The sequence below is a fragment of the Chenopodium album genome, chromosome 1 (genome assembly GCF_948465745.1).
Source record: "Chenopodium album chromosome 1, dcCheAlbu1.1, whole genome shotgun sequence".
Classification (NCBI taxonomy): Eukaryota; Viridiplantae; Streptophyta; class Magnoliopsida; order Caryophyllales; family Amaranthaceae; genus Chenopodium; species Chenopodium album.
The window spans coordinates 86,772,625-86,876,272 of NC_137834.1; the positions used below are offsets into that span (position 1 = coordinate 86,772,625).

General features: G+C 33.5%; 8 protein-coding genes across 9 annotated transcripts; 3 read left to right on the forward strand and 5 right to left on the reverse strand.

Annotated features, from left to right (window-relative positions):
• Window positions 1–5,358: 5,358 nt before the first annotated feature.
• Window positions 5,359–10,768, reverse strand: LOC145560454 (calcium-dependent protein kinase 28-like). Of its 2 annotated transcripts, none has more exons than XM_081621711.1 (12): window positions 9,933–10,768; window positions 9,226–9,356; window positions 8,998–9,039; window positions 8,748–8,859; window positions 8,583–8,661; window positions 8,177–8,346; window positions 7,699–7,825; window positions 7,397–7,512; window positions 7,199–7,306; window positions 7,020–7,082; window positions 6,722–6,895; window positions 5,359–6,057 (listed from the first exon to the last, which is right to left on the reverse strand). In XM_081621711.1, exons 1-12 carry the CDS (start codon window positions 10,359–10,361, stop codon window positions 5,893–5,895), a joined length of 1,716 nt encoding a protein of 571 aa, XP_081477837.1. In that variant the 5' UTR covers window positions 10,362–10,768; the 3' UTR covers window positions 5,359–5,892. The 2 variants fall into 2 exon arrangements, with proteins under 2 accessions (XP_081477837.1, XP_081477845.1); XM_081621719.1 differs by having other exon boundaries at window positions 9,938–10,158.
• An 11,990-nt stretch (window positions 10,769–22,758) lies between these two features.
• Window positions 22,759–26,251, reverse strand: LOC145560471 (naringenin,2-oxoglutarate 3-dioxygenase-like). The gene is made up of 3 exons (XM_081621729.1): window positions 25,734–26,251; window positions 23,777–24,205; window positions 22,759–23,248 (listed from the first exon to the last, which is right to left on the reverse strand). Exons 1-3 carry the CDS (start codon window positions 26,106–26,108, stop codon window positions 22,940–22,942), a joined length of 1,113 nt encoding a protein of 370 aa, XP_081477855.1. The 5' UTR covers window positions 26,109–26,251; the 3' UTR covers window positions 22,759–22,939.
• A 5,385-nt stretch (window positions 26,252–31,636) lies between these two features.
• Window positions 31,637–33,846, forward strand: LOC145624787 (uncharacterized). The gene is made up of 3 exons (XM_081677875.1): window positions 31,637–31,906; window positions 32,107–32,561; window positions 33,039–33,846. The coding sequence occupies exons 1-3, from the start codon at window positions 31,810–31,812 to the stop codon at window positions 33,591–33,593; spliced, it is 1,107 nt and encodes a 368-aa protein (XP_081534001.1). The 5' UTR covers window positions 31,637–31,809; the 3' UTR covers window positions 33,594–33,846.
• Window positions 33,847–34,289: 443 nt separating this feature from the next.
• LOC145624793 (pentatricopeptide repeat-containing protein At3g42630-like) lies at window positions 34,290–35,761 on the reverse strand. The gene has a single exon (XM_081677882.1). The coding sequence runs from the start codon at window positions 35,673–35,675 to the stop codon at window positions 34,455–34,457; it is 1,221 nt and encodes a 406-aa protein (XP_081534008.1). The 5' UTR covers window positions 35,676–35,761; the 3' UTR covers window positions 34,290–34,454.
• A 1,155-nt stretch (window positions 35,762–36,916) lies between these two features.
• Window positions 36,917–66,599, reverse strand: LOC145560481 (uncharacterized). The gene is made up of 35 exons (XM_081621739.1): window positions 66,256–66,599; window positions 64,985–65,757; window positions 62,733–62,858; window positions 62,548–62,633; window positions 62,252–62,360; window positions 61,021–61,116; window positions 60,848–60,910; window positions 59,577–59,636; window positions 58,143–58,211; window positions 57,633–57,714; window positions 57,446–57,498; window positions 57,273–57,353; window positions 55,960–57,189; window positions 54,484–55,482; window positions 54,081–54,416; window positions 52,035–52,293; window positions 51,718–51,940; window positions 51,241–51,631; window positions 50,096–50,245; window positions 49,674–49,895; window positions 49,314–49,535; window positions 48,407–49,060; window positions 47,147–47,407; window positions 46,695–47,042; window positions 46,132–46,541; window positions 45,629–46,049; window positions 42,881–44,179; window positions 42,055–42,315; window positions 41,682–41,972; window positions 41,100–41,576; window positions 39,942–40,373; window positions 39,469–39,747; window positions 38,707–39,258; window positions 37,804–38,010; window positions 36,917–37,247 (listed from the first exon to the last, which is right to left on the reverse strand). Exons 1-35 carry the CDS (start codon window positions 66,311–66,313, stop codon window positions 37,128–37,130), a joined length of 11,700 nt encoding a protein of 3,899 aa, XP_081477865.1. The 5' UTR covers window positions 66,314–66,599; the 3' UTR covers window positions 36,917–37,127.
• A 1,387-nt stretch (window positions 66,600–67,986) lies between these two features.
• LOC145624798 (AP-2 complex subunit sigma-like) lies at window positions 67,987–71,709 on the reverse strand. The gene is made up of 6 exons (XM_081677885.1): window positions 71,506–71,709; window positions 71,323–71,421; window positions 71,187–71,237; window positions 69,101–69,274; window positions 68,487–68,546; window positions 67,987–68,260 (listed from the first exon to the last, which is right to left on the reverse strand). Exons 1-6 carry the CDS (start codon window positions 71,506–71,508, stop codon window positions 68,219–68,221), a joined length of 429 nt encoding a protein of 142 aa, XP_081534011.1. The 5' UTR covers window positions 71,509–71,709; the 3' UTR covers window positions 67,987–68,218.
• A 1,581-nt stretch (window positions 71,710–73,290) lies between these two features.
• Window positions 73,291–75,097, forward strand: LOC145624803 (WEB family protein At2g17940-like). Its single transcript, XM_081677894.1, has 2 exons — window positions 73,291–73,601; window positions 74,254–75,097. Exons 1-2 carry the CDS (start codon window positions 73,458–73,460, stop codon window positions 74,794–74,796), a joined length of 687 nt encoding a protein of 228 aa, XP_081534020.1. The 5' UTR covers window positions 73,291–73,457; the 3' UTR covers window positions 74,797–75,097.
• A 7,000-nt stretch (window positions 75,098–82,097) lies between these two features.
• LOC145638056 (uncharacterized) lies at window positions 82,098–87,630 on the forward strand. Its single transcript, XM_081689027.1, has 5 exons — window positions 82,098–82,180; window positions 82,801–82,930; window positions 83,288–83,425; window positions 84,967–85,230; window positions 86,799–87,630. The coding sequence occupies exons 1-5, from the start codon at window positions 82,098–82,100 to the stop codon at window positions 87,183–87,185; spliced, it is 1,002 nt and encodes a 333-aa protein (XP_081545153.1). The 3' UTR covers window positions 87,186–87,630.
• Window positions 87,631–103,648: the final 16,018 nt, after the last annotated feature.

The window sequence follows — 103,648 nt, forward strand, 5'->3', positions numbered from 1 at the left end:
ATCAAATATGGTTTTTTACGGCATTATATGGCCCCGAGATGTATCCTATAGAAATAGAAGACTTTTCGACACCGGGCCTCGAAACCTCCAAATTTTCTCAAAAAACGTTGATATTAACCTTCAATTTTAGAATTTTTTAACTTTTTTTCGCCTGAAAAAAAAAATTGCCTAAATGTTTACCATTGCCCCTAATACCCTCCGGGAGTCCAATTGGGTGGGTTGAACCATCCAATTTGCCTTTAAACGACCAATTTACCGATTTACAACTTGCATCGATTTCATTAATTCAAGCCTACCACGAACATTTATGACAACAAATAATGATCAAATATGGTTTCATACGACATTATATGACTCCGAGATGTACCCCATAGAATTTCAAGACTTTTCACCACTAGGCTTCGAAACCTCCAAAATTTCTCAAAAAGCGTGGATATTAGCCTTCAATTTTGGAATATTTTGACTTTCTTTCGTCCGGAAATAAAAATTGCCGAAATATTTACCATGTTCCCTAATACCCTCAGGGAGTCCAATTGGGTGTGTGGAACCATTCAATTTGCTTTTAAATGGCCAATTTATCGGTTTGCAACTTGCACCGATTTCATCAATTCAAGCCTACCACGAACATTAATTTCAACAAATTATGATCATATATGGTTCCAAACGACATTATATGACCCCGATTTGTATCCCACAGAATTTAAAAACTTTTAGACACCGGGCCTCGAAACCTTCAATTTTTCTCAAAAAACGTGGATATTAACCTTCAATTTTAGAATTTTTTAACTTTTTTCGCCCGCAAATAAAAATTACCGAAATTTTTACCATGGCCCCTAATACCCTCCGAGAGTCCAATTGGGTGGGTTGAACCATCCAATTTTCCTTTAAACGACCAATTTACCGATTCACAACTTGCATCGATTTCATTAATTCTAGCCTACCACGAACATTTATGACAACAAATAATGATCAAATATGGTTTCATACGGCATTATATGATCCCGAGATGTACCCCATAAAATTTCAAGACTTTTCGACACTGGGCTCCAAAACCTCCAAAATTTCTCAAAAAGCGTGGTTATTAGCCTTCAATTTTGGAATATTTAGACTTTTTCGCCCGGAAATAAAAATTGCCGAAATGTTTACCATGGTCCCTAATACCCTCAGGGAGTCCAATTGGGTGTGTGGAACCATTCAATTTGCTTTTAAATGGCCAATTTATCGGTTTACAACTTGCACCGATTTCATCGACTCAAGCCTACCACGAACATTACTTTCAACAAATTATGATCATATATGGTTCCAAACGGCATTATATGAGGCCGAGATGTATCCCATAGAAATTAAAGACTTTTCGACACCTGACCTCGAAACCTCCAATATTTCTCAAAAAACGTGGATATTAACCTTCAATTTTGGAATTTTTTGACTTTTTTTTCGCCCGAAAATAAAAATTAATGAAATGTTTACCATGGCCACTAATACCCTCTTGGAGTCCAATTGAGTGGGTTGAACCATCCAATTTGCTTTTAAACGACCAATTTACCGATTTACAACTTGCACCGATTTCATTAATTCAAGCCTACCACGAACATTTATGACAACAAATAATGATCAAATATGGTTTCATACGGCATTATATGATCCCGAGATGTATCTCATAGAAATTAAAGACTTTTCGACACCTGATCCCGAAACCTCAAAAATTTCTCAAAAAGCGTGGATATTAGCCTTCAATTTTGGAATATTTTGACTTTTTTCGCCCGAAAATAAAAATTGACGAAATGTTTAACATGGTCCCTAATACCCTGAGGGAGTCCAATTCTGTGTGTGGAACCATTCAATTTGCTTTTAAATGGTCAATTTACCGGTTTACAACTTGCACCGATTTCATTAATTCAAGCCTACCACGAACATTAATTTCAACAAATAATGATCATATATGGTTATAAACGACATTATATGACTCCGAGATGTATCCTATAGAAATTGAAGACTTTTCGACATCGGGCCTCGAATCCTCCAAATTTTCTCAATAAACATGGATATTAACCTTCAATTTTAGAATTTTTTGACTTTTTTTCGTCCGGAAATAAAAATTGCCGAAATGTTTACCATTGCCCCTAATACCCTCCGGGAGTCCCATTGGGTGGGTTGAACCATCCAATTTGCCTTTAAACGACCAATTTACAGATTTACAACTTGCACCGATTTCATTAATTCAAGCCTACCAGGAACATTTATGACAACAAATAATGATCAAATATGGTTTCATATGGCATTATTTGACCCCGAGATGTACCACATAAAATTTCAAGACTTTTCGATACTAGGCTCCAAAACCTCCAAAATTTCTCAAAAAGCGTGGATATTAGCTTTCAATTTTGGAATATTTTGACTTTTTTTCGCCCGTAAATAAAAATTGCCGAAATGTTTACCATGGTCCTTAATACCCTCATGGAGTCCAATTGGGTGTGTAGAACCATTCAATTTGATTTTAAATGGCCAATTTATTGGTTTACAACTTGCACCGATTTCATTAATTCAAGCCTACCACGAACATTAATTTCAACAAATTATGATCATATATGGTTCCAAACGGCATTATATGACCCTGAGATATATCCCATAGAAATTAAAGACTTTTCGACACCGGGCCCCGAGACCTCCAAATTTTCTCAAAAAGCGTGGATATTAGCCTTCAATTTTAGAATTTTTTGACCTTTTTTCGCCCAGAAATAAAAATTACCATAATATTTACCATGGCCCATAATACCCTCCGGGAGTCCAATTGGGTGGGTTGAACCATCCAATTTACCTTTAAACGACCAATTTATCGATTTAAAACTTGCATCGATTTTATTAATTCTAGCCTACCACGAACATTTATGCCAATAAATAATGATCAAATATGGTTTCTTACGGCATTATATGGCCCCGAGATGTATCGTATAGAAATAGATGACTTTTCGACACCGGGCCTCGAAACCTCCAAATTTTCTCAAAAAACGTGGATACTAACCTTCAATTTTAGAATTTTTTGACTTTTTTTCGCCCGAAAATAAAAATTGCTGAAATATTTACCATGGCCCCAATACCCTTCGAAAGTCCAATTGGGTGGGTTGAACCATCCAATTTGCCTTTAAACGACCAATTTACCGATTTACAACTTGCATCGTTTTCATTAATTCAAGCCTAACACGAACATTTATGACAACAAATAATGATCAAATATGGTTTCATACGACATTATATGACCCCGAGATGTACCCCATAGAATTTAAAGACTTTTCGACACTGGGCTCCGAAACCTCTAAAATTTCTCAAAAAGCGTGGATATTAGCCTTCAATTTTGGAATATTTTGACTTCTTTCGCCCGAAAATAAAAATTGCCGAAATGTTTACCATGGTCCCTAATACCCTCAGGGAGTCCAATTGGGTGTGTGGAACCATTCAATTTATCGGTTTACAACTTGCACCGATTTCATCATTTCAAGCCTACCACGAACAATTATGACAACAAGTAATGATCATATATGGTTCCAAACGGCATTATATGACCCCGAGATGTATCCATAGAAATTGAAGACTTTTTGAAACCAAACCCCGAAACCTTCAAAATTTCTCAAAAAACGTGGATATTAACCTTCAATTTTTGAATTTTTTTTATTTTTTTCGTCCTGAAATAAAAATTGCCGAAATGTTTACCATGGTCCCTAATACCATCCGGGAGTCCAATTGGGTGGGTTGAACCATCCAATTTGCCTTTAAACGACCAATTTACCGATTTACAACTTGCACCGATTTCATTAATTCAAGCCTACCACGAACATTTATGACAACAAATAATGATCATGTATGGTTTCATACGGCATTATATGACCCCGATATGTATCCCAAAGAATTTCAAGACTTTTCGACACTGGGCCCTGAAACCTTCGAAATTTCTCAAAAAGCGTGGATATTAGGCTTAAATTTTGGAATTTTTTTACTTTTTTTCGCCTGGAAATAAAAATTTCCGAAATGTTTACCACGTTCCCTAATACTCTTAGGGTGTCCAATTGGATGTGTGGAACCCTTCAATTTGCTTTTAAATGGCCAATTTACTAGTTTACAACTTGCACCGATTTCTCAGTTTACAACAGCCAATTTTAGTAACTTGCACCAAACCCGACTTGAACTAAAATTGACCCAAACCCGTTTTAACCCGTCAAAAACCCGAATTTAACCCGACTTGTAACTAACTTGACCTGAATTCAACCCGACGAATTCCTAACCCGACCTGAATTCAACCCAACCTGTTACAAACCCGACCCGAAATCAACCCGACTTGTTATTGATCGTATTCTAATTCATCCCGACTTGTTATTGACCTGACCCGAATTTTACCATACCTAATTACCTATTACTTAACCAACCCAATAATTCAACCCGATCTATTACTAACCTGACTCGAAATGAACACGAATTGTTATTAACCCGAACTAAATTCAACCCAAATTGTTCCTGACCCAATTTCAAATCACCTTAAAATCAATTTAGACCACCTTATTATTGTTGATCAAAGCATTTTGTATTGGGAGACCAAGTCGGTCCAGGCGAGTAAAAGAAAGAAGCATCATCCTCATATTTAAGAGTTCAATATATTATATATTTGTCGTATTGGTTAAAGAAGATAATTATCTTCCTAATTTATAGACTATAATTCCCTAATATATTGTCATATATATTATAGTCAAAGGAAATAATTAGCTTGATAAAAATGATAGTTATCTATTTATATTTAGTTGAACCTGAATATGACCTGACTTGAAAATAACCCGACCTGATTGTAACCTGCAAATTATTGACTTGAACATAACCAGACTTGAATTCGAGAATGACCCGACTTGGAAATGACCCAACCTGATTATAACCCGCAAATTATTGACTTGAACCGAACTCGACTTGAACCCAAGAATGACCCGACTTGAAAATGATCTGACCTGATTATAATCCGCAAATTAATGACTTGAACTGAACCCGACTCAAACCCGAGAATGACCCGACCTGATTCTAACCCGCAAATTTTTGACTTGAACCGAATCCGACTCGAATCCGAGAATTACCCTAACCCGTTTTAACCCGAATAAAACCCGACCTATTATTCACCCGACCTGAATGTAACCCGACCTGTTATTAACCCGACCCAAACCCGATAAGAAGTATGACCCGACGTGACCAGACTCAAGGATGACCCAACCCGAACCCGACCCGCATAGGTTATGGAACTAATCTGAATTGTCCCGACCCACTCTTACCCAACTCAAACCGGCCGACCCATTTACCTAAATTGACAACTCTAGTTACACAATAATGTAATAAAAATCAATGTAGCAGTTTCTGAAGCAAAATTTGTTTTAGATTTATCAACAAAAATGTTGAAATGAAAAAAACAAAATTCACGCCTTCACTTTTTTCTCTATATATAACTCTTGACATATATACGACGAGGTAAAGTTTACATCCCCAAATTAGCATATCCAACAGATTTCGTTCAATCCCTTCCTAGGATTAAACTCAAAAACAAAGACTCTGGATTCTGACCAGAATAAAGAGGATACACACCAAATCTGGCCCTTCCCTTGTGAAACCACCCTTTGAATCGATCGCCATGATCAATATCAAACACCCCCCTAGCAGCTAACATCACCATAATCCTTTCCACACTTTCCTTTTCTCTTCCTCCTTAATCCCCACTTCCCTGAACAAGTTCACACAATCAGTGTAATTTGAAGTTTCTGCAACTTCATCCTGCTAGTTCCCTGTACTCCCCCTTTCTGACGTCAACAAGGAGATGCCAAGCTCATAACCGACAAGCATGAACCATGCATGCTTCAGAGCTGTATTTTTTCAAAGCTTCCTTGAATTCTTTCGGCAGGTTGGGCTGGCAACATTCCGTGAACTGATGCTTGCTGATCTCAGAAGCCTTCTGAATTCTGCAAGGCTTATTTTTCCATCTTTATCAATGTCAGCCTCCTCTAACAGTGGATCCACTGACCCCTTCAATCCAGTTTGCTGAAAAAATAAAAAAAACAAGTGTGAGAAAAGCATAAATGTAGTAAGAGCAAATAATAGAAACAATATCGGCGAGAAGTAACACTTCACTACATCAGTACAATACACTAATAAGTTGGAAAAGAGTTGTTTTCCTAGTCCTCATTTTTTCGATCAGTTTTGAAATTTGTTAAAAAGCATATTTCTCCGAAATATCATTGTTCAAAAAAGAACATACGACATCAATCAAAGTGTACATCCAGCATAAGGGGATAAACTTGCCTATACTCCAAAAATAGATCATTTAATCCAATCCCGGGTAATTTATTTCCAAATTGACCGTCTATCAAGATTGAATTTGTTTCCCCATCTCGGAGAGTGATTTAACACTCTTTGTATGTCAAAACATCCAGAACCAATTTGCACATTCACTGTCACCTAGAGACCTTACAAGATGGAAAATGTAAAGGCTGTACGACATCCAACTTGAGACCCCCGCAAAGCCCCCACACCAGAAATATACTAGGAAGCAGGCCAGTGACAGTTACAGAAGAGTACAATAGTGCAATGTCATAATTCCAGTGATCACTAGAGAGAACACATGCCAATAATAATAACACACTGCTAATGACAGATCTAGATCTGAGATCTAGGTGCTTAAATTCTCAATGCCAGCTAAACTTACCATTCTGAGTTCTTCAGGGGTTATAAATCCATCTTTATCCACATCAAACTTTTCAAAGGCTGCCTGTGAAAGTTCTTGCCATTTATCATTGTCAAGCTCATGCAATTGATGTATATGTAGAGTTGCTGCGACAAACTCTGTGAAATCCACAAGGCCATCTGTGTTGCTGTCAATCTGCCTCAAAATAGACACATAACACAATCAGGACTTTAAAAGCAGTAATTTATTAAAGTATGACATCAAATATATCAGAACAAGAATTTGCCACTGGCACTGGAAACAGAAAGATAGTAATTACCGCTTCAACAATCTCTGTAACACGAGAATCTTTTAGCTTCCAAGGGAGGTCCTTAGCAAGTGCCTGTAAAAGCTCATTGTGTCAAAATGGTGTTCAGTCAAAGGCAAAACGAACTGAACCTACAGGCAATATAACATAATCAACTCTAAATCCCAAATTTAGAGTAAACCAGAACACACCTGCCTCATTTCTTCAAGACTGATGGTTCCATTTTTATCAATGTCAATAGCATCAAACTGATCTCGCAGATCAGCCAGCTCATCCTCATTAAGTGTACTTGCCAATGCCTAAGGGGGGACACAATTGAAAGAGGTTATGATGGGAAGATAATGTAAAAAATAAAAACATATTCCAAGCTTCACTGAGAATTATCATACCCTCAAGGCAAACTGCTTCATTCGACTGTACTTGACAAATTGTCGCATGTTACGTAGGACTGATATGTCAATGGGAATATCAGAAGCATTTCCACCTTCTCTGACCCAGGGGTGTGCTAAAAAAATAAAGGAAAGCAAAAACACCAGTCAATTTCATTAGAAATGGAAAAATATATTATATTAAAATACAAGTTGAACAACTTGAGCTATAGACAAAGTAATTGCAAATTGTCTGTACTATTAAATTAGCAGATGAGTTCCATTGAGCATGATGTAAATACAAGAAAAGACCAGATACATACAGAGTGCCTGGGCAGCAGTAAGGCGAGTACGAGGATCCTTCACCAATAATTTCTTCACAAAATCCTTGGCACCATTGCTTATAGTAGGCCATGGTTTGCGCCGGAAATCAGGCTTGTTCCGCAAAACCTGAAATACAAGTATTCTATTCATTATGACAGAAAACAGGCTCCATATATGATAAATTGGGAAGAATAAGAGATGTCTAAAATGCCAGTCCTGCAGCTTATACATAAAACAGACATTGAAATACTACATGAACTTCTAAAGCACTGCGTCAGAGTGTCCTCTATCAAACCATCGCATAGTAATAGATAACAAACAAGTACAATCCAAAGTAATAAAACACAAATTGTAAGAACACGTTGAAGTAAAATGAATTAATGCCTCCAAAAAATTTCAAACTTGCAAGTATATTCATATAGAAAATGGAAAGAACAAAAGATGTCAGTATTTTAAGGAAATACACATTTTACATACCTCTTTGAATACACCACCTTCAGTTTTATCCCAAAATGGTCGTCTCCCACAAAGCAATATATAGGTGATGACACCAATGCTCCAAACATCAGACTCAGGGCCTGATTTTCGTTTCAGTACTTCTGGAGCAACATAGTAAGCACTACCAACAATATCTGTGAATTTTCTCCCTGCAAGTAGAAAATTTTTCCTAGCAGCGTCAAGATTTGGAAGCAACTCATATGATATGACACTTGGCAAAACTATAACAGTGTCCACAAAACAGAAAACGGCAGAAAAATTAGTCATTACTAAGTTCAGTATTTCACTTGTAGTTCCACTCAAAGTCAATTGAAGGAAAAAGCAAAGGATCCATCAGAAGTCCAGAACTATGCAAACAAAATTTGATGATAAAGTTCTTACTCACCAGGTTTGATGAAATCCGATAGACCAAAATCTGTCGCCTTTAACGGTGAATCATCTTTAGCTGACTTGAAAAGAAAATTCTACAAGCAAGAAACATGTTGGAATTAAACATACCATTCCATCAAATTGGATTTTAAGGTTCATATGCGCACAGATAAAAGTCTACCTCAGGCTTCATATCACGGTGAACCAAACCATGTAAATGACACTGAGCAGCAACTCTCAACATCTGACGTACCACCACTGCTGCGTCTTTCTCTGAATATCGGCTATCCTTTCTGAATTTAATACAAAAGTTATCAACATCAGAACATTTAAGTAGCCAAAAAAAAAAGATGAAATACACACATACACACATCAAGGTGGCTGCTGGAAATTAATTGATGAAAAAGACAGAAAAATAGAACATTGCTTACTTGGATAGTATTCGATCCAACAACTCTCCGCCTTCACATAACCTGGTGATTAGTGATAATTAGTTCACAGAATAAAGGAGAAATATTGCAACTCAAAGCATTGTCAATAATTCCATTTCAGCCAAGCCCCAGGCTCTTCATTAGTGGCTAAAACCGAATACAATTTGCTTCGATAAAATAAAGTAAGTTATAAAGTATTCTCATATAGCTTGGATGGTGGCAACTTACTCCATCACTATGTACACATAATTTTCATCCTCAAATGCATTATGGAACTGAACAACATTCTCATGGCCTGTAAGGGCCTTCAATATCTTAACTTCGCGCTTAACATCCTCCACTGCGATTGGAAGTATCATCTGCAACAAAAGGCATGAATTTGTTATAATCATCACAATAAGGTTATTATAGAGCAAAATTCAGCAAACCACCAGTATTACAAGCTTCCATTAGCATTTTCACAGTGAATTGCATGATACCGCCTTATCTAATCAATTTCGACTACTATAGATTAGCCAATAATCAAATGATTAATTAGAACCAAGCTATCTATTCTTCTAAACCTACAAAAAACCAGACATAATTAGCAACTAATTATTGCTCAAGGAATTCCAAATTTGACCTTCTTCACCTTCCAAAATCTTAACTACGAGTACTTAACAAGCAACAAGACAAGAACCTTTGATGATTCATCATCATTTAATCCACAACGAGAAGATGAACCAAGTAACCAACCAATCCCAATTTCACAATCAACCCAATAACCAACAACATTAAATAAAAACAAAACAAAAATACCCTTGTTACAAACAAATTAAATTTCAACAACCCATCATTCCAAAAACGGAAAAAACAATCAAATTAATTACAAGCTTTAAAATTAAATAATAAAATTAAAAAAAAAAAACCCAGAAAAATTAAAAAGAAAATAGTACCTTACTCTTATCAATCTTTTTAACAGCAACACGATCAGCATTAGATTTATCAGTAGCAACATAAGTATACCCAAATTGTCCATGCCCTAATAATTTTCCAATTGTATATTTGGAATCAAAATCTTTTTCATACCCAAAATCTGTTCGTTTACCACAAGGAATTGAACTATGACGGCGTGAATTCGTTCTATCTCTAAGTTTAACCATTGGAACAGTATTCCTCTGTTTTTGTGGGCCCTCTGTTTTGCTCTCTTTTTGCTCTGTTTTCGCCGCCGTTTTCGTCGCCATTTTCGTGGGTTCTTTCTTATGATTGTTCACCGTCAATGTGGCCGTGCCGGAGGTTGTGGCGGTGCCGGCGGTAGTCGTGGTATTCGAGGTTGTATTGCTATTTGATCCATTTACTTTTGAAGATGATAAACAAGAACCCATCTTTTTATTTCGATTTTCTGGGAAATTAAATTTGATTTGTTTGATTAATGGGGGAATTGATGAATACCCACTAAAATTAAAATTGGGGGAAAATGAGGGATTAAATTGATTTATATAATAAGGGGAAAAATTTGGGGAAGAGAGAGAAAAAGGGTAGGAAAGAAGAAGGAAGAAGGTGAGAAAGAGGGTATTGGGGGAGATGATGGTGGTGGTGCTGATTGGAAATGGTGGTCAAATCGGAGACTTTGAAGGAGGAGAGACTTCAAAGGAATAAACTATATTTATAAAATTATTTTTTTATATATATACAAAAACAAATTTAAATTATTTATATTTTTGGAATTTGGATTTTGGAAATTTTCTTGTTTTCCTTAAGAAGGAAGACGTGGAAATAATGGATTTGGGATGAAAAATGATGTTTGATTTTTTTTGGTTTAATCAACTTTATAATCTTCTGGAAGTTGTACAATTTCAGCATTAATGTGAATATGTGTGATGGACAGGTGGTATTTTTGCAATAATATTCTTTTTTAAAGGAAAATAATACTCAATTTTTATTTTTGCTTGGAAATACTCAAATACAAGTATAGAATTGTGTAAAGTATCGTCAAAAAAAAAAAAAAAGTTGTGTAAAGGAATGGTACTTTTGTACTCTGTAGTAGATACTTCATACGGAGTACTTCGATTAGTACTCGTAATAATTTGACTTACGTCTAAACTATGATCAAAGTATAGATCCTACTATACAATTATAGTATATTACACTTGACTACATGTCTACAAAGATCTTTAATCTTTACCTATTAAAAAAATATAAGTACATGAGTGCAAGATGAAAAGTGGTTATTAATTTACTTCGTACTTTTTTTTTTTTTTTTTTTTTTTTTTTTTTTTTTTTTTTTTTTTTTTTTTTTTTTTACAAAAGAATGAATTAAAATTACATAAAACTATACAAAGTTAAAATTTAAGAAAGGAATATATCATGATAAAAGAAATTGAATTGGGAAGACAAGCTTCAAAATAATAAAATTTTACAATTAAAGGTATTTTCTATTTTTCATTTTTAAAAATAGTTTAGGTCTTTTCAGGGTTAATCAAGTTCAATCATGTATATATAAGGTGAAAAATCAGGGGCAATTATGTTTAATCAAACTTAATAAGTTAATTTCATGTCAATTTAGATGAATAAATTGCATCCTCGGTTATATTTTTGTTTATACTACCTAAAAATACAAATATATTCATTGTATAGTTTTATAGCAAAACAATAAAATACTATAATAAGTATTATATTTAAATAAAATAATAAATAAAAAGTTATTTAAATTTGGAATGTATGATAAAATTCTAATCGATTAGTGATGCATTTGCTTACTATAAATCTTACAATTTAAATTTTTTTTATTTTTTTAAATACAACCCAAACTTAAAACTGTATTTATCATTTTTCTAATTCAAAAAGTGATTGTTTCTTTCACGTATAAAATAATTAAATCTTATGGAAAGTTTATTTGCTATGGGAACTTTCCCTTATAAACTTCTTAAGAATTGACATACTCTTGTTTGATTGGCCTTAAGTTGGTAAACCATGCATTCACACTTAATAGGAATTAACGAAGTAAGACACTTCAATTCATGTCTCATGTAAATTTTAATTAACTTTACAAGCCAAGCATCACTTCCCCCAATTTATCTATTTCGTGTAAGCCAAACAATATGACAAATAAAATTTGTAGGAAGTCAATCATCCCCCTCTAATGGCTTGCAACCAAACAAGTAATTCATCATGATATAACCGCGTCATTACTCAGTTAGTATTCTCTTCCGTTGAAATTCAGTTCAGTTCAGTTTAGTTCAATTCAGTTCAGTTCAGCTCAGCTCAGTTCAGTTCAGCTCTTAATTTACATCTAATGATATTGCTAATGATATAAAGCCAAATTTCATTCTTTTAAGCTCTTATTACAACGACGACAACAACAACAACAACAACAACAACAACAACAATAATAATAATAATAATAACAATAATAATAATAATAATAATAATAATAATAATCAATAAGTAATAAATAATAATAATAATAATAATAATAATAATAATAATCAATAAATAATAATAATAATAATAACAATAATAATTGAAATAATAATACTAATAATAATAATCAATAAATAATAATAATAATCATCAATAAATAATAATAATAATAATAATAATAATAATAATAATAATAATAATAACAACAACAACAACAATAATAATAATAATCAATAAATAATAATAATAATAATAATCAATAAATAATAATAATAATAATCATCAATAATTAATAATAATAATAATAATAATATGTACATTTGTATATACACATATGTATAGTAATAAATAATCAATAAATAATCAAAGATCACTAATCCGTAGTTAAAAATCACTAATTAATAAGTTCAGTTAAGTTCAGTTCAGTTCAGCTCAGCTGAGTTCAGTCAATCGGAACAGGCCCTTAGTTTGGTTATCGACTGTGATTTTTCGTTCTTTTCAATCAAATAAATGTGAACAGTACTTATTTGACCTTATTATACTTGCTTTTAAACTCCAAAATATACAAGTCTCACAAACAACAATACAAATATGCAGCAATCGATGACATATACTGTATCCCAGTTTTATAAATTAACTTCATATTAATATAAATATGAGTACTATATTTTAATCAAATATAGTAAAATAAAAAATCTCCTGGAACAACAAAAGATTGAGGATAATATTATAATGGATTATTGATGCAATGATGCATGCATCTACTTCTCGAGCCTCGGCTCCAAAAACAAACAATGTATTGTACTATTGTCCAACCCAATTAACCTACTACTCCACTAACACACTGTCAAATATAATCCTCAAAAGTTATAACCTAACTCCATAACAGTGTTATATTATCTAGCTAGTAATTAGTCTACTAATCTAGTAATTAACATGCAATAATGATAACCATTAACATCTATTTATATTCTAAACAAAAATGTCTAACCTACTACTCGCCCAACTTCTAAGAAATCAAGTGAGTGTCACGAGTTACTTCAACTAATTATTTTGTTTGATGATAGTAGGAATGTTGCCCACTAATTAACAGCTATACATGCATTCCAAGAATTCTTCCGTACATATGAATCATTGCATAACAATATAAAACAAAATTATCTTTTTATGGAGTATATTTTTTTTCTATGTTGTACTTCTACATTTCTACCTATAAATTCTCAAATACGTAAAATTTTCAAATACGTACACTTTTAATCCAAGAGGAAAGGTACACGATTGCCAATGATCACCTATACTTGAGCTTAATTAGGGAGAATGAATATGATATCTTCTTTGACAAAACATGAATTTTGGTTGCATTGTCAAGCAATTTTTTAATGCGAATATATAAAGATTTATCAATAAAAATAATATAACTTTAACAACTACTCCCTTCATTTTTCTTATAAGCTAGAGTTGAGAATTTTCACTATTCATATGTCATCGATCTTTCATTAAAAATATTAATGGTCAAAATTGTGTCTCGACAAATATACAAATTTGACTTTAACTTATAAAAAAAAAAAAAAAAAAAAAAAAGAAGTACAAGAAATATATATATATATATATATATATATATATATATATATATATATATATATATATATATATAGATTATAGAGTATAATTAATAGTAAATCTTATCGCTCTCACTATTGGAGAATTCAATCTCTTATACATCCCTCTAGGCTCTTACGCAGCATGCTTATTGTGACTTTTAACGCATTATCTTTAGCTTTACCTTGCTAAATACGTTAATTTTTACACTTAATGTATACGCGTGAAGTTTTGTCACGAATCAAATGTGAAGATAAATCTACATTTAAGGTAAGATTTCTACGTTATCATTATTTTGCCTATTTGGTAGTCCAAATTCCAAAATGATTGGAAATTTGTCTCCAACAAGTCTTGTTTGAATAATTGATTTGCTCCATTTGAAGTTGGCTATACTTTATGAAATATCAAATCTTGCATTGTTTTTGGCTACTTACTACAAGTCATTAAAGAAAACAATGGACTAAAGATTAAATGATTAGTTGTGTGTTCACACTTCACACGCAACGCAAAATTATAAAAAACTTTTAATTTTTTGTATACATGAATATTGATAAGAAAATGGAATAATTCGTATTATTATTATTTAATTCAGGTCGGTACATGATTGATTTAATAATTGACTTAGTATATATTTCTCTATATATAAGTAATAGTCAATCATACTCCTTTTGTGATTTTATGTATTATCTTTAATTATGAGATTATGACTTGATAATATAACTAATCTAGAAAAAATCTGTACAAAGGGAGCATTCTAAACATTTTAATAAGCAAGTCTTGGCATAGTATTCATCATATGGCATCATGGTAAATTATTGTATTATTATTATGATATGGCATCATGGTAAATTATTGTATACAATCATATGGCATTATGGTAAATTATTGTATACAATCATATGGCATCAATTGACTACCATACTATTTTAATGATGGAGTATATTATATGATCGGTTCATTTTTTCACGTTATAAAATGGTCACAATTACTCTTATCATATCTACAATGTAAAAATAAATTTTGAAAATTTTAATCTAACATTAAATATTTTTTGAGAAACTATAAAATAAGAATAAAAATTGCATAAATGAAACTAAAAATTTGATAAATCAAAAAAATATTGATAATAATATTTAATACCATTAATAAAGTAATTTAATTAATTACTTGGAAAAAATTATGTCAATTATGAACTATATAATAATTAAAACACTATGGTAGTCATATTTCAAATGACTACATACTATAAAATTTATAATAAAAATGCATGTACAAGCTAAGTATACAACTCTCTTGCAGAAAAATTAGTACGACTTGTTGAATTAAAGCCATACTTCCTCTGTTCTTTTTTACTTGACATGTTTTTTTTATCACGTTTGTCAATGTAAAACTTTAGCGATCAATAACTTTAATTCTTCATAAGTAAAAATTATAAAATTAAAGTTGTATATTACGATAGTACTTATTGAGACGAATTTAAAAAAATTATCAAATGAATATATTTTTCCTTACATATCATTCACAAATGTCGGTCAAAGGAGATGTGGTGAATAGTATAAAAGTCAAAGCGGGTCAAGTAAAAAAGAATGGAGGAAGTATATTTTTTTAAAATATATATATATATATATATATATATATATATATATATATATATATATATATATATATATATATATATATAAAGTTTTTGTTATTTATAATTTCTAGAGGAAAAGAGGTAAAATATGTTGACTAATGCAAAGTATTTCTTCAAGGTGGTACTACACGTCTACACCATATGCCATTTTCTAGTTAAATTAGTTCTTTGAATATTGTGGTCTTGTGTAGACCTGTTTAGCTAATTACAGACTTTACAGTAGTTATTTCATCATTAACTGATTTGAATGGTTAAAAATAAATTTAAAAAAAAAGGGGGGCTACTTTAGCACTCAAATAATAATAACAACAAAAAAAAAAAAAAAAAAAAAAAAAAAAAAAAAAAAAGTAAAAAGAAAGAGAAAGGAAAGTAGTTCACTTTAGTTGAGTGAGTTGACTAAAAGTCTTGGTCTACGATAAACAGTTTGTACTCCGAATAAGACAAACCATCCACAAATGCTGAAATGGTCAAGAACATTAGTACTCTATCACTACTACGTTGATACTAATCGACAGTTACTGATTAAGGAATAGTTGAATACGAGTACCTTCTCTTTTCAATAGGGTTATACGGACTTTTCAACGATGTTATACCGAGTACATATAGGGTCTAGAAATGTGTGTATTATTTATCGATACAATTATTGAATCGGCCGGGTTGCCAACCAATCATGTTTGATGAAAATAATAAATAATTCACTTTGTGATTTTGAGGTCACAAGTTTATTTATTTGAGCCCCATTATTGTCATCATTTGCGAGTATCGTATTTTCTTGTTTTTCTCCTCTGCTCTTAAACGTTGATTTACATAAGCTAGACTAATTAATAACTTGTGAAAAAATGTTGATTTAGTACTATTAGTTGATAACAATTAAACTTAAGTAAATTAGTGTAATTAATTTGCTTGTTAGGGACTCACCTTGTAATCAAAAGGCCAACTACACAACTCTACTCGTTAGGGATTTTTCTTCTTACCAATAAAAAAAATAAAATTTATTTGATTCTTTAAAATTAAAATAATGGTTATGATATAAATAGATAGTTGATAACAATTAAACTTAATTAAATTAGTGTAATTTGCTTGTTAGGGACTCATCTTGTAATCAAAAGGCCAGCTACAACTCTACACGTGTTGTACTCTTACTTTTTTTTTTCGTTTTAATTAAGGAGGTATTTTAAAGGGAGTAATTAATGCTATGCATGTAGTAATGCATAACAAGCCAACAAGGGGCATTCATGTAATTACACATATGTATGAACAAATGCATATTCTAAATTCAGAGTAGTATCATTAGATGATAAAATAATACCACTGAATATAAGGTAATACTCCATACTATATATGCATATACAAGTATTATATATTTATATATGCATTCAATTGTTTTAAATTTAATTTATGCATGAATTGTACCACTGAAAATTCAATAGTACTATATAAGCTTTCAGTGGAACAATCAGTAAGTGATCCCCTATTACGTGAGACAACCTGACAAAAAAAAAGGTGAGGTTCACTTATAAACCTCTATCTTCCAAGCTATCGATCTCTATCCTTTTTTCTCTCTCTACCATGTGTTTTTAGAATATTCTAATCATTGTTGTACAAATACATAACAATACTCCATTACTACTTACTCATTCTTAATTGTCTTGACAAATAAAATTTGGAATATAAAATTTTGAGGATAGAGGTTAAAAGTCATTCTTAATTAGCTTTCATATTATGAAAAAAAGATACCTTTACGACTTTATATAGAATGGATAGATTATCAACACAAATCCTTCTTTTGCTCAAGTTAGAAAAGTATAGGCAATCAATTAAATAGTTTATGTGTTTTCAAAAAAAAAAAAAAAAAGTTTATGTTATAGTTATTTATGAGAGGAAAAAAAATGAGTTATTATTAAATTAGTCATTACCCTTTCAAATACGTTATATATATTAGTATTTGTTTTTAAAAATGATAATAATATGCATACTGAATTATTGCTAAGCTAAATTTTCAGGAAACCTCATTCAAAATTAAAAATAATATTATGGAAAAGTAAAAACAAATAACAATCAAAACACCACGAAGTTGATATGAAAATTTCACACATACTTATAAATCATGATTAATTCAATTGTGTCTTTTGTGAGACTTCTTTGTATACATGGAAAACTACGTAGTGCTCTTGTCAAAAAAAAAAAAAAAAGGAAAACTACGTAGTACATAACAAGTAGATCAGAGTATTTACACGTAGTATATATCAAGTAGATCAGAGTATTTACAATGAACAATTGTTTAAGTGGTCCAGAAATATACTGTATACAAGCAATTTAGTAGACTACCAAAGTCCAAAGATTTGGTAAACGACATTATTATATAAAAGTAACTTGGATTTTTTGTAATTAATAAATCACGTACACTAGTACCATTATTTAGACGACCAACTAACTATAATAAGTACGTAGTATTATGAACATAGGAATATAGAATATGTGGTCAACACGTGATAATGGGTCACTAACTAATTGAGTATATGTTTTGTAAATTATTTAATCACCAAGAAAATATTCATGTTTGATTTTAATTTATTTATTTTTTCCCATTGGCTAATTATATTTAATTGGTGACCACCTAAGGATATAATGTAAAATCTATTATGGACCTCAACAAAAAACTAGCATGATATCAGACCATCGTAACAAGGTCTCAAGTTTACATTTCATTCACCATACCCCTCATTGATGAAGAATAATTAGTGCTGAATATAAAAGACACATATTGTATCGCACGTAAAACATCATGATGAACCTCAACAATAAAATTTATCTTTTGATTGAATTGGTCTAATGTCTCACAATATCCAATAACAACACTTTCATAAAAATGTTACAAGACAAATGCTAATGAATACCCTAAGAACGTTAGATAAAATGACCAAAATAAAATAGACATATAACTTTATCGTAGAGTGGTGGTCCTCGTTAGCAAAATTCATACTTCCTAGCATTAAAAATACTTACGTGGGTAAATCACATTTGACTTTAATAATATTATTAAAAGAAGAAGGAAACGAGTAAAGAAGAAAAATAAAGCTGAGATGGAAATGACCTGTATGCTGATGTCGGTGAATTTCCCATTTTTTTCTTGTTAAGTTGTTGTCTTCCTTTTTTATTTTTATTTTTTTGACAGATTGTTAAGTTGTTGTAATGGTTTTGCCAAAAGGCAAGATATTTTTCCGTTACTCCGAATCATATTCTAAACATGTCACTTCTCTTTCATTGGCCGCATTGCTTCTTCTTGTTCACACTTCACACAAGCTAGCAACAATTGTCACGCGTTGGATTTAACCAAATAGATAACGACTTGTGCACAAATCCGTTCGATTATTATTATTGTGCACTTAAATTATTAGTTTTAATTACATTATATCGGCCTGTTTCGAATATAAAAAGTATAATCGCATGTGTTTAATTAAGTGTACTTGAATTGATACTTATTTAGTCGTTTTTATAGTAGTGTAGTGATATCCGATCCAATCCCAAGTCATAAAGTGGTGATGATGACCAAAGTGGAGAGCAAAGAGCCTCAAAGATCGAGGACGCAATATATTATAGGGGGAGATATGATAGTTGAACTGCAAATAAGGAAAACGTTTAGTAGTGACTTAAAAAAATTATAGGTGAAAGTTAGTTTTTGCTTTTGTTTTTTTTGTTATTTTAAGCAAGAAAAAAGTTTAGTTGGTTGTTGCATTATTAGGAAAGCAAAAGCTAATTCTTTGAATAAAACACATGGAGTATATATTTATTCTACCTTTAAAATGACACTACAAAGTATTGTAAGCTTCGTAACATATTAGTTCAATAATAATCTATTACATATCATGGGTTCTCACTTTGATAAAGAGCAAATCAAAGGTGTTATCTTACAAATATATCCTAAATGTATATTCTCTATTGTTATACTTGGTCTATTGATAATTTGAATCAACTAAGACTTCAATTATTTTTTATTGTTAACATAGTTTTCCACTAATTTAAGCTGACCGACTTGTTTAATTATATATATACAATTTTAGTCATACTTTAATTTGTTATTGTAGCACCCCTTATTGAAGGACATATATAGTCCATGATGAGAATCAAGATTGGTCTAGTTGGTTGAAGGCTCTCCTTCCACCCTTTGAGAGGGGTTCGATTCTCATTCCAAGCAAGTAGGATTTCTAATTTTCCCCTTACTTACAAGGAAATGTTCCTTACATACACCAAAAACATATAATCCATGGTATTTTGAACGAAATAATCATGTATTTGACATGCATTTTTGTGATGAAAACTTTCTAATTAATTAAGTCTAATTAGAAAGTTTAGTCTCAATCTCATTAAATTTTGATTTGACTTCAATAATATACTAGGTCAAACTCGCATCAATTGAACTCAATTTCAAAATTAATATGACAATTTATTATTATTATTATTATTATTATTATTATTATTTTTAATTATTGTAAGTTATATATTAATAACACAGTGATATAAATGAGTACTCCCTCCGTCCCTAAATTACATTTCTCCTTTCTATTTTTGGTATTCCAAAATTACATTTCTCCTTTTTATTTTTGGTAAGTTTTTTTTTAGTAAATCAACTCTATTTTTCTGTTTTATATTTAATGATTTCTCACTCATCCTTACCTAATCTCACTCATAATTCTTGTGCCAAATTACAATGAATATGATTGGTTAAAAATTTTCAATTAGGAGCATGTGATTGGTCCCTTTTTTTTTGCAAAGGATTGATGACATGTCATGAGTAATAACTAATCATTCTTTGTACTTCCTATTGCATTATCTAATTATTGTTATTTGTCTTATTCTTTCCTCCTTAATTCCCGTGTAAATTTCCAAAGAGGAATGTAATTTAGGGACGGAGAGAGTAATATATACTTAGTATAATGTTTGATATACATAGGATAATATGACGTAATAACAGGACAATTATTTAAGGACATATTTAATGTACCGATAATAATTATGATTGTATACGGCTAAAGTAGACGTACTCGACCTACTCGTAGAAGATAAGCAACATAATCCCCCCTCCCCATCCTCCACTGTCTCTTTCTTAACTTTTGGTTATAACGATTCGATCGCATGCTTAAATAAAATTGATGCCAAGTATTGCTTATTGGGTGTGCATTAGCATTATGGGTAGCGTGGAATAGTTTATGTTGCACCCAAACACCACTAACGTAAAACTACTCTTTTATCTCTTATGCTTCAAGATTGCGCGGGAATTACTGGTATTTATAAATCATATATTCCATATTACTAGCTTTTAAATTTGCCACATAATATATTTATATATTCTTGTTATTTTATGAGCTTGTCTTATTATTTTAGAGGCTAAGCTACATTTATAGGTGGTCCAGATTTTATATTTATTTACGTGTATTTTATTATGTCAGGAATATAGAAATATACCTCTCCCACATATATATTATTCTTCGTGTATGGTGTTTCCAGCACTAATATCTTGTCTTTTTGCTGTTAACGAGTAGAATTCTAGGAAGTAATTCACTCGTTCATCATCTAACTAACTACAAGATCAGATGACGTATTCCTATATATGCAACTTGTGCAACAGAAATGCTTTTAGCTCAAACATATGAGGTTGTTATTACTCGTATTTGATTTTGAAAAAGAATATGTTGATGTACAGCTTGTTATGAATTTATGATGGTTCTTTTCATTTGCGGTAATATACATATACATATACATATACATGACAACATTTGATTATCCTTGTCCTATGTTGAAGTACAACTCCTGATCGATATTGAATAATTCCTTAATAATGAACTTCTTCTACCATTCACTCATTTGTGTATAACTTACAACATGTTTTTTAAGAGCTTATGTAATTTTTTAAGAGGTTATGTAATAAATTCAACCAAGTCTTCTTCTTTTCATGTTTTTGCTCTCAATCTAATTCCACGTGAAATTGAACCCTCTCTTATTCTCTTTGACACGTGGAAAGCGAGGGTTTAAAGAACTGAAATTACATTTGGGAGGAAACTCAATTTTATGAAAATAGATTTTAAAGGTAAAGATACCTACTAAGAAATCTACAAGTCATATTAACGTACTTCTTATTTCTTAAGTACAATTTCTTGGTAGTAAAGGAACGAATTGAACAATCTCCTAAATGAATAAATTTTGACAAAATTGTTGTATTTATATATGTTTGGGCTTTTAGACCTACCTATTTATTTGTAAAGAAAGCGATATTGAGAGCTGGATAGTGAATGAAATCATTGGGCTGATAACATTTAATATGGGCTGCCATTCAAAGATGATCAAAACTCAAGATACATCCAACATATATAGATCTGACTAAAAGCTAGATTTTGGTCCCAAACACTGCACCATATTATTATATGAAAAAAAAATAAATAAAAAATAAAAAATTCTGTTCTTATACTTGTATACAAGTGTATACAAGTATTTTGTATGAAATTCATAATTGCATCTCATTTTCAATTTTTCTTTGCTATAATATATGTTACTTCGTATTAAATATATTTTGGTAAACGATAGCATGTAATATGATATGACTCAATGGTTAAGTATTTAGCGTTATAAACTTTTCTTTTCTCCTTATCTTATAGCCAATATAATTGTCTCTAGAGCAGGATTCCTAGAATGTTTGTATAGAATGCCTGCTGCTATCCGAGTTTACCATAACTTGGTGATCTGCAGTCTTGAATCTTCCATTGCTCAAAGACTTTTGTAAATTCAGGAAAAGTAAGTAGCGCGCACTAAGATGAAATCATACTAAATTTCTTGTACTTGTATCAAATTGTTAAGAACTTGTGATTGTATCAAATTGTTAAGAACTATAAAACATATTCTTAAGCCTCAACGGCTCGATCATCAGCTTAAGCTTTTGGTTGAGATGGTTACCTAACATGGTACCAAGAGCCAATGTGGCACAAAGGAATGACATTTTCGCAAGCAAAGTGATCTTCTGAGCTCGATAGCATCTGAATAATGAACTAACAAGGTTGATGTTAAAAATAAGAGGTATAATAATCTTGTAAATTGGCTGTCAAGGTCACATAATCAAGACAGAAGAAAGATCCAGTGTCTACATATAAATATGATTAAAAGTTGTTGAGTACGTTACAATTTTATTCTCACCATTAATCACCCGACTAATGACTAATAACCAAAACTAGGATGCACATAACATTTATACTAAATCAAGAAAACACAAATTTGCAGACATATAATTTTCAATACCACAACCTCAGGCCGAGTTTATTAAGCAAGGATCTCTTCAATTGGTTTGGACTCAAACTTAGTTTTCTCTAGCTCTTCTACCTTTGACTGCTGCTCCTTAGCGAGCTTCTTAAGGCGTGCAAGCTCAAGATCCTTGCCCATCTTCTTCCTGTACATCTCTGCAAAAGTGATGGGCTCTTCTAGTATTGGCTTTTCTCCTTCCCTTATAGCCAATGGGTAGACTATTGCCTCTGGGGCTGGATTTTGGAAAGTTGCTATTGACAACCTGCTACGGTATGAGTTCACCACAGCCTGGTGGTCTGCATTCTTGAATCTCCCATTGCTCAAATACTTCATAATCCAAAAAAAAAGGAAAAACACAGTTTAAGGTGTAATCATAGCAAGACTAAGAATACTCACTTGATTTAAGGGGTAGCATATAGGTAATTCAATCATAAATCACTATAAAATACAGAGGAAGTGATAACTTTTTCCGCACATCCTTAACTAGTACACGCAACTATTAATTTAGGATGAAGAGAGAAATAGTTTATTGCTTGTAGCTACCTTGAGACGGGAAGGAAAATGGTGGAAACACATGATGAATTGACGATCACTACTGATAACCTAGAAATTACATACCAACCTAACAGGAGGTCTAACATTCCAACTTGTCAATTTATAAGTATGTGGTAGATTACATCTGCCTTTCAAAGTTCAATTAAGTCTTACCTCATGAATCCTACGGAGTAGTATCCTACACATCTGACAGTCGAAAAAATGATCCCCCTACTACCGGTAATAATAGAAAGCAACTAATGATCGAAAAGGTGAATGGAACACACTAACATAAAAATAGGCAGAGTTGATATTACTTACATGACCATGGTCACCAAGGTTGACCACAAAGGCACCAGGAATCGGCTCAACAGTGATCCAAGTCTTACCACCATCACGAGTAGCCTGCAGACCACCTACATCATCTTGGAGGAGGAGGGTGATGGTACCAGGGTCAGTGTGGCGTTTGAGCCCAAGAGTAAGGTCAGGCTGTGGGCACTTAGGGTAGTAATTCACCACAATTTTCTGGTCCATATCGACGCAGGCCTTAGTGAGGGCCTCAGCCTCAAGACCCATGGCCTCAGATAACACCCCAAGGAGCTTGCAGGCTAAACCCATCAACTTCTCACTGTACTGTTCTGTCACATTCCTCCACCCTTCGGGCTTGTCAGGCCATCTCGAGTAGTCTCTACTCTTGATGGGGTATGAGAAGTAAGCTACCATTTCCCTCCAGTCTTGTACTGCCTCTCCCTGCAGTTTAAACAATCATGTACGAGTTTTGAGTATGATTATCTAGCTTTGCTACATTGATAATTGAAATTGGAAATCAATTTTTCATGTACTAGTTTGCTTAACATCATTTTTGAGTGTTGACCTCTATACAAGCAAGTTAAGTATATATTCAATACTAAACTTACCAAATTCGACACCATGGTACAATGCCTACCTTTGGTCATAAGACTCACAACAACGCTACACCATAACTCTTATCATTAGCACCACTAGTCCACATTAACTTTTACTTAACGCGCCCACAACCATTAATTTTCCTTCCATTGCCAAAACAAACCCGAATTCAATCTGATTAGACTCAAAATCAAAGCCAAACCTAACCAACTGACACCCAAAGCCTAAACCTCTCAAAATCACCAAGTTTCAATCACATACCTCAAATCAAACTTGGTAAAATATAATGATTGACATGAAAAAAATCATAAGGGATTCCCAAATTTGACAAAGAAATTTCATAGATTTCGCTACTAGTAAAAATTACTGCACTAGTACATTGGATCCTGAAACACATGGCTTTCCCAAATTATAAATTTGGGTTTTTTTACCTTGTGGAAAATCATAGATCATCATATTTCTTTGAAAAGGACATCCAACATTGACAAAGAAATTTTAATTCATTTGTCAAAGTCCTGGTATTAGCTAGCACTTGTTGAAACTTCAAATTTTGAGAAAATTTATTGACCATTTCAATCTAAGATTCAACCAGCTTAAGAATTTTTTATTAAACAATAATTAGCATATTAGTCGCTAAAAGTAATAATGTAGACAAGATTTGATTATTTGGGCGTGCTTTATGAGAATCACCCCTAAGGCCCCAACCAGTAACCACACAACCTCAAGTTGGCACACAATCATAATTTCGTCACAAATGTGTACTTTTTTAGTAATGTGACAGGAAAGTATTGGCTTTTAGCACAACTAATCAAATGCTTACTAATTGGAGGATTATTATACATCATTATTTGGTTCTTTCAAAAAATAAATCATTATTTGGATTTAAGCTTGTTAACATCGGCCTATAGTTATCAATAGAATGTTCGTCAAAAGAAAAATAAAAAAAATAAAAAATCAATAGATGTGTAATTTAATTAATTAAAGTCTTTAGTCAATTGGTCTTGTTACTCTTAAAAATAATCAAATGCAAAATAGTACTCCAGTTGTTAGATGACTTGAAAATAAAAATAATATACATACGCATAACTTAGTTGACTAAAACAAAAAAAAAAAAATCTACAACTTCAGTTTTCTTACTCCCTCCATTTTTAATGAATAATTTATTTTTCTTGATCACATATGTCGATACAAATTTTAAGTCATGGAGAATCAGTAAGTATAAACCATAACAACTGAAAACTAATAATCTATTACGATTCCAATAAATACTCAGGAGACTATATTTTTAACATTAGTCAAAGACTCCGTTACTCGCTTAGGTGTCATAATCTTAAGATTGAAAAAAAAAAAAAAGGAAAAGCAAGTGAATTACCTGAAGATGACTAGAAACAATAAAACCACCCTTTTTACCACCAGACATATCAAACCGAAGCTTCTCTTCAGGAGGAAGAGCAAAGAATTCTCGAGCCAAACGAGTCATATCCGCAATAAGATCACCTTCAATACCATGATCCACAATCTGAAATATACCCCATTCTTCGAACGCTTCGACGATTTTACGACAAATAGAGGCTCTCTTCTCTTCATCTCCGCTATCGGAATCGATACCGGCGAGGGAAATGACGGGAATATCGTGGCTAAAAACGTTGTAGGCCACCTTAGGACGCTCATCTTCGTCTCGTACGAAGCTTGGGTTTAGAGTTTTCTCTCCTTCTAATGCTGTCAAAGTTTTAGGCCTTTCTCCCATTTTTGTAGTGATTAAATGCTTTAATACACTAAGATTGTATTGAACAGAGTTTTTGTACTAGAATTATTGAATTGAAATTGAATTATGAGCTCTTTGTTTTTTGGTGTGTTTGTTTATATAATACAAGTATATAAGTAGTATAGTTGTGCTACTATATATTAGGAGAGAAACGTAACTACCTATCCCAAGTTGACGGTACCACCAAGGCCTCGTGCTTCAACTCTAACTACCCGCTTTTTTTTTTTTTTGTTTGTAACTCTCTGACTTAAAAAAAAATTTGTTACAAATCTTATTTTTTTTATTTAAATTATAAAGTATATGGGTGGCTGGGTGCACACGATTATTGACTAGAGAAATCGATAGAGCAAATGAGTATGTAAGTGAGAAAAATTCCTTTTTTCCGTCATCTTAAATGTAACACTTTAACTTGTACATAATTTATTGATTTTAAAAAACACTTTGTAATAATTTTAAACTACTTAGTACTTTGTATGTTTTATCTATATCTAAATTTTAAACAATTATACGGAGTAAGAATTATTTTACGAGTACTTTGTTAAAGTGTACATAAATTCTAATGTACAGTGCTGGCTGCCTATCTTTCAATTGATGATATTCACGTGGGAATCTCAGCGTCAAATAGTGTACCTACCAAAGCCTACTTGGCCGTTTTTGCTCCTTCCGTTACACTTACCTACTACCATCGTATCATTAATTGTCCCCCCTTCCCAATAACACTCTAACTTCATTTAATTGTACATTTGTACCCTGTTTTACCTATTTTCTTGCGCTATTGCTAAAAGTTAATGAAATCGATGCAAGTTTTAAATCGGTAAATTGGTCGTTTAAAGGCAAATTGGATGGTTTCACCCAGCCAATTAGGCTCCCGGAGGGTATTAGGGACCATGGTAAACAATTTTTGCAATTTTTATTTCCGGGTGAAAAAAAGTCAAAATATTCCGAAATTGAAGACTAATATCCATGCTTTTTGAGAAATTTTTGAGGTTTCGGGTAGAGCTGTCAATTATGGTAAACGAGTCGGGTTTGGGTCGGTAAGAGTGGGTTGGGTCAAATCGGGTTGGGTCAATTCGGATTAAATTCCATAACCTATGCGGGTCAGGTTTTGGATGGGTCATGCTTTAGTCAAGTCAAGTCGGGTCATACTTCTTATCAGGTTTAGGTCGGGTTAATAACAGTTCGGGTTCATTCGGGTCGGGTGAACGATATGTCGGGTTTTATTTTGTATTTTCACGGGTTAAAACGGATTAGGGTAATTCTCGGGTTCGAGTCGGGTTCGGTTCAAGTCAATAATTTGCGGGTTATAATCAGGTCGGGTAATTCTCGGGTTTGAGTCGGGTTCGGTTCAAGTCTATAATTTGCGGGTTATAATCAGGTCGGGTCATTTTCAAGTCGGGTCATTCTCGGGTTCAAGTCGGTTCTGTTCAAGTAAATAATTTGCGGGTTATAATCAGGTTGGGCCATTTTCAAGTCAGGTCATTCTCGGATTCAGGTCGGGTAAGGCATGTGAGAATAGAGAAGTCGTGGTGAAGGGAGTTGGTTAAGTTGATGAGGGCGTGGAAGCTTTGTACTAATACTACCATAAACACCGGTTTCTAAATCATATACAAGTTCATGTGGATTGTGAGAAAGCAAAGGACTCTGGCTGAGAGGGTGAACATTTCGATTGACAATAGAAAAGAGTAGAGATTTTAACCAAGTGGTGCCGGTTTTAGGGAAGCTAGCCACTACAAGATCGGTGTCTTGAGCTAGGAAGTGTCTTTGGCAAGTGAGAATATTAGAGAAAATAGAAAGAGGATACCAAAAACCTTGAATTTGTATGAGTTGGACCTTGTTACTACCCATAAAATTTGCCTTAGGAAGGCATTGTTTAAGTTGTTCAACTTCTTCTTCATCGACTAAAGTTGTTTTTTCACTTTGATTTGTTTGGTTAGGTGTTGTGTTTTCATTATTCATTGAAGATGGTTTGGCCATATCTAATTATCTATCCTCTTGATGTCAAATTGACAAGATTTCTAATTGAGAGATCTGCTGTGATAGTGTGATACCAAGGATCGTCAATAAATACATCAATTCACTAATAATTATATTAATAAAAAAAGAAAGTCATCTTGATCTATAAATTCTAATGAGGAAAAAATAAAAATAATACTCTGTAGAAATGCTACAAAACTATTAAACTAATATTATACCTAGTACCATTTGTGGCATTGTATGGTCCCGAGGTCATGCCTCTTTGAAATATCATAATTTATGAAGGCTAAAGCTAATGAGCACCCAGGGTATATATGCAGTCCTAAGGGTTGCATATAAAAAGCTAAAAATGGAAAGAAAAGATAATAATTAACCATTTATTACACCGATTTACTCGTGAATTGTCGATAAATTCCCAACTTAATACTAAAAAAGGAAGTATATTAAATGCTTATATGCAGCCCTAAGGACTGCATATAGCATTACCCATAAGAGAATTAAAAGTGAAAAATATTAACGTAAAATTAACATTAATTACACCGAACGATGTGTGATTTTGTCATGCATTCTTATCTAACGCCCCGAGACGCTCGTTAGCAAGATCTATTTAGGAAATATTATAATTAAATGGACTTTGGCCAAATCCAAATAGCTATTTTTAACTTTTTTTTTTTTATTTTTTTATTTTAACTTTATAGTCCTTCCGTTATAAAATAAATACCTCTAATTGACTTTTGCAGTACTTTGACCAGTACTTATAGTTTATATGCGAAGTCATAACATTGAATATAATCATAAGAGTATCTATTGAAATCATTTCAATTTATGAATTCTGAAAAATCATTATTATTATTTTTTTTTTAATTATCATTTATATATGTTGATAAATGATGATCTAATTGGTCGTCCGTCAAACCAAAACATTGAATTTGAAAGAGAATGAGAAAAGCTGGGCACTTCTCATAAACCTTCAACACTCCGAGTGTTCATTATGGATGGATGAAACTGTCCATTTTGTCTTTTAATACTCAATTTACTCGTTTATAACTTATGCCTCCTCTTCATTTACCCAAGGCCACTATAAGTTTTTATATTATAGACCAGTGGTCATTTATAGTTCCAAATAACAGTACATGACCCATATATGCACCCCGTACTATTCTGAGATTTTTCGACAATGAGTCCTGAAACCTACAAAATTGGTTCGATTTCTTGTATTAATGCCTTCAATTTTGGATTTTTTTTTATAAAATTTTGGACTTGCGAATAAAAGTGTTTTGGATTCTTCCCATGGACTCCATGACACCTTGTGAGACCATTTGCGTGGTTGAAATCATCCATTTTGCCTCTAACCAGTCAATTTAGTTGTTTTTGTACACACTACCCTTAATTAATGGGCCTTTATATGTCTGACACGTGGTCATATATGGTTTCAAACAACATTGTATCACCTTGAGATGCATCCCTTATAAACTCGACATTTTTCGATACCAAGTCTCAAAACCCCCGAAATTGGGTCCAAAAGCATGAAATAGCCTTCAGTTCTTGAACAATTTCGAACCTTTTCAGACTTGAAAAAAAGAAAAAGAAAAAGAAGTGGTCATTCACTACTTGGTTCACTAACAAAGTATGAGCTTTAGTTTTGTACATTTTTCAATGGATCATTTGTGTAGGCAATTGGTCTTGTGCATCCTCATGCACCTAAGATAGGTGCAACAAGTGAAGGCCCAAAACGCGCGGCCCAAATTAATAAGCCATACAACATATCCGCGATCCGCCAAAATCAACACTACACTCTACAAAATGAACATTTAGTAAAAAAAATATGAACATGAAAAAAAAATTAACATTTAATAATAAAAAATGAACACGTAAAAAAATGAACATTTATTACTTATAATGCATATATTTCATAATCATATTATTTTTTATTTTTTCAAATTTTTATGTTCATAATTAAATGCATAATATTCATAATAATATTTTATATGTTCATATATAATTTCAAATATTCATAATGTAAATATGTGTTGTTCATGAAATAGTAATTAAATCTGTTTATGCATATGTTGTCTTTCTTAAATGTTTATGTTCAAATTTTTTTTCGTATATGTTCATACTTTAAATGCTTATATTCACTTTAAGAAAACCAATGCTTACGTTCATATTTTGAAATGTAATAATCACTTTCTGAAATGCATAAGTTCATATTTTTTTATGCCTATGTTCACTTTCTGAAAAGATAATGTTCACATGTAAGCGAACCTATGCATATGTTCATTATTTGGATACCTTATATTCATAGAATGTTTTAAAACGTTCATAATATAAATATTTGTTGTTCATATGATAAATATTCTTAAGTATATATTACGAAGTAATGTTTATAAAATATGTTCATATTTTGAATGCATATGTTCACTCTCTAAAATGCATATGTTCATATTTTGAATGCTTATGTTTACATTCTTAAATGCATATGTTCATACATTTTTTATGCATGCGTTCACTTACAGGGCCGGACCCAATGCATATGTTCATATTTTGAATGCGTATGTTCATTTTCTAAAATACATATACTCACATTTGTAATGCATATGTTCATATTTTTAATACTTATAATACGTATGTTTTAATTTTTATGTACTAAATGTTCACTTTTAAAGTAAATCGTGTTCATTTTTTTCCAAAAATTATACACAAATATTAGCAACTTAATTAAAAAAAATCAAAATCGTAATAAAAAAAAAAACAATTAAGATGCAGCAATTCAATAATTCATCACAAATTCATCGACCATAATTTTTGCAATATCGATTACAAATTAAACCTAATACTTACAAAATCAAATGAAATTCATCACAGATTCAACAGTTGAATTAATATTCAAATAATCAAATTCATCCCAAATTAAACCCAAATTCATCAATCTAATTGATATCCATCATAGCAAATTCATAGAAACTAACTTGCATTGATCTTTTTGGGAATAACAACCAAATTCATCTATTCAATTCATAAAATCAATGGAAGATAAAAATAGAAAAAACAGAGGAGAGAGAAAGTTTAATCAATGGAAAATAAAAATAGAAAAAACAGGGAAGAGAAAAAGTTTATGAAAGTGATCGAAAGTATAGAATTCAGAGGAAATTTTGATGAAAACTTTGATGAAAATTTTGATGAATATTTTTATATAAATAAAAAGTGAAGAGAAAATTTTAAAAAAGGGGAAAAAAATTAAAAAGAAAAGAAGAATTACAGGAAGAATAATAACTGAAAAAAAAAATAGAAAGAGAAAGGTGGACTGCATTTCATACACTAAAAGTTGCGTTTAAGGGGTGTTGCACCTATTCTACGTGCACAAACATGCACCAATGAAAAGGCCCACTTTCCAACTGGGCCACTAAGCGTAGTTTATTTTAAGCAGGAGCCCAACAACAACCAATGAACTCCAATATTACAATAACAAAATAATTAAGGTATGATATCATCATAAACCCTAACGGCTAGTTCTATCCTAATTCCAGATTATCACACCAACGGTCAAATTCCCCACTTTAAAACCTCCTCATTTCGGCTCTTCTTCATTTGCCTTCATCTTCTCTCAATCTTCAACGCTCTTTTCTTTTCTCTCTCTTTAATCCGATTGACATTCGATCAAAAATCTCAACTTTCTGCAAAACCCTAATTCTCTAATTCCCCCAATTCAATGGAGACCCCTTCATCATCAAACAGGAGAATCACAAGGTCTCAGGCTATTGCTTTAGCAAATAGTGAAACCAGCAACAACAACAACAAAACATCAAGTAATTTCTGTTAAATTTTTCTGGGTTTTGATTAATTTCTGGGTTCTTTTTTTTTATTTATTTTTTTTTGCGATTAACCCCTTTTCAATTGATCAATTTTAAAAATTCAATTAATTTTATTTATTTATCTTCTGGGTTTCTCTAATTTTGGTAAATTCATTTTGATTTGACTAATTTTGTGAAATCTCAAGCATTTTCAGAGAAAATTGAAGAATCTGAAAAGAGTATCTCAAAATCAAGGCAAAGAACTAAGAAACAAGATCGATCTGTTTTGATTGATATAACAAATGATTCCCCTATAGTTGGATTAGCAAGCGGAAGCTTAAATGGGACCCCAATTTCATCTTTCTCAAAACAGAGGAGGAGCAATGCTTGCAAGAAAACTCCTGGATCAGGGGAAGCTCTGCTCAGAGGTCAAGTCAAGAATCTGTTGCAAAAGGTTGAAGAAGAAGCTGAGATTTCTAAGTTTTGTCTCGAAAACTGCGGTCCGGTTCGCAATGCCGGGTTTAAAGCTATCTTTAATTCTCCGGCAGGACTTGTTGCTCCGACTCCGGTGAATACTCCACAAGTTCTGAATTTCTCTGCTTTTGAGGACATTGATTTGTTGAGCTCTGTTTCTGAACCCCCAATTGAAGATCAACTCAGATTACCTCTGGTATGCTCATTTACTTGTTCTTATTGTCAATTTGTTGTAAATTTTTAATTTCAATTCTTGTTTTGTAGATTGTAATTTAGGTGGGGGAAAAAAAATCTGTTTAACTGTGACATTGATTATTTTTCATTGGGTTCTTGCCAAATTTTGATGGGGTTTACATGATCATTTTTGTTCTGATATTGATTAATTAATTAAATAGGTTTGTTTGGGTTTGCAAAGAAAATAAAATTAAAAAATTGAACTTTTCTGCGGGTTTAATGTGGATTTGAATATGTTTTTGTTGTCAATTTCAATGTATATTAGATTCTATTGTTATTTCTTGTATTGGGGTTTGTAATTTGTAATTTTATTTGTTCTATCTGGTGGGTTCTTGTCAATTTGTAATTTGTAATTTTTGATTAGTTCATTTAGATTGGTTTGTTTTAATGGGTTTGCTTAAAATTCTGGTCTTTAATCTGAATTTGTATATGTTTTTAGGTGGTGAGTGGGAAAATTGATGAGAAGAAGCAAGAAGAGAATGAAACAGACTGTGAGAAAGATGTGATGATATCAAGGGCATTGTTTCTGGAATTTTCTGATAAATCAGACTGCTCATCAGACTGTTCATCTGTGGTGACATACCAAGTAAAGAGTGAAGCAAGCCAAGACAAACTGGATTCATTTGATGATGATGCTGCTTCAGTTTGGTCTATCCAAGTGAATGCAAGTACTCGAGGCGACGACGAAGATGAGGATGAAGTGAATCAAGATGTTGATGAAGTTGCTGAGAATGACGAGTATTATGATGAGGAAGAAGGAGAAGCAGAGAATGATGTGCCTTTTCTTGATGAACTGTGTGATGGAATAAGCAATATGAATATGGAAGGAGAGAAAAAGGGGCCAAAATTCATGGGAAAACACAAAAGATTTGTGTATAACAGTGATGATGAATTGGTTGAGGAATTTGAAGAGTTTGATTCGACTGAAGCGCCTCGTTTGAAGGGATTGCCAACTCCAAAAGGGAAGCATGTCCGTTTTCTGGATGAAGAATGATTGAGAATTTCAGTGGATTGTTTAGTTTTTTACATGTTTCTGAGAAAGTGGCTAACTTTCTGGATGAATGCTCTGATTTTGGGGTTTGGTTATGAAACATTTTCTAGGTTTTTGGTGATTAGAGTTGGAAAACCAAAAAATAATGTGGATTAATATGAATTAATCATTCTGTATTATATTATGATTGATTGTGGGAAACTTTCTGAATTGTTATTTTGCACAGCAGATTTGTTTAATGAAACTGATATTCTGCATTATCTTCTCTGTCTTGTGTTATTCTGCTTTGTGTTTATTTTCACCAATGAACAATGATACTAGTCCATTACAGTATTACATGTTATATAAGTAGATAATACTTGTTGATTTTGGTAAGAGAAAGTTTATACACAACCAGTAATACATACAAGCTGAAGTTACTGAACGAAAGATGATATACTGATTCATACAATTAAGCTATGTACAAGCTGAAGTTGTTTATACATAACCAGTAATGCATACAACTGTAAGCTGAAGTTACTGAATGAAAGATGATAATACTGATTCATACAATAAAACTTATGTACAAGCTGAAGTTGTTTATACATTACTAGTAAAACATACAACAAGCTGAAGTTGTTTATACATTACTAGTAATACATACAACAAGCTGAAGTCGTTTATACATTACTAGTAATACATACAACAAGCTGAAGTTACTGAACGAAAGATGATAATAACTGATTCATACAATAAAACAGTATAGTTGTTGATTTGGTAAGTCAAGTTTTATACACAAACATTATACATACAACTATGCAAGCTAAAATTACCAAGCGAAAGATAATACTAGTTGATTTTTGGTAACAGAAATTACATGTTTGATCAGTAATTCCAGAATATTTGATTACTCCGATGTTGTTTCTTCAGATGTACTCCAATAAGCTTTCTGTAAGTCCATCTTTTATCCCTATTGAACTCCATAAAGGCCTCTGAGTTCATATGAAATTCACCCTTTCCCATCGCCTCAAACACAAACGATTCAGTTGCAACAGATGGAGCCTCATCTAAGTTTACCATCTTTTTCAATGCGAAATCCAAGTTTCTTCCCATCCTTTTATCCATATAAGCATCAACCAAACAACCATAAGTTACAAGATCAGGAACAACATTTTCATGCCTCATATGATCAAGACTTAGATGAAGATCCCAAAACAAATTCATCTTGGAAAAGGCCAAAGCTCTAATGTTAAACGTCGTAAGATCAGGCCGAAATCCTGCTTCTAACATTGCCAAAAATTCCCTTTGCAAACTCTTCATCTTAAATCTAGCAGCATAAGAAAGCAACAAAAGGTTCCACAACAGATTTCCCACATTCCTCCTACCTAAACCCACATCTTTCAAGAACTCCCCTAATGTATAAAACTTATTCCCCTTAATATACGCCATAGAAACACCGCGAATTCCTTCTTCTTCTAGGAGAATTCTAGACTTCTTACACCTACCATATGCAAATTCCATTTCTGCCAAAGAACCAAACATACTGTAATAAACTACATAAGCATTTGCTGTTACAGAATCGACTCGAAAACCCATTGAAACCATATCATTTAGTGTCTGTTCCATACAATCAAGCCGGCCCCCGGCCCCAAAACATTTGATTGCAAGAGCATAAACCTGTGGCAACCAGCTAAAGCTTCTATTCTTAATTTGAGTCAAAATATCAGAAATAAGATCAAAATGGCCAGTTTTTGCACAAGCAGTAATAATAGATGAAACTAAATGAAAACTAGGAGTAAAAGAACTGTTTAGGGTTTCATCCCATAACATCTGAGCTTCTTCAACATAACCATTTTCAACACAAAATAACAAAATAGAATCAAAATCAGTAGAATTTGAATGATACCCAGAATTTGTTGTAGTTATCTGGGAACAAGAAGAGGAAGAATGATTGATGCTCAAGATTTTAGTTTGATTGTGTTGATTAATCATCTTTGTTAATGGTGAAGTGGGTATTAGTTTGTTATATGAATGAGTTTGTCTGGTAGAATTTTGAAGCAATTTCCATGGTAAGATTGAATCAAGGGATAAATGGCAAACTCCCATTTTTCTGATTGATACCCAAAAAATGTATACAAGAAATGAGTAATTTATAAACTATTAACTACGGTGGTATGCAAGAAAGAAGGTGGTGAAGAAGGAGTAGTGGTGACTGATATGTGGTTCATGTTAAAAGGAAAAGAGGGATAATTGTCAAATTTATTCGGAAATTTTCAACTTTATTTTTTTCGTTAATAACATTATAATTTTTTGTAGTGATTTCCCCCATGATTAGGTGATGGGATTAGTCAAGTATTTTGGGTTTAGTATGGGTGGAGAATTGTTTGTTCATTGGCAAAGAATGGCAAAGGTTATCAATGGTTCAATTTCAATTAGATATTCTGATGAATTAAACGGAAATCGTCCTTATAGCAACAACAAATTGATATACCGTATTTTCAAAAAGATGTAAATTCCTGTAATATGTGTAAGATATCCTACAACATTTGATATATTGTATTTTCAAATTGATCTTCTGTTTTTATCAAGCATAGCTTGGTCACAATCCAAACTTGAGATTGTGGGATCAAATTCCACTAGAGGCACTTTGGGGGTGGGTATTCCCTTATCTTTCTTCCCCCACCTAAAGTACCTAGCCCTCTAACTCGGGCGGAGAGGACCAATGAGAGGTTCCGACATGGTAGGACAAAAAAAAAAAATTGGTATATATATATATATATATATATATATATATATATATATATATATATAAATTCAATTTCTTTTTTTCTTTTTTTTTACAAAAAAAAACTTGTAAATTCAATTTCTTTTGTAGATATTTGCATGTTTTTAATGAATTGAATTATTTATTTTTTAAAAAATAAACACGATTGGCATCCTTCAGATAATGGCTTAATAAATCAACAAAATTAACTATATTTGAGTCTTCACCAGATAAAGGTTTTGGTAATAATTTTGTTATTGTTCAAGCTTCATGGTATTTTACTATTTGGTATGTTGCAAGGCTTTCTAGCCTTTTCATTAACTTCGGGTTTCCTCTACTGGTAAGTGATATACGCCATATGTGGGTTGATTAGGGTGTATCAGCTCCGCCACAGAACACAAGGTTTTATTTAGAGTGTGCGTTTTTAGCTAGGTGTATTTGGTTGGTTCTAGTTTCTTTCTTTAGTTCTCTTAGGTTGTAATTTGTTATTTATTTATGTAGTTCTCTTTGTCAGCTTTACCATATCTATACCTGACTTAAACTAGCACTATAAGGTAGGATAGAATTAAGCTCAAAATAGGTGAGTGTCAATTCCATTGTTCATAAATCATAATAAAACATTAAGGGGACAACTACGGACGGATGAATAATTTAAACATGCAATTCTGCAAGTACTCGCCTTCCCCATCACCTATTTCAACTATAGAACTACATATGTACATTATATATACAATTGGCAGGAGCCTATATCAAACATGATCAAGATTTTAGCAAAACTGTACATTGTGCAAAGATTAAAACCATGGATGCCAAGTTGGGTCCATCATGCACAAATTTCGAGGGCTCAATGCAGCTTCAACGAGCTCTGCCACACCCCTTTGAACCGACTGCGGGGGGTCCATGGCATTCTCATCCTGCAATCCAACACAAAAGAACACTTTAGTAACTTAACCAAAGGAATGAGGGATTTCCCAACAAGCACAAGGAATTAAGGAGATACACATCATGGAGACTCCAGGTCAAAAGATTCAGCCATGAACACCAGTACAGTAAGGGAAGTTGTAGGAAGAACAAGCTTACATCCAAGAATCTACTAGTATAAAAGAAAAGGGAATACATTCTATCTTCGTATCTTAATATCCTCAATCTGAAAGCTTTTGCATATGCAATGAGCTATTTCGGCTCTTTTTTCTTTCTACATGGGAACACACTAGCATACCCTATGGGATGGATGGAGCATATATATGCAAAACATATGTCTGAAAGTATGGCATGGTACACACCTACTCTCCTAGGAATGTTACCTAGCTTCAAACTCATCTTTATAATCACTACCGATACATCATATCAACAAAGATTAAACGCTCATGCAAATAATCTATCATTCAACTATATGTCTATATTGGTCCAGTATCTTCTTGTATATGTTGAAAAATCTTCTAAAAAAAGGATGAAATCCTGTCCCATTACCTCGTCAGTCAAACTCTGGGGAGCTATTACATTGATACGACCAATAACATGCTCGACATTTGTTGTCACCTTGTGCTTGAAATCTGCTGGACTTAGACCACCACCAGGAACGGGAGCCAAAGGCATTCCAAGTGGTCTTCTCCAAGACCATGACAGCAGCTCATCACGGAAAAACATAGCCAAGTGATGCCACATATGCTGGTTTTGCTGCATATTACACAATTTTGAGTAAAGGCATCAAATCTACCATAGCATAATAGTTGCACACAATATCTCCCATGTAATCCTGCTAATTTCTAAACTTCAAAGATGGATCTATTTTGAACATTAGCTATACTATTGAATGTTGCGGTATTTATCTATTCAATTAATGAACTGACTCCCATAACTAAATATAAGTAAACATGTCATCAATATGTTAAGAAATAGCTGGACCCTTAGCCTTTTATATCAATTGAAGTGTGCGTCAATATATATATATATATAATTGAAGTGCAAGAGATAATGCCTTTAATGAACGCATAAAAAGCCACTATCTTTCCTATAGAGATAAGGTCCTAGGTAGGTTTTCTACCCATCTGGGTTGAATTTCCATTGCACATTTGGGAAGGATGTCTTACCTTTTGCTGAATGTTTTGGCACACTCATCCTGCTGAACCCCCCCCCCCCCCCCCCCCCCCCCCCCCGAACGCCCAACCACAAACCCAGAATCATTTTTTTAAACACCCAAAAAGATTTATATGCCTTTGCATCAAAGTACATCACTTCAGTTCTTTAAAAAAAAAAAAAGGTACATCACTTCATTATTACAAGTAATAAACACAAACAAGATGGTGAAACAAATGTACAGCACATTCATAGTTCCCTGGTGATAATATAAACAGATGAAGGTAGATTTCTTACCTTTGGCGTTGTAACAGCTTGAGATGCAGCACACATAGCAGAGATGATGAGTCCCTCCACACCAAAATGAGAAAAGAAAGCCTGCATATTTCTAGTGAGACGGAATGGCACAGGCTCATTAAATTCAACCATCCCATTAGCATCATATGCTGGGTGGAAATCTGTCTGAAAAATCTTTCCCGTGTTCTTAGCAAATAGAATTTTATTAGGAGAACGCCCCCCAATTTGCAGCATGTATGAAATGAAACACGAGAGAGCCAACTGGGTTGCGAATTGTTTTTTAAAAGCCCACATATGGTTTCCATTTAGTAATGTCTTGTATATGAATTGTGACAATATGTTATCAGGCACACGACTCCTTGTTACTTCATTATAAGCATGGAGGCGGAGATCAACAATAGCTTCTGGTGATATTTGACCAGCCATAGCCGGGTTAAGCTGCTCCTTAAAAATGGTGATGGGAAGATCAGCTTCACGGTCATTTCTCGCACAATGGTTCTCATAAACCTCAAGTAAAGTACTGTACATCAAATCATCTTCTACCATGCGAACCTGATCCAAAGTAATCAATACTAAAGTAAGGGTGGATGATGGAAGCAACAAACTTCAGGAACAAATCCCTAACAAGCCAATGCTATAAATTAAGGGGCCAGCCATTTGCAGCTTTCAAGAGAATGTATCTAAAGGATGTAATTACAAGCAACTTATTAGTACCTCTACTCCTATAAGATAAGAAAAAATAAACTGGTGAGGATAAATCACCTGGGACCAAACAGGTATTATGATTGGGGTATGGATGCAGATATGCCGCCTTCTAGACTCCTTGTGCTTATCGAACATGCGATTCATCACACGGAACAGTTGAAGCATGCGTTCATCACTCCTAGCATTTGGAGTAAGGGATGTTTGGACAATAAAATGACGCTGTGAACCATCTGATCCAATTAGCGTCAAGCGACGAAAACTACTACCATGCCTTCGTACAATTGGAATATCAGGGCCAACCCGATCTAATTTTACTGTATGATCAGGTGCAATTTCCTACGATTATGAAAAGGAATCAGTTGACACATTAAGAAAAAAAAAAAAAACAGCAACGCACAAATTAAGGAAGAAAAAAAAGCAATGGAGGAAACTATGACAAAAAAAATTTACTGGCAAAGTGAATTTGATATAGAAAAAAGTTTATTCTTGGCTTGGTCATGCCGTGTATTTCTTAGGAGTATTGTTCATACCTGATCAGTAAAATACTGCCCAGGAACCTCAACATCAACAACATGGAAATCACGTAAAACCCTGCTTTCCTCTTCAAGCTTCAGCACAGCAGGAAATCTGTCTTCAACGTTGCTTTGCAAAACATTTTTCCAGTGCTTCAATCTCTCAGTGAGTTCAGAAAGTGTTCCTGGGAAGGTAGTAGCGTTATCTGGATCAAGATCACGTTCAAAATCTTGCTTGTACTCTCGCACAAATTCTACATGCTTGTTCACAGCATCAGCTGAGAAGCAAGCCCTACAGACACCAGAAAGCTCCTTCCTAAGAGACTGAGGAACCTCTGCAGTAGTTGCAGTAGGATATTTATAACACCGATGAAGCAGAGCATTAACTACTGCTAGAAGTCTCTCCTCTGGCAAAGTGACAAACCTTGATCCAATCTCTGTGAGCAAAATCTGCCAAATGAATCGTAAATGAAACAAAAACAAAATTAGAAACCTTGAAAAATTATATGTCAAACGCCAGGAGCACATTAAAAAGGACCTTGGAAGCAAGAAAAACACATCATTATACTAAACCATGATACAGGCAGGGACAGTGTAACACCCCAATCCTTGATTGGGGTAGAGCCGATTGTCACAAAATGTGCATCTAGGACCAACAACTGTGTTCATAAACAAACACAAGATCATCAAATTTTGTCCTCACTCATACGCACCCTATGAGCATCATTACTCATGAAATGAAAATATCTCATCCCTCTCTCTACTAATTTACACTCATCCACACCATCTATATACACGATTTTTTTGTTCCAAACTTCATCACAGCACATAAATTAAGGCATGAAATATACAATGGAATGGTGTACAGCATTACATGAGATAATTTTATATCATAGATAGAGCCCGATAACATGAGTTATGGGCAAAATATCACACAATGACATAAAGTTTATCTATGAGTGTCGATATATTAAATAAAGGAGATGAGTAATATATATCACTCTTTAAAAGTAATAATAGAGAATATTACAGTATGAATACTGAAAACAATGAAAAGTAATCAGAAAACAGTTGCAAGCTAACCTTAAATAGAGAGGTAATTTGAGTGCAGGACATGTTATATCAGATTAGTGATTAGTGTCTACAGAAACATAATAAAAGCATAAAATTATGCACCTCAAGCTCGCTGGCAAGATTAGTATGCTTGCTCCTGAGAGCCTCCATTATATCCTTTGCAGCATCAAAAGCACTGGCAGCAGAAGCCATCAAACTCATAGCACCACTACGCCTTAGTGCATTTTGACCACCATCATTGATATTTGATGAATTGTGCGGCAGATGTGATTCACTACCGGATACAGTGCCTCCTTCCCCAGCAGCAGATCTCTCTGACTCTTGACCGCTTATAATTCCACCATCATGAGAGTTGATACCACTACCAGATTGAGACACCTGATGAACCTGATTCTCTGATGATATAACACCGTGGTTTTGCATTCTTGTAGCCCCATCATTCAAACCAAGTGAATTAGGACCACCAGCAGAAGGGTTCTGCTGCATTCTGTTCTGAGCCATAGCCAATCTCCCAATTTCGGATTTATTAGCAGCATCACGGCGCTCAAGTAAATATGTGCGCAGCCAATAGTACAAAGCCTGAAATTTATAGAAAAATAGTTACACAACCATGGAGAACTTCTTGACCTTTCCATCTTTATTATTTATGTTTCTTTTATATCTAAAAGGGGCGCAGAAACTTGCCTGTGGATATACTGTGGCAATTTTCAGGAGGACAAGCTTGCAGTGGGGAGCTTCTGTTCGCTGCAATGAAAGCAGTAATTGAGGAATCCAGGAAAGCCATACCCAATGAGGTATTTGTTCCAGATATTTGTCAAATGCTCTTCCAGCAGGTTCATTAGGGGTATCAAAACTGAGAAGGTAAAGAACACGAGCTAGATAGCTTCTTGAGTTGGGAATACCAAATTTGATACCTTGAAGAAAACAACTAACAGCATACTCCAGCCAAATTTCATCATGTGTTTCTTTATATGCCTAAATAAAGAGCAGAAAATTGTACACAGTAAGAAACAATGTATAAAATATAGATATTAGAAGCCAAAAATAAATAGCATACCATGTCACAATAATTTCCCCAACTAATCCATCCTTTTGGCAGGTTTTTGAAAAGACTGATGGCATTAGAATACTCTCGATTAGCAGTTTCACAGTCATTTAGCTTTAATAAGAAGTCTCCTTTCAGACGAAAAATTTCTGCTTTGTGCTTGACTGGAAAATATTCAAGATTGGTGCTATTGATCAGATTCAATCCACTGGTTACTTCTCCCTTCATTTCAAGATAAGCTTTTGCTTGTTCTCTGATTTTAACAAAGGCCTCCTGTAGGCATACATTAAAAAAAAAAAAAAAGCAAGTCGGTAAGATGACAGCATCACTCCTATCTAATATTGCGATGTACAGATCCATATCAAGGATAAACTTTAATACACAGGAATTATAAGAGTCACAATGCCTTAAAGATTATCTACATTGATGAGGAGTCATGGGGTCTCTCTGCTCCCATGATTAAGAAGGTCATTAAATGAATTTGGATATGTTAGGCCAAGTATCATCCCTGGGCAATGCTTCCTGACTCATAATCATGAGTCATGAGTTTAAATATATATAGGCCAAGTATCATCCCACAGCATTGCTTCAATGAGTGGAGTCGTGAGTTTTTTTACTAAATTTGAATATAGTGTCCAACATATTTTGTACAGTAAAGATCCTTCATTAGGTTTACCAGTAAATCAGTAATAGGCAAAATGATAACATGGCCAGAATATTTGAGCAAAATAAAGTGGCAAAAAGAGAAAGCAAGAAAGGAGGGGGGGGGGACTTCAAAGATAAGGTCACCATCAATAATAGTCGTAAAGCCATCAAAAGCAATTATGACTTCACATACCTGCACCTCCATAGTAGAGTGGCCGTACATTTTTTCAAGAATGGTGACACACACATCATAAAGCCCTTGTTTACGAGAAATATGAGCAAGCTTATTGACATTCCATGCTTTGTCACGATAGCCAAGGTGATGAAGTTGAGGATTGGTTGAACCAAAATCTTTAAAAGCATCTATGACAGCATTGTATATTTCATTTCTCCATTGCAACAAATCATACCAAACTGTCATGTTATCCCATTCATTCGGTGTCCTCAATCTCCAAGTCTCAAGAATATCTTTTAGATCTGCATAAATTCCCCCATGTCCACCACCAGAAGAGTTCCCAGCATGTTTGTTTCCATTTGCAATGTCTACAAGAATTCTAGCAGATTCCTGAACCTCAACTAGCTGCTGAAATTGCTGCAGAAGGGGTATCCTAGCATGCACAGACATTTCCGGCAATTGCCACCACTGTTCTAAAGCAAGGTCAACACCTTTCCCAACAATATTTTCCGCATCTCCGACACCATTAACATTTTTGTCATGGAGTGCAAAGTAGGCCTGAATCACTCTGAGCTTCGGTGTTTCTTCTACTTGAGCATTAGGGATAACATGACCTTTCATATAAGCCCAATCAGGAACTTTCCATAGACTATCGAGTAAGATGTCATAATTTTCAATGGACTTCCCAAAATCTGCCAGGGCCTCCCATTGACTAAGTTGGCCAGCACAATAAAGCCATTGCTCCTCCCATAGGCACATCTCAGCCTTGGGAACAGTGTTATTATAGGTCCCTTGAGTTGCCTTGACCATGGCCTGATAAAACAGGCTTTGAGCACGCTGCCAGTAGCCATGTTGCACAAGTGAGAGCCCAGCTCTAGTTTCAGCTGTAACAGACCGCTTCTTCCACAACCCACACCTCATGTCCTCTTCGTTAAGCAGACGATATAGCTCAGCAAGACATTCAGAACACTTGGTATCATTCATGAACAACATGACATGACTTTCTAGCAGGGCCAATGCAATATGCCAAGCATTGTACGTCTTTCCAATATATTTAATAAGTTCACTAGGCATCCGAGGTTGTGGATGGCTAAGCTGAAGTCCTTCCAAGAGAGCTTGCACAACATTTGGCCTATGTGTTTGTTGTTTCTTGTGACAATCCTTTGATAAGAGAGCAATCATAGGCTTAGCCAGAGCAACCTGTTCGTCTTTGTTTAAGCTCACCCAGACTATAGGAAATACCAACACCCACAGATGATATGCAACATTTGCATCTGTGTGAGCAAGTTCTTTCAGTGGCACAAGAAGATCAGCCACCTGCAAGAGAAGATAGATTTGAATTAACTTCGCCCTAATAGCATAAATAACTACCATATTCTGGTTTAAGCAGTAGCAAACTCAGTTTCATAGACAGATTTTCTTGTAAATCTTGAGTAAAGGTACACAGAAAAAGATCAGCAGGGTGCATGCACAGATCCACATGGATTTTGCTCTTGTAAACTCACATTGCTACCTTTTCATTTCAGCCCCCCCCCCCCCCCCCCCCCCCCCAACACTAATGATTCTGCTGATACTAGACAATAATACTACTGCTTCTGCTGCTAACTACTATTGTTATTAGTTTATTACTGTTACTTTGGCTATTGTTATACTTCCTGCGTTCCCCAAACATTGCAACAAGAGAGAAGGGGGGAGAGACACGGAATAAAAGATGAGAGATATAGTAAAAAATAAAAAATAAATAAAAAGATAGGGACCCATGTGAAGAGAGAGAGAGAGAGAGAGAGAGCATGTGCAAAAATGGTAATTTTGCAATATTTGTGAAACTTCCTAAAATTGTTATTGTTGCAATATTAGGGGAACAGAGGCAGTTATTGCTAATTTTTCTTGGCCATTTGTATATAAAATGATACTGTAAAGTATTTGCCACTTTGATTTTTCCTCTATTGATTAATTTTCAAATTTATGGAAATAAAAAATGTAGAATCTGTCAGAGACCTATTTCCTAACAGTTTTTGACTAATTGGAATAATAGTATGCTTCTCAAGACCTCACTAGACCAAATAAGGTGGAAATCAAGCTTAGCTTTTGTCTTATATTTTCACAAAATATTAATAGACGTACCAAAGGAAAGGAAACAAGAGTAATTGTTTAGTATGCCAATCACATGTAGTACTGCTTGAGGCAGAAGAATCAGAATCAAAGAGACAAAAACACCAAGAAAACTGGAGAGAAAGAACAAGAAATGAAAAAGGGACGTCAGCTGGTAGGCCAGCACTTAAATTGTTCAGTGATCAGAGGGCTTTCCAGCCCAGGTAACAGGTAAGGCCTCAATCCTCCAGTGGAAGGTTAATAAGGTGGGAGAAGATATTGCAATGAAGAGGCAAAGCATGACTTGAGTGACTTCAGTGGTGCCAGAAAAAGGGGCTAAGGCTTCCCCCTATAGCCAGTTCAAGGCTTAAACGTCAAAAAGGACAAAGAGGTGAATGAATATAGGCCAATGAGTAACCTAGTAAAAATTAATAGCCACAGGCACAGTGTCACAGAAACCCATCAGATAAGCATCTAGATTAATAGCCACAATAAAGTGTAAAAAAAAAACTAATTTGTAGGCATAGAGCTAAACAGGAGATAGCGAAACAATAACCGAAGTTCCAATATCAAGGATCCACCTGTAATTATATAAGCTAAACGATGTCGAGTTTAATAGAAAAATAAGCTTCCAGCAAACATACTACAGAGTTGGTAGGAGAGGGGGCAACCGACCTGTAGTCTGCTCATCTTATTCAGAAAATGAGCATGCTTGTTAACAAGACCTTCAAACGTCAGTGGAACAGGATCTGGAACTTCAGACACCTGGTGCTGCATTGCAGAACCTTCAGGACTATTATTTGAAGTAACAAGAGGCTGCAATCTCGCAGTGTTAGGAGCAAGTGTAATTGACTGATCCTCTACCAACAGGGCAAGAAGAAGATCAAGGCCTTGTTTAAGCCAAAAGACATCACTTAAAGCATCCCAGTCCTGAATTTGAATGATGTAATGCAACCTAGCAAATAATGTTTTTCCAAGAGATTCATGATACAGCAAAAAATACTTCTTTCTAGTTTCAGGATCCTTTGCCCTCAAACCAAGCATGTACTGCCTTTCTACTTTCTGAAATACTTCTTGCCGCAAGGGAAGAGGGTATCTGCAAAGGATGACATCATTAATAGATATATTGCAATTCCAGGCTACCAGCTGAAAAACGAAAACTGATGGTGAATACTTACCTATTTGAATCGGCACAGATTCCATAAAGAAGCTCCAGGTACTTCTGGTCCCATTCTTCAAGTTGACTTGGGGAAAAATTCTGTTTGTCAACTTGGGAAAGCTTCTGAAGAAAAGATACTGTATCTTTTGGGTTAAGAAAACTAGTCATCGTGCCAGACGCAGTTGGTTTACTGAAGTCATCCTCAATCCACCCTTTTATCACATCCAATATACAAAGTAGAACACTTGCATCAGTAACCTTCTCTGAGAGAAGAGCATTGAGAATTTGTGTAATAGATCTTTTAAAATCTGGCACAAGCATGACTCGTTCACCAATAAGTTTCAAGACCAATTTTATATTAGAGATGACAGCTCCTACATCAGCACCATGACGAGATGAGGTCACTGAATCTGGATCCAGTCTTTGACCCTATATTGAAAAAACGTATCACCAACATGAATGCTAATAAATGGAGTATGGCCAAGTAATCAATAGTCAATAGGACATCAAAAGTACCGCAAAAATGAGTGAGAGATAAAAGATAGGTTCAGAGGGGAGGAGGTTATAGGATAAAATAGATACCTGTCTAGCTTGAGTACCTGCAAGTGATCCCAAATCACGTGCCAGGCGCTGAAGTATTCGGACCAACAAGGAAGGATCAACTAGGTTCTTTTGCACCTCCATCAAAGTCTTAATGACCAAAAGCACAAAGCTGATAGAACTGGCCACTGTATCATCTCCAGATGTCTGAGGAGCAGTGACAGCTGCAATTTGTTTCTCTATCAATTCTTGAACTTTCTGGTACAATATCTTCACTTCAGACGGAGTGCTGGTTGAATCCATGGGAAATGTGAGAAAAACAATCTTCAGCAACGAGCACAATGACCTCCCGGCATCTAACATCTTGTATTTAAAACATGGTTCAAGAATCTGCAGCAAATTGAAGTAATATATCAACAAAAAGAATAAAGTTACAAAGTGATAATTACAACGAACCAATAATAAAGAGAAAAAGGGTGTAACAACTATATTACTTGAGATATTTGGCTAATGTTGTTTTTTATGAATAATTGTGCCTGCTTTTCCAAAACTTTGTTCATAACATCCAAGCCCTGAGCAAGAGCAGTGGAAGGATCTTTTGATTGAGATGGCTGAATACTGCTGAGCAACTTCTCAAGATAATTAAATTTCACATTAGCATGTGGCCACACTTCCAAAGCTTGTGAGAGTAGATCTAGAGCCTGTTTGTACATTAAACTTGCTTCCCTGTCTTTGGGCTCTATCACCAGGGCCACCTGGTTCATAAAATAACAAGACAATGGTATGACAATTGAGGATAACATGTGAGAAGAATAAATCCCTAACTTTTGTGATCCAAAACATTGTATAATCATGAGATTCACGAATGTAGTGTATCACATAGGCAATAGAACTAGAGTAATAAACTAAATAGAAAATTCACAGTTATCCTTTAAGTAAGGTGCTTCTTGGAGAAGGTAGTTCAAGAAAGTTAACTAAGACACAAATACATATCCAATTATCCATTACATTGATACTTTTCTCAAATATGATACCTTAACACCACATCACTAGATTCATGGTCAGAAAACACAGTCAAGAATCAATGTGAAAGCTCCAACCACATTTACATTAGGAAAAATATTCCACAACATACTTTACATATAATGCAAATTCCAAACAGAAAGAAAGGTGTACGAAGATCATCCCACCAAAAGGCACCAACAATGATAAATTTATAGGAGAAGATCAGACATGAAAATACCATATACTTCATATTATCTGCATTCAAGTTTCCTAGATCGCCCAAAAAAATGAAAAATATTGAATTCCATATTAAATTTGCTAATCCTAGCATCCGATTAAGAAAACAAAAAATCCTTCCGTTCTAATTGGTCCTTCCTTATCAAAGTGGGGAAATTGAATGACAATCCAAATATGAGCAAAAATATACTTACACTTCCATCTTTTTCTAATAGTTACTTTTGCCTCCGTTCAAATAGTTTCGTACAAGAATAACATATAAGTTTTTACTAAATCGTTATAAATTATAACCGATTGAAAGTGTAACCTATCAGCAATTATCGCTAATATTAGTATTATAAGAACCAATAAAAGTGTAAAAGCGTGGTATAAAAGAGTAATCATGACAAATAAATTAGGACAGGAGAAGCAAGCACGATGAGGTAACCAAAGAAGTCAAATCATAGATAGAAAGTGACAAGAATTAGATAACGCATGGAATCATCAGTAAGGCCATGTCACAGAAGGTTTACCCTAATCAAAAAATTAATTATCATTTCTTCCATTGCAGCATTTGGTTTGAACTCCTCATCTGCCTGAGTAGCAGACCCCGGGGTTCCAATGTTAGGAATGGAAGCAGCGCCTGGTGGAGATGTAACAGAAAAGGATTGGATTCCAGGTTCAATCTTTACACGCTTACTCGGATCCTCAGGAACTGCTGATCCCTCTGTGGAACGTTTGGAGTCGACACCAGCCATACCGGAACTTAAAACATCAGAATTTTGGGTTGAGGTATCAGTCCCAGCTACAGCCTTCATTTCACTTTGCCTTTGTCTCTCCCAATTCACAACTAACCCAGCCAATTCAATAGCAAGACGCCGATTCTCTGCAGTCGTTGTGTAAGGCAAACCTAGTCGACTAAGAGAATTTACCATTTGAGGTACAAACTGTGCTCTGCAGGCATAAAAAAGATCTGAATGACGGACAATGAGCTGGAAAATGTGAATCAAATTAGGAATTGAGTGGCCTTCTTCAACGAGGATTTTCTTAGTATATCGTATCCAAATTGGCATACGATTATCTCCAGGAGGTAATCTTCGTGGTAATGCTGGCATCAATATATCCAATGCTTGCTTCACCAACATCTTATGCTCTGGTTGGCAAGTTCTCAGAAGAGCAACAAACACCTGATTTAAAGCACAGGCAAAAAAATGGCATTTAAAGAGCTACAAAAAGATAGATAAATTGGGGTCTAGATTTTCAGCAAAGACCTACAGTACTCGGGTATCCACTAAATAATAAATAATTACAATAAAAGATCCTACAAAGAAAACCCCCAATCATGCATGAACTTGTAATAAGTCAGAATTCTGGCAAAGAATAAAATAATACTGCACTACTATTAAAAACTCTGACAAGAGTATTATCACTTTAGTGTACCTGTAGTATGATTTTCTCTGGGGCCTGATAAGCTTCTAAGAAGTGACAAACATTGACAAATGCCCACTGTTTACTAGCACTGTCTTCACGTTTAAGATGATTCCAACCGAACTTAATAAGCTCTTTTCTATGCTGAACAAGGTCGCCTTGAAGATATTTCAGAAGCAGTGTGGCAAGCTGCAAAAGCTCTATGCGTAATGGTTCATCATATTCAGCAGAAACCTGTACAAGATCCCAATATAGACTATTCATTAAGGATATTAACTTCTTAACTGTTACACAATACTGCTTACATAACAATGCAACAGTATAATTAATACAACATTCATCATTAGGAACCAGCCAGGAACAGACTATCACCTCTTCAGGAGGATCAAGAAGTTTATCAACGATTGTTTTAATAATGCTTGGATCAACAACCTCCCAACTTTGACCATTCTGGAAGGCATGAGCTAACATCGGCAATATAAGCATTTGCATTATCACCACTACGTGTTCATGACTCAGTTGTTTTGACTGGAAAATGTCCAAAAAGTGTAACAGGAGTGTTTTCTTCAAGTCAGGTGAATATCCCTCTGCAACCTGGACAACAGCATAAAAATTAGCATAAGATGAAAAGAAAATAGGGAATAAGATAAATCAATTTCTTTAGACAGTACAAAACAGCTGAAAAGTGAACTAGGAGCATCTAATAGACTAAAATTTCGTTCACGTTCCAGGATAAAAAGACAAGGACGCAATACTTCATAAAAATAAGACACCCTTTAACAGAGTAAACTTACCTCAATGATATAAAATTCCTTCAAGAAAGTATAATCAATCCGTGAGTGATATAAAAATATGGAAAGAATATCAAATAACACATTCACTTCAGTCTTGTCATGCCGCAAATAATTCAAAAAGCATTTCACAAGCCATTTGCTTTCTTTGACCTGCACATGAATTCCAGAACGCCTTGTTACAAAATAATTCTAAAGCAATTCAGCGGCCAAAAGAATATAAACAGCTGTTCTTGTCCTAGAATACTTTCCGTACAGATACCTAAAGGACTACAACAACTAAACAAAGAATACTGAAGAAAACAATCATCAAACTCCAGACACATACACTAACACTTTGTTTGGATACAAGAAAATGGAAGGAAAAGAAGGGAAGAGAAAGGGAGAGGGCCAAACTCTCTTGTTTGGGTAAAGAATTGGGGGAAGGAAGGGAAAGGAGAGGGAGGGATCCACTTTCCCTCTCCCTTTAATAAACATAATCCCTCCAAAATCGGAGAGATTTGGAGGGAAACTGGAATTCACCTCCCCCTCCCTTTCTTTCTCTTCCCTTCCTCCTATTTCCCTCCCCTTCCTTTCCTTCCTTATTTGTTATCCAAATAAAGCGTCAGAGAAAACAATCATCAACTAGCGTAATGTATCCTAGAAAGCAGAAACCACAAATTTCACCGTCAGCAACAACTGTACTAGAAAACCAGTAACTCTGCTAAGCGCACTAGCTGTATCCAGCTCTGAGAATAACGATCCCGTAAACTTATAAAACTTATGCTAGCAACATCAAGTTATCAGAATAATGACAAAATGAGACAGATGCTCCCATGACCTAAACTCCTAAACATGCAAATTGAGAAGACAAGAAGTTCAGCCAAGCACAAAGAGTATAAAATGCTAGCACACCCCACAAAACTTGCTTAGATAAGATGAATGGAGTAGCATTGGTGTAAGCAACTCCAGGAAGAATGCAGCTGCAACAAAAATTTTAAGCCAATTCTTCTTTCATCCACACATGGTTAAAGATAGAGGCATGAAAATTAAAAAGACTACCACATAATAACACCACAAATTGACAAATACACAAAAACCCCTCATCTAAAGTCCTACACATTACCCCCCGCCCCACCCCCACCCAAAAAAAAGAGAAAAAAACTTACTTGAACAAGGTTCAACTCCTGCTCTTTATTCAAACGCGCAACTCTTGCAGGTGACTTCCAAACTAATACAAGAGCATCAAACAAATTACGGTTGTTCTGCAGCCAAGTGGGCATCAATTTGACCAGAGTTTTGATCAAAGCAAGTCCTTGAAAGAATGCATCTGGTGAACCACCAGTGCTAACTGAAGGTACACTAGAGCTTTCAGAAGGAGGAGCAGCATGGGCTTCATCACCCGGCTGAGTGGAAGGTGTAGCAGCAGATCCTGAAACAGTTGGTTGCTCTGATTTTGGCAGAAACTCGGGAAATGCACTTGCTATTATTTTCTGAGGTGACTTTGCAAGTTCCTCTCTTAGGGGCTGTCCAGCATCAGACCTTATTATATACATAAACCTAAATACAAAAACCAGCAATGGTTCAACATTCAAGATAAAAAGCCAGCAACAGATCAGCATGCAAAGTGAGCGTAGTAAATTTACCGTCTAAAATATTGTGGCAGACTCAATCGAGCAAGGAAGTATTCAACAGAAGCTGTTGGATAGCGATTTAAAAACTTTGTAAGTGGAAGACGGTACGGACTATTAATCTCGCTGTAGAATTGTCCAGGTGGGAGAGCCCCTTCCAAGTCAATAATTAGAGTTACAAGTTCATCAAGGAACTTTCCAGCAGCGCTGGGGAGAAGGTGAAACAGCTCGATAATAGCTGGCAATAAACAGAGATATTTGATCATAATTTAAAATAAAAAATGTGAACAATCAGGAAAATTATACTTTGAATTAGACAATCTTTCATTTACCTGCAGCAATCTTTGGTTCTTCACCAGCCTTCCATGATTTCTGGCTCTGTGCAAGTTTTTCAGGTTCTAGCCATTTCTTAAGATGCTCCAACAGTTTACCACCAAGGGTAACATTAAACCAGGTAGATAAAAGTTCAAGCAAGCGGGCAAGACCTTGCAACAAAGGCATACTGAGATTTTTGGTATATGCCAAGTTAACTAAGATGGGTCTGAGGCTGGTCTGGAGAAGTTCTTTGGGCATCCTCTGTTGCTGAATAACCTAAATAATAAATAAATAAATAAAATAAAAGGAAAAGGAAATCAGGAAGAGGCAAAATTAACGAACAATGTGATATTACACCTAAGCATCTAAAGAGACCCCCACGGCCCCACCATGGCTAGCCGATAAGGTAGGGTAGCCTAACCCCTTTCAACGGAGACTTTAATCTTATTCTACTTTTGATCATACCTACTATGAACATATTTACTAATAAAAACATTGCTCTGAAAAAAAAAAAAATCAAGACACAGAATTCAACTCAGCTACTTTGTCATCACATAAACAAAAGAAAATGCTGACTTGATTCAGGTGAATCTAAATTTAAACACTGATTCACACAAATTACACCACTTAAGTGGAAAACCTAACTATAAATAGCTAACCAAAGATGAATGAACTCAAAATTAAGTTTTGGCTATTTTGGATATAATGATGTCATCCTACAATTGACCCTTATAAGGCAAATAGTACAGACTACAGATACAATTCTATGATTACTCTTGGGTGCTACCATTTAAATTGGAGAACCAGCTTAAAACGAAGAAGAATAAAAAAACTCTCTTTACAGTAACCTTGCAAATAAAAATAGAGTAGACTATACAATTGTATACAATGATGTTATATTAATGCAGATTAATTTAAATAAATCATTGAATTAAAGGCCATTCTTTCATACAAATTTAATATTCGCCTATATTAATAAACAGAAATGAAATAATTCCTTCTTATTCGTGAAAATAGAGGCGTAATGTTTTCCATTATTTCTTCTAAGAAGTCCCAAAATGTTTTCATGCTTTCTACAGTAGAATGAATTAATTATACAGAATATTAACCGTTTCTAACAATAAATCAATATACAACTTGTTATTACATTTCCAGCGCTCGGCTGAGGACAGCAAATTAGTAAGCTAAGTACAGAGAGAAAGGGGATAGTTGTAATATCAAACAGAGTATTCGATAATACTCAAGAGGAAGGAGCTCTCCAAAACAACTTCTCAATTAATTTCTTGATGCATTCCCCTTAACCAAAACTCCTATTAATACCCAAAATTAAGCAAGCTAACAAAGTTGAGCACAGCTAATACAGAGAATCAAATAACAAACTAGTTTATTTGCAAGATTACTATTTTACCCTCTTCCCCAAAACTGATTTCTAATAACTTTCCAATTCAACATTCTCTGATTAACTCTTGAGCCTTCTAGCATAAGTGAAACGGATATCAGGCTTGGGCTGATTCCTTGCACGCTCCTATATATGTGGGCAAAAGTGTCTTTACTTTTGACTGGTTCTATTAGGGGTGTGTTTTCTTGCCAGTCAGGGTACGCAAACAAACACAACATCTTGGCAATGAAATTAGCAGAAGAGTAACATTAATCTTCACATTGACCAAATCAATATTTTCAATGGTTACAGAGAGAAAGCTTCACAAAACTTTTAACAGCGCACAACCAAATTAACAAATTCAATATAGAACAAATATGGGTCATGTATAACAAAAACACAAATCCACACATGTTTCATGACTCTGTTAGAGATGCGATAAACAATATTATCAGAAAATATATCACATATATCAAAAAAGAGGTCAGAGACAGATATATCACCATGCGGCAGTCACAATGTCATACACATAATATAAAAAAGGAAAAAAAAAAGAAACTATATTCTAGTAATCTACATCAACGTTAGAAACAAGTCCACCTAATCCAATGTAACTCGATCACTCATTCACAGTATCAAACCAGACATCACAGAATCATGATCGGACTACGAAAGAGCACAATACCTGTCTCAGGCCTTCCTTGGCAACAGCAACAATTTCTGGAGTACGACAAGTCAGGGACTTGAAGAACATGGATATGATCTTTGAACGCAATTCAGCATGATTTGCTGTCTTGAAATCTGCCCAGGCCATTGCAGTGCAAAGTAACTCAATGCAAGCTGTGCGAAGCTTATTCAAAGATGTAGCAACTTTGGGATTCATAAACTTCACAACCCACACAGTCTCATCAGCCTCTGCAATATGCAAAGCTTCTTGCAGGAAACTAACTAATTCTGGGGTCAACTTCAGGAGAGGCGGCCTTAAGGCCAAACAGAAATTTAATGCAGTAACTGTTCCCACCTGCATGCAACAAGAAGGGATTATAAATAAAACAACTTCAAGGATAAAATAAACAAGCCAAGTTTACCTGTTGATCAACTGTCTTTGAACGAAGAGGGCGCATGATAAGGGGCTGAAGTAAAGGTTGATACAAAGGCTCAAGCAATTCAGACACCTCACTACCCGTCCGACTAGCAAGCAAGGCTAAACATGACTGCACAGTTTTCCTCACATTTATTGATGCATTTGCATTAAAAAGCTCTGACGCAAGATATTCAACAACACCATGGAAACTCTGCCTCCGGGATTCACTGTTTGCTTCATCAACATTGTTCACCACACGCAGCACCTGCATTAAAACCTGGCTTGTTTCTTCCTGCTCCTTATTTGCATATATTGGAAGCCTTTTCAAGACATATATCAAACCTCGGACGATTTTAACTTGAAAGTGACAAAGAGTCTCAACAGTGACCTTCCCCACCAAGGCCCCCAGTCCTGCAACACCTCCCATTTGAGCTTGCCATGTAACTCCATAACATAAATGCAATAGACGGGGCAAAAGTTGCTCAAAAATAGGGACACGGACACTAGGTGGTGGAGAATACACAGGATTCATTGATGGGCTAGAGACAATCATAGGTGTTGCAGGACCTCCTCTTGACATTAGCACATCATTGTGCCTTGAACGAGCCAAGAACAGAAGGGATTCAGAAAATGTGTTTAATGCATTCAGAGCAGCCTTCGCTTGCAGCCTGTTTTCATCCGCTAACACATCAACCAAAGCATCTAAAAATATTAAGGGATCCAGCTCTCTAAGGTTCGATCCTGTACTTCCTCTAGGCCTAGAACCTATATTTGTATTTGACGAAAGCGTAGGACCCCCAACTGTAGGTGTTGTAGAAGTGTTGGTAGAGGAATAATCAACGTGAAACATCAGAGCAAAATGACGACAGATATTAACTACAAAATCATCCTCTGAGTCAAGAAGATCTGGTTCAGCACTGGATGAGATGACAGTCATTAAAAGACTCTTGAAAACAGATTTCTCAGCCATAAGCTGAGTCTTTGTCTTTACACCATACTCTGCCTGAAATGAAAAATCATTTAATAATAATAATAATTTTAAAAAGAAAAAAACTGATATCCTACCCAAAGAAGATAGACTAAGGGTAGCAACTACCAACTTTATCACCCCCATTCCCATCCCCCTAAATATACAACATAATGAAATAAAACTGTTCATAGGACTTTACACAGTCAATGAGGTTGAGGTTGAGGTTGAGGTACACAGAATTTGCACATTCAACACTTGTAAAAGTTCTTTATGCCTTAAAAAAAACAGATAAGAGTATTTAGATAAGGTCTTTGAGAAGGGAGGGAGGGGGGGTATGTTTAAACAAAAATATCTCAGAATGACAGCAGGAATGCAGAGACAAGTGAACATCAATTGTGAAATAAAAATAAAAAGCGGAATAAGAAGATAAAATCCTAATGTCTGACACTGAGCTGGTTTTGCAAATAAATGATGATTGTAAGCAATATGAGCTTAACAAAGAAAACTAACCTTGACATCTGAAGTTTCACATCTTCGCCAGGACAAATCTCCGGATGATAACATTTTTGACAGCTTGTCCAGGGTAAAACCCTCATCAGAAATGTTTCCAGGCAAATTCAGCTGAGCAGATAGGCACACATGAAGAAACTTTAAGGCCTGCTTTCTATAGAACGATTCTACTTGTCCATTTTTTTGCATGACAGTAGCTATAGCAAGGTTTATGCAGCGATCTAAAGGCACCAAGAATGGGGTTCCTGGCTCAAAGGTAAGAATCACACGAATCCCATGCTCTGGATTTTCCTTGCATTCCAGTGCCAGTGGCTCTTTCAGGAAACGTCTATTACGTCCACCTAGCTTCCCAAGAAGTTGCAAACACTTTCCACCCCAAGGGTATGGCGCAGGTCTTAAATGAGACCACAATGCCAAAATTACTTCTGACATAACATTTGCCATACTGGGCTCAAGAAAGTCAGGATTTAAGCTGTCTATCCAGAATTCTAGAGTCCTCAACCCCAAACTAACAAGTTCATCGCTTGCTTTTAAGCATAAAACCAATGGCTTCATAAGACGGGGAAGGAACGGCAACAAAGAACTTAAACGTGCAGGCAAAGTTAAGCACAATTCCAAAAGAAGTTCCCTCATGTCCTCTCCAGCAGGTCCCTCAAGCATGGCAAGTAACATATTCAGACAAGGTTGTAGTAAAGGAATCAAGTCTCGCAATATAAGTTCAAATTTTCCACCAGCAAGTGCACGAAACATTGTTCGAAGCAGCTGTAGATAGCCAATAGGCCTCTCAACTTCAGTGGTGTTTTTCATGCACACTTCAATAATAACAGGAACATGAGGCAATAGTATACGTTCTGACTCTGAAGGATATTTTGCAACAGCTGCAAACAATAAATGAAAGAGGTGCAAGACTAATTTTGCAGCGGGGGAATCTGGTGGTTTCAGAACATCAAGCTTACTGCTAACAAGAAAATTGATCAGAACATCTGAAAATGGACGGAAAACCTTCGGTGTTTGCAGCAACGTAGAAAATATATGAACTAGCTGATTGTTCGAGGTCATGCATTCAAAAAGCTCAGGCAAGCAAAGTGAGAACATATCCATCAGATCTCGAGGTTCCAAAATAGCTAAAGTTTGGGAAAAGTGCCCAAGCATTTCCTTTTCATCATCAGTATCCTTAAAAATTACCAGGCAATGCACACCACTTTTCAGAACACCACAGGCTTTCCATACCTACCAAAAGAAAGGAAGTAAAACAAATCATCAAACCAAGTTGATCTCAATCAATACACTAACTCAAAGCTTCATATTAATACCTCATCTTCCCTCAAGCCTTTGAATGCAGGCAAACCATTTGTTGGCAACATTTGCTGATGCGCCCCATGAACAGCTGAAGCCTGAAAATTAATATTAGAAAACAAGTAACAATCCATCAGATGCAGGTGGAGACATCACACGACTTTACATTGTTTTCAAGAAATAAAAAAACCTGCATATGAGGAGTATGAACATGAGTTATTGTCCAAAAAATAGTCTTCATTCCTGCACACACAGAAATGAGCTCTTTTTAGAGCAAGAGGGGAATCGACAATATAACAGACAATATAAAAATGACAGATTACGGCTTATGGGATTAAGGCTTTGATTCATTGATTGATATTGAAATGACAGATTACCCATAATTAAGGTCTTGACCAGATGTCGACAATCATTGACTTCCTTGGCATGTTCAGTCGGCACTTGCAAGTTTAATACAGCCTGCAACCAGATTAAATGCTAGGACTGGTCAGAAGAAGAGCCAACCCCCTTTCAACAACTTGGTAAAGATAACAACTCAGCTAATAAACCAATCCTAAAAATGTTTTGAGTTGAGAAAAAATTTTAAACCCCATGAGCTGATGTAAGAGCAGGACTAGCAGCATTGTGCGGTGATCAACAACCTATAGGAGGCTAGCTCAGACTTTTATCTCATTAGTAAAAATGAGTTTGTGAATGGAGTAAAAATGACCAACCTAACACAATTTAATTTCCTGAATTACCATAGTTTTTTAGGTGTAATAGATAACACAGGTTCCAGTGAGTACCAAATGATTTATGTAAGAGTGAAGAGTACAAAAATCATTTCATTCCAATTGATAAGTCAATCAACCTTAATCAAACTAAAAGTTATTTACGTCAGAAATAACCTGAACTGGAAGCTCCAACCTTGACCTCAATGAAGCTCGATCTTTTCCTTCCTCACCCTCCTCGAGCAGCTATAACCCATGAACATCAAACAACCAATAAAGTTAAAAAGGGCATTAAAAATATTTAGATTTACCAAATATGCAAATAAAAATTTAACAAGGGCAGAAGATTTATAAGCTAAGAGGAGGTTGATCACGAATTCATTACAAATATAGTCTCCACTTCCCAGTTGGAAATCAGTTGATTGCTAGATCTTACAACAGATGTCACACTTATAGCAATAACTTCAGAAGATTTAGTTTAGAAATTCTGCTCATCTCAATAATCATAAAATCTGTTGAAATCTGAGAAAACGGATTTCTGACACCACAAAGTTTGACAAACATTATATTTTTGTTGTGAATCAAACTATCCATAATAGACCTATAAATACATCGTATACATAATCTACATACTTTTACTCTAGCCCAACCTTACCACCAGAACTTAGCCAACAGAGCAATTATAATAACACCTTTCAGTATACTTTCTCTAGTAACCTTTGCTATTACAAGCATGCATACATCACCAGACCCCAGCAACATCTGATAAGAGTGTACCAAATTAAGGAGGCATGGATAATGTATAACATCTCTTAATACTTCCAAGGTTTAATGGTTAACAAAATTCTTCAAATAATCAAATACATCATCATAATATATTACCGCACCACGGCACCACCCTTTCCCCGCAAAAAAGAGAAAAAATAATATAGGATACAAAGGCCAACAAAGAAACTTAAACCTAGTGTAATTGCCTCAATACTCAATGTAAGGAACTTAGAATATAGCTTTGAGCAAAAAAATCTTAAGTGAAAGTTTAGCAACATAAACCACTACCAGAGTACAAGTGCAAATTTATTTAGACCACTGCACAATGTGGCAAAAGATAACGTGTCCTAGAAAGAAAGACATGGTGTCAATAATAGCATACACTTTACCAACCAATTTAACTCATATTTCCCAACTCTCCAAAGGTGGCAACTCAACTAAGCATAAAATGGGGAAAAACAGAACTAATTTCATCCACCTCCACACTCCAGAGAAAAGAAATTAGAGTAAACCATAAACACCCTCGTCCAACACCGCACCTCTTTTTTTTTTTTTTTAAAAAAAAAAAAAAAAAAAAAAAAAAAAAAAAAAAAAAAAACAAAATCTAGGAAGTATTATTTCATTTAAGCACCTTTGTTATTAGCCAACTGGACAGAAGAAAAGGAAAGGGAAGCCTTTAAAGTCCACTAGCTATATACAATATTCAACAATTTCTAATTTATGTAGATCATCTAAAGTACAATGTGTTACAGCAGGCAGGCACATACAGGTACCAAGACAAACAATAAGCAACAATTGTATTCACAAATTATACGAATAAAGAAGCTTAACAGTATTATTTACCTGGGGAATTGAGTGCTTGAAAGTACTAAACTTTCCAACAAAAGAATCCAATATCCGGACCTGAAAAGACCATATAACATAATCCCCGAAAGCTGGTGTGAACTTGTGAAATGTATAAGACAAATTTAACATAAAATTCCAACATTAATTCACAGCATATACATCAACAAGATGACCCTGATAAGTAATAAAGCTACAAAATTGAACCACCAAGACAAGGAATTCACTAGTTGCTGATAGATTCTAGTGGTGGATCCACAATGTTCCAATGGGTTCATTGAACACACTGATTATTTGAAACAATAAATTAAAAACAAAAAAATAAATAAATAAAATTTGTCTGCACAAGTAGAATAGGGAAAATAGCATAGCCCAGTGGTAGGATGGAGTTAACACTTGTGCACTTGGCCTTCAAGTTTGTGGGTTCGATTCCCAGGAACATTCTTTTTATATTTTAGCCTTTTAAATTTTTTTTCCTTTTGCTTCAATTTCTTCTCAGAACTCCCCCCAACAAACTCATTCAAAGACTCAAAATATCAGAACCCTTAACCATAACTATTTTCTCTCTAACTTTCTTCTCCAAAGTATATAAAACTCCAAATGTTTTTTTTTTTTCCCTTTTGCTTTAATTACTTCTCTAAATTCCCAATATCCCAAAAAAAAAAACTCATTCTAAGACTCAAAACATCAAACCCCTTTACCCTAATTATTTTTTTCTCCCTAACTTTCTTCTCCAAAGCATATGAAAATCTGAATGCTTTTGTGGATCCCTTTTTATAATTGTATTCCATTGTATTATGTAATATGTTATCCATTATACTTCCTATGTTCTCTTTTAATTGCAACGTATGTAATTTTACAATATTTACACATATATACACTCCGTTGATCGCTTTTTGTGATTCATACGTTGGAAAAGATATATATAGTCAAGTGGGATCTTGTTAAATTTGTCTCGAAAAATATTCTTATGGTATCAATTATTTATAATTCTTACAAAATTAATATAACTTAAGATATTTAGCTTATAGAATGTGCATTGGCAAGCGTGAAATCACCAATGTTGCAATTATAACGAACGGAGGACCTATATCTTATTTCTTAATGATTTCGAACCCACACTTCTGAATTCTTGGATACGCCACCGATTGATACCAATCTAACGAACAAAAGGAGGAAGAGGCAACAATATGGCAAAAAATCAAATAAAGAGTTCAAATTAAATTATGTAAAGCAAAGCAATAAATTAATCCAAAATTACAAATACAAACCAGCAAAATCCGTGCTTCATCCATTGACGTTTGATCAACCCCCTTTTCATAAATTGGTTCAACCTAAAATCCACAAGAACGAAAATAGTCATAAACCACATGTCTGACAAAGGAAATACACAAATCATTTAACACCTAGCCCGAATAACCTTAACATGAGATATCACACACACCAGATTCAGCATCAGGCGAGCACATGTGGTGTGAATACTCAATGTTAGCGAGGCATCATGCATGTTGCTTGAGAATAAGTATATGATACGTGAAAGCTGCATGGAAACCACACTAATGTCAACAATCAAAATTTGCGGGAGATATAAATATCATACTACCTTCACCTTAATTTTCTCTTCATTTTGTGTGCATATGTGTGCGTGAGGGAGGAAAGTATGTACATGCTGACTTCATGAAATTTAATAAACATACAGATATATGAACAAAATGAAGCTAACAAAAGCAAACACTATCCAGTCACCTCTAACTTAGACATTGCAGGATACTGAGCATAGATTACTTAGATTAAGCTGCTATGGAGAGTGGCTCTTTAGAGGCATTGGGAGATATTAATGTGGATGAGGCGATGAGCATAAACAAGTATCACAATTAACCATAAACCTCCATCAATGAAGGCCCCAAAGTTCCATGCTTCTATTCTCACCAAATCACTAGCAATTTCTTACTCTTGGTGTCAACTGGTGATGACAACTCATGCAAATTTAGTCATTTTATATTATGTTGAAGTAACTTCATACACTAAAATTTTATAAGCCTCACTCGCAATCCTCTTGGAAATAGACTAAAGGATTAAAAGAAAAGGGGAGCAATCAAGGGCAGCACCCTTGCAAAGGTAGTGTGACTAGTGTCCATGGCTTTGTGAAGTAGATCCTGCTGTTGCAAAGTTTTTCCTTCTGTGGTCAGCTCCATTAGGAGAAATTGCATTTGACTTTTTTTAGAAAACCCGTCTATTACTGGTCTAGAATGTCTAATTTAAGAAAATCTCACAGAGAAGAAATGAGCAATTAGCAGATTTAACACTGTTAACCAGTTACTTTTTAATCCCCCTTTATTAGCTAGGTCACAGTGTGTATTCCCCTGGCTTTGCTATCAATTGAGTTTAAAAAAGGACATTGATGTAAGGATGACATGGAAAAGTATCACTTATAGCAACCAAAGTTGCAAAACCACAAAAAACTGCCCACAAACCGCCCACAGCCATACCGACAGCAACTACAAGCGCAGGACTGCAAAACATGCAAAGAATCCAGCTAAATACTGCAGTAAGAAACTTCCCTTCCAGCAGCAAAGAGCAGCAACTTCAATAATAGTCAAATGCATAAACAATAAACATCAACTCAACTCAACAAAAAGACAAATATGGCATCAATTCAGCTCGAAAACAGAGACCTGTGGCAGGGAGAGATCTCCTCGAACGTGATGTACTATCTCTGCTAGTAAGCTATAAGCCAGTGGCCTCAATGTTTCGTAGCAGGCCCGTCCAGTCCCAACAAGAACCCTAAGAAAGCACCAACAGAGGACAGACTAATTATATAAATAGGAAAAAAAATAGCTAAGCAATGGTCTTACGTGGGTGCACAACACCTTCTGTATGTTTTAAGTACAAAAATTACATAAAATGATGTCAATGAAATAACCAACTGCATTAGAAAGTAAAGCCGTAAAATACTTGGTTCAAATAATACCTCTCTTCCAACAAGGTATCAATTAACGGAAATAGACCCCTCTTAAAATCTGTTCCAAGAACATGTTTCAGGGCTACCAGTAATTCCTGCATTAGCAATGCACAATTACATTCAACTTGAAAAGATTAAATAAGGAAAACAAAGCATTGAATTACAAATGACATTATACAGTTTAGAGCACACACCTTCCGAATGGAGACAGAGTCAGAACATGTAACGAGCAAGTTAACAATACTTTTACAAATGCTCTCCTCATACTGCCTGATATAGTCAGCAAAACTCTTCAGGAGGTATGTCAAAAAAGAAACAGTCTGCAGCCATGGAAAAAGACATTACCATCTATCTGAATAATCCATACCATTTAATCAATTAAATATTTGTCAAGAATTAAATAGGGGCAACATTTACAAATTATCCACTCACAGTCTCACACAATGCTTCATGAATTCATTTCTTACTAACAGATAGAGCTTACTTCTAGAAATTTCCTTATTTTCCATCATTTTTTGAAAAGATATACCTAAGTTTTTTTATGTCCACTCACTTTGCAGATAAACAATCTAAGAAATTGATAAGAATGTGAGTGCGTGCATGATAAAGTAAGAGAGAAAATGTAAAAATGTGGGTTTGTGTAAGAAAAAAGTGAAGCAAGAGAGAGAGAGAGAGAGAGAATATGAAAAGGTGTAATTACTTTGGGGTTGAAGGAGTAGGATGGTAAAAGAAAAATGGCATAAATAGAATAAAGCAAAATGAGAAGAACATAAAATAAAAATAAAAAAAATAAAGACTAAAATGGAAAGTGAGTAGAACAAAAAAGAACGGAGGGAGTACAAAGGAATTAACCTAACTTTTGCTAGTCTTAGAAACATGATCCCAACTTTGAATTACCAAATAACATTCCAACATTGGAGGTATCTTCTCAAAACAATCCCGATACTAACAGTATTAAACATTTTTTTATGAAAAAAAATACTTATTTCAATAACAAAAAATAGTTTTACATTATTTTCAAAATTTAGCTGAAAATCTACCAGTGATAGATGAAGGCTGTTATGAAAAGATATGCATAGACAGGAATATTTCTATGTACATTGCAGCATCCATGCTCGGTAAGGCAATGAGAGAAGATCTCTACAATAGAGTACAGGAAATGAAAACATATTCAAGAAAGAATGTTGATTAGTACGTATTGTTCTAGCTTATATTGAAGAGATGGCCCTTGATAGAAAATAGTTCCAGTCTAGGATCCATTTAGGGATACAGATTGCAATCACAATTGCTGTCTTGATAATGTTTTACGGATTTGTCAAAAGTGTCATATCAAGGGACAACTCATTAAATTGATTTGCATGAAATGTAAAGTTCAAAATTTTATTCCTATTCTTGTTTAATTAAGTACTTCTTGAGTCGTAGGAGAGACATTACTTCTAGCATATCTTGTTAATCATGGTGAAATGAGAGGTTTTAATTTTTAAACATCTCTTGCTAAAAAATGATCTAAGCTTTAAAGAATTTCAGAAATGAAACGCAGATTTACAAGTCAGCTTTGACTATAAGACTGTAAAGGAATTTAAGAATTTAAGAAATGGTCAATGAGGATGTAAGACTGTAAGGGAATTGACTGTTTCTTGAGGAAACAGCTTTGTCACGTCATAGTGTTAAGTTCTCCTTTTTCTGGATGATGTAAATAACAAGAACATAAATGATTATTGAAAAGGTGTTCTGTCACTTCATAGTGTTAGCTTAAGGTTTTTGTTTTGATTTATAGATCTCATAGATAAGGTGTTCTATCATCCTGTGGGCTTGATCATTTTACTCTGCCTTTCGTCGTAAGGGATATCTTTTCCAGAGTATTCCTTTTTAGTCATCTACAGTATCTAGTAGCCTTTTGCACTACATGCATTTCATGCTTGTCTAAGCAGACATTTCATAACCCTGATAGGAACTTCCTAAGCAAATTGTTCTCTTTCTGATTCTATAGTTTACATCACAAAATTTTACACAGAACAAAAATGAAAATTAATATGATATTTAATGAGTGGTAAATTTTAGCAGAAATACAGCCCAATTTGACGATACATGCAGTTGTTAATGCCTCATCTATTGTAATTACCACTAACTAATAATTGAGGGTTACGAAATATTACTCTAATGAGTAAGTTACACGAATTATTGATTCAGTTAAACTGCTTTCAAAATGTGACTATTCGCATAGAAATATCATGGCTCCAAAGTACGATAATCTAGTTCCAAAAAAAACAAGCAGTTGCGTGAAAATAAACCATCTATCACCATCAATAATATTACTGCATCTTAGAAATCAACCTCACCCCAAGTTAAAAAAGGGATCAACAATCATCAAATGTCAAACAGCTGAGAGTGGCAAGGAAAACACTACCATCAAGCTTTTCAAGGGCATCAAATATGGAAAGCTTACCTTAACTTGTGCGCCCTTTAATTCGATAAATTGAGTCTTTAAATGGGGAGGCACCTTTTCGGGACCAGGAACAGAGATAGCCCCCACCATAAGTGGCAACAAATTAGGGATATTAGTCTGAACAAGCCGGCTATATAATTGGAACAAAAACATGACCACCAACGGACTCTCAGTAACAATTTTAAATGACCTTGTGCTGGGATTTAGCTGGCCAGATCCATGATAGCCAGTAGCAGCACCACTAAGCCCGCTGCTGCTGGAAGGAGTCAACTGATCAGACGTATCCATTGGCTTAATATCATCACCACCTCCAGGCGTGCCAATAGGGGGAACGGCTACCATTGCACCCCCATTATCAAAGAAATGGCTCACTGTCAAACTAAAATTATGGTATATTTTACACACAAAGTCAAGAAACGGCTGTACTTCAGCCTCGAGTGTAGGCCGGAAATTCCTAAGCAAGTCAAAAATAATTCGAATACAGATCAATCCATTTTCTTCATTGTCAGTAGTGAGAACTTGCATTGCAACCTTTAACAAGTCCTGAACAAAGGGTCGAAGAACTTCACTATGCGGCAAACGGTTTAAAATCTCAACCACAATGTTACGGAGCTTATGTTCAGGGTTATCAGTGAACTGTGGCTTTGTTATCTGAAGAAGAATCACCGAGAACGCCCGAAAGTAATATTTTAAGAAATTCAAGTACTCAGCCGTGTGTGCTATCTCTAGACTATCCCGTACCTCCATCGCCATCTGTAGTCTTGTTTGTATTGCTATCATGATCCCAAAAAACAAAAGGAGAACAAATCAAGTTGGTCTCTTTTGAACAACATACAAAAAATGTATCATAGCACAATCAAAATGTAAACATACAATAAATATATATACTCCTATCAATTCAATACCACAGCCCTATATTCAAGGGCCGGGATCGTGGCACAAAGTAATGCTTAGAACAAATTATAACCAAATCAACATCATAGCAAAAATGAGCTCTAGAATTACAGTGATATACAGCTAAAAACTCTTTAATCAGTTCGATCTCATACCGCTACCACGGCACACGAAATTTCTTAAACAGAAATGGCACATAAGAAAAACGAGTACATAATACAATCAAATACTCTAATAGCTTCAACTGACATTATTATGGATAAAAATAAAATTAAAAAATGAACTTTCAAAACACAAAAAACAAAATCAACTAAGCAAGCAAATTATACCACAATCAAAAGCAATTAAAAACAAAATGAGAAGATTAGAGAAATTACGAAGGTCATGGTCGATGAGAAGATTAGAATGCTGCTCAAAATTCTGAATTGGACTCATGGCGGGAAAATACTTTAGGGAAAAACCCTAAAAAAATCTCAGAAAAATCTGATGAAATATTTCTAGGGTTTTACACTCTGAATCAATTTGACTTCAGAGTGACCCTGGGAGAAACCCAGCACAGATAAGACTGCGTTTGAAATGCCGAATTGTGAATTTCGATTTCTGGGAAAAATTTCTCTGCTTTCAAGATGAATTTTTTTGCTGAATTTGGGGGGAAAATTAGGTCAAGAAGATTGAATAACTGATAATTAGTTGAATTTAAGGAGTTTTAGGTTGTAGAAATCACACTGAGTTTCTCTCTCCTCGTATAATTTGTGTTTGTTTTTCTGAAACGAGGTTTTGATGTCCCAAACTCGGGAGTTTAGAATTGAAGAAGAGCTTTTCAGGGACTGACAGTTCGATTTCTTTTTTATAGTCCTTCATTTTTATTGGTTTTTTTTTTTTATTTATTTTTTTTACAGGATTATTGGATTTTATTATGAGTGAATAATTACTACTGGACGTATTTAAATGTTAAAATTAAAACTAACAATAAAAGGAATAGTCTTATTTTATTCATTTGATTTTTGTTGAAGAAATTATTATTAGAAATTACTCCGTCTATTAGATTTTCGTATTAAAAAAAATAATAATTAAATTAGATTGGTTTGAATTTAGATTATTTTACCTGTAAAAACTTATTTTTTATTTCTCTATTTTTAATTTTTTTTTTTTTTTTTTTTGTAAGTCTTAAATGACACTAAATTTCATTAAATAAAACCATACAGTAACAAATAACGATAATGGAAACGAATTTAACAAAATCAAACAAGAATTGATCGGGGAAGAGCAAAGAATCCAAATAAATATGTATAATAATTCGGCACCTATTCGATTCGTTGTTTCATACAACTTTATGAGTAGATTGACCAGATTCATTGCCGCTTCGTAATTTTGTGAGAAATAAAATTATTGTGCTTATTTCGTAACCCAAATGCGAGCAATAATCAATAGTAGCATCGTACAACTTCAGACCAAATTAAACGCAAATAAAACCTTGATATGATCAATTATAATACAATTATTAATTCGTTAGTATTCCATTAGAGTCGCTTTCTTAAATTAAGAAGAAACTTTATTTACAGTATTTTTTATTTTTAAAACCATCACATTCATTGGAAATGAACCAAAAGATTTGTTAAGCATTTCTCCCTCCAATTTTTTCTTCCATTAATGCCCCTCATAGGTGAGTAATTGGTGATGCTTGGTACTTTCCCGACGGTCATGCTTGGTAATAGCTTGTAGTTGATTGAAATAGTGGGTTGTAAAAAAAAATTTGAATAGTCGGTTGTTTTAGTTGATTTGACTAGCTAGTTTATTTTTCCCTAAACATCATTGAAATTACAAGGTAAAGAAAAGGATACTCCTTCCGCTTTTTTAAGTGTTACACTTCAACCAAACCATGATTGAAATTACAAGAGTAGGTTGTCAAAATAGAAGTAACACTTAAAAAACAGAGTGAGTAATAACTTCCCTTCATGTATCTAATTTTTACATGCACGCATGGCCTTGCTTAATTTGAGAGCTAGTAACCTCACACAAGTCCTCTTGGTAGTTGTTACCACATCCTAAACTCCCCGCCTCCCCGGTAAGAGATGAGAAACGACTTTCCACAAAGAGAGAGAGAGGAGTAAACCATATACTGTATATTCATATAGAGGCAAAAGATACTAAAACACAATTAATACAGAAAATTGCCAAGCATCAAGTTAACTGTAAAAAAATGGATTGTGATCACAAGATGTATTATACACAGGCAGAATATATCTGTTCCCCAAACAAGGACATGTGAAAGCTCAGTTAAATTCAATCATCAATCCATAACGAGCAGCTTGCAGGCTATTCTTCTACAACAAAATAAAATCACTCGAGTTTCTCCAATTCACCCATCCTCTCAACGATAGCCTGCAATACAACAGTTTGAATTTCAGAAGAGGAGATTCGAGCTACCATTATTCATTCAGCAAGCTTTGGGGAAAGCAAAATCGTGAGTTAAAAGACTCGATACATGAAGTAATAAACTGTATTGTAACGTGCTAGACGGAAGGGAAACAGATAGTCAGGTAGAGGCCTCAGCTAAGAAGCCAAAAAAATGAACAAGAAATTGAAGCAGTAACGGTAAGACACTCACCTTCTTACTCGTTTCCTGAAGCTCGCCAGCAAGGATAAACTCATCAAGAATCAGGTAAACCTATGCATAAATTAAAAGAGGTAATTAAAAAATCACACATCACTGAACAAACACAAGTACAACCAAACCTAGAGAATTATATCAGATTACAGATCTGTGTAATTTAATATATACTCAATTTACATTGGACTATGGAAGGTACTTTACTAATGTGCACTGGCCATGTTCTCAAATAAACACCAGAGGTTGAATACTTGATTAGATAAATGATAGTAGTAAGACGATTTTTCTGAACTAAGAAGAGACAGACCAGAGGCTTGCCAAGAAGCAGAAGCCCCTAAAATTGATAAGTGCCAACAACTCAACAAGTTGTAAGCAGCAATAAGGTTCACAATCTTCACATAGATAACTTCTCAAGTCAATTGGATATCAGAGCATATAAAATCATGTACCATCACCTTATTGGAGAACACAAACATACAAGTTTGGTATGATACCTAATCATTCCATAAATTCGCTTCCCATAAACTTTAGTGATAAAGATGGAATAAAAGAAAACTTTTTAATTAAGATGAAACATGACAGAAAAAGATATTGACAAATATAACACAAACCTTGTGAAAATTGAAGACTAAATCCAGCTCACAAACATTGCTGAAAAAGTGGTCCAGTATCTCCACAAAGAGATGAATGCACTCCAGGTATGCTAACTCATTATCAGTGATGTCAACACACATGGAGAAAAATAACCCAGCATAACGCCTGTAGATAACCTTGTGCGTACGAAACTGAGAAAATAGTAACAATAAGTCAAAATGCCAATGCGCATGTTATGACTAGTATAACAATCTCATGAATTAACCTGAAAGCTTAAATGAAATGAAGAATGAGGCAACCAAATGTGTAGACTAAGGTGAGTAATACTTAAAAAATTAGCAGGGATACCACAATCCAATTATTTCTAGCCCATAACTAGCAAGGGTGTAGAGGGGAAGGCATTTTCGTTTTGTATATGCAACAAAGAATAGTAAGGACACCAAAGGAATGCCAATTACAACTAAAAAAAGGGTCAGACAAGTTTCATGCCCAAAGGCCAAAACTCTTGTAATTCTTACAAAAGTCATTAACAGAGCTCATGCATAACTTTATCTACAAAACCAAGGAATTACAACTGATATTCTTGATGAAGTGGTTGGCCCTGATGTGAAAAATTCCCCATACATAACACTTTGATGGTGATCCCTACACTCCAAGCTCTCTCTAGATGTAAAGAAAGGTTGTGTTTCAGTTAAGCTGATGGAGAGCAAAAAAATGCTTTTTGGGTGCCTTTACATCATGAATGAAGGATAGAACATCTGAGAAACACACTAATGACAAATTTCGCATTGCTTTGACGTTCTGCATTGCAATACAAATGTCACTTCTGATGTTCTGTCAACTGTCAAGGTAGTGCCAAAGTCCCAATCTTTGTGTGCAGCCTAGGTGGACCATGTCATGTGGATACTACCTGGATCAGTCAAAAATACACAATCTCTAGAAACACTTACCCTACAGAACTTTGCAAGACATAATGGCACATTGCCAAGGCTATGCAATGACGATCCAACTCATCTAACATCAAGCAATATTTGCGAGACTAATTGTGGTATGTCACTTTTCTTGCTATGAAGCAATAAGCTAGAAAGTTAAGGGATTGCCTTTTATAAGGACTCAAGTAGTGTGAAGACACTGAAAAAATGGGTTTAACTAACACTACTTTAACCATCATTTTTAAATAAAATCAACTCTTAATATCTTGCTCCCTCCCCACAAAGACAGATTAAATCATTTTAGAACTGCCCTCACTTCCGTTGCAGAAGAAATATAGGATGTAGTCAAATCTCACAAGAACTAGAGATTCGACCAAGTTTACTTTCCTAAACAATTCAGCACCGAAAAACCATAATTTAGCTTGCCATCCATGACTTAGGAGTAAACAGTAGGCTACGAAGTCTTATCATACTCGAGTCCAAGATACGACCTCAATACACAACCATACCCTCTCCTCCACCCTGCCATGCAACAGCAAACTTTTGATTTCTGGACAATAGTCTTTCTGGAAGTTTTTTTCATGTATTTATGATATCACACTCCCAAATCTTACTCCGATCCATCTCAATTTTGCAGATTGAATTTTCTGGTACCAAGGAAAAATTTCAATTCATATGTTTATGGTGGTGGTGACTATATCCCCTTCTGTCCTTTCTCCTTTATCCAAACAATGGAGTTAAATTTCTTCCTCCCTCACCTCCCTTCCTAAATTTGTACTCAAACAAGCTATAAGTATTTTTTGCTCTTCCACTCTTTCTTTATTTGTCACATTTTCACAACTATACTAGAAGGTTCAGCTCAATAAATCATGAAACTCAACTAACCTAAAAAACACTAAAATTTGGACAATGGAAAATTATACTTTTCAAAGCATAACAATTTTTACCAATTCTACATCCATAATTGATTGTTCACTCAAAACATCAAGAAACTCACAGCTAATCTAAAAACACCAAAAATTCATACCCAATTTCGCATTTCACAAACTATACTAAGCAAATCATATCACAATAGAATGCTCATACAAGTTAAAATCATGGCATTACAATCACAAATAACAATCCGCCAAAAATAAACCTTGAAAAGGGGGAAAACGCAAAGAACACAAACCTCAACAAAATTGGTAAATTTTGGGTCTCTATTTACAACCAATCGATGAACCTGAACACAAATCATACAAAAATAACCCAATTTAAATCAAATTCAACCCCAAATCAAACAAGTAGGGATGACAAGTGAAGCAAACCTCGTATTCAACTTTATGCTTCTCGGAATCTTCGAGAGGAACATAGTACTTAGCTAAACGCGTCTTTCCTTGTCTGTTCTGTAGCAGAATGAATCGGATCTGCCAATTTTTTCCAGAAAAATTAGGGCATACAAATTCAGAAAATTAAGATCGAGCTGATTAATAAGCAAAAAAATTCATTACCATTTTTTTCCTTGTTTGTTGTTGGGAGATCGAAGTGAATTGTAGGTGAGAGAGAAGAGGCCGAATTTCTCTCTCAAAGATTTGTTCAACTTTGAATTGTGTAATGCCGGGAAATTAAGGAAGAAAAAGGCGCCGGCGACGAGAAGTAGTGATGGGGGTAAACGGGTAATTGATGTGCGGGGTGCAATTATTATTACCGTCAACTCAAATGTGTTATCGACCTTGCCACATTGGTCATAAGTTCATAACTAGTCGATAAATTTTGTAGTTGGTGAGGTTCAAACTTGTGACCTCCAACTCACAAGGTAAGTTTTTATCAATTGTATTGAGCTCGTGGATATACATTAAATGATATGACCATTAGGGGTGTGCATTATTCGGATACAAACCGAAATCCAATTCAATCCAATCTAAACCGAATTATCAATTTGGATCGGATCTAAACTTTAAATCGGATCGGATCGGATTGAATTATTATTTTTTTTTGAAAATTCGAATTTTTGGATCGGATCGGATCGGATTGACCTTGTTCGGATCCAAAAAACCGAAATAACCGCGTTATTTTAAAAAAAAAAATTGTTAATATTAATTATGTTAAACTATGTTTATAATTATAATAATATATATCATATAATACTACACTTTCAAGAATTGAAATTTTATTATTGCAATTTTATTTTTATAATCGTATTAGGACCAAAAAAATTAGCAACACACTTTAATTCAGATTTTCGGATTGGATCCAAATAACCGAATTATAATTCGGATTGGATTTGGTAAGTATTGCGGATCGGATTGGATTTGAAAATTAAAAATCGAATTTATTTCGGATAAGATTGGATTTGGGCTAAATTCAAACCGAAAATCGAATGGACACCCATAATGACAGGTAATTTATTTATCGAACTATCCCTAATTCCACAATTCACAATAGTATTGGACGTAAATTGCAAATTGATTCCTGCTCCAAAAAGCCAAAGAAATGATGGGTAGCAAAAGAGTCAATAGTTTATCTACCTATGCATGATTGTATCATTATAGTGGTAGAGTTATAGGTTGCGTGTAAAGATGGTAGTGGGTTGTGTCTCGTGTTGAGTCAACATGCTTTGTAGTTACTAATTAGTTAAATTTGGTCCATGAGAACATCGCAATGTCAAAATTTACAAACGGTCATGCTAGGCTAGCGTGCCTAACCCAAACTTTACTAGCTTTGTCATGTTGAGCCGGGTTATGCTATGTGCCCATGCTCTCTCAAATAAAGCAGCCCAGAACTCCAAGTCTAGCCACACGGTAATGTGTCGTGGCTTTACCGTGCTGTGCTCAGAGCTAGGTCGGCCCAGTGCCGTCTATAGTGCATGTTTTCCATCTATAAATTTGGTAAAAAGACTTGGACAAGTATAATAAGTATTCAGTATTTACACTTCCACAGCATGTCAAAATTGTACACAAACTATACATGAGACAATATTAAAGCAGTTGTGAAAGGAGCAAAGTCCAAATCAAAGGCGGGCCCAAAAGCTATCTAAATCTTATTAATTAGGTAAACCATGTCCACTTTTCACCCCAATTGCTAAGGTTTAAGAGAAATAAGAGGATACTACTCTAACTAATTACGATACTACTCTACAACCACAACCCAAATAACAACAGTCTAGTGAAGTGGAAGCCAAGAAATGAAGCAGAAGCCACTACTACTAAATCTACTCTTACCCCATTTTATGAACCACTACTATATTAATCATTTCTATTAACAAAGTATAGTTAATATGGCATTATCAACTTAACTTCTCTTTTGTCTTTTTACCAATTAATATTAATATCATTGGTATAAAAAAGACTCCATTTGTTTTCATCTTCATTAATTTCCAAATGAAAGTTTTAGTTGACTACTATAATTGCTAAATAACACAATTAAGTTGTACACTTATACATCAATTGACATAGAGGTCAGGATGGAGAGCGAGCACGGGAACATGGTGGTCAAGGGAAGGGCAATCATCGATACACGGCCACCTTTCCGATCAGTTAAAGAAGCAGTCGCGTTGTTTGGGGAGAGGGTGCTAGTCGGGGAGATTTATGCCAAGCAACTCAAAGAGGTTATACATAGCATCCTTACTCTTTCCTATGAGATATAATATGCATGCATATATGCTCGAAAATGTGCAAGCTTAGCATGTATATAGGTAGATTAATTATAAAAAAATTTGCATAATTAATCTATATGTAGCTAGGGAAGAATGGGTGGTTATGCCAGTTTAATTAACTAGTATGAGTTAAAGTTGTCCAAGACATAATAATTAATTAAAAGTATATAAATTAATTGACAAAAGTAATTCAACATGCAATAATCTTTCAAATAATTTATATATTACATAAACAAACATTCATTTTCACCATAAAAAATAAAAATAAACAAGCCCTTGTATGGTATAATTAAGAATATACTGTAACGAATTTATACAAAAACCTAAAAATTAGGAGTATAATAGTTGTGCACTTTTTTTTTTTTTTTTTTTTTTTGCTCCCTCATTATATTGAATTATAACATTATTAGAAAATCAAATTCTATATACGATTTTAGAAAATGTAAGAATTTTTTCCAAACATCTTAAATCATATTTAGTATATAGTACATAATATATATACATGACAATCAATAATGTAAAATGGTTATTAGGTTGTATAGAATTAGTATAACATTACATGCTAATATATTTCAATTCCAACTTGATACATGCTTAAATGTAGATACAACAAGCGCCCAAGAAGGAAGATTTGGAGAAAGAAAAAGTAGAAATTGTATCGGCTGAATTAGAAGAAACCAAGCAAAGTCTACAAAAAGCAAGAGAAGAAGGCAATTACATGGCGAATTGCCTAAAATCACTTAAACAACAACTTGAAGAAACAAAGAGAGAGCTTCATACTTTGAAAGCTGCTAAAGAAGTCGTGAAAGATCATCATCATCATACAAAAGCAATGAATCCGGAGATTGAAGAGCTTAAATTTGTTGAGACTAATGCAAAAAATAATCATTTTGATAATAATAATCGCGGTATTAGTTATGATCATCAACAAGAATTATTTCAAAAGAAAAAGTTTGTAACGTTTGCAAGTCCACCCTCTTTAACTAGAGAAATCAAGCAAAATGATGAAAGAACAAGCAAGTTGGGAAGATCTTCTTCTTTTAGGAAGGATGGAAAGAAAAAGCCGGGTGTTGCAATTATGGGATGGTTGTTTTCTAGGAAGAAAACAAGTGACGAAGGTGATATCGAACGTTCTCCTAAAGTTTGAATTGAATATGTATTACCGAGCTATCTAGTCTACATTTGCATTATTAGTTAAAATTACACCATCAACGTAATAGTTGATTTAGGCACGCAATGAAATGAATAATTGTAAATTCAATCAAGATTGAAGGATGAAGAAAAATAGTACAGTGTAACGCATACGTACTAGGTCCATATATATCTTTGATTGCTATATCCATTTTGGTTTTCCAAATTTTGTTTATTACTTCGTGAGTTCGTGCTACTTTTTTTTTTTTTTTTTTTGAAACCAATCGTGCTATACACCATATACCAATATGATTGGACATTACTTCATTATTCTATGTTCCAATTTCTAAAGAGTATTTTTTTTTTATATCGATAAATTATATTCTCTCTTCTCCAATCAATTATGGAGTATTAAAGTATCAAAGTAGATTAGCTAAATGGTCTAAATGAGTTGTTTTTTTAAAAACAAAAAAAAAAAAAATGTAAAAAGCATAGGCATGAAAATAGAAAAATGGAGAAAGTTGCAATGGTAAGTTTGTAACCATGGGACAGACTAAAGGTGGGCATGACTAGGCTGGCACGAGTTGAGGGTCTTTAAGATAAGGTACGAAAATAAGTTGATCTAATACGAGTGCAACGCGATATGAAAAGTATGTAAGCTGACGTATGTTGTACACGGTCTATAAATTTCAAGAAATAGTTCAAAAGGATAATAATAATAAGGATTTTTTGTATATTACCACCCTAAAATTTAACATGTGTTGAAATAACCACCCATTTTTGTTGAAATTAAAAATAACCACTCATATTTTACAAAACTGTAGGTTTTACCACCCCTACCTATACTCCGACCAGTTTTCCGAGCATGTGCCCCACAATTTCATTATGAAAAACCTTAATTTTCAATTCAAGTTAAATTGAATGAATCAAACAACGATTACATCATTAAATTCATAATAAAACATATTCCAAACAAAAAATATCGTATAACTTGAATTTTACTTCATTAAAACATTGCAAAATAACTAAAAAAATAAAAATTAAGTGCGATCTTCAATTACCTTGCTGTACAAATCGGTGTAAAAAAATTTAAGTGCGTTCTTTAAAGGATTCGCTTGTCAATTTGCAAAACTTGGAGTAAAAATTGGTAGAATTTGTGAAAAAAATGAAAAATTTTAAGTTTGGGAGTAGTTTGTGAAACAAGGGAGGAAATAAATCGAGAAACAACTTTTATAAAAATAAAAAACAGCCGTTAATGTGGGGCCGATGCTCGAAAAAACTGGTCGGAGTATAGGTCGGGTGGTAAAACCTACGTTTTTTGTAACATATGGGTGGTTATTTTTAATTTTAAAAAAAAATGGGTGGTTATTTCAATACATGGTACATTTTGGGGTGGTAATTTACAAAAAATCCTAATAATAATAATAATAATAATAAATTACTTTTTAAAGAAGCAGTCAATTGTAATAAATACGAAGTAAAAGATTTATTGATAATTAAGTAAAATAATCTTGAACCCAAAAATGAAGTAATGGTTTGGTTAGTTGGTTCAGGAAAATTTTGCGACCAAAGGCATCACTTTGTAAATAATATCCGCCTTTGTTTGAATGCTTTATTTAAATCTGTAAAATCAACCTGTTTTTATTTAATCCACTTTTCACATTCTAATTTTATATGATTTTTTGAACAACTCTTATTTCATTTGATGATTAAATATTCTCTTAATTATACAAATAACTAACTCTTATTTCATTTGAATGATAAAATATTAATCATTTCTATTAACAAAGTTTTGTTAATATAGCATCATCAACTTAACTTCTCTTTTGTCTTTTTACCAATTAATATATTTGGCATAAAAAAGACTCCATTTGTTTTCATCTTCATTAATTTCCAAATTAAAGTTGTAGTTATTGACTACTATAACTGTTAAATAACACAAGTTGTTCACTTATACATCAATTGACATAAAGGTCGGGATGGAGAGCGAGCACAGGGGCGCGTTGGTCAAGGGAAGAGCAATCATTGATACACGACCGCCTTTTCGATCAGCTAAAGAAGCAATCGCGTTGTTTGGGGAGAGGGTGCTAATCGGGGAAATTTATGCTTATGCATGCTCGAATAAGTTCAATAGATAGCATATAGGTACATTATTAATAAATACAGTAAATAAAATAAAATTGCATGGATCATGTATGTTTTTTTTTTTTGGTGTTCTACCCGGTTCACCCTTTGGGCTAATCCGGATTTGGAGATCAGTTTTTGGAGGTTAGGTTTCAGTCCCCTCCCGATTGTTTTTGCGGGGGATCGAACACGAGTCCTCTCTACCAAGTGTAGTCCCAATCACCACTACACCAACAACCAATTGGTCATGGATCATGTATGTCGTAGCTCGGAAAGAATGAAATCAATGGATGGTAGTGCCAGTTTAACTATGTTGTTCATATTCAAGTTTCGTTTTATTAATTATTATTACGAAGTATTATTTTTGAAACAATTTCGTTTTATAATTTAGTTCGCTCCCGACATGTCTACATGAAGGTAATACCCGCTTTCAATCTTTTTCATCTCTTACGCATTATTTTTTGAAGAAAATGAATAAACAATTTCTGCATAAGAAAATTAAAGAAATGAAGCATTAAACAGAAAATAGATGATTAAAAGAAAATAAAATCGAAGAAATGTAGGATGATATGCATTATTAAAGAGAAATTGAGTATTTGAAGAAATGAAGTATACCATCAATGTAAATGCAAACATGTTAGAGGACCAATTCAACCAATGCAAAAGCTTAACCTGCCCACCCATACCTCGTGCGAATTAATTTCACTCTGAAGGAGGGACGGATGAGATTCGAACACGTGACCTTTGTGTCACGCTGGCTCTGATACCATATTAGAGAACCAACTCAACCAAAAACTTAAGCTGATAGTTGAGGCCCAGGAATACGTTTTTATATTCTATCAAGATTGAATCTCCATTATAGTAAGCTCAAAGCAGGATTTTCTTTACACTAGCTTGGGGTTTTTTTTTTTCCTGGTGATGATTTGCTTTTGATATGTGGTTTCCGACTTTACTATTGGGTTTCAAAAGAATTTTAAATTGAAGAAATGTATTATTAGAGAGAAGATCAATTGTTGTAAAAAAAAAAAAAAGAAAAGAAAAGAGAGAGAAGATCAATTTTTCATCATTATTGTTAACGCAAACAAATTGATTCGTCATTATAGTGATAACCTTGAAGGATTTTCTTTGCACCAAATTGGTTGTTTTTCTAGTGATATTTCTTTTGATTTTGTGGGGGTTTTTTTACTGGATTCACGTATACCTATACACATTATAGCCGACATTAATTAGCTTGGGTGTTACCATTTTTAAAAAAAAATAAAATAATAATGATAACTACTTTGTAAGTTGTAACATAATTGAAATTAGTTACTCCCGGTTTACAAATTCTTATGTGACTACTTCACAATAACATATTCACCATATAAAATGATTAATAATGTTATAGGAACGAAGGATTATGTAGGCTTTAATGACTAAATATGAATTTTAAAGTAATAATATTACGTAATTTTAAAATTTCTGGATTGGCAGGCACTCTACCCTTATTTATTTGTTAGTTTGAAGTTGGTTAATAGTACATAATATTCTTACTTACTACTCCGTATATTAAATTGGTATTTTAATTTTTTTGAGTGAACGTGTAACTCCATAAAAAAGCTAGGCGAATGACAAGAAAGTCTAAAACACCTACAATATTATTGTCTAATCTTTTTTTGAAATAGATAATCATGATTTGAAATAGATTATCATCTAATTTTGATCTACTTACACTACCTTATTTTTTTAAATAATGAGATATATCAATTATGTCAAATATTAAGAAAAAGAAAAAGTACAACATGAAATTCTAAACCTATAATAGTTAGTCATTTATGATTTTATAAACTCCATTAGTACTAAGTTACGTTTGAATACTCGTTTTGTTTTATATTATTGTAACTTTTTTAAGGAATCACGTTGGGAGAGCGAGTATAAGCGTATTAAACCTAATATATATAGATTTCTCCTTAATTATAATGGTTAATTATTGCAATCTAATCAGTTTTGCTGGAGCATAGTTAATTTCAATGTTATTAGTTCATCGGCCAAAGGAATAAAGAATAGGTATTGTGATTTTGTTTGGGATTTTAGAACAAAATTAGGGGTGGAATTGTTTCAAGGCGTACCAGGTTTGTCAAATGAAAATCAAGATTAATACATCTATGCTATTTTGATAACAAAAAATGATGGGAAACCATTGAAGTTATGTGAAAAATTCGAATGGATAATTTTTATTGTACATCATGGAAGCTAAAGGATGATAAAAATTGGTTTTGTAATCCAGAGAGAGAAGAAAAATTTGAATTACTTTTGTCAGTTTTTTCAATCGGTGATTATATAAGGAATTAGACTTATGAAAAGAATGAGGGTTGTTTTAAATGAAAGACAAAAAGAATCAATAAACAACAATTTGAGAATAACGATGTAATAAAGAAATTAGATATAACGTATAAAGATGTGTGGGCTGTTATTGATATATTTAAATTGTGAAAATACACAAGATCAGGAAAGGCCCAAAACGAAAGACTAGGGACAATGTTGAAGATATCTTTTTTTTATAAGTGATTTTAAATAACATAAACAAACCTATGAAAATTATTTATAAATTAACAAATTACGTGAATATATATGCGGAAATGTGGATAAAGGATATTATGCATTTATACTTAATTTTGTATATTAATGAATTTTATATATATATATATATATATATAATTTATACGAAAAAAATGGATAAATTTTAATATTTAATAAATTGTATATTACAAAAAAAAATTAAATTTTACAATTTTTTACATATATATATATATATAATCACGTGTGTTGATACAGATTAAATATTAGAATACTCATAATTTTTAGGAAAAATTGGTATTAATAATTCCAAATTTCACTAATTTATTTTTAATAATCCAAACTATCAATTATTATTTACGGGTTTTTCACCATATACCATGAGATTTTTGTTTATTCACCATATACTCATGAACTTTTTAAAATTCATCATTATATACCCCGAGTTTTCACAAAAATATATCATATAACCTTTAATTACTAATGATTTGTAACTTTTAAAATCATTAGGATTAATTTTAACCCAAAATCACCTTAAATACATTTTTCTACCTCCGAAATCACCTAAATTTCTTTTTCCCACTCCCAAAACAACCCCAAATTTCCTTTTCTTATCCCAAAATCATCCTTACGGATATGGTTACGGAGATTTAAACTAGTTTTAGGGATTTTATAAAGGAGAAAATTGGTTTTGAGGTTGGGGGAAGAGATCTAAGGTGGTTTCCATATATAATCATAGGCGGATCTAGGGGTGGCCTACCTGGGCCTTGGCCCACCTATGCCCAGATTTTAATACATATAAATAAAAAATCTTGTATAGTTGGTTTAGTTGGTTAGTTACTTGATGTATAGATGTGGGAAGGTCAACAATTCAATTTCCCTTGTTTGCACTTTTTTTTTTCGTGTGGATTTCTTATACTCGTATTTCTTTATGGATTAATTAGTTGAAATTAGGGAAATTCTCAATGGTGCTCTTAAACTTTTTGTTTTTCTCAATGGTAAACATCAAAAAAAATAAATTATCTTTGGTAATCAGATATTTGTGTTACTAATTTAGTGGTAACATTTATGAGATTAATTTATAATTATAAAGCTAACCATAGTTAACTAAAGGCGAAATGACTAATATATCCTTAAAAATCATATTTTTTTTTAATGGTAAACAGAAAAAAATTTAATTATCTTTGGTACTCATGTATTTTTAGTATATATTAGTGATAGTATAAATGATACATTTTGATTAAGATATTTAACTAGGGTTAGTTTTATTTATTTTTTTTAAAAACTTTTTTCCCCTTCCTCCATTAAATCCGGTCACGCACCTCCTTCCCCTCTTTTTCCAGCCACCCTTCCCCTTCCCATTCCCCTCCCTTTCCACTCCATTTTCCGACCAACCCTCTCCTAGTCCTCCCCTATTCGATCACCCCCTCCCCATGAAACCCCCAACAGCCCAACTCTTAAACCACAGCAACCCCCACAAATCAACAGCCTCACCGTCGTCGAAAACCCCTGCAATCAACAACCTCACCAAACACCAAAACCTCACTGGAAACCACAACCTCAACATCCCCTCGCAATCAACAACCTCACCGTTGCTGTAAACCCTCGCAAATACTCCCACTCTCGCCAAAATAAACCCCATTGTCGCCCAAAATTCCTGCCCTAGCATTCCCCTCCATGAGTCTTAAATGAGCGATGTTTCAGAGGGGTTTAGATCGAGGTGTGGCAAATGAACGGATGGTGGTTTATGAGATGGTGTTGGTGTTAGTGGTGTAAGCGGCGCTGCAGAAGAGAAAGGAAATGACTACGGAGTGGGATTAGGTGATTTAGGAGTCGCGAGGTCAAGGGGGAGGGAGTTCAGCCTGGCACCAGCGTCGGGGAGGGGATCTGGGTGGGCGCAGCCGGTGCCGGCTGGGAGCAGGGGAGTTGGGGTTGGCAGGTAGGGATGGCAGAGGGAAGAAGGGGTGGAGGCCTGGTGGGTTTTTGATAAATAGGGGTATATTAGGAATTTTTTCTTTTCCCTCCCTTTTAAAATTTTAACCATGGTTAAGATTTTTTTAAAATAATTAACTAATATTACCATTGAAATAGTTTTACAAGTTAATGATTACCAAAGATAATTAAAATTTTTACTGTTTACCATTGAGAAAAATTAAAACCTGAAGAGTACCATTGAGAATTTCCCATAGATTAAATAAAAAATTCACCCACCAACCCAATCGTACTCCACCCTGCACTGCCCAACGCCCAAACCCAATCCACCTGCCCACCGGCGACGGCCGCTCCCAGACCTCCCTCCCCAGGCGTCGGCGCCGATTCCCTCCCCCTGTAGCGACGCCTCCCTTTCCTCCCTCCCGGATCTCCCACATCCACAAACCCCACGAAATCCCTAACCGAAAACCCCAAACAGCCCCGATCTCCATTGACAACCACCCCAAGTGCCACCCACCGACCGGAACCCTCGCTGGATACCGTCGCGAAACTCTAAGTCTTTCCGGCCACCTTTGATCTACGCCTCCATTTACCTGCGCATTTTGATGTTAATGGAGTTAGCGGTGCTGTGACCTACGGGGGGTGGGAATTGGGTGGTTTAAGGGACGCGAAGGGCAGGGGTTCAGCCTGGCGCCGACGCCAGGGATGGGTCTTGGTGGGCGCAACCGGCGCCGGCCAGGAGCAGGGGGTTGGATTGGGCGGCCAGGAGCTGGGGTGGCAGGGAAGAGGTGGGTGGTGGGTTTTTGTTAAAAAGGGTATTTTAGTCCTTTTGCTTTTCCCTCCCTTTTAAAACATTAACTACGGTTAATATTTTCTTAAAATGCTTAACTAATGTTACCACTGAATTAGTTCTAAAAATTATAGATTACCAAAGATAATTAAATATTTTTGTGTTTACCATTGAGAAAAATAAAAACCTGATGAGTACCATTGAGAATTTCCCTTGAAATTATTTATAACTTCGGCCCGGTCTATAAATAAATTATGGATCCGCCCTTATATATAATTAATCAAATTCCACTCATCTTGTTTTTATAAGAGATATATTAAATTATTGTTATAACCCAGGGGTATATAGTGAATCTAAAAATTTTCATGGGTATATGGTGAATAAATAAAAAAACACAGGGATATATGATGAAAAATCCGTATTATTTATTGAAGGAGCATAATCGAAGTTAATTTCAATGTCAATTGCTTAGCCAAAAGGGCTAGATAAGAGATTTCGTGATTTTATTCGTGATATTAGAACAAAATTGGGGGTAGAATTGATTCAAGGCATACCGTATTTGTCAAACCAAAATCAGGATAAAAAATTCTATGTTACTTTATAAGGATAAAAAATCAGTTATGATTTTTCACGGCCTGTTAAGGTAGGACTTGAACCATTGGAAACTGCAGTAATCCAATTACATTACTTTTTACAAACAGAGAAGAAAAATTTGGATAAGAAGAAAAATGATCAGAAGAAAAATTTGGTTTTGGATCAGTTTCACAAGTTGTTTTTTTTTATTTTATTTTTTTTTTTTTTTTTTTTTTTTTTTTTTTTTGTTTTCTGTGGTCATTATTCACACTATGGAAGGGGTTCGATTTAATAAGGAAGTAGAAGATTTTATATTTTTTACCTTTGAAGAAAATGTGGAGAATGTGTTAAATGAAAGACAGAAAAATTTAAACACAACTTGGGCAAACTGATAACACGATATTATACACGATTTATATGTGATATTTGGTCATGTTTTATTGTGTTTTCTTCATTCTCCTAATCTTTTTGAGCTATTATTCTTTCTATTTCGATACTACTCTTCTCGGTTTGTTTGTTTTTGTTTTTATAGGATCAGGGCTCGATTTGCATGGAATTCATTTTGATCGCGAGATATTTCTTTATATGGAGCGTTTCTAGCACCAATGGAGCATTTCGGCAGCCTACTCCACAGCTTGGTTGTGGCGTGCAACCTTATGGCCACAACCTGGTTGTGGGCGTCCATTATTGGAGCAAAGGAGAGGCGAAGACAGCCCGTTCCACAACCTGGTTGTGGCGGTTTTCTTCGTGCCACAACCTACCTGTGGCAGCTCGTTTCGGTGGCGTTTGAGAGTCCTATTTAGATAAAAATATCTACTTTTATGCTAAGATATAAGTAGGTTTTAGATAATCTTTTATTTATCACTTTTTCAGATATTATTTTAGACTTCTTTTTGGGTATTACGTTCTTCCATATTATTTTCTAGGGTTTTGCTTTCAAGATTCAAGATTTCATAATTAATTCCAAGTATTGATTTCTTCTCTCAATTCTCTATTTTATTATTGTTAATTATGTTTTCTTTATTGATTATTATTCTTGATTTCATTAATATGTGTGAGTAGTTTCCCTATTCCAAGATCTAGCGGAACCCGAATATGATTAATGCTTGATTTAATTCTTTAAATTCTCTAATGATAATTGCAATTGATATGCTTAATTGATTGTGCTCATGCCAATACTATATTAGGGATAATTGGTGTTGTTATTAATCTATTGTTTTAATCGCAACGGGAGTTGGGTTTTGACGGGTTTGAATAAATCAATTAAGGGTTTGAAGTTCATCACGGGAGTAGTTGAATGGATGATTAGGAAGTTAGAGTAATGTGCTCAAATACTTTAATTTACATGATTCCATGGAAGTAGGCTTGATTGTTATTAGGGAAGCCATTGATAACTCGGGAGAGACCATGGTAATATTCAGGGATTACTTTTCCTTTTTAATCAATTGAATTATATGTTAGGGTAAAACTATTATTGCATTAATTGTATTCGTGGTAATGCTTGATCTTGGATGTTTTTAGTATTTGATTATCATTTTTTTTAGTTTAATCGTCGCTCTTGATATTTAGTTATTAATTCTCAATTATTTGATTTGGTTACTTGCTTAGTATTTACTTGAGTCTATTTAATTAGTTGAACCATAGTCTCTTGGGATCCGACCCTTGCTTGCCCGTCTACATAGTAGTGGTCTAGTTAGGTTTATTTTTGTTAGGTACGCGACACGCCTATCACAAACTTTCGGCGCTGGTTAGAGAGGTTGCTAGTCTTGCTACTAACAACAAAGCTCAAGAACAGTATGAGAATAACCAAGTGATAAACAAGTTAGGTTTAATCTATAAAGATGTGCATCACTACAAGAAATAGGTCATTTTGCGACGGAAACCTTGCAACGGACTACAATTCCGTCGCAAAAAGGGTTAATTTGCGAGGGAATAAATTCCGTCGCAACTTTGCGACGGAAACAAACTTTTGCGACGGAATTTCCGTCGCAAAGTTTGCGACGGAATTTATTCCCTCGCAAAAGTTTGTTTGCGACGGAAATAATCGTCGCAAAACAATATTAAAAAAAAAAAATAAAAAAAAAACATTTTGCGACGGATTCTGCGACGGAAATTCCGTCGCAAAAAGTTTTTAAATTTTTTTAAAAAAAACTGAAGTTTCGCTGAAGGAGAGAGAAAAAGAAAACGAAGAACAGAAAGAGGAAAGCGTAGAGAGAGATAGAGGAAAGCGTAGAGAGAGAAAGAAAATCCGGCCACTTCACCGCCGCTGTCGCCACCGGAACGACCGGAATCCGGCCACTCACACCTACTAACGCCCACCCCTTCCGTTCACTCCCACTCACGCGCACTCACGCCCACCCACGCCACCCCCTCCGTTCAAGCCCACTCACGCCCCTCCGTTCGCCGGCGGTGTGCAGCCACCACACCACCCTCCTTCCGGCAGCCGGATTTCCGCCACAACACCCTCAAATCCCGGTGAGTATTCCACTATCCCCCTTTGTTTTTGTTTTCAATTTAATTTTAATGTAAACCCTAACTTTTTCTAATTATGTTTTTTAATTTAATTTGTAACTAAATTTTATTATTTAATTACTTGTGTTTAGTGTAGTGTAGTTTAATTTATATTGCAATGTTAGAATTAGTTTAATTTTTAAGATATATTGCAATGTTAGAATTAGTTTAATGTATGTTAGTTTAGTTTAAAATACATGTTAGATTAGTTTATAATGTATGTTATTTTAGTTTAAAATATATGTTAGTTAGTTTATAATGTATGTTAGTTTAGTTTAAAATATATGTTAGATTAGTTTAAAATATATGTTAGATTAGTTTAAAATATATGTTAATTTAAAAATACATGTTAGTGTATGTATGTTTATTTGAATGTGGGTAATTGTGTGTTAATTATATGTGTTTCATCACTAGGCATACTTATGAACTATTTCAAGCCTCGAACTCAAGTAACTATGTTAGGTAGGTGTATTATGGTCAAAAATAAGCTCATTTGATAACAAATGTGAGAAATAGGCAAGTTAGAACCAAAAACGCCCCATTTTCGCCCATTTTTTCTAGTTTTAGGACCTAGTGAACCTATATTGCCACTTATAAACAATTTCAAGCCTCAAACTCAAGTAACTATGTTAGTTAGGTGTATTAAGGTCACAAAAATAGGTTCATTAGATAACAAATGTGAGAAATAGGCAAGTTAGAACCAAAAACGCCCCATTTTCACCCAATTTTCCTAGTTTTAGGACCTAGTGAACCTATATTGCCACTTATGAACTATTTCAAGCCTCGAACTCAAGTAACTATGTTATTTAGGTGTATTATGGTCAAAAATAAGCTCATTTGATAACAAATGTGAGAAATAGGCAAGTTAGAACCAAAAACGCCCCATTTTCGCCCATTTTTTCTAGTTTTAGGACCTAGTGAACCTATATTGCCACTTATAAACAATTTCAAGCCTCAAACTCAAGTAACTATGTTAGTTAGGTGTATTAAGGTCACAAAAATAGGTTCATTAGATAACAAATGTGAGAAATAGGCAAGTTAGAACCAAAAACGCCCCATTTTCACCCAATTTTCCTAGTTTTAGGACCTAGTGAACCTATATTGCCACTTATGAACTATTTCAAGCCTCGAACTCAAGTAACTATGTTATTTAGGTGTATTATGGTCAAAAATAAGCTCATTTGATAACAAATGTGAGAAATAGGCAAGTTAGAACCAAAAACGCCCCATTTTCGCCCATTTTTTCTAGTTTTAGGACCTAGTGAACCTATATTGCCACTTATAAACAATTTCAAGCCTCAAACTCAAGTAACTATGTTAGTTAGGTGTATTAAGGTCAAAAATAGGTTCATTAGATAACAAATGTGAGAAATAGACAAGTTAGAACCAAAAACGCCCCATTTTCACCCAATTTTCCTAGTTTTAGGACCTAGTGAACCTATATTGCCACTTATGAACTATATCAAGCCTCAAACTATTGGTTCTCATTCTTTATTTTTATTTCTGCATTGTATATCCTTTGTTTGTTACAGGAGGCGTACCAACACAGACAGGAGGAATCAAGAACCCAGGGTTCCCAACTGTCTGAAAATGAAATTTTCTTTGAGGCGGCTGGTGGTCGTAATAAGAAGGGTCGTGTTAGAGGTCTTGGTGTTGGTGCTGACTTGTACTACGGCACATCTAGGGGACGAGGATCGGGTTCTTCCAGCCAATACGTACCGTCGGTCATAACTCAAATGCAGGAAAACTTCCACAAGGAGTTGAATGAGAGGGTGGAAGCAATTGAGAGCCAGATCGATAGCCGTGTGGCGGAACAGCTCGATGCTCGAGTGGAGGCTCGAGTGGCAGAACGGATGGCTGAAATCGAGAGGAAGAACAAGGAGTTCTTAGAGGAGTTAGCCAGTAGATTTACAGGATGACATTGTAGTTTAAAAAATTATATCATGTACCGTACTTGGTAGTTACGGCTACGTGTTGTATATATTTGAATTATGTTAGGGCGTGGACTTTTTGACTGAAATTATTTTAAATGCACGTATTTTATTAAACAAGATTGCATGAATACAGGTTCCAGGAAAACAAAACAAAATACAAAAAAATTAAACAGGATTGCAGGAATACAGGTTCCAGGAAAAAAAAACAAAATACAAAAAAAAAAAAAAATTAAAATTACAATAACTTTGCGACGGAATTTCCGTCGCAAAATTTGTGACGGAATTACATTCCGTCGCAAAATTTGTGACGGACTATTCCGTCGCAAAAGAATCCATTTTGCGACGGAAATACATTCCGTCGCAAAATTTGTGACGGAATATTCCGTCGCAAAATGACTCCTCTTGCTACGGAATTTTCGTCGCAAATGTTGTTTTCAGCTACAACTACCTTTCCGTCGCAAAATCCGTCGCAATTCGTTTTGCGACGGATATTCCGTCACAAAAGGACTGTTTGCTACGAAAGTTCGAGCGACGCCATGCCTGTGACGGAAATCCGTCGCAAAGTCACTTTGCGACGGAATTTTGCCAGTTTGCGACGAATTATTTCCGTCGCAAAACGGCCCTTTTCTTGTAGTGCATGTTGTCATTGGTATATCAAATTCTGAAAATACAAGTAAGGCTAAAAACGTGGGTCGTTTTCAGAGGTGGGGGAAGGGAGGGGGGACGTTTCGAGGGTGGGGATTATGGGAGTAAAGTGGGGCCATTTCGAGGGGCAATGGAGGGGAGGGGGAGGGTTTTGAAGGTAGGGGCCACCTGATCGACGTTCGTCGGCGGCACGGGGGTCTGGGAATGGGGTTCCCGAAGGGGGGTTCCGACGGGGGTGGGGTGCTTGCTAGTAGAGATGGCAATGAATCGGAGGTGGGTCGGGCGATGCTTCATCCGCCTCCATCCACCAACGATCCATCCATCACCCGACCTATCCATCACATAATTTTTTTTCATCCACATCCAATCCACCCGTCATCCATGGATCAATCGGGTGGATCGGGTGATAATTCGGGTGAAATAAATATATAAATATAACTTTTCATTTTCGTAATTAAAATCAAGATTTGAAAAAAAAAGTGATCAATTTTATTAAAACTTTGATACATCTTTCTAATACTTGTTCCTTTTTACTAAATTAAAACAAATATCAATTCCTAACACTACAATAGACATTAAATTATTAAAAAAGATTTTTATTTTTATTTTTTTATATATAAATTTAATGGGTAGATGGATGGGTTGGATTTATCATCATCCGTATCCAACCCGATCCATCCATCATCCATCTGTCATCCGCTTAAGTTCGGGTTTTCATCCATACATTTGGATCGGGTGGATGGTTATCCATCGGGTTTGGATGATATTGCCACCCCTACTTGCTAGGAAAGGGGGTGGGGTCGGGTTTGGATAAACGGATTTTTGTTAATCTGATGATATTTTTGTAAATATATTGAAAAAGCAAGGTCATTTATTTAGTACTTTTGGTGAGCTGTCCAATTACTGTTTGCTTTTTGCTTTTACTGTTTGGTGAGGAAATTTCACATGTACCCCTTAACTAGTACATGAAAAGACGCATATACCCCTTCACTGGTACTTGAAAAGACAATTATACCCCTAGATAAACAAATTTTATTTATCTGGGGAATTAACGGGATATAGCTCTTTATTTTTTAATTAATTAATTATTATTATTATTATTTTTTTTTACCAATAATATGCTGACATGCTTAATTTCATATTATTATTAATACTTTAACCAATAATTGACGATCAAGTAAATGATTTAATTTGTTTGTCCTCTGACATATGATAACTAGCTAAATTAAAGTTTAGGAATTAATTTAATAAATCATATTGTCTCTTTCTCTCCGATCAATTATCAAGTAATTAATTAAAAATATTAAATGCTCGAAAATAAATGTTCGGTTGAATTTAATTGAATAACAATGAATGCGTAGGCATGAAAATACATAAATGGAGGGGAGTTTCACATGTAAACACGTGATTTACATAATCAGTCAACTTGTTTACTATCTTCACTCATGTGAATGACAATTTTCTTTCAGCTAACTAACCTCGGCTTAGCTTAATTTAATCACCTTTGAATAGCCTTTGATATGTATATATTAGGTGTTTCTTTATGCGATATGCAATGGTCACCTATCCGTTTCGTGTGCGTGTCCGATCCCGTATCCATTTTAGTGCAACCTAACCTTCAAGGTCGAACTATTTAATTTGCGGGCTTTATTAGGTACCAATGTGGTCATATACTCACACTTGTGTAGAAGACAATCAAATAGGGCGGTGTCTTTCATTTGAATTTCTTGTGACCAGATTAAAAGTTCCAGCTTTTGTTGCCGAAGATACGGTTATTTCATATTCAAGGTGGTGGCCATAATTATACGGAGTAAAAATTGAAAGAAGGTAGAGTTGGTTGAATCTCATGCATTCATATACTTCATATTTTTTTTAATTATAATTGATTATATTGGATATCGAAAGTCGTTATTTGTTTGAACATAGAAAATACGGAGTATTGTTTTTCAGGAAATCGTTGTTACAATAGAGTTTATTACTAGTTAGTGTGTTAGATGAAAATTTATTATTTGATTAATGATGATCTGATTATAGTACTAGAACATCTAAATGGTATGATTAATTAGATAATCAATTTTCACCATTAAGTACATGGGAATTAAAGTGATGATAATTTTAACATAATATTTTAAAACCTAAACATATCAATAAATTTAGAAAGTCAATTTCTCCATCATATATATATCTTTTAATTTGTGCAGCCCACTCCAGTCCCCTAAACTTTATAATGATACCGTTGTAATTTGAGGTACGTACGAATCTCTTCCTCTTTTTAGTATTAATTAAGAGTTGGGAAAAATTAACGTTTCCCTTTCCATAGTACAATAAATCTAAACAATTATCGCATCTAAACATAAAATGTTTTGCATCTTAAAAAATCCAATCACTCAATATAACGCAATTAAATTAGGTAATCATTTCTTATGACAGTTTTCTGTCAAAGTCTCATCAACAATAAATTGTGATTAATTCTTAATAAGTAAAAGCTTACAAGTTGTTAATTATCACATGTGATGACATGAATGTATAATTTAAATACACTTAATTTCGTAATGACATGAAGCCAATCACACAAATAATCAGATTTCAATAAATATAATCCACAGTTAAGTCAAACCTCCTCATTATAAGTCACAAATTAAACAACACTACCTATACAAAAGGAGAGCTGTCTCTCATATTCCCTTCCCATATGATAATATATCATATTATAAATTTCATCATATAACAAACCAAAATAATACCTTTTGATTCCTTATTTCCTTTTTATATATATATATATATATATATATATATATATATATATATATATATATATATATATATATATATATATATATATATATATATAGCATACTTACAAACCAAAGTACACATTATTACACACATTATTATTCATCAACATATTGTACTATACTATGAAGACTCAATATCTATGTTTTCCCTTAAACACAAAACCTACCACCACCACTTCCTCCACCTCTCCTACATCATCAACTGCCACGAATGGCCGGGTTTCACCACCGGGGTCATCCTCATTGCTAGATAGATTCCGAGAGGCCGTGTTTAGGTTAATCATGGCTACCGCCCTCTCTAAAGCTAACAACAATAGTTCTTCTTCTTCTTCAGCAACATTATCATCATCATCATCTAGATTATCTACTAATAATCATGATTATCGTCGTAATAATAGTAGTAGTAGTAATAATAATAATAATCATGGTCATGAAAGTGTACGTAGGTCATGTTACTTATATGATCCGTACCATAATGAAGCGTTAGCGGATTGTATAGAGTTTATCAAGAAGAAATCAGCTTCTTCCTCACCGTCCGATCGTAAGAGATTACATGATGAAATCGACGGTGGAGATGTTGATCATGTGAATACACGTGGATCTACCGTTAGTGACGTGGATGTGGTTATTCCCCTACCAGTTATGTAAATTTTATTTTACAACATTAATGGGGTATTATTTTTATTTTTTACTTTTAATTTATTTTTGGACTCCTTTGATCTATAATTCTCTATCTCTAAATGCTTTATATGTAAAAATATTAATTCTTGGATGATGTGGAAATGTGGAATTATTACTCATTGTGAAGTCTATTGGTGTAATATAATATTATATTATATATATTGTTTCAGTTTTTAGAGTAAAAATTAAAGATAAGTCGAATTTTCGGTTAAAAGATTGAGAGCTTTGCTTCAATCTTATATACGAAGTATGTATTAGTGATAAAATGTGACGAATGAAGTAATAGAAATGAAAAATATTTATGAAATGATCCAAGTTTTTTTATTTTTATGTCATAGTTCATCTATTTCTTTTTAATTGAGATGCCTATTTAGGCTCAATCGCCCATACATGCATAATTTCATACATATTTATATTCTATTATCAATTAGTAAAAATTATGAAGATTACATTGAAACAGATCTAATGGCCCCAAATGACTACCTTTTTTTTTTCCTTAAGGATAATTAACAAAAGGAAGTCACAGTAACTTACTTCCTCTGATCCAAAGTAGATGACACATTTATTTCATTATGTTTGTCAAATACAAAATTTCAATCTAAAGTTTCCTTAATTATACTCTTGTAAAATTTGCTAAAACATGAATTTTAAAAACGCATTGAAACAAATCTAACAAGATTCCATATAATAAGGTTTTTTTTTAAAAAAGAAATCACAAATGTTAGTCAAAGCAAAGTTTATAAGTACGTAGTGTGAAAAGTCAAAAAGTATCATTTAATTTAGAACGGAGGAAGTATATTGTTAGTGATACCGTGCTAGAATCAAAATGTGTTAAAGCCTTAGGCTCCATTTTCTTTGAAGAAAACAATTTTCATTGGAAAATATGATTTTTTTTTTAAATAAATAAATAAATCCTTTGTTTGTTAATTAGATGAAAACTTAAGGAGAAAAGGAAAAAGAAGTAAAAGGAAAGGAAAGATGGGAGGAGAGTATAAGGAAAAATAATGAATAAAGAGGAAAATGTAACATACCTTCTTTTTCAAAGGAAAACGATTTTTATTTTTTGAAGTGCAATTTTTCATCTTTTAGAAAAATTGTTTTCCATCATTTATCAAAACAAACAAAAGAAAATGGAAAGATGAAGGGGAAATGATTTTCCACAAACGAAGCCTAAAAAGAATCGAAGTATGTACTATCTTTGTTTCATATTTTTAGCAACTTTAGGGTATTATTTGTGAGATATACAATATTTCAAAGTTATAAAAAATATGAAACGGAGCTAGTAAGTAAAAACAACAACGGGCTTCAGCTCATCGTAAGTGTTGCCTTTTTCATTGGGCTGATACATCTTTAAACTTACACGTATGGACCTTTCTCTTGATGAAAGAGTTCAGCCCATGAAAACCGAACCTGGGCTTTCCCGGTGCGTAGTTGCCTACTGTCAGTATTCTCTGTCCGATATTCCTAATTCTTTCATATGATATTGCTTCAATAAAAAAGTTTATTCAATACTCGTATTATCCTACATTGAACGCAACAATCACGAGCATTACAGTATTACTTCCCCAGTTCCCCTATTGAGTGTTACGCTCTGACCTCACGTCCTCACGAAAAGATTTCAAACGTAATATATAGTAAGGAACGGAGGGAGTAATTTTGAATTGTAAGTACAATATCAATTTTAGGTCTTTTTGTTAGTATAAGTAGTGTTTGAATGTTTGATCCCACACAATAATGCATAATGAACGAGCTGAGGATTTCCAAGTCTTAGCTTATACATACATGCTACATTTTTGAAAGGTAGAAATCTTAATACTACCTCTGCTTTGCATTACTCGCAACAAACGAATATTTTATATCTCACAAATAATACCCCTTTATTGCGAGTAATGTCAAGTGGAGATAGTATTAGACTAGCTACTCTGATATTATGTAAAACTTTAACTTTTACGCTAACTTATTATATACTGAGTATGTAACAATAATCAAAGCAAGTTAACTTATTGCGAGATCATACTTTTCTTGATACGTGGAATATAAATACGACGAGTGATTGTCTATTCCCTCTCTAGGAAAATATAATACTACATAGCATAAATGAACAACCCTGGCCGTAATTTGAAATGAAAAATTATTAAAATTACATACTCTAGGTTGAGATTTATATTCACATAACTTATTTACTTTTGATCTTAGCGGAATTTACCTAAATGCACATAGCTTAGTTTATTACGAGTAGACCTTAATAAAACTTGGTATCTCTTATTAACTCTTATCTAAACTTACTACAGTAGTATTTTTGTAAAATAAGTGGAATATATAAAGCGAGCCTTATATTTTATGGTGATTGGTGAGTTGTAAATGTACTTCATGTACAATTGAACGTCCAAATTTTTGCAGGATTTTGCATGAAGTAAATTTTTGTTGTTTACTTACGTTGATACGTTCAAATTTGAGGGAGGAGATCTAAGTAAATGTACCAGTTATCCAGATAAAAGGAATCCCATCATCACACACAAGACCATATCTAAGAACAAGATATGTAAATGGAAAAATTCAAAGATACAAATATTTCCATTTTAACAATGTCAGTGCCTCAAAGTCATCAACTTTAAACAAGAATATATGGAACAATTGTATAGAAAAATACGGATGGATTTTACTACCTCCGTTAATTATTATTTGCAACAAAGGAAATATTTTATATCTCACAAATAATACCCCTTTGTTGCAAATAATAGTTAACGAAGGTAGTATATATATAGAATTGAGATCATGTGTGTACATATACCCTTAGCTTGTCCCTAATAATGAACTTGTAAATTAAATAACAAGGATTATTATTTCATCCAATCCTCCTAATTCAATATTTATATACTTCCTTAACTACTTCCTCTGTTTCTTTTATTTGTTACGGAGAACATTTTGATTTTCATGGTTCAGCTCCAATGCACATTTTTTTACCACAAATTAATTTGTACAATTTATTATGTGTGAGTAGATATAATATAAAAAGTTCATATTATAAGAATACATTTCAAATCTAATCTAACAAGATTTGACATACTCCATAATGTGGTTATAATAGTTAGTTTTTTATAATGTTTTTTAAAATGTTGACCATAAAAATCAAAATGGAATAAACAAAAAGAAACATGAGTATTAATTTAAAATCAACAATAAAGAATATTTAAGCACTTTTTTTTATTATTATTATTTTTTTTTAATATTTTTTTTTATGATAAAGAGGATCTTGATTAAACCTCAACCTTCATCTATTTAAGCATATATCTTCAATTGATCTGACTACGTTGTTGGAGACATACGTATCTAATGACAAAACCTAAACTCAGCTGTCCTCAAACCCGTTAGATCAGATGTCTAGCTATTTAATATGAGTATTTGACTTTATACTCCATGTATAATTTGTAAATCTAGGAACTTAGTAGTACATATATATCTTTTAAATATACACTAATTAATGGCAAGAAATTATTTAACTATAAGATAAAATTTGTGTTCATTAACAAAAACAAACAAGATCAAGTGAAGTTTGCTGAAGAATTGTAGGTTTGATTTGTTGTGCTGGTTTGATTATCTTATTATGTCCCATTTTTTCACATTGGACGATTTCTTATGGCAATTAGCTGATATCAAATTATATTGGGACTAAGACTTTGTTATTGTTGTTGTATTTATGAATAGATCTCTAAATTGATTTAATTGGAAAACAACATAAAAATGATTCAAATACTGAGTACCCCCTTAACGCATTAGTGGCTAGTAATCTGAATCAAATGTATGCATGCACATCATTTAACCTAAATAATAATGCACCCTCAATTATCCATTGTATGTACGCACATTTCTTAAATAATTAATAATACGAAGTAAGTAGTTTTATAACAGTCTAATCATACACTAAATTTTGGCCCAGGCAATACTCATGATTATATATATATATATATATATATATATATATATATATATATATATATATATATATATATATATATATATATATATATATATATATATATATATATATATATATTCACTACTTTCCGTTCTCAATTACCATTATTATTTATTTTGTTTTGTTTTTAAACAAAATCTATTACCTATTACTAAAATAGAAGTTGCTGACATCACCGTTGCCCACATGTCGCTTTTTCAATAAAAAATTTCCCGCCTAAATGCAATGATGATATCATTTTTAAATTTTTTTTGTAGAGCTATTATATTTAACATTTTTTAAATTTAAATATTGGAAGCTTCTACGACATTACAACTAAAACCTATCAATTTATCTTAGGAAATTGAAACAATTTTAAATAGCACACTAATAAATGACCTTCTATAGAACTATGAATTAAACAACGTTGAACATATACTAAATCATAATTTTTGATGAAAATTAAAAATTTTAATATTACAAAAAATACGTAATTCTTATTTATATTAATATATAATAGAGATTTAATTTTAAAATGTACAAATTAAAAATAGGTTTTATATAAACCGTACATCGCACGGGTTCTAACCTAGTCATGTAATATAACATAGATTACGCTTGAGATTACGATTTAGATTAGTATATATTGAATCATGATCATAAGGTTAATTATAATCTGTGACAGTTGATACTCCATGGGTTCAAATATAGTTTCAATGTAATTGAAATCATTGGGATACTATCTATCTATAAACCTATACTAAAGGCGAAACCTGGAATGACACTTGTCATTTTCTGGTTAAAAATTTTTCCGCCTTTTTTTCTTTTCTTTTTTTTTTCCTTATTTTTTTGCATATTTTAATGACATTCATTTTATAAACTACAATAATAGCTATTTCCATTTTAACAACATATCTAATCCGATTTTTTTTTGAAGGAATCTTACTAATATAGATAAAAAAATAAGGTATTGTAAAATATTAATTTCCAAGATTATTATAATATTATCAATATCAATTTTTTTTCTCCAACTTTTATCATTATTTGACAGTAAGATTTATTTTAATTAAAAAAGAAAAATTGTTTGGTATACTTAGTATAAATCTTAAAATTACATAACGTTTATAAGAACAAAATCATTCTGTTATAGTATGCATAACATATATTGGAAAATTTAATCTAATTACTCTATGTATCTATGTGATTATTATAAAATAAAAACCCCTACTACTCACTAAAAATATATTAAAAATTTATTGCGGAATACTTATTATTCTAAAGTAAAATGAAATCAACTAAATTCATATTATGCTGGTCAAGTGTGTCATAATTTAAGGATAGATGTATACGAGTTTGTATATGGGTACAAATCTAAGCTAATATTTTAATTTTCTTATATAAAACCTTATACCTTCTAAATTTCTATTACTATATTTTTTTTTATACAATCCAATTCAATAACCTTTACGTATTTGGTATTGATATAAACTAAAATTCAAGTCATTTTGTTACAAATAATTTTTGTAGATAAATTAATGTTGAATTTACCAACCATTATTTATAATTTATTTGTTGTAAAATTTAATTATGATCGTGCATGGCACGGGAGTTAACCTAGTATTAGATATATTTCGATGTATATTTTCTAATAAAATGTGATCATTTTACATGGAGTATCTAGCAAATTCATGAACTATAAATGTTAATGGTAATTTATATCATAAAGACATGAAACACAACCGTACCATAACAACTAAATCACGACATTGAAGAATAATAAATCAAGCACATGTTATATGGAGTAATAATATTACAGTCGATAGATAGGTAGTAAAGGATAACTTAAATTATTAAATAGTTTTCATATATGATGTATCTCCACAACCTAATTAAAATTCTAGTTCAAATATATGTCTAAATTTGCTAAATCGAGTTGTATTTTTCTAGTCAAAGTAGGTTTCTCGAGTTAGCTAGGTTTAAACTTTGACACAAAAAAATACAAGTACGTTGAAAAAATACAAGTAGGGGTGTGTTGGGTTGAGGTTATTGATGAATTAGTTCGTTGTACAAAAATAGTTGTACTATAGAGTAGAAAATTAAAATAGGAGTAGTGTACGTACGTAGTAAATTAGAGGGGGGTAAATTGAAAGGTTGTGTTGAATTCAACCTGAGGACTATATGATACTTCCTTTAAGCCCTAAAAATTCTGACGGTGTTTCTCTCTCATATATCACCCTACAATTGGCCTACATACCCTAGCTTTGCACTTCTCTAACTTTTCAGAGATTTGTGTAATTTCTTTGATTATGACACTACCATCATCACTCTTTTCCTTTGCTTTCACTTTCATTGCATTTACATTACCAGTATGTACTCCTTTTTATCTCCATTCTCTCTGTTTTAACTTTGTTTATTTATTTTATTGTATTATTTATTCCCTCCATTTTTACATATTTGCTCCATTTTTTCATGTGTAGAGTTTTAAGAGAAATTGGAGAAAATAATAAAATATGGAGGTAGTGGGGTAGGTAGATGAATAAAAAATTATAAAAAGCAAAATAATAGAGAGAATTGGAAAAGAGATAATATGAAATTAATAAAATATTATTTATGTTGAGTCAACTAGGTGAGATAAATTAATTCAATATTGTAAAAAAGTTTTCCAAGTAAGGAAATAGAAAAAGTATTTTAAAACCGCTGAAAATAAAAAGTGAAACAAGTATTTAAAAACGGAAGAAATATATTTTTATCTACTTCGTTTTACAATTCGTTCCAAGTTTTACATAAAACTACGTATTACCTTGAATTCTTGAAGTATGGTTCTATCAAGATAGTTTTTGCAAAAATATCACACAACAAAGGGCATTACTTTATGAACTTTGTAACTCATATTTACCAAATTTAACGTTATTATTTGTGGATTAAAAAAATATTATATTGAGATGCAATCATTGTAGGGTTTGTTCACATTTACCGAACTGAGCTAAACTGAACTGATTGGAGCTGAACTGAACTAAACTAAGCTGGAATGAATATTTTATGAGAGAAGGAAAAAAGGAGCTGAACTGAATTAAACTGAACTGAACTGAAATTAAGCTGAAGTGAACAGGCCTGTAATACAAACTAGATTAAAAATAGATCTAGGAGATGCTCCCGTGTGACGGGGTTCGAACCTCATCCCTCGTGATAGGAGGGGGCTTCCCGTACACCTTATCTATAAAAAAAAAATTATAAAAAAATCTCGATAATTCAAATCCCAATTTAATGACTTTACTAATAACAAAAGGTGCATCAATCCTTATGATTTTTTTTTGGTTTAATGTATGATATTCAAGCACTTGAGAGGTGAGGCCGTGAGGGTAATGAATTTCTTACTCACAAGCACCTTCACTGCTTCACAGCTCCACCTAGTGTAATTCGAATCTAAAGCTCTAGGATATGAGGTAAGATCCTTACTAAGTGAGCAAATAGTAAGTTAGTTATCACTGCATGACTCAGATTAAGGGTTTGTTCTATTCATCTTATTCTAGGGTATGATTCAGGTGTACTTTTTATAGATGCGTTCTTCTTATTTCAATCCCTTACTTCAAAGCGTTTAATTCAAAAAAATCACTAGGCCAACTAAACCAAAGTTGGGTTATTCTCTTTACCCTAAAAAATTACTTTGCTAGATGCCCCATATGAAGCAAGTCTTGTTTCACAAGTAGATGGATTCATGATAAGTTCATTTTCCAAGATAAAAAATCCACCTGTCCTAAAACGATAAGGAAGGGAATAACATAGAAAATAAATGTGTTAGCACCTCTCAAATCGATCTATCACACTGATTGTCACATGATCAAGTTAAAAGATTTTGATTTGCTAGCAAAGGATTTTGGATTTGGAATTTGCATAAATTTCTAAATACCAAATAATGAGATGAATTGCTTTAATTTTGTGCTTACCTCATTAGTCATAAATCATCAAGAGGGTGGCTGAGCCAGCCGCTTTCCCTCTGTTACACTTCCCTTTTTTCTCACTAGTAATTATTATTAGGACTACTTTGATTCATCTTATTTTTATTCTCATCAAATAACAATATCTCTCAATTTCCCACTTTTAATTGGTTGGTTGGACCGACCTTCAATTAAGGTTACCTTTTTGTTTTGAATTTTACTAAATTTTCAAATATTTTAATTTTAGTATAATTATGATGAGAATTTTAGGTGTCTTATATGTGTAGTCGTATGAGTAAGTAAAAGTGTTACTTCTTACCTTATATCTGAAGTGTATAGGTGACTAAACTAATAGATTAATTACAATTGTTTTGAAAATAGAATATCATGACTTAAAATTGTGTTGTACGAGTATATGTCTCTTAGCTTGATGCGGTTAAGTATAGATTCAAATTCTAAAAATTGGTATATAAGCTGAATATTCGACTAGACAACAAAATCAAGAGACAAGTTAGAAGGTGATTGTGAATTTGTGATACCATACAACTATACAAGTATATCGGGCTAACCTTTTCTGATACAGTACATTGCAGTTTTCACTAGAATCAATCTCTAGTGTGGGCCTATGGTAGGCCCAACACATATAACCCTATTAGATCTATTTTATATTCTTCACATTTTAAAAAAAAAAAAGAAAAACACACAATATGACAATGACATGATTTTACTTGAAAAAAAAAAAAAAAAAAAAAAAAAACTTATAATCGACAACATAAAAAATTACAAACCAAAATTTATATAACGGTGAAATATGGAACTCAATGTTTATGGTGATAAACCTAGGGCCAGTTCACTTCAGCTTAATTACAGTTCATTTAAGTCCTTAATTTTCTTCTCTTATCAAATATTCATTTCAGTTTTATTCAGTTCAGTTCAACCAGCTCAACTTAGTTCAGTAAACGTGAACAGACCCTCATTTCATAAAAGTACATAGGTATATTAAATCCAAGACATGACTCAATGCAACATGCAATAAGGTAATCAAATAATATTGAAGTAAACCAAAATTATTTGACAATGAATTTTACTCATAGCCATACAGAAATTGACCACATCATAAGAAAATGATCTACTACAAAGTACATCAATCTTCAAGAAAAATAAATGAACAATGGACTTTTTAATATGAGTATTACCCGATTAAAATACAAATTTAATGATGTGAACCAGATTCAGTCTAAATGACTCATGTAATTAAAATTTTTGTCAATTTTGTTTATGTACATAATGCAAATTGTAAATGCATAATATATGATGAATTAATATTGGGACTTTTTTTTTTTTTTTTTTTTTTTTGAATAGAATTAATATTGGAACTTGGGCAGGGTTTAGTCATGCAAGTTAATAACTTGAGTGGCTGGACCACCCTCTAGTAGCCGACTTGAATAATGGAAGCTATAAATAAAAAGAAAATGGTAACAAAAATAGGCAAATTACTAATATGAGTCTACTGTATAGACTGAATGGTGGGTAGCTCTGATATCCTGAAAATAGGCATTTTTGTTCTACAATTATTCATCTTCAGATCCTCTATCTCTTTTCTTCATTTTAGTTTTATGATTCAGATCTACTTGATTTATTATAGCCAAACATTCAAGGAAAGAAGCTTCAAATTAAAAATAAATTAATTTTGTTTTGTTTAATTTAATCTAGGAGGAGAATTCAATTTAAGATACTTGATTAATTATGGTGTAAACATTTATCCATAGTTCCATACAATACATACACAAAGTAGGTTTAATTTTTGCTTATGAGATTTATATAAAACTCTGTAAAATTTATGTTTAAGGATTTCATGTGTCTTTCTCTTTCTCTTCAAAATGCTACACATATGTCAATATTCAATTACTCTACAATATGTATGTACTCAGCTTTGTTGATATGCCGAGTATGTATTATTGTGTTGTTATGGTTATAACCTATTGTATTCCTTAATAACCCTTTGAATATTCATCATTGTCCGTACTAACAACCCTTTTATGATCTAGCATTGCTCTTGCTTTAATATAGGTTGTGCTCTTCATTCAACACTCTCAACACTCAGAGTAGTCAAGTATAGTAGTATACCTCTTAATATATTTATTTGTTAAACTATAATGACACACAACTTTGAACTCTTGTCAAAATTAATCACTACTCTCATGAATGAATGATGAATTTGATCTCTTTCAACCATAAACATTACATACAAGTATTGAACATTTGTGAACTCTTCTCAACCCTACCAACAAAAAAGGAAAATAAAAATAAAATTCATGCATAATTGCATATCTATAGTATTTGTTATATCCATTTTTAATTGGTCGAAAAGCCCTCTCTAAAAGGAGTGGAGAATAGAAACCTTTATGGAGATTAGCAGGACCCATACCTTTTCATGTACTCCATGTACTTATTTTATGCTGATTTCATAGTTTAAGTGAGTTATTTTCTCAGCAGGTATATAATTAATCTTTCTTGTAAAAATTAAAGAGAGGGATACGTTAAAAGGTCTAATGAATCACATAAAGGGTGTGTTCTCTTTACCTTTAAATTTCTAAACTTTATAACTAAAGCTTATATATTAGTCCTGACTTTTACCTTAAGATTGACAATATTTCCTTAATTGTATACTACCTCTGTTTTGTATTAGTTGCAACTTTGGAATATTTTATATCTCACAAATAATACCTCAAAGTTGCAACTAATAAGAAAAGGAGGTAGTAATAAATAATTGTGAGACTCTATGTGACAATGATAAAGAGGTAATTATTGAATGAAGTACAGACAAACTACTTACAAAAGTATAAATTATACTATAGAATCACAACTTTAAGTCATACGGAAATCATGCAACGAGTAATTTAAAGCTTAATGAATTATTTATGAATTGGTTGAGGTTCGATTTTTATTATAGATCTTGCTAACGAACGCCCCCGGACGTTGGATAAACATTTAAAATACTACCAAAAGTGATATAAATTTGGGAAAGCATGACAAAATCAAGTGTCGATCTGTGTAATTAATGTTCATTTTAATTTAACGTTTCCACTTGTAGCTAGCTTATCCAACGCCCCCGGACATTCGTTAGCTTTTGCCTTTTATTATAGGTTGCATTGTATCAAGGAGTATTGACTGTCGAGTACTTATAAAATTATGCCACACAAAACCAAATTGACAATGCACATATATGACATAATTTAACACAACCACATAAATTATATGGATACCCAATCATAACTCGATTTGATACTTTGGAGTACACAATATGGGATAAGCGGGTCAATCACATGTCGGAGTTTTCACTTCTCAATGAAGCCCATCCGACATTTCAAAAATTTAACACAACTTTTAAACAAACACCAATTTTCTTTACGGTTTGAGAAAGAGATTAAAAGTAAAAACCACACCATTAAACCTAAGCCATTTTTTTGTTAAAAAAAAAAAAAAAAAGCTTGAAATAATCTTTGAGACTTCACACGACCAAGTTTACATCAAACAAACCAGAAAACAAACATCATGGGATTCAAAATAAAAAATACTCCATGTTGAAATGCATCTTTCATTAAAATCCTGAAAGTACATTTGAGAACATGCAATAAATGGCACTCACTTTACTCCTCACAAAGCTTTTAATAATGTCATCAAAACTTCAGTAATTCCAAATTCTATTTACTTTCATTTTTCTGATTTGTCCAATTAATTAAACAACCTTTTAAGACATCATCATCAACATATCATGAACTCACACTTACACATACATGAATATCATTAGTAACAGTAGACAGTATCATTAACTTTTAATTTCACTCAGAATATAATAATATATAAATATGGAAAATGCTATACATAGCCCTTAGGGCTACATATAAGCATTAAATTTACACTTGAAAATCGTAAAAAGTTAAGAAATCATCAAAATATAAACACTAATTACACTGATTTACGCGTGTTTTTGTCATGAATTCCTAATTTTATATAATTTCCAAGAATGTATTTAATGCTTATATATAGCCCTTAGGGCTACATATAGCATTACCCTATAAATATTTATAAGTATTTAATTACACTTAGAATTATTTGCACTCACTTTTCTGAAACTGCAATGATTACTATTGAAAAATGCACCCTAACTCTGAGTAACTCATACCACCTTTAATTTTTATTTATTTATAAAAAAACAGGTACTGAGTTTCTTGAACATGGTTAAAAAAAAAAAAATACTCCCTCCGTTTCAATATGATAGTCCCATATAAAATCAATCACATAAAATAAGAAAACAAGAATATTTGAAATCTAACATTAAAGTAAAAAACAATTCATAAATAGTTTTGCCTTATTTAATTTGTTTTGATTTTTTTAGGAAAACGTCAAACATAATTACATAATTCAAGGGAATAA

Bases quoted from the DNA above. Each gene is read 5' to 3' on its own strand.
- LOC145560481 (XM_081621739.1), bottom strand. From the start codon at position 66,313: ATGAGTCCAATTCAGAATTTTGAGCAGCATTCTAATCTTCTCATCGAC. The intron at 46,050-46,131 runs GTAAGTATTCAC...CATCCTTTGCAG, and splicing joins ATCTGTGCCGATTCAAATAG to ATACCCTCTTCCCTTGCGGC. The intron at 37,248-37,803 runs GTAATGGGACAG...GTTGGATTGCAG, and splicing joins CCCAGAGTTTGACTGACGAG to GATGAGAATGCCATGGACCC.
- LOC145560471 (XM_081621729.1), bottom strand. From the start codon at position 26,108: ATGGGAGAAAGGCCTAAAACTTTGACAGCATTAGAAGGAGAGAAAACT. The intron at 24,206-25,733 runs GTAATTCACTTG...TTTAAACTGCAG, and splicing joins TTGTTTCTAGTCATCTTCAG to GGAGAGGCAGTACAAGACTG. The intron at 23,249-23,776 runs GTAAGTAATATC...TGGATTATGAAG, and splicing joins ACCTTGGTGACCATGGTCAT to TATTTGAGCAATGGGAGATT.
- LOC145624798 (XM_081677885.1), bottom strand. The intron at 68,547-69,100 runs GTTTGTGTTATA...ATTTATGCATAG, and splicing joins TAGTCTTCAATTTTCACAAG to GTTTACCTGATTCTTGATGA. The intron at 68,261-68,486 runs GTGAGTGTCTTA...GTTGTATTGCAG, and splicing joins TTCAGGAAACGAGTAAGAAG to GCTATCGTTGAGAGGATGGG.
- LOC145624803 (XM_081677894.1), top strand. From the start codon at position 73,458: ATGGAGAGCGAGCACGGGAACATGGTGGTCAAGGGAAGGGCAATCATC. The intron at 73,602-74,253 runs GTTATACATAGC...GCTTAAATGTAG, and splicing joins ATGCCAAGCAACTCAAAGAG to ATACAACAAGCGCCCAAGAA.
- LOC145624787 (XM_081677875.1), top strand. From the start codon at position 31,810: ATGGAGACCCCTTCATCATCAAACAGGAGAATCACAAGGTCTCAGGCT. The intron at 31,907-32,106 runs GTAATTTCTGTT...AAGCATTTTCAG, and splicing joins CAACAACAACAAAACATCAA to AGAAAATTGAAGAATCTGAA. The intron at 32,562-33,038 runs GTATGCTCATTT...ATATGTTTTTAG, and splicing joins ATCAACTCAGATTACCTCTG to GTGGTGAGTGGGAAAATTGA.
- LOC145560454 (XM_081621711.1), bottom strand. From the start codon at position 10,361: ATGGGTTCTTGTTTATCATCTTCAAAAGTAAATGGATCAAATAGCAAT. The intron at 8,347-8,582 runs GTGAGTAAGAAC...TTCTACTTGCAG, and splicing joins ATCGGATTTCATCAAACCTG to GGAGAAAATTCACAGATATT. The intron at 7,513-7,698 runs GTATGTATCTGG...TTATTTTTTTAG, and splicing joins TACTGCTGCCCAGGCACTCT to CACACCCCTGGGTCAGAGAA.
- LOC145624793 (XM_081677882.1), bottom strand. From the start codon at position 35,675: ATGGGAGTTTGCCATTTATCCCTTGATTCAATCTTACCATGGAAATTG.
- LOC145638056 (XM_081689027.1), top strand. From the start codon at position 82,098: ATGGGTCTTGGTGGGCGCAACCGGCGCCGGCCAGGAGCAGGGGGTTGG. The intron at 83,426-84,966 runs GTTGTGGGCGTC...AGGAAAGCGTAG, and splicing joins AACCTTATGGCCACAACCTG to AGAGAGATAGAGGAAAGCGT. The intron at 85,231-86,798 runs GTGAGTATTCCA...TGTTTGTTACAG, and splicing joins CACAACACCCTCAAATCCCG to GAGGCGTACCAACACAGACA.